Source organism: Myxocyprinus asiaticus, chromosome 42, assembly GCF_019703515.2.
Source record: "Myxocyprinus asiaticus isolate MX2 ecotype Aquarium Trade chromosome 42, UBuf_Myxa_2, whole genome shotgun sequence".
In the NCBI taxonomy this organism is placed as follows: domain Eukaryota; kingdom Metazoa; phylum Chordata; class Actinopteri; order Cypriniformes; family Catostomidae; genus Myxocyprinus; species Myxocyprinus asiaticus.
Genome location: NC_059385.1, coordinates 13,354,893 through 13,496,863, shown reverse-complemented (window position 1 = coordinate 13,496,863; position 141,971 = coordinate 13,354,893). Strand labels below are relative to the sequence as shown.

Sequence of the window (141,971 nt, the reverse complement as noted above, 5' to 3'; positions counted from 1 at the left end):
CCTCTGAGTGAACCACACCAACCTTCTCTTGAAATATGCATTAGCATGACCCCCGTGAGTCTGTATGGGATGAATATGAAACCACTCGATGACATGATTAATTTATGGACATTTTGAGCCTGTGTGGCTTTGCTCATGTTTTATTGTTTATTTTGTTCCTCTGCATCAGCATAAGCGCTCCCTGTAGGGAATAAAAATGTGTGTTGCTTTACAGATACATTATGTACTTTAATAGTAGAAAGAACTAACTTCCTTAATAAGGGCACTTAAAGAGATTGCAGGGCTCAACAATAACGATGGTCAAGTGGTTCGCCAGTGTGAGAGAGTTCGGAGCCAGTTGGCGGAACTGTTACTTGCCCTTTTGAGCCAGTGTTGTGCTATCACTACATTTTATGTTAGGGATGCAATAAACATTGTTGTAAATTCTGCTTATTTGAATATGTGACCAAAATAAAGTGATAAAGTTGGCTGACATAGATTAGGTGATATCAAAATTGCAAGAATGACACCTTGGGCCCTTTTTTAAGAGCGCTAGTGTAAAATGCAGCATTATGCCATAAGTCATAAGCACAAAGTCAGTAGGCATGGCCATGAAATTTTGGTATTTCCATGCATACATGTTTTGGCTAAATTGCCTGTGCAACGTGCAAATGGACTGGATCTAGTGCAATTTAATTCGGAGGTTTTCTCTGGTTATTCCACCGTCTGCGTCCTATTATTTAATCCATTCCCTGTCAAGCACCAGCATTTTAAAGAAAGACCGCACATTCATAAGAAGTTGGTAGTGTAAATGGACTTTATGCAATGAATTACAATTAAAAATTATGTTCTTTTGTGCATTAACTGCGTACTTGATGATTGTCGGGCATATTTCTATGACAGTGACGCTCCTTTAATACGCATGGAAAGTGTGAATTTGGATGTAGACTCTGTTTAATTATAGAGAATGTAAGTATTATTAATCAATTTGCATATACTGACACACACATCATGGCTAGTGTGGTCACAGTGGTCAAAAAAATCATACCAATTCCAAACATTTCCTCTCTCCAGCTTCTTCCACCGGTCTGTTTTGCAATGACTTAAAAATCACTCTATGACAACAGATGGAAAAATACCATTACAAATTAGATCGTAAATACAATTGTAAATTTAAACATAATAATACTCATTGAAAAATAAACCATGACCTATAGATAGTTTAACACAAATCCCATACATTTTTGTTTCATATAAGACGGCTACAACTCTGTTCGTCATGTACATAATTTGATGTTCCACTATATTTTCAGAGTTTGGTCATGGACTTTATTACCATCTGCTTGTGGAATCTTCAAACTGAAAATGCAGGAACTGAGTTTAATCTTTGCGCTGAGTTAAGACGTGGTTTTCAAACAATGCAATGACCTATTTCTCAGGAAAATAGCAAATTGCGCTTTGCGCCACTTCATTAACATACAATACACCCACAGTTTGCGCACATACACCCACAGTAGCGCAAACACTCCCACCCATGCCCACTTGTGCTGGCACGAAAATTGCGATTAGAATTAGGCTCTCATGAAGTTGGATAAGACGTTGCACACGGTTGTTGTGCATAGCGCAGTGCTTTGCGCACTCATGAATATAGAGCCCCAAATCTACACTGGACACGAGTGGCACATCATGTTGCTCCAATTGCAAATCACTCCCATTATAATGATGCTGTCTACACTGGATGCGACTGTCCTGCTGACAGTTTATGGACACCCTCTTCTGTTTCTGATGTATTGCACGCGTTTTGCGCTATAGTTGACAGATGATTGTCCGTGAACGTCGTCTTTTTAGAACGTTCGTTAATAGCAAATTACTCCCATTAAAATCAATGATGCCGTCTACACTGTAGTCTACACCACATTTTCTATAAACCCTTAACTTAATGCGTTGCATTAGAAAACAAATTACCTTGTATCTCTAGACTAGTTGCCCACTGAAGCTAAGCAGGGTTGAGCCTGGTCAGTACCTGGATGGGTGACCTCCATGGGAAAACTAAGGTTGCTGCTGGAAGAGATGTTAGGGAGGCCAGCAGGGGGTTCTCACCTTCCTGTCTGTGTGGGTATAGTAAAGTCCCCAGTATAGTGATGGGGACACTGTACTGTAAAAAGGTACCGTCTTACGGGTGAGATTTTAAACTGAGGTCCTGACTCTCTGTGGTCATTAAAAATCCCAGGGCTCTTCTCTTAAAGAGTAGGGGTGCAACCCCTTATCAATCATGGCCTCCTAATAATCCCCATCCATGAATTGACTCTACAGTACTTTCTTTTCTCCACCAACAGCTGGTGTGTGGTGAGTGTACTGGCGCACTATGGCTGCCGTCGCATCATCCAGGTGGATGCTGTACACTGGTGGTGGTTGAGGAGAGTCCTCTATTCACTACGAAAAGCGCTTTCAGTGTAGTGTCAGAAAAGTGCTATATAAATGTCATCTCACAGCTAACTGTCGGTGATTGACATCTTTTTAGAACATCTGCTTCTATATGTGCTATGTAGACCACCATAAACCATTACAGCGTGACACAACGCAACATTGATCGTGTGCATTGTAGACAGGATATGACTTCTATATATAAAAAAAAACAAAAAACTATATTTATAGTATACTATATAAAAATAGAACAAAATTTTATATAAATTATATACAACTTTCGATGATAAAAAAAATATATATATATATATACATATAAATGCAAAATATAAAGACAGTATATTTCTGACAAAATATTTTTCTAAAAATTATTTTTAGCATTGTTATTGGTGAGACCAGGGAAAATGTTGTCATGTCAAAAAATGAATAAATAAATAAATTCTAAACTACTGACCTGACTGAGCCAGCAGAAGAAAAAAAAAATTGTTGCCTAACTACAGTATAGTTTCTTTACAGAACTCATGCTTTGTTAGATACCAGGATTCTGCCTGTTAGTGGTTAAATCTGTTGCTGGCTAAGAAGTCTATTCTTGCAGTTTATTCAGAGGAATTCATGAAAGATAAAGCCACATGTCTCCCGTTTTATTAACATGGTGGCTAATGACCCATTAAGCTCGAAAAACTATCATTATGAAACTGTCATTTTTTTTTTTTTTTTTTTTTTTTTTTTACCTCTTATGGAGCATAAATGATTAAAAAGTTGCTGTAAAATGTGCATACAAATTTATTAACATCAGCTCTTTCTCCTCCTCTCAGCGCTGGTTCAAGGGGACACGCTAGAGGACATTTATAACCAGTGTAAGATGGTGATAGAGGAACAGTCTGGACCTTACATCTGGATTCCCTCGAAAGAAAGACTATAAAAAATCACCTTACCCTGGCAGGGACCTTGGACTGCAAAAAAACATAGGAATAATTTGTAACAATCTAAATTATTATTATGGCAATGTTTGTTTTTTTTTCTGTTTGTATAATTTGTGTTGCATTTTTTCACTCTCTATATGAATGTTCCTGAATGTACACCACAAAGTGTTAAACATTTTTTGGTCTCAACAAAAAAAGAGGACTCTTTGTTTATTTGTATATTTATGGGTTAGCATTTTAATTTAACGAGAAAATAAAACACAAATTAGCGCTGTGTTTTTCTTGACACAAACTATAGGTTGGGATTTCGAAACAGAAAGACACAGAAGTAGGTCAGATCATCATGGAGGATTTCCATGCCACCATCATCTCCACCAAGAAGAAAATAAAACTTTCCTTCCAATCGGTTGGTCACACCCATTTCACTAACTCAGCATCTATGCACTACCGTGGTCAACAAAACACATTGATTGTGTTATGATTTTGTATTTGTATTATTTTGTAATTTTTTTGTACAGACATCTACTTTATTTGCATATGTTACTTTAAAGATCTAGATCCAATTGTACATGTTTCTAAGGGATCATTTGAGAAAAAGATTCTTGTGGTTATATGATGTTTTACTTAGAGTAAACGGCTAAGGGAATTCAGCTAGCTATAGGAAATATGACACTATATTTTGCTATTTATATTGATAGAGGACACAGCAGCACATAAACTATTTATAAAGATGATATATAACTTTGTCTAAAAATCATTTTGGAAAAGAGATTTTACTGGTGTATCATATTGTGTTGTCGTCGCTGTGTTGTAGGGAATGATCGTGTGGCCCCTGGACATCAAGTGGAATGAGTGAGTGCATGTTTTCCCTGAACAAAAATTGCCCACTTCCCCCTTCTTCCCTCCAATTTCGGAATCAGCTAATTCTAAACAGACCGAGAGTTTGACAATTCTTGGAACTTAGAACTTAGAACTTCATAATTGGCTGAGAATTGAGAGTTTTAAGTCCTGATGACAGGAAAGAACTTGGTCTTTGTGAATTCTGTTGTTCTGTTTCCAAGACGGAAACACTCGTGCACCCCCATCCTCCCTCAAGCACACTCTTGAGTGTTTACAGTATAGTTCCTTTTACCTCAACTACAGTTATGAGATAAATAAGGTACTTGGGGACAAGGTCTGCAAAACGGTCATCCGGTCTTAAAGGGATAGTTCACAAAAACTGAAAATTCTGTCATTATTTACTCCAAACCTATATGAATTTCTTTCTAGAAATGTTAAGCAGAATGTTAGCCTCAGTCAACATTCACTTTCATTGCATCTTTTTCAACAATGACACAATGCTGACACTAAAAGTTCTGCCAAACATTATATGTGTTCCATGGAAGAAAGAAAGTCATACAGGTTTGGAGTAAATAATGACAGAGTTATCACTTCAAAGGCTAGTAGCTTTCATTTAAATGTACAGTAGAATACAAATCTAAGATTCATTTGATTTAATTCTGTTTTTAATTTTCAGCATGTATTTCAGCTCTTGTCAAAATGATCTTGGCTTCCCATCCACACATTCACAGTGCATACTTCTGTATTCCATGTTCCTTCCATGTATAGTTGAGAGATACATGTCCTCCTACATAAATAGTACAAATCTTGCCATTTGTGGAAACTTTAAACGACAAATGACAAAAGCCATTTTCTCTGCGTACTCATTGAAATTATTTGTTGCGATATGTATTGGGAGATGTTACAGCGCGGTTCTGTGGCAAGAGTCTTTTGACCTACTGGTCACCACTTGCCTTAAAAAAAAGAAGGTGAGAGGCTTTTATGGCCAGGTAGACATTTTTTACGCTTATTGAAGATTAGCACTTTTGTATATTTGAGAAATTATTCACAGATTATGTTCAACCAGATGGTTGGCACTGAGGGGGATTTTCAGATGAGAGAGACTGAATATCACAGTGAGCTCTTCATGTTGTAATATGGAACTTCTTTGAATAACAATAGATAATGTATATGTTATTATGACAATGTAAACCATGGATGACATCAGTGACTTTCAGAATATATTCATACATTTTAAATGCTGTGAACAATTTTTTGTCTAAACATGTAGAGGTTTGGTTTTCCTTATTCAGTGTGATTGTTCCATCATCTGTAGCATATCATTTTGTTTTATAATTTCACTATACACAATTTTTGGGATCATGAAAGGATCTCACAAGATTTTGGTACCCTTTCTGTCCAAATATTTGCAGTTAAATCTATTAGTATTATTATTAGGCAATCTGTAAATTTCACTGATTGCACAGAGCATCCCGAGTGATGCAGTAGCTTCAACAAAAGAAATGAAAACCCTGCTGATTTTATGCACTTAAAGAAGCTTCTCTGCATAAGAGTGCTCATAGTCTGATTTGGTCCATTAATTCCAAGTGAATGTTCAGCTTAGTCAAACCTAGCTGAAATAGGGTTGTTTTTCTCTCAGGGTTGCCAGATAGGGCTTAATCACAGATGTTAAACCTTCGGATCAGAGCACACCTGTTATCACACAGATCTCAGTTGTTTTGTTCCAGTAACTGCTTTGCATTTAGTCTCTTCCTTTGTTCTGGAGTGTCTGTGTCCGACAAGTTCCATTTGTGATTTATTTATCCCCAAAAGGGCGATGCAAATTATTTGGCACTCATTATTTCTTTATTTTTCCATTAACCCCCAAAGATAATTTGCAATTTTGTATATAAATGTCTGTTTGCACTTATTGTAGAGGTTTAAAGGAGGAGATCGTTGATTTTAACACTGTCCCCAAACTTCTCTGTTTTTTCTATTTACATTACAGAAGATTAAAATTAAATTATTAAACACTTACAGTACATTCCCATCTGTTTGTACATATTATTTCCTAGCATTTCATGGGTGAGCACACTTAGAAGAAGCGAGACTGTACAGTCCACACGTCTGTTAAACTGAAATGGTTTTATTCGTTTATTTGACCATTTTTGTTTTTTGTTTTTCTAAAAACAAAAAAATTAACCTATCATTTGCATCATGTTGCAAAATGTATTCCTGGTTGCTTTGAAGAATCCCAGTAAAACATTGCTTTAGGTATACATGAAGGTACTCTAGCTGTCTATAAAAATGTAAATTAAATATTCTCTGAGACTTTTACACATTATGTCTCTATGTCTTTGCCAGATGTTGATACTCAGCTGTCTCTCAATGTTTTTGTCTTTGCTTTTACGGCCCATTTAGAGAGTTTGCATGGAAAAAACGAAATAACTCCAAGATCAAAAGACAAAGTCACTTGACTCTCTCTTCATTGACATCTAGACTCGCCTTTTAGTATGAATTAAACTGCCACTTAATGATATGCCATTTGATAGATATGTCGAGGTTGCCATGCAAGACAAAACACTTTTGCTCTCCCAATTGTCCTGAATGGCATAAGTCATTTATCTAAAAACTGTGTATGACATTCACTAATGGGCAGGGTGGATACTTCTGACCTTTCACGGTGTGCATGCTTATTAAATGTGATTTGAAATTTTAAGCACTATGTGCTTTTTTTGCTTAACGTTTGGGCAGGGTGGACACTTGCGACCTTTCACAGTGTGCATGCTTATTAAATGTGATTTGAAATTTTAAGCACTATGTGCTTTTTTTGCTTGACGTTTTTGCAAGGCTACAGTGCAGTGGACAAGACCTATTATAATATGGTAAATGCATAGGTTATGTCGAAAACAGTTAATACTGTAAATGTAAAAAAGAGTGATGTTAAAGAGAATATGTTTCAAAAATGCTTATTGAATGACATTTTAATGATGCAATAATTATTATTACTATGAAGATGCCTCCAACTGCACCTGGAAGTTTTCTTCTGCTGTGTCTCTGTGCATTTGTAATTATCAGAAAACACTAAGAATGCAAAAAGCAGAGCTATGGGGGGTTTTTTTAGGTCTTTTTGCTGCCATCTTGTGGTTGATTTGGATGTAACATTTTTGTTATTGGCCTGCTCCTTTCACTTTAGATGACTGTTGTTGCTGTAGGCTGCTCCAGATTCATGAATATGAAACTTTCTTATCAACTGTCTCTCCTCTAAAGCATCAGGAGACGGGTCTGGCCTGTTCTTCATAGATGGCACAATCCAAAATGACTGTTTCCTCCCTGCCTGCTGGTCCAATCTCAGAGTAACCAAACTCCTCAAAGTGTTCAGCAGCGGCTGAGTCCTGATTGGCCTCTTTTGGCTTAATGAAGTCTGTGTAGACATACGGCAAAGCGGTCACCTCTTCAGTGGCAGATATTTCCTGAAAGACACATATGGTAATAGGAAAAGTATTATTAACTTTATTATTGTAGTATTATTGTAATATAAAAATAATTGATAACAATAAATTAACCATTCATAGGCTGTTGATCCTGAACTACTAGAACTACCTTAAACACAACAAGTTGAAGGAATATTCCAGCTTCAATACAAGTTAGTCTTAATCAACAGCATTTGTGGCATAATGTTAATTACCACCAAAAAAATACAAAAAATAATATACATATATATATAATGTGTGTGTGTGTGTGTGTGTGTGTGTGTATATATATATATATATATATATATATATATATATATATATATATATATATATATATATATATACACAGTATATTTTTAAAGAAAAGGAGGGATGGGTCAAAATTAATTTTTGTGGTAATCAACATTATGCAACAAATGCTGTGGATTGAGCTTAACTTGTATTGAACTTGTAACATTCCTTTAATAATATTTTAAAGGTGCACTAGTTATTTGTCGTCATTAAAAAAGAAATGAATTAATAAAGAAATAAATAGTACTTTTGAAAAAGCTAAATAAAATCATTTACACTTACACAAGATAAAGACTCCAGTCATACCGCTAATCTAGTAAATGCTGTTTTTTCATTTGTCATTACCAGTGCTGGGTAGATTTCTTATGAAATGTTATGGAGTGATTACAAATTACACTAACTAGATTGTATTAAGTACCTATTAACAAACATAAGTCACAATAAAATCAAACCGAAACTTGCTATTTTTCAGTTGCCAAGTAAAAAAAAATTATAATTTTTTTATTTTAAAGTGCTTAAAAGGTCTTTAAAAAATGATGTTACTCAAGATAAAAGACAAAGAGAACATACTTCTTCATAAATATTCAAGAGAAGGTGTGGCCTTAACCTAAGACAGGCTCTTTTTCTGCCATGCTGAAGCATGGTCCAAATTGTATATGCATGGTGCAAAACCACAAAGTTGCATGTGACCTGACCGACACCTCTGAAATGTTCGTTTGCGACATGTCTTATTACAGAAGAGTATTATTTTCGATGCAGAGTGCAAATACAAACAGTTTGGCAAAATTGTGCATCAATTTAGAAACAGAATTTTAAACAGAAACCAAATGCCCTGTGTGTATTTGTGGATTGTATTAAGCACTCTCAATGCAGTGGATCAATTTCAGTAGCTACAGGCACACATGGCTAGATGTTACATAAAATATGTAAAATTCAGTCAATTCAGACCGCTCTTTAAAAAATTACAGGCATTAGTAGTAAATTCTGCACTAGTTATTGCTTTTAACTGACTGGTGATGTAATGTAATCAATAATGTAATCATGTACTTCATAAAAATGTAACTATGATCTGATTACACATGTTATAAAATGTTACATGATCCAATTACAACTCGATTTTTTTTTTGTAATCTGATTACATTATCCAGATTAAATGTAATCCATTACTACCCAGCACAGGTCATTACAATTTTACATGGAGAAGGTCGCCTCTGGGAGGCTGACATGTTGAGATCATAAATAATGCTCATTTTATCTCGGTAAACCCCCTATTTTCTGACACGTTCATTTATGGGATAATTTAATAATGACTAACTGCAAATAGTGCATTTCTAATGCCATCTCTAACTGACAACATTTGCTTTTGCGTGATGCTGCACCCAGGCCGCTAGGTGTCAGTATACAGTAAGTCCAAGACAACTTTCATGTTGGCCAGCGCAACATAAACAAAAAATACTTAATGTGTGTACTAAATTCATTATTTAACTATATATTTCATGCTATTGTTCTGTCCATTACCTGATAAACTCCAAGGTCAGTGTCTTCGTCCTCTGTGAAGTATATTGTAGAGTAAGATTTTTAACATATGGTAACATTACCCATAATGCACACTTGACTATTTGCCTTATTGTTAATACCTTCTGTAGTTTTGCCATTTTCCAAGAAATTATACTGTACACATTAACATTTCACACAGTACATTTTAAAATATTGTACATGATAGATTTAGTTTGCAATAACTGTATTGCAGATTTTAGCTGGGGATTTTTCTGTGGAAAATTTGTATGTTATGTCTGCATGTTAGTTTACTTTACCTCTTGTCTTCCTGTCTGGTGTTTTTCTGTGACAGTGACCTAAGAACATTTGGGTGAGAGATGTAGCTGTACTGAGATTCTCGATTTGACTAATAGAATCAATCACATATCAATACTGTCTTGAAGGTTTCACATATAAACGATTATTATTGCTTAAACAGCATTTATGAAAACTCAGCTTGTACTTGGAAGAAAATCTTACCCTGATGGTATCTGAAAATGACGACGAACACGATGCACAGTCCTAAAACACCTATGAGTGTAAATCCACTTGAAATCAGAATCAGATTATTCTGACGCAGAGGTGCAGCAGTAGTACCATTTATTTGGGAAAGAGTTGAGTTTTCTCCTTAAAAGAAAACCATAAAGAACAACATTGCTTAATGCTTCTTTTTTCACAATATTACTGTAAGATGTTAAGAAACCAACTGTAAGTCTGATACCAACTTTTCGGGAAGGAGGTGTCTTTAACTCCTGGTTTCGGTATTGAATATGATTCTCAGAAATCATTTTGATGATTGAACTAGAATTCAAAATGGATAGAATATTTCTCACCAGTGATATATTTGTGTTTTTCTGATTCTCCATATAGATTTGTAACCAAACAGCTGTATTTCCCATAATCTGAGCTGGTTATATTGGTGATGTGTAGAGTGTGGTTCCTGATTGAGTATCTGTGGTCCTCTTGAATGGAGACACCTTCTCTCATCCACTTAAGATTCAGAAATGTGCCAGTAACTTCACACCTGAGAGTCACAGATGATTTGGAGGTCCAGGAGACCATAATGTCTGTTGTATTTAGAGGGTCTTAAAATAACAAGAGTTAATGAGCAAACACAACAAAGTGAGAATACTGTTAATTGTACAAGTGAATTATGATGTCATAATCATGACAGTTCTATTTATGACTTACATAGTATACGTAATGTAAAGTTTAAACTTTTTGTAGGTCTGTTTTCAATAACTATAGTTTCCGTGTAGAGTCCTTCATTCTGTGCGGTCACATTCTCCAAAATGAGGCTGTTGTTGTTTAAATAGAAATGAGCCTTCCCACAGCATTGACTGTAGTTTTTGGTACCACTGTATTTTTTAAACTGAAGACATAGACACGTAGATGATCTGTTTAGTTTGGTCCATTCAACTGACTGAAGGTAATCCATAGTAGTTTGATTGACTTTCTCTCCAGTGAGCTCAACTCGACTGTATAAGCCCGACTCCACTCTCACTCCAAGTATTTCCATTGCTGTTAAATACAAATGTATGATTATTAATATAAAATTAATATTCTTCTGTGAAAACAAACTGTACATGTGTCTTATTAATCTACAAAAACAATGTAGCAATTTACACATGCTACCCAGATGAAATTGGTCTCTAACTAAAGTAAACATCTACAACACATGCAGCTTCTTCAAAATATTAATGTTCTTATCTTTATTATAAACCACAATTGCATAAATATCACAAAGAATATGGAACAGAAAAAAAGAGAAATAATCAGCCATACTTACCAAAAATAGCAAACAGAGACAGACAAACATTAATGTAATATCCAGGCATCATAATTTGAGAGAACCTAGGCTTTTTGACCAGCTAAACTAGTATTTTACTATCATTTGTAACCATGAATTAAAGAATCTTTACATGTTCTTTGAATGAGGAATTACTGATGCACTCGGAGTTGAAACTGATGCCTTCGAATGAAAAAAAAAAAAAAAATTGCAACCGAAAACCACAACAGAAAAAAATTGAGGGTAGAATAAGGAAGAAGGCAAGGCTGCTCTTTTTAAAAAAAACTTTTTTTTTTTTTTTTTTTTTTTTTTAAAATAAAGACGTCTTTTTGTATTTGTACTCAGATTAAAAAATGTAAATAATCTAAAGGGCAACTTTTTTGACTCTGCATATCATTCAAATGTCAAATGTCTGTAAATGTCTTGCAGATATGAGAACATGATTCTAACCCTCAGACTTTACAAAATAATAAATATTATGTTACCATATTGAATCTGTCCTCTGCGTCAATAAATAGGAAAGAGGCCAATTGCCTTGCTACAGTAAATTGAACTCTATGGAAATAACTGTCTACATACGTGTGTTAAAGAATTTCTGTTGTTTTCTATGTTAGTCTCATAAATGTTAACCCACAAGAGCAACAGAATGTACAGCCAGACACTAAAGCAAATGCTTAGAAAAAGGATTTCTAAATTGTATTGAAGAAGTTGAACTAAACATAAAATGATGTCTTCCTGCTGTCAAATCTCTGCCAGATTGATTTTCAATGTTGATTTAATTCAATTCAGTTCAGTACTATTTTGTATAGGATATTTACAACAGTGATGTCTGACGTAGTCATACAGTGTAAGTGTGTGACATTATGGACCCAGGTTTTCGTGTGTTGATAACCCTTGAATGCAGTTATGGGTCAGTTTGACCCGTTTTAACTTTTTAACACTGATTAACAAATGAACTTAAACTCTGGAGTTGATTTGGATCTGACAATGTTGAAATTATTTATTTAATGTATTTATAAAGAGGCTATTAAAAAAGTAACAAAGTTGTTATGGGTCAATTTGACCCGGTTCATATAAAGACTTATGATAATTTTATTTTAAAATTGTAATGCAGTTAAAACATTTTTTATTTTTATTTTTTTAATGACACCAGAACCTTGAACTGTTTGAAAACAATAAAAAACAATATCAGTATTGCAATATTTTTGTTCCACCATGATATGAACAAACTTGTTTGTGTTTTCGTGGGGGGACCCACACACACCCATACACAAATACATTGTGACTATATTATGAGCTCAATATAAAAACAATGGAAGTCAATGGAAACCAAAAGGAACAAATGTGTTTTATTGTGTATCCGTGTGTGTGCGTGTGTGTGCGTGCGCGTGTATATCCACAAACACAAATGCACACAAAAATGCGCACACACACACATAAATACATGCTGTACATACATATTCTAATGTAAATTTGGAGCATTTATTTTATATAATTTGCACATTTTACATTTGTAAATTAGTTATAGTCTAGTTATTAATGATAAATATCATTGTTGGGGGGAAATTTGCAAATTGTGATTGCTGAACTGTGATTTAATGATCCGGGTCAATTTGGCCCGCTAAGTACTGCAGTGTTACTTGATTGTCAACTGCATGGAAGGGTTAAATGGCACAATTGTTTTATAAGAAGTCTATAGCTTTTTAGTTTATATTCTTGTAAGGCCATGTGATAGACATCCAGTTATTCCAAGTTTTGACTCGTATCCTTAATTCTTACCGTCTTGGTTAAGCATTCACACTCGGGAGTCCATGAAATCTTTATCCTTGTTTATTACTTAACAGATTCACATTTCTTCCATCTTCACAGCATCCACTTAGTTTTTCAACAACTTATTCATTGACTTACTTTGACAACTTTCTACTTTACTTTGTTGAGGATTACGGTCAAAAGCTTGTATTATTCCACACTTCGTCTCTTCACTATGTAAAACAGCACCTACACTCTGCACATCCTTCTGGCTGACCTTAATGAACATGCACAGAATAACCAAAAAACATTATCCAATAAGCAAACGAAATATATACAGTTGTATAGAATAAAGAAATAAACAACATTAAATGTCTAAAGAACACAAAAAATTATAATAATAAATTGAAATAATACTAATCAGAAATATGGCTCCTAAAATTCTGGTAGTCAACATTACAACTGTAGATTTTAAGCTTGTAACCTTTGGGTTACCATCATCAACCCAAAAGCTGCCCACCTGTGACTGAGCTCCTTTACTATTGTTGAAGTTGGATGATTCTGATCAACCTTTATACATTATATTTGACAACACATTTCAAGTCTACAGTTTGAGGAAATAACTTTTTATAAAAATCCAATTTTAGTGATTAAAACATCACAATGTGGATCATGCTAGTCTTCATCAGTTTTGCAATGTAAGATGTCTTAATATGACAGAGCACAACTGGTGGCGCAACAGCTTAGAACAAAACAGGATGTTAGAAAATAGGCCGTGCCCAACAAGCAATGAGGAAGAAAAAGCAACCTCAGTCCAAAGTGGGTCTTTCTAATTCAGCCATGGGGGTAGAATACGCGGGGATGCTGGGGAAATGTCCCACACACTTTCAATAAAACCAAAGTTCGTCCCCCACACTTTTTCACAGGGTAAATGTGTTTACGCTGTGTCTTTCATACAGCAAATGTCTAAATGTGTAAATGCAAAAGTTAAAATTCACTGGTCAATCATGTAATTAATTCAATAAAAGATTTTAATCGATTGAGAGCCTTAAAAATATACCTTATATATTTATGTTCGTCTTGCGGTAATCGTTCTGTTCCCCTCACTTCTGAAATGATTGCTACGCCCCTGAAATCAGCAGTTGCTATTCGTGAAGCAGATGGTGCTTCAGATTTCTGGCCCTCTGCTACAGATTTAAAGTGCTAATCTCACGAGAGAGAAAAACAAAAGGATAAATGATACAACCAAAAAATGACAACAAACTTAAGCATACCCAATCCTTTATTTTACAAAGAGTGAACAAGTGCCACATCATTATTTACAGAATGTGAGTAGTGTTGTTCAAGTTAAATGCTTTAAAGTGTCTGAAACTAACCTGTGAGTTTTTGAATTCGGAGTAGAGTATGAACAGGATGTGAAGTGTGTGAATTTGGTTCTTGTACACAGGAATGTCCAGGATTCCTAAGAGAGGTTACACTAGCAGTCATTTCAAAAAAACAAGAAAGGCATCAAATATGTAAATGTCACAAATATGCAATGGACCAACTTACCACAAATAATGTCAACATAATCACAGTCAATGTCTGCTGTGGGTAGATTCACCTGGTAAATGGACAGGAAAGTGAAGATAAACATGACATTGATGATTTAGATAACAAAAAAAACAATAACATGTTTTTAGTCATTGTTTAAGAGCTAACCTTCCTCAAAAGTTCCTCAATTTCAGGCAGCCACTCTTGCATCAAATTGTCAATGTCTGGCATGGGTCTGAGAAAACAAATTAGAATCTTGTTACAAAATGACCGATACTACTTCAAGTTGACTCATTGTACATTGTTCAGTTAAGTTTTTACCTTGTGTAGTGTACAGTAGTTGGAGTTCCCTATCTGTCACTCACTCGACGTTGGTGTTGATGTAGTGACACTAGGGGTCACTCTTGGGAGCCCCAGACACCTCTGGTCTTTGATAAAAGGCCAATGAAAATTGGCGAGTGGTATTTGCATGCCACTCCCCCGGACGTACGGGTATAAAAGGAGCTGGTATGCAACCACTTATTCAAGATTTTCTCTTCGGAGCCGAACGGTCATGCTCATTGAGCTAAATATCACTGTTCATTCACCTCTGCTGGATCTGACGGCGCATTTCAGCGGCTTCTCCCCCCTCTGCACTGGTGCACTGCAGAGAATGCCCCTGGGCACTTCGGCAGAAAAACTAAGAGTATATTTTCTGAAAGAGCATTTTTCCCCTCTAAAAGAGTATATATTTCTCTAAAAGAGCGCACACACGGAACGTCTTTTTAAAGACGCATCTTTTTAAAGATGCTTTTCCGATTGTGTGTTATTCCTGGTTGCGCTCGTTATCTCTCGCCTTCTAATGGTCACGATCACTGTCTTTCATGTCTGGGCACTGCTCACGTGGAGACAGCATCGTGGATGGTCGTGTTCTCATTGCGAGAACATGTCCATGGCAACGTTGCGGTCGCGGCTCACCTTCGTAAGAAAGCGAGCTACCCCAGAGGCTCCCACCTCGGTCCTTTTACCCATGGGTATGAGGCCAGCGTGGCTAGCACTGTGGGCGATTTGGGGAGCCCAATGGGACCGCCTCTGCCGGGTATCCCCCCGCAGACCTCCCATTCCTTAGCACGCTTGTCTGCCCCGATCGGGCTTCCAGGTGAGTCCGCCGGCTCATCTCACGGCGAGTTCGACCTCTTATTCGGAGCCCGCGAAAGTGAAGAGCTCTCGAGCGCAGCATCGGAGAGCGGGCTCATCCAGTCGTAAGCCTCAGCTGGGCTCCTCCCTTCGGGGTCGATTGCCCAGTCACAGGCTGACGCGGAGATGACGACATGCTTTCCCGGGCAGCCGCGAGCGTCGGTTAGAGTGGATCTCACTGCTCTTCCCTGAAACCTGGTGGCTCGGTGATTGGTTCCTGGGCTTGCGGTGCCGCTCAAAGCCACGCCCCTCCACCGTTCCTTTCTTCCCGGAAGTGCATGAAGAGCTGACAAGGTCGCGGGAGGCACTTTTTACTGCCCGGTCCCGATCTTTTCAGCTTCCCCGCCCTCACTACCCTCGATGGTGGGGCAGCCAAGGGCTATTCGGCAATCCCCTGGTGGATAAAGGCACTCGCGGTGCACCTATGCCCGCAGAGCGCCGCCACCTGGCGCGGGTTCCCAAAGCCCCCGTCCAAGGCCTGTAGGTTTACGTCGTCTCTGACGGCCAAGGCCTACGGTGCTGCTGGACAAGCCACCTCCGCCCTGCACACCATGGCTCTCCTGCAAGTCTGCCAAGGCGCTAAAGGAACTGCACAAGAGTAGTTCCGCCCCGGGATTGATGCAGGAACTGCGCTCGGCGACCGACCTCGCTCTCCGAGCGACGGAGGTCACGGCGCAGTCTCTCGGGTGGACGATGGCCACACTAGTGGTCCAGAGAGCCCCCTTTGAGCCTTTGCAGTCAGCCGAGCTTAAGGCACTCTCCTTGAAGACTGCCCTCCTGACTGCGCTCACTTCCATCAAGAGGCTAGGTGAACTGCAAGCGTTCCCTGTCAGCGAAACGTGCCTGGAGTTCGGTCCAGGTTACTCTCACGTGATCCTGAGACACTGACCGGGCTATGTGCCCAAGGTTCCCACCACCCCTTTAGGGACTAGGTGGTGAACCTGCAAGCGCTGCCCCAGGAGGAGGCAGACCCAGTCCTGTCGTCACTGTGTCCGGTGCACGCTTTACGCATCTATTTGGATCGCACGCAGAGCTTTAGAATCTCTGAGCAGCTCTTTGTCTGCTTTGGTGCACAGCGGAAAGGAAGTGCTGTCTCCAAGCAGAGGATCGCCCACTGGCTCATTGACGCCATAACTATGGCATATGTTGCCTAGGACATGCCGTCCCCGGTAGGGATACCAACCCATTCTACCAGGGGTGTAACGGCTCCATGGGTCCTGGCCAGGGGTGCCTCTCTAACAGACATTTGCAGAGCAGCGGGCTGGGCAACACCCAACACCTGTGCAAGGTTCTACAACCTCCTGGGACAAAATCGGTTCCACCCGGTAGTGGCACACAACACAAGCGGATAAGCCCGGGATAGCTGGCCGGGTGTATCGCTTGCACATAGCGCCTTCCACCTCCCTTGGAGCTGAAGATGTGTGCCATTAATTCCCAGTAGTGTTCACAGACTTTGTTCCCTGGTTGACTTCCTCCGAGCCCTGTGGCAGTCGAGTTTTCGGAGAGACTCGCTGCTGGCCCAGTACACGTGCTAACTAAGAGTCCCATTCTGGGGTAGGTGCTCCGCATGTGGCAGTTCCCTGTAAGGCTAACCCCATGCGATCTATATCTTCCGCTAGTTCATTTCCCTGCTGGCAAACTGCGTCTTCCTTGGGCAGAGCCCCTCTGCCCCAGTCTCCATATTTGTAGTAACTCCTTCCCCATTGGGCAGGATCTACCTTGAAGGCTCTCCACATGGTTGGAAAGACCATGTGACGTATTCTTCCACTTAAACATCCCCCCTTCTCTTTGGGCGAGGTGTGGTCTCCGGTGTCTTCCCCTTTGGAGGGACACCCCCTGACTAGACCTGGCGGCCCAGTCGGATAATCCCCCTTCTTTTTTAGGGAGTGGAAAAAGCCTGGGTTAAGCCTGTCTCTATCTTTGGGTAGTCGACTTGTCCCCAAAAAGGGCCATTTGACTCGTCCCCAAAAAGGGCCGTTCGACTCGTCCCCAAAAAGGGCCGTTCGACTCATAACTGTGTTGGGGGAGGTTACGTGTCGACCTGGTGTGCTGGCTATGAGGCACACAGCAAGTCTGCCCACCACACACCGCTAGTTCACGTAACATAGTTCAGCCTTGTGGCGTTTTGTATAGGGACCCCTAGTGTCACTACATCGACACCAACGTCGAGTGAGTGACAGATAAGGAACTTCATGGTTACTGGTGTAACCTCCGTTCCCTGATGGAGGGAACGAGACATTGTGTCCCTCCTGCCACAACGCTGAACTACCCGCTGAAATGGCCGGACCTTATATCGGCTCCTCAGCATAAAACCTGAATGAGTGGTTGCATACCAACTCCTTTTATACCCGTATGTCCGGGGGAGTGGCATGCAAATACCACTCACCATTTTTCATTGGCCTTTTATCAAAGACCAGAGGTGTCTCGGGCTCCCAAGAGTGACCCCTAGTGTCACTACATTGACACCAATGTCTTGTTCCCTCCATCAGGGAACGGAGGTTACACCAGTAACCATGACGGTTTGGACTTATGCAGTTCACTAATGCTCTCAATCCAGTTGTCTATGGCTTTGGGGTTCTTTTCTGGGTTTCCGATGCTCTTAACATTAACTTCCTATGCAAGAGATGTGCATCGCATTCTCAATTCTCTTGCAAAACAATTGATGAATCTTAAAGACTCCATGCTCTTTAAAATGAGAATGCCCCGCTTTTTCACGTTTTCTGGTCTGATTTTGGTAGATAATATATTGAATGGATTTAATCAATTAAAATGTGTTAAATGGAGTTGAGAGTACTTGTATCCATAGCTCAAAACATTATCAATTAGCCAACATCTTTAATAATCGAACACATGTGGGATGTGTAGAACTTAGTGAACAATGGGCGTTCCAATTCTGAGAAAATCTGCAGAGCTTTCTGCAGAGTTGTGTGGGCCTGCTTATGGGTCAATTTATTTTTGCAAATTTCCTTTCTTGTGTTTCAGTGTACATTTTGAATGCAGATCAAATGTTGCAAAGGTGTGAAGTTGAGGTCTGACTTCTGCTCACCCTGTGATGTACTGAAATAGCTCTTTGATCTCTGCAGTCACAGAAAGGTGTACATAATCGGCCAGATCATATACACTGTGAGAAATCAATGATGCACACATCCACATTATTATATAAAATAATAAAATAGCTTTTTTGTTCTATTCATAAGTTTTGTTTTACAAAGAGTTGATGTTGTAACTATAATGCTCTACGTAATTTATCAATGGACCGCAACTAACTCTTATATAAAATGCATTACTGAAACTTTCATATAAAGAAAAATCACAAAGTTACACATCAAACTTACTTATCTCACAAATAAGCTTCTTCCTTAAGGCTAGGCCAACTATAATCAAAGCATTAGCTTCAGCAGATACATTAGTGTCATCATTCAATCAATCTCTTTTTAGCTGATGCTGATTAGATTTCAGATGATCTGTCCTACACTTCTGGAGCAGATCTGGGCTCCACGTCCTCTTCATCAGACCCTGTGTCATCAGAATCGTCATCATCATCATCTTCTTCTTCCTCCTCCTCCTCTTCATCATTTTCATGAGTACCACGAGGACCAGAAGGTGGCTCTTTCTTTCTCAGCTGTCAGATGTGAACAGGTCATTCAAACTTCAATCCTTCTATTCATTAAACATGAGCTGATGAACTTCTAAAATCTTACTTTAGTGTCTTCTTCTATTTTATCACCAGTATAACTGGCCATGGTGCTCACAATGTGTTTCAAATACTCGTAAACACAGTCACAGAATGTCTTCTATTCTGCAGAAGTGTAGCTGGCATAAAATACTTGAGTGAGGTTGGTATATCGTGCAATTTGCTACATCCCATCTAAAACCATTTTAAATTGCATTTTGCTCTTCTTATAGAATTATGCATGCAGCTTTAGCACACCACACATTATTTGGCCTCTACCAATGTAAATATTTAATGTTAAATCAAAGTTAATGTTTGTTTAATTTGGTTGAATTTTTGTAAATACATTTAAACTATATACATCCCAGGTGAAATAATGAGCAAACAGGATCATTTGCTGTTGAAACAGTTTATTAATAACATCAAGGATGCATATAGAAGAGCATACACTTCTTGCAAATTCCTGCTGTTTTAAAGTAAATTTATCTGAGTTATAGGTGGCTCTGGATCATAGAGTGAGCGGCCACAATCCATGTGTCAGCAAACAAAGGGAGAAGTGGAAAAAAAAAATAACTAAAAATGGTAATCAGTCTACACTTTCCCTTAGATATTGATACGTATCTTGATGTTGATTGAAAAAATAAAAACATGGATATGGACATAATATGGGTCAACTAGGCCTAACATATACCAGATGCCCTAATTTACATTCTCTGGCAAATAACATCTTAACATATAAGCACAAAGTCAGTAGATCATTTCAATAAGTCATATACTGTACATTATGGAAAGATTAGAAGTGTATGCCAAGAATCATGCAATTATATCATCACTATTTGCAGTGAGCACAGACTGCACCTGCATCCAACCCATTCACTCAACATCAAGCGCAACACATTTTAACACAATGGCATCTATCAGTGCTCAATAGTCTCATTAATCCTGTTGACTATGTAGTAGATCAGTTTGCATACTCTCCCATTGTCTTCATCCCCCTCACTGCACCAATCACAGGGAAGACTCTTTTAGCGGCTTCAATCAACCTGCAAAGGTGTGGAAAAGGAATAGTATAGACATACAGAATAGCAGTAGCACAGCAGCATATGTAAACATAAATTATGTAGCTAGGTGGTCGTAACCTGATTACTGTGATTGCTTGTATTACCTGTCCTTTCCATGCCTGTTGTTTATCTGTGACAGTGACATGAGAACACTTGGGTGAGATGTTCAGATTATGACACTCTAATAATGATTTGATAGTCAGAATTAATCAAAACTTAAAAAAGGCAGTCAAACACAAAGATCATAATTTGCCAAAGTAGTATTTTTGAATACTACTATTGTACTTGACTGAAAAAAAGAACGTCGAAATCTTATTGCAACGGTATTTGTATATTCCATAGAATACTATGTTGCACAGTCCTAAAATGCCTATAAATGTAAGTCCACGGAGAAGTAGAGCATTATTCGTCCAAACTACAATACCATTTTCTTGGTGCAGAGTTGAGTTTTCACCTTAAAGGTAAACAAAGTGGAAGTATAACACTATAAGGATTTTTCCTGTTTCATTATCCTGTTCCTGTACGATTCCTGTAAGCAATGTCTCACAAAATGTCTTTAGATTAAACACAGATGTTTAATTATAGTTTAATATACTGTCTCCCCAAAATCAGCTCTGATATCAATTTTGAAGATAAAGCTAATATTTGCAATTAATACTCATCTAAGTGATGTATACTTACGGGTAATATGTGTGCTTTTCTGATTCTCCATATAGATTTGTAACCAAACAGCTCTATGTCCCATAATCTGAGCTGGTTATATTGGTGATGTGTAGAGTCTGGTTCCTGATTGAGTATCTGTAGTAACTATAGTTTCCGTGTAGACTCCTTCGTTCTGTGCGGTCACATTCTCCAAAATAAGGCTGTTGTTGTTTAAATAGAAATGAGTCTTCCCGAGGAGTCACGTGACGCCATGCGAGGAGCGGACGTGTGAGTGACGAGCTCTGCGCACTTTGCGAAGAATTTTGGTTGGGGGTTCAGAACTTTATGTGTGAGGTGTTGAACACTGATCTTTCATTTGGCCCCAGACTCTGTATCTTGGGTGATGGGATGACACTGGATATTGGGGACAGTTATTTAAAAAGTTGGGTCCTAGCCAGAGTCATGATTGGTAATGTGAATAATTGATTCCATTTTTTATGTTGTGTTTGTATATTTTATCTTTGGAATCAATAAAATTGATTGAACAAAAAAAAGAGAAAAAAAAAAAGAAATGAGTCTTCCCACAGCATCGACTGTAGATTTTGGTACCATTGTATTTTTGAAACCGAAGACATAGACACATAGATGATCTGTTTAGTTCAGTCCATTCCACTGACTGCAGGTAATCAGTAGTATTTTGATTGAGTTTCTCACCAGTGAGCTCAACTCGACTGTATAAGCCCGTCTCCACTCTCACTCCAAGTATTTCTCTGGCTGTTAAATAAAAATGTATGATTATTACTATAAATAAATAAAATAGAAATTCTTGAGTGAAGGAAATGATCAACTGTAAACAGATAATAATCACCAAAAAGAGAATGTTGTCATATATAGAACATTTCAGTACGGTCCTCACATGCAGTGTTCAAAGAGTGCTGATATTTAGTATCAGTACTGGAACATTTCAGTGTTTCAACTGGAAAGTTGATCCTGCTTTGGCTTAGTTTGGAACAATTTTCATGAGTAGATGAAAAACAGACAAATTAACTGTCCATATTGTGTTTAAGAGTTACTCAGTTTTAACTTCTTGTTTATAGAACTGTTGTATAAAGAAATATCACATACTTGATACCTGATGGCGCCGCAGATGTCAGCCTCTGTGTTTAGCTCATGTAGAGCTCAGCATGGCTTTCGAACAGCTCTGCCGAATATTCATCTAGCGAATCTCCGCTCTCTTCATAACAAAACGGGCGAACTACATCTCCTCACCCATACAAACAAGGACTTTTCAAACTCTGCTGCCTTGTGCTTCACAGAAACCTGGCTGAGTGAAGCCATTCTGGACAGCATGTTACATCTGCCAGGCTTTCAGCTGTTCAGAGCGGATCGCATCATGGAGTTAACGGGGAAAACGAGAGATCAGATCACAGACATGGAACAGCAATACCCAGACTCACTTATTATTATTCTCGGTGATTTTAACAGAGCCAAGCTCACCCGTGAACTGCCAAAATACAGACAGCTCATTACATGCCCCACCAGAGACAGAAATACATTGGATCATTGCTGCACAACAATAAAGGATGCATATCATTCTGTCCCTAGAGCAGCTTTGGGACTCTCTGATCACAGTCTTGTTCTTCTTCTTCCAACCTACAGTCAGAAACTAAAATCAGCTAAACCTGTAGTAAAGACTGTAAAGAGATGGACCAATAAAGCAGAGTTTGAACTTCAAGCCTGCTTTGACTGCACTGATTGGAGTGTATTTGAGGCTGCAGACACTAATCTGGACGAACTCACAGATACTGTGACATCACATATCAGTTTCCTTGAGGACATGTGTATTCCTACTAGGACTTATTTAACATACAATAATGACAAACCATGGTATACAGCAAAACTCAGGCAGCTTCTTCAGGCCAAAGATGATGCTTACAAAAGTGGGGATAAAATCAGGCCAGGAACACACTAAATAAGGAAATCAGAGTGGCTAAAAGAAGCTACTCTGATATGCTAAAAAACAAGTTTTCAGCTAACGGCCTTGCATCAGTTTGGAGAGGCCTGAAAGACTTTACTAACTTCAAGACACCATCCCCCAACACTATAGGGATCCAACAACTGGCTGACGACTTGAATGTGTTTTACTGTAGATTTGTAAGGCCCAGTCTCACACCCCACGCCCGCTCTGACCTTCACTTCACACAAATATCAACACCTCTTCCAACACCCCCCCCACCCCACCCCCCCCCGTCCTTGCTACTCAATCTGCACTTAAGATCTGTGAAGAGGAGGTGTGACATGTCTTCTGGAAACAGAAGACAAGGAAAGCACAGGGCCCAGACGGTGTTTCACCCAGTTGTCTAAAATCCTGTGCTGACCAGCTGGCCCCCATCTTCACACAGATCTTCAACACATCACTGGAGCAGTGTGAAGTTCCCTGCTGCTTCTAACGCTCCACCATCATTTATGTCCCAAAGAAACCCAAAATCACAGGACTTAATGACTACAGACCCATCACTCTGACGTCTGTGGTCATGAAGCCATTTGAGAGACTGGTGTTGGCCCACCTGAAGGACATCACTGGACCCTTTCTAGAACAAGAAAGGGTCAAGCAAACAGGTCTGTGGATGATGCAGTCAACAAGGGATTGCATCATATCCTGCAACATCTGGACAGACCAGGGACACATGCAAGGATCCTTTTTGTGGACTTTAGTTCGGCTTTCAACACCATCATCCCAGCTATCCTCCGGACTAAATTACACCAACTCTCTGTTCTCATGTTTATCTGTCAGTGAATCACCGGCTTTCTGCCACAGGTGCTGCTGATACAGTTCTACTCAGTAGTCATTGAGTCCGTCCTCTGCACTTTAATAACTGTCTGGTTTGGTTCAGCTATGAAATTGGACATCAAAAGACTACAAAGGACAGTTCGGACTGCTGAGCGGATTATTAGTTGCCCCCTGCCCTCCCTTCAAGAATTGTACACTTGCAGAGTGAGGAAAAGGGCTGGAAAAAATCACTCTGGACCCCACTCACCCAGCCCATTACCTTTTTGAACTGTTGCCTTCTGGCAGGCGCTACAGAGCACTGAGCACCAGAACCATCAGGCACAGGAAAGTTTTTTTCCCTCAGGCATTTTCCCATCCATCTCATGAATAGTTAAAACTGCCCCATTGAGCAATAATTATGCGCAATACACAGCTTAGTCTATTTATATTTATCCAACATACCCTGTCTCTTCTGCCATACATTCCCTTGCATTTGTATATAACAGATTTGTATTTGTATTTGTACTTGTATTTGTACATTATATATATATATATATATATATATATATATATATATATATATATATATATTGTCTTATTGTGTATTTCTATATATATTTATATTTTCAATTCACTTTTTATTTTTATTCTATTTTTATTATCTCTGTCTTGTTGTTGTATTGTTTGTGCACTGTAAGCTTCTGTCACTGAGACAAATTCCTTGTATGTGTAAGCATACTTGGCAATAAATCTCATTCTGATTCTGATACGCAGTTGTGCAGTTGAACATCAGTACAGCTGCGAATACCTGCAGTCTTGTGCCTATATACGGCCAAATAACAACTGTACAATACAACAGCACTCTTGCTTGTGTAATATTGCTTAAATATCTATTGTTATTCTTCACACTCTCACTTTTCTAAATTTGGCTAATTTGTATGATATCGTACGACTGCACTCGTATGAGTTTGTACGTCTTTCACTACAGCCAATGACGTCGCTGGACATCGTTTCCATCTAATATGCGACAATTACTTGCTTCTGTCACACACAACAGCTTCCTATCATGTTTACACACTCTACTGATCAGTTACATTTAGATAAGGGGTTTGGGTAAGGGCATAATATTAAGCATGTCCTTAACGCCTCGTGCACGAAACTTGCGCTTACTTCCGCATTAGACATTCGGGCATTTGCATGTGATGAAATCGTACAAATTTATATGAAGAAATCATACGAAACAGCCAACTTGTAAAATATATATGAATTTTCATGAGACTGGGTTGTGTTATTTGTTGCCCAGACCAGTGAAACAGTAAACATACATTTCTGTTCTTAAAAAAAACACACACACACACACACACAATTTATATAATCTAAATTTTACATACAAGTAAATTTTACATTAACAATACAGTTAAAAAAAAGAAGAAAAAAAAAGAAAAGAAAAAACAGAACAGAAACGAAGCACTGGGAAAGTGAAACCACTGACCAGACTTACCAAAAACAGCAACCAGAAACAGCCAAACATAAATGTAACATCCAGGTATCGAAAGTTAACAGTTAGACTTCTTGTGCAGCTAAACTAGAATTATTATCATGTATAATCAGTCAAAACTTTGTACCAAATGTTGCCTTGGTATCAACAGTGGTCACTGAGAACCCCAAAATCAAGCAAAATGAAAGCGGAAGTAAATGTTGCAGGTACTGTTAGATATATGCCCAGCAAAGTTTCTCTGGTCAAGACATTTCCATAGAGTATGGTTGTATTGTTGTTGTCATGACCTGATGCTAAGTAAGAGAGAGACATTTGTTAATTTAATAGCAAACATACCTAAAATCACAAATGTGTGAAAATCAGATGATTGCTTATCACAACTAACAGTTTTTGGTTCCCAGAACGTTCTGGGAATGTTAGTTTTTGGTTATTAAAATGTTCTGTATAAGTTCTTTTTAGGTTGTCACACAAAAACCTCCCTTTAACATTCTGGGAATATTAGTTTATGTTAATAAAAAACCTAAATCTACAGAGACCAGTCTTAAAACGGGAACCACATGCTAACCTAAGAGGGTAGATCTGTGTTTGCTGGGATGCTGCTAGCCTTCTATGATCTGCATGGTTATGGGGCTTTAGTGAGTCTTTACAAGAGTAAATGTCATGAATCAGTTATACAGAATCTGAGGCATGGATTGCCATCCACTGTAAAAATTCAAAGATTCTCAAGGCATTGTTTGGGGTTCTCTGAGAAGCTTCCTTTTTAAAGTTCCTGCACGACTGTCAGCAGTTCCTTCAGTAACCCCATCATAAGAGTTAGGTCTTGAAATACATGTTGAAGTTCCTTGAGAACATAGGATATTTTAGGCTCCTTTAAAATGGTCCTAGATGGTGGCCTCTAAAAAACCCCAAACTGTGCCTTGAGTATTTTAGAAAAACTCTATCACTGGAAATAAGAAAACTTGACTGGAAGTGTAGATCAAAAGTGAAAACCAATCCTCCTCTGGTCAGCTCATAAACATGCCCTTCCATCAAGAGGAAGGGATGATGCAATGACTGCAGCTATAAACTGTAATTAGACTACAGTGCAAACAAACATAATTAGACCATGAATTGATGAAACAGATTTGAGCACACATAAGCTGAGGTCAATGTGTCTTCTTTGGTTTGTAGCATGTGGTTAATAGAGACCAGGGTTTACATTCCTTGCTTCAGTCAGTTATGAAAGTAGAGGAACTTTGCTGTTACTTTCGGATCAGCAGCTTTAAAGGGATAGTTCATCCAAAAATAAAAATTCTCTCATTATTTACTCACCCTCATGATATCCCAGTTGTGTATGACTGTCTTTCTTCACCAGAACACATTTGAAGAAAGAAAAATATCTTAGCTCAGTAGGTCCTTAAAATGCAAGTGAATTATGATCTGATTTTTGAAGCTCCAAAAATCACAGTCAGCATAAACGTCATCCTTACGAATCCAGCTGTTAAACTGATATCTTCTAAAGCATCACGATCACTTTTAGTGCAAAAAAGATAAATATTTAAGTACTTGTTTTAACTAAATAATGCTTCCCGTCAGAAGCGGTACACACGTGTGACGTAATCGCATTGGCATTTGAAACATGTGAGAACTGAGGCAGGTGAGGCACAGCTGGAAGAGCAGCGCTGTTTACAAGTGAGAAGGAGGAACGTTGTACAGTAGCTTGATTGGTTTTGATTTAGATTTGTATCTGTATCTGGTTTTTTACTCACAATGGTGCGTTTGTGTGCTTATCCTGGATGTCTTAACCGAGTGGAGAACGTGAGATTACGTCGGCATCATGGCAACGCGAATAATAGAGACCGCTTGAACTCCACCCTCACGTTAACCTTACCCTCACGTTGGATTATAGTTAAAACGAACTTAAATATTGACCTTTTTTTGCATCAAAAGTGATTGTATCACTTTAGAAGACATTAATTTAACAGCTGGAGAGTCATATCGATGACGTTTATGCTGACTGTCTGTGATTTTTGGAGGTTCAAAAATCGGATCAACATCCACTTGCATTTTAAGGTCCTACTGAGTTAAGATATTTTTCTAATATTCTTTAAATGTGTTCTGGTGAAGAAAGAAAGTCATACACACCTGGAATATCATGAGGGTGAGTAAATAATGAGAGAATTTTCATTTTTGGGTGAACCATCTCTTTCATCCTTTACAACACCTACAGCTCAATAGTGGATAAACTCTTGAAGACTTTGTTCAGTGTTTTCCACATGCAATGCATGCTGAAGTCTGGCTCACATTTTCCCCTTCTTTTTCCCATCATTTGCTGTCCTCTTTCTATGATCTGTTGCAGAAAGGCAATAAAAATAATAATAATAATAATAATAAAAAATGAAAAGCAATAACCAAAGCCAACTTTGACAGAGCTCTTTGGCAATTGTCAGAGCTGAACAAATTCACACAGCAGTTGATGGATCAGCTCTTGAGAACAGGATGTGGTTATCAGCTACTTTTCTTGTCACCTCAGCCGTTTAGCTTTGCTTACGACTAGTCTAACCTACACTATATTTTTAGCAAACTAGAAACTGTTTCTTGAAGGTGTATATGAATGAAGGCAAATTTGCTCAATCAGCAAGGCTCTTGTCTTTGATATCTGACTACAAATATTTTCATTCTGAATGCACATCAAGGGTTTTCATACAGTGTGGCCTTTGTACCCAATGTATAGCATGACATTGTCATATACACACAAAGTTTTCTCCATGCCCACGTTTAGCACTTTGCCATTTACTGTAAAATACTGAGTAAATATTTGTAAGTCTTTTATAAATACATGACAAATTAAGAACAATCTCATCATACATCTGAGGTGTAATTACAATATAGTGAACAATAATCTCATTTTACATTTATTTATATTAATTACACTTATATTTTAACAGGCATTTGACATATTGATTATTGTTTATTAGTTGACTTGAGAGCAAAATGTTTCCATGTAACAGCTCTACAGTAATGAAGGGCTGCATTACTTAAAATCTCACAAATAACTCCTTAAGGGCTGCAAAACAGTTGTGCAAGTGTATTTATAGGCTTGAAAGGTCAAGAAATCAGTGAAGTGCAAGTCCTTGCACATTATCTTCATCTACAAACCCTCCTGTTTTTGATACTTGATGTTATCTCTATTTCCTGTTTATGCTGATCTGATCTTGCAGACATTAAATCATTAGATGTGTTAAATCATTCAACAAGAGCTTCCATCTTGCTCTCTACTATTCAGCCTGATTAGAGATCAGCATTAATAGAAGGAGAGAGAGTTTATGTGAATTTATTCAAAGGGTGTTAAATTAGTGTAGAGCTGTTTCTCGATCAGCTTTATGTATTCCACATATTCATACCAAGACCACTGTAAAGACAGAAATCTGACCCCAGATCAGCTTTGCTCAAGGGTGCTTAATAATAAACTGTTTAGTTTGTAATGAAGTTTAATGAATAAACTGCTCAATTTGAATTACAGTCCAGCTCTCAAGCATTCCTCTTGGTGTTTATGAGCAGATCTCTGTGGAATTCAGCCTCCAGATTCCCAGCTCCACTCTTGCCTCCGGGAGGATCCGTTATCAGAGTGAGTTTGTTAAACACTCCCCGGCCAAAATAGTCAGCGATGACTGAGAACCCATCATGAGAACTTTTTAACTACAAAAGAGAGAGAGAGAGAGAAATGAAGAGAAAGAAATTACAATTGTATTACATTACATTAAATTATATTATATTATATATATGAGATTATACATACAGTTGAAATCATAAGTTTACATACACCTTAGCCAAATACATTGAAACTAAGTTTTTCACAATTCCTGACATTTAATTGTAGAAAACATTCCCTGTCTTGGGTCAGTTAGGATCACTACTTTATTTTAACAATGTGAAATGTCAGAATACTATTAATAAATGTCTTTACTATTAGAATTATTTATTTCAACTTTAATTCTTTCATCACATTCCCAGTGGGTCAGAAGTTTACATACACTTTGTTAGTATTTGGTATCATTGCCTTTAAATTGTTTAACTTGGGTCAAACATTTTGGGTAGCCTTCCATAAGCTTCTCACAATAAGTTGCTGGAACTTTGGCCCATTCCTCCAGACAGAACTGGTGTAACTGAGTCAGGTTTGTAGGCCTCCTTGCTCGCACATGCTTTTTCAATACTGCCCACACATTTTCTATCAGACTGAGGTCAGGGCTTTGTGATGGCCACTCCAACACCTTGACTTTGTTGTCCTTAAGCCATTTTGCCACAACTTTGGAGGTATACTTGGGGTCATTGTCCATCTGGAAAACCCATGTTGCTTCAATATATCCACATAATTTTCCTTCCTTATGATGCCATCTATTTTGCGAAGTGCAGCAGTCCCTCCTGCAGCAAAGCACCCCCACAACATGATGCCACCCCCATGCTTCACGGTTGGGATGGTGTTCTTCGGCTTGCAAGCCTCACCCTTTTTCCTCCGAACATAACGATGGTCATTATGGCCAAAATGTTCCATTTTTGTTTCATCAGACCAGAAAACTGGCAGTTTTGGAACAGTGGCTTCTTCCTTGCTGAGCAGCCTTTCAGGTAATGCCGATATAGGACTTGCTTTACTGTGGATATAGATACTTGTCTACCTGTTTCCTCCAGCATCTTCACAAGGTCCTTTGCTGTTGTTCTGGGATTGATTTGCACTTTTCGCACCAAACTACATTCATCTCTAGGAGACAGAATGCGTCTACTTCCTGAGCAGTATGATGGCTGCGTGGTCCCATGGTGTTTATATTTGCGTACTATTGTTTGTACAGATGAACGTGGTACCTTCGGGCATTTGGAAATTGCTCCGAAGGATGAACCAGACTTGTGAAGGTCCACAATTGGTTTTTTTCTGAGGTCTTGGCTGATTTCTTTAGATTTTCCCATGATGTCAAGCAAAGAGGCACTGAGTTTGAAGGTAGGCCTTAAAATACATCCACAGGTACACCTCCTATCATAAGCTAATTGGCTAATTGTCTAAAGGATGACATCATTTTCTGGAATTTTCCAAGCTGCTCAAAGGCACAGTTAACTTAGTGTATATAAACTTCTGACCCACTGGAATAGTGATTTACTCAATTAAAAGTGAAACAATCTGTCCGTAAACAATTGTTGGAAAAATTACTTGTGTCATGCACAAAGTAGATCTCCTAAAGACTTGCCAAAACTATAGTTTGCTAATATTCAATCTGTAGAGTGGTTGAAAAATGAGTTTTAATGACTTCAACCTAAACGCATGTAAACTTCTGACTTCAACTGTATCTATATTCAACCTGATTTATTGTTACATAACTCCCTAGCAGAGCACCCAGTTATCGATAAATAAACACATTGACATGCACACCAATACAATAACAACAGAAAATCGGTTTATTCAGGAAATCCGACAACGCATGAAAACAGTGTATACATGAGACTTGTAAACAAATCTAATAATTGGATTATTCTCTGCTTTTGATGTCAAGAAGTAAACAGACTTGTGCACATGTGATAAGCCAATTAGAACGCTGGTAAAAGTGCAACGTGAAATCAGACTAATGGGCAAAAAAATCGACAAGTGCTGATCGCTATTTGCTTAACCCTAAAAAGGGCAAGCATATAAAGGTACCTCTTAAAATGAATTGCAATTTTCACACATTAGGACCCACATAATAATCTTCCATGTTTTTTATCCCCCCATAAAATATTGCTTTTATTTTTTTATAGTGTAAAAGGTTTTAAATATTTATCTGTTTCTCACCCACACCTTTCATATTGCTTCTAAAGATATGGATTTAATCACTGGAGTCTTATGGATTGCTTTTATGCTGCTTTTAAGCTTCAAAGTTTTGGCCACCATTCAGTTGCATTGTATGGACCTACAGAGCAGAGATATTCTTCTAAAAATCTTTGTTTGTGTTCAACAGAAGAAACGAGGGTGAGTAAATTATAAGAGAATTGTCATTTTTGGGTGAACTATTCATTTAAAAAGGAATGGAATGCATTAATGAAAAAATAATAATAATCAAGATGAAATGTGTTAAATGACTGACAGCCCTTGTATTTAATTTAATATTAATATTGGCAGATTTGATTATTAAAATATGTGCTAAAAATGCATTTCACACCTGTCTGTTGAAATGGTCATGCAGATCTCGTTTCTGATCTTGAGCACGCAGCATATCCATGACCTTCCTGTTCTCAGGAGTGCAGGTGGGGCACTCCGCCTCACTTTCAGCATAGCTCTCTAAGCAGTGCTGGTGAAAGGAGTGGCCGCACAGGAAGTGCACAGATGGCAACTCTAGCGGGCTGTTACACATACTACACTTGATCTTCTGAAAAATCTTTGCACTGAAATAGGAACAAAAACTTTAATAATTGCAGTTGGTAAGTGATTTACAGTGATAAATGTGCACTAATATGGCACATTACAATAAATGAGATCGTCCATAGTAATCAGTTAAAAGGGAATGTAAGAATGCTTGATTTGCTCACCAGGATTTGAGTTCTTGTATCTCAGCACGGAGGTGGGCCGTCTCGTCTCTGTACTGTCGAATCTTCCTTTCATCTTCCTCAATCTGTTGTGTCTCTCTCTCCAGTTTACTTATCAAATAGTCTTTAATGATTGACAGTGAGGCTGTGGAGTTATGGGCTAAGGTCTGCACCACTACAAAACAGATGGTAGACATACAGTATATGCTGAATAGTATGGAAAACACTAGATTGCAGTGATCTGGTTCATCAACAGGACAGAGATGGACAAGAACTTTCTATAGCATGACCGAAATAATGAAATGTGGTGTTAAAAGTTTAGGTCATTATGTTTCCATATGTGAAAACCACAAATAAGTCATTATTAAATGTCTTCACCCTTTGTGCTGTGCTAAGGCTCAAACAGCTGCAAACCAGATGCACTTTGTATCTTTCTACTCACCCAGAAGTGGAGGCATCAGGTTATTTTTATCAATGTGCTGCAGGACTTCACTAATATAGGCCTTGCAGTTTTCTTCTTTGCGGGCAAAATAGCCCAGCGCTTGTTCCCACAAACACACTTCCTTGTCCCCATAGCACTTACAAGCCTCTACAACTTTTCCGTATTCCTCGTTCTGCATGTGGTAATGCATGATCTGCTGGTACCTGCAGAGAGGGACAATTCTGTTACTAATTAGCCTAGCATTCATGAGATGATTTACTAAACATAACATACATACTTTTGCAGTCAATCAAGGAATTTAGTGAGTAACAACTTAAATTTTGGTATGTCACTCACACAAAGTTATCATATGGATTTAGAAGATGGGGAATATAGTGCACAAGTCATATGGAGTATTTTTATGGTGCCTTTTGTGTCCCAATCCCCATTTTTTCACTGGACAACAGCAGCATGGACATTCTGCAAAATGATTTTATTTTGTGTGTGTGTGTTTATATGTTCTACAAAAGAAGAAAAAAAGTCCTAAGGTTTTGGAACAACACGTAGGTGTACTAAACTGTAAGGATGTGCTTTTCTGTGGGTGATGATTCTCTCATGATTTACTCATCCTCATGCCATCCAAGATGTGTAACACTTTCTTTCTCCTGCTGAACACAAATAAAGATTTTTAGAAAAATATTTAGCTCTGTTGGTCCTCAAAATGCAAGTTAATGGTAATCAAATTTTGAAGCTCCAAAAGGCATATAAAGGTAGCATTAAAGTAATCCATTAGACTCCAGTGGTTTTATCCATAACTTTAGAAGCGATATGATAGGTGTGGTTGAGAAACAGATCAATATTTAAGTCCTTTGTACCTATAAATGTTCACTTTTAATTTCACATTCTTCTTCTTTTGTTTTTTGGCAATTCATATTCTTCAGAAATACCTCCTGGGCAGGGAGGAGAATCTAAAATAAAGGAGGACTTATCACCCACACCTATCACATAACTTCTGAAGATATGAATTTAACCACTGGAGTTGTATGAATTACTTTTATGCTGCCTTTATATGCTTTTTGGAGCTTCAAAGTTCTGGCCACCATTCACGTGCATTGTATTGACCTACAGGGCTGAAATAATTTAAAAATCTTTATTTGTGTTCTGCAGAAGAAAGAAAGTCATACACATCTGGGATGAGTAAATGATGAGAGAATTTCCATTTTTGGGAGAACTATTTCTTACTTTATGTAAGGAGTCTTTTAAATAATGACAGTCTTTTCACTTGTCCTCCTCTAGAATACAAATAGTTTGTATGCAGCTGGACAACTGAATGACAGTTGCTTTCTGAATAGGCGAGAATGACAGTTGACACTCGGAGAATGCTAAAGGCAATGGAGATGAAAAGTGAGAAAAATCACTCACAGCATGCCCTTTTCATAAAGATACAGCACTCCTTCTTTGAAGTTGTGCATCTGGCAGAGGACCAGGGCCTTGTCAAACACAGTGTTGTCACTCCTCAGCAGGGACAATGCTGCCTCCTGCAGGACCTTCTTCTTCTGCCAGTAAAAGAAAGAGAAATTAATTTTATAAATGCTTTCCCAACAGCAAGCGAACAAGAGAATTAACTACATTTTTAAATATTTGGATTTTACCTATTTAAACCTATAAATCAAATTTACTATAGATATACAAATATATACAGTATATACAGAGAGAGAGGGAAAATTTGTGGGTTTAAAGTTTTTTATATAAACTATAAATGTACAAAAGTGAAAACATTCATACCTTTGACTATTACTTTAAAATAAAACTATAAGGGCTGCCAAAAGATTGAAATACTTAAAACAATTAAATTATTTTTTTTACATTTTTTTATTTATTTAAGTGGTTTAACCTAACCTCTGGGTCCTGTTCATGCGCCCAGTCCTGCAGTCTGAGCTCTAGCAGAGTGTCATATACTCCCTCAGGAGAGAACGGATCCACCACTATCATATGTTCCAGGAACGCTCGCAGTTCTCGTGGGTTATTGGCAAAGACAGGAATGAACTCCTCTGGACTGGCCTGAGTTTTCGTCATTTGAAAAAGTCCAAAAAAAAGAGTTTTAAATTAGAAATGTCCCGATACCATTTTTTTTTTTTTTTTTTGAGAACAAGTACGAGTTCCTTTTTGGTACTTGCCGATACCAAGTGTGGTACCTGTTTTATTACGTTTTATTTTTTTCTGAATTACACATCAGCAGTTTATTTCAATTTTATCAACAAAATGGTGTTTAGATAAATGAATTCATTACAACTTTAATCAAATTAAAATATAACAATACTTTTTCAACATAGTATGGCATTATTTTTATCAGATGAAGTACTTGTATACAGAACCTCACAGCACAATTCAAAAATACAACATTGGAGTTATGTTTTGTCAAATAAAGTGCTGTATAACAGAGCATCGCAAATTTGAGATATTGCTTAGATATAACACAATTACTATGTATTTATTATTAGTAGTAGTAGTATTACAGTTACTATTCCATACCTATATAGTAATGATCTATTTCTGTTGTACTTTTTTCAATTTAAATTGAGCTTTTATTTTGTAGTGTTTCTTTGTTATGACGGAAGCTTCTCAATTACGGAAAAGCAAGACGCTACGTGACTCAAAGTGATTATTAAACTGCAAAAGGCTGCTAAATAAATATGTAGTCTGTATGTGCCTTGTGCTACATAGTGAAATAATGCTCTGCTCACTGTCATCTACTAAAAACAGAGTGTGCGATGCTCACAGTGGTGTTTTCTGTGTATGAGCCAAGGAGCTCTAAAAGGTTTGAGCACTTTGTGTCTTTATGTCAACATAACACTGGCTCAACACATTCACAAGCGCTCACATTTGAAGTGCGCAGCACATGCAAACTATATATTTATTTCATTAAATTGCAGCCTGTGCTGTTAAATAATCTCAATAGTACATAATGTGATTTTAATTTGTACGCTGAATGTTTACGTAATGAAATACGTCATCAGTATTTGGTATCAGAGCATTTTTACAAGCACGAGTACAAGTACATGAGTGCGATATCAGACCTGATACCGACATCAGTATCAGGACATCCCTAGTTTAAATTCATCCACTGCCTCAGGAGCAACGCCAAAACTCACTATGTTCTTCAGAATGTCACGTTATACGATGTTACAAAAGTGATTCTATTTAAGTTACCTTGTTCCCTGCAGTCCTGTCCAGACTGTCCCTGTCGGTTGAGTCTTTGCTGGGGTGGTAGTCTGTGCAAAGGCGCTTTAGGAGGATGGTGGTGCTCTCAGGCACGTGGTGCATCAGAGTTTTACCATAACGCTTCATATTACTCTCTGCCTGCTCAAATGGCAACCTTCCTATGTAGCGCAAAGCCTCCTGATAATTCTGAAAGTATAAAGTATAGGCCTATTTAAAATAGATTTATAATGAACATAGCAGAAGACAAAATTAAACACTATATGGACAATATATTGTCACACTTCCTCACTGCTCATCCAAGTTCACCTTCAAATCCTCAAGCTGGATCTTCAGATACCATTCATGATGCATGTGTCTCTCTGCCAGAAACACGGCATGACTGTGATAACCAGCCTGGCGCAACACCTTGATGGCAATCTCGACATCAAAATGCACCTCACCTTCTTTGCACTACAATCATAGGAGAGATGCAGATCATGAGTTAAAAGTATGAGCCTTGGTGTTATGGTAAAAGTAACACTGAATTTTAAAAAAACAATTTTTGCTTTAAAGTGTTAGTTCACCCAAAAATGAAAACTCACTCATCATTTACTCACCCTCATTCCATCACAGATCTGTATGAATTTCTTTCTTCAGCAGAACACAAATGAAGTCTTTAAAAGAAAATCTCAGCTCTATAGGTCCATACAATGCAAGTGAATGGTGAACACAATTTTGAAGCTCCAAATAGCACATAAAGGCAGTGTAAAAGTAATCCATACAACTCCAGTGGTTTAACCCATGTCTTCTGAAGTGATCCAATTGATTTTGAGTGAGAACAGACCAAAATATAACTCCTTTTTCACTGTACATCTTGACATCAGCAGTCTCCTTGGCGATCATGATCTCAAGCTCGATTAAAATAGTTAGCGCCATCTAGCGCTTAGCGCACTGTCAAGCACTAGGAAGTGTAATTGAGCTTGAAAGCTTGAAAGCTTGAAATCATGAAATCATGAAATCATTTATAGTAAAAAGTAGATACATTGTTCTCTGTTCTTACCCAACACCAAATGGAATGTTTCAAAAGACATTGATTAATCCACCAGAGTCTCATTGATAACTTTTATGCTGCCTTTCTGTACGTTTTTTATCTTCAAAGTTTTGGTGGTCACCATTCACTTGCATTGTATGGACCTACAGAGCTGAGATATTCTTCTAAAAATTATTTGTGTTGTTCTGCAGAAAAAACTCATTTTTGGGTGACGTTTTCCTTTAATTGTTGATTAAGACACTTTATAGATTAAGACAGTATATGGATTCTAATTATAGTTGAAATGATTCTATATATGGATTTAGATAAATTAAATCCCCTGTTATATACCTTTATGAACTCCTCCAGTTTGGAGCTGTCCTTCAGTTTGGTGTAGCAGTTAAGCAGCAGAGTAGTGTGGTCAGCATTCGCCAGGGACTGCCTATGGAGAGCCTGTAAGTACGCTGTCAAGTTATGTATCCTCTGTGCATCCAAAAACTTTCGGATTACATACGATGGCTCAAGCTTCCCAATGGTGCTGAGAAAGAAAGCAGACCATGAATAATCATAAATTCGTAAAGTTTAACAGTTCTCTAAAATCTGAACTGAACACCAACCGGATATACTGTTGTATAGCTCCATCGTGATCTCCTTTGTGGTAGAGATGGTCTCCATACTGTCTGAATATCTCCGACAGACCATCATTATCCAAGTGTTGACTCTTAGCCAAGTTAATGGCCATCACAAATAGGTTCTTCTTAAAAAGCATCTATGCAACACAAAAATAAATCTACACTTTAACAATAAATATTAATTATAAAGCACAATACTATTTAATAACAGTTTAAACAAAATTTCAGTTTTAGAATTACTGTGCTAACCTCTAACTTGGTCTGTGTGTCCTTTTCTTGCAGCATATACACAGTTCTGTCTCTCGTTAGGACATAGAAAGACCCCCACTCTGCCAGAACGTCAACAACATCATCGAATGTGGCACTATATGCTATAAACTTGTTGTCCAGGTCGTAAATTGTAAGGATGTGCTTTTCTGTAGGGGATGTCTCTCTGCTACCATAATCAGATCTGTACAAATTTCAGGATGTTAAAAAATAGGATACATAACAACTACATTTCAAAGGAATGGTTCACCCAAAACTGAAAATTCTCTCATCATTTACTCATCCTCATGCCATCCCAGATGTTCTGCAGAACACAAACGAAGATTTTTAGAAGAATATTTCAGCTCTGTTGGTCCACTCAATGCAAGTGAATGGTGACCAGAACTTTGAAGCTCCAAAAAGCATATGAAGGCAGCATAAAAGTAATCCATACGGCTCCAGTGGTTAAATCCATGTCTTCCGAAGCAATCCAATCTGTTTTGGGTGAGAACAGACCAAAATGTAACTCCTTTTCACTATTAATCTTGACAGCAGCAGTCTCCTTGGCGATCATGATTTCAAGCTCCATTAAACTTGCAAGCACCAACTAGTGCTCTGTACATGCATCAAGCACTAGTATGTGTAATCGAGCTTAATATCATGATCATGTCTAGAGACTGCAACGGCAAGATGTACAGTGAAAAAGGAGTTACATTTTGCTGTTCTCGCCAAAAACTGATTGGATCGCTTCAGAAGGCATGAATTAAACCATTGGAGTCATATGGATTACATTTATGCTGCCTTTATGTGCTTTTTGGAGCTTCAAAGTTTTGGTCACCATTCACTAGCACTGTATGGACCAACAGAGCTGAAATATTCTTCCAAAAATCTTGATTCCGGAATTGTCATTTTTTGGTGAACTATTCCTATAAAGCAAATAAGAGATAGATATTCCCTGCAATATAAATGAGTCCTACTTGCTAGGTGACTTGTTATTGTGTGTTAGCAGCAGTAGGTATCCTCTGTGCCACTGAGCCAGAAGCTTGTGCCCATCGAAAGCAAAGCAGGGTCCTCTCTCATCCGGCTGATACAAATACACACAGTCATCTCCAGCCACTATGAACTGTGAGTCTTGTGAGGGGTCTGTGAGTGCCGAGCAGCGGAGAGGGCAGCCATGTGTGTCCAATTCTATACGAGGGTACTCTTTCACGGACAACGTGTAACACTGTCAACACACACAGAGTTATGAATGAGCCCTGCTGTCAATTCTGTACCATTTTAATTTGGATTTCAAATATCTGCATTCACAAATGTAGGGAAAATAGATTCAGGGGGTACTAGTGAGTACCTGTACTTTTTCCAACATAGCAACAAATAGGTGTATGACTTTGCCAGCCTGCCGGAAAGCCAGCCCTGTGATTGGACAGTTGCCCTCATGGAGGCTGATAGTTTTGCTGTGTCTGTCTCTGGTGATGTCACCCTTTGTCAGCACAACACTGCCATCTGTAAAACCTGAGCATTTGTTGCAGACATTGTATATACTGAAATGACTCACATAATGACCAAGCTATTATTACCAAGTTACACTTTCTTGTAAATGACACAGAAGAAACCAGTCTAACACTATCCAATCAAATGTAACTGGATATTTGTATACAAACAAACAAACTCCTACCAATAGCCATGAAATTGAGGTTTTCATGTACACTAAGACAAGACACTTCAGTGGGTTTGTTTCCAGGTATGGCAGGGAATATCCTGGTACACAGAGGACTGCCGCTGTCCCTCTTATCAAGGTTCCATACTTTAACCTGTGAACACATAAACACACACCCAAACTCTTTAAACAACACTTTTTTTTTTTCTTTAGTAACTGCATTCACATTCTGCTTCAGTAGACTTCTGATCTCATTCTTACCAGAGGATTGATGCCCGGCTCATCTTGCCCCACTGACACCAGGATGTTGTGCTGTTTCAACTGATACAGGTGTGCCACACGCATCTTATAAGCTTGAAAGCTAGAAATCTGCAGGGAGCGGCTCAAAAACCAGATCTGTCCATCCAAATGTGGATTCGTTGAGTTAAGCGTAAACATATGACAAAAGATATCAGGTAAATGGGGCTGGGTGTGAGATTTTGGGATAAATGCAAGATTGCACATACGTGTGACAGCTGCAATTACCAATGATACTGAACCGACTTGCTACAGTCCATAAAAAAATATTTAAAATTTTAAAAAAATATTTTAAAATTGCATACGACTATAATTATGAAATACACTGTAGTCTGTTGGTATTACTGTTGTATGACAGTGTCGTCATTGCTGGCTCGCGACAAGCATGACTTCAGCATTATAAGGATATCTCCAAGCACAATATGTCCTCGGCCTGAATCACAGGCCGATATACCTATAGGCAGTTGGAAATTCTTCCCATTTTCACTCGGATCTTTGACCGTTTCTTTATCGAAAAACACAAATCGCCTCCACTGCAAGAATGCTGCCATTTTCCAAGCAATTCCTGTTTTCAAAATCACGTGACTCACATTACGGTCATGTGATCAATGGCTGACGATTAAAAAAAAAAAAGAAAAAAAAAAAGTACACAACAGATGTAAAAACTGATAATATATTTACTCATTTGATTTAGACGGTGCTTATAATTATTATGAGCATAAACGTCCGGCTCGCAAACGAATCATTCTTGAGAACCGATTCTTTTCAGTGAACAGGCTAAATCAGTTCACCAATCAGACTGAATCGAGAACAGATTGCGTCTCGACACTGTACTTAAAGGGACAGTTCACCCAAAAATGAAAATTCTCTCATCATTTATTCAACCTCATACCATCCCAGATGTAAATGCTGAACACAAAAGATGATTTTTAGAAGAGTATTTCAGCTCTGTAGGTCCTCACAATGCAAATCAATGAGTACCAACATTTTGAAGCTCCAAAATGCACATAAAGGTAGCATAAAAGTAATCCATTAGACTCCAGTGGTTAAATAAATAGGTGTGGGTAAGAAACAGATCAATATTTAAGTCCTTTTTTACTACAGATTCTCCTCCCTAACAAATAGGTGGCAATATGCACGATTAATGTGAATCGGCAAAACAAAAGAAGAAGAATATGAAAGCAGATGTGGAGACTGATAGTAAAAAAGGACTTATTGATCTGTTTCTCACCCACACTAATCAGATTGATTTTGAAGACATGGATTAAATCACTGGAGTCGTATGGATTACTTTTGTGCTGCCATTATATGCTTTCGGAGCTTAAAAATTTTGGTTCCAATTCACTTGCATTATAAGGACCCACAGAACTGAAATATTCTTCTAAAACTCTTCATTTGTGTTTAGCAGAAGAAAGAAAGTCAAACACGGTAAATGATTAGAAAATGTAAATTTTGGGTGAACTATTCCTTTTAAGACCAAAACACTAAAAGCTCTAATGGAGCATTTGACAGATAGATATGCATAGGCTTCGTTTGGAGGCTGTGGAAAGAGCCGTGTCTGTTTAAAATCAAGCATAAATACAGTGAATGTACCTTTTTCACACTCCGGGTTTTGGGATGCGGGAATAAATGATTGCACGGTAAACTTTGACAGCGGGGAATGGAAGTGAATGGGAGACCACAGCAAATATTATTTTCACTTACCCATTTGCTCCAAGGGCAAAATAAAAAAATCACTATTACATTTGAATGAAAAATAAATAAATAGAGTGGATTAAGACAGTCAGATGGGAGAAGATGGTAAATATACTGTCACTCTCTCAGCAGCTGTAATAGAAACCCCCTTGCAGCTGTGGTAATTAATTTTTTTGAACTAATTCCAGGGTAATATAACACAAAGCATAATGTTATAAACTTGCACTCAATATTTAAAAAAATCATAACATGAAAAATGTTTGCTAGATTTACGCTGCTAAATAAGGCAGAAATGCATCATAAGGTCTATTGGATTCCAAAAAAGCACACTGGACCCACCTCTCTAAAACTCTCATTGGTCAATAAATGCCTATGTCATTCAGATTACATTGCGGCAAAAGTTGAAATGTTCTGAACTTTTGGTTATATGAGGGAGCGTTAAATTTGGAAACCCTTAACCCTCTCTTCCTTCCGTAACATCACTGTTAAAATCAACGCATTTGCAGCGTTCTCTCTGATGTAGCGTAAACTCTAGTGTGTAGGCGGCCAAATCCACTCGCCTCGAATGTGTCCAACTCTCCGACTCGAAATGAGCTGAGAACCGGGAGTAATGTGACCCTACAACTAGTGGTGTCTGTGCTAACGCTTCTTTGCAATCACGACTCGCTCCGACCAGTTTTTCTATCGGACTTAACGATCCCGTTGCATATGCATTAACAATTTTACTATTATTATTTTTATTTCTAATATAATACAGACTCTCAGATTCAGTATACTGTTAATTTATAAATGAATAAATAATGTAAATTATTATTTTTATGCTATTTTTCATTTTTTGTGGATTACGATTCCACAAAATCTATGTAACATCTATGTAGTCCACACAAAAAGTCCCTGTCAACAATTATTATAAATTCATTATTATCATTTCACAACCTTTAGCTCTTGTTCTTTTCTTTGTGTTTGTTTGTTTGTTTGTTTTTTTCATCTGTAACTGCTTCCATTTCTAAAGCAAAAATGTTGGCATTAATAAAAAAGAAACGTTTTCGAGTCAACATTATACTGATCACCTGTCCAGTGAAATTAACCGTTCGAAAGAACCGGTCTGAGGAAATGAATCGGATTTCCCATCACTACTTGGACTACATCAACAGGAGCATTAAAAACTACAAATAGTCGCGCAGTCGTTAAGTTCCTCTAATTAACGTGGACCAATCAGATCCGTACTAACTTCCACGACTGACCAGTCGCGCACACTGGTTTTTACGTGGACCAATCAGCGCTCTCCATTCAGAGTAAAGGGGCGGGACTTACGAGCTGGGCGATCAGCACTTCACTTGCATTGCTGGGAGCTGTGCGGATCCAATGAGATCACGCCGCGTTCCCGGCCCAATGTGTTAGAACGAGCCGGTGATTGCAAGAGCAAAATCAAGCAAGTGAGGCGGTGTGTTCACAGAGCATTGCTGCTGTTTAATGCCGTCTTGTTGTCAACTGTTTAGACACCTGATAAATACGATCAGCAAAGAAATTAGGGCAGCAAAGGCGCTTCTAAAATATTACTGCTCAGGTGTCAGGAGGGATTTGTCAGTCAACTGGAACCAACATAAAACTTGATCTGGCAGAGGGTAAGTGCAGTTCCGCTTCACTCTCCTTGGGGGATGTGAGAGTATATTTCATGTGTGAGTTCATACAGTATATATATAAAGGGTGGTTGCATATGTTCAGACATGCAGGATGTGATCTGAGTTGTTTGCTTGTGTCTGTGTTGATTTAATCTGTAGTAAATAAACCAATCAGCTAAACTGACCTTGTTTTAACCATTTAAGAAATATAAGTTGTTATGGTTACTCTGCAATATTAACTAGTTAAATTAACAGTTTGGCATAGCCATGATGCTCAAAGCACCATCACAGTCCAGCATACGTCATAAAGACAGTGCAGCTAGAAGTTTCCACACTTGCATATTGACTACATGTGAATCAGCTGTGAAAATAAACTCAATCAATGGGAATCTTTGAATGTAAACATGAGTTTAAAGAAAAGAAAATATATCTACTTAAGTAACACATCCCTTGTCAATGGACTCTGGAAGAACCTAGACCAGATAGTCTGTCTATCCTTCAGCAAAGCTCTTCACCACTGTATTTACATCCATGTGCTCTCAGGCTTTGTCTCAGACTTGTGGGAGGGATCAAGTCAATAGGATATACAGTATGTTCTAATAATGCATGCCATGCCTGTCTTTCATGGTGCACACCTGTGATACCTAACAGTCTGTCTCCACCTACAGATCCTTATGTTGTACTTGAAGTCTTTCATATCAGGATGGTGATGAAATAATGGTCAATCTTAGTAGTAGTCTGAAAAGAGATATGATAGATATGATTTGAAGTAACTTGTACACTTTGGTTGATTCACTTCCTTTTTTTATGGAGTACAGACCTGTTATAGTTGCATGGTGACTTTTTGCCTGCCTGCTGTTTAACCGGTCTTCATGGATCTTCTCTGCAGGTCACAATGAGGGAAAAGATGTCATTATGGGTTCTTTTATGCCTAACATTAGCACTCCTGCCTTCTCAAACAGGTAAATGTGACATACAAGTAGGATTACAATCTTTTTTCTTTTTCTTATTTTTATTTTTTATCCCCTTTTCTCCCAATTTGGAATGCCCAATTCCCACTACTTAGTAGGTCCTCGTGATGGTGCGGTTACTCGCCTCAATCCTGGTGGCGGAGGACAAGACTCAGTTGCCTCCGCTTCTGAGACTGTCAGTCCGCGCATCTTATCACGTTGCTCGCTGTGCATGACACCGCGGATACTCGCAGCATGTGGAGGCTCATGCTACTCTCCACGATCCACGCGCAACTTTCCACGTGCCCCATTGAGAGCGAGAACCACTCATCGCGACCATGAGGAGGTTACCCCATGTGACTCTACACTCCCTAGCAACCGGGCCAATTTGGTTGCTTAGGAGACCTGGCTGGAGTCACTCAGCACACCCTGGATTTGAACTCGTGACTGCAGTGGTGGTAGTCAGCATCAATACCCACTGAGCTACCCAGTCCCCCTCAAATAGGATTACAATCTTATATTGGATGTAAATTACCTTTATGCACCAGGATAATTTTTTTTACCTAGACTACATCCACACTTATCCGTTGAAGTATGAAACATCAGTTTCTAGTTTCCTAACATCATCGATTTCCAAAAAATGTGTTTACGGAGAGCGTTTTTAGTGTGGGAAAATGCTGACACAGTGTGGATTAAAGGCATCAGCATAGCAAAATCAATGTCTTATAAAAACTGGATGAGGACTTGGTCCTAGAGTTTTAATTTAAAGGGATAGTTAAAAAAATGAAAATTCTCATCATTTACACAACCTCATGACATTCCAGATGTGCATGACTTTGCTGAACACAAAAAAAATATTTTTAGAAGAATATCTCAGCTCTGTAGGTCCATAAAATGCAAGTGAACGGTGATCAAAACTTTGAATCTCAAAAAGCACACAAAGGCAGCATTAAAGTAATCCACATGACTCCAGTGGTTAAATCCATATCTTCAAAAGTGATATGATAGGTGTGGGTGAGAAACAGATCGTTATTTTTTACTATGAATCTCCACCTTTGACCAGCCCCAACCAGTAGGTGGTGCTATGCATGCTATGCAAACAAAACAAAAAAACACCTATAATATCGCTTCAGAAGACATGGATTAAACCACTGGAGTATGGATTACTTTCATGCTCCTTTGTACTTTTTGAGCTTCAGAGTTCTGGCCACCATTCACTTGCATTGTGCATGATATTGTGCCTTTATGGTTTTAGACTATCTCTTATTATCTTAGTAGGATTTCTCTATCTAAATTCAACTCTTCAATTATTTCATTTTTGTTTTGTAGAATCAGTTGCCGTGATGTCTGTGGACTTGGGCAGTGAATGGATGAAAATTGCTATAGTTAAACCCGGTGTGCCAATGGAGATCGTACTCAACAAGTAAGTCATGGAACAGAATGAAACATCATAAGGTTAAAAACTGTCCTATTGGTTTAAAACAGAACAATATGGAATGGTGGTATCATATCATGTTAGAATTATGTTCCTACTCCATGTTATGATACCACATTGCAGTTGTACAATAAAGAAATTGTAGTTTCAGAGTGAATTTTCTCATTTTAGTCCAGTGTGACATTTAGCTTCTTTTTACCACAGGGAGTCCCGGCGGAAAACTCCAGTTGCTGTGTGTTTAAAGGAAAATGAGAGGCTTTTTGGAGACAGTGCTTTAGGAGTGGTAAGACATTTTACCCCATAATGTCTTTTATTTAAAACAATTATGAATCATCTGCCTTCTATTGCTTATCAAGTAGTCTTAGACTGATAGATCGGCCAGGACGATTAAGCAGCCAATATTTGGCCATTTTGCGATTATCCGCATCAGCCTATAACCGTGTTTGCTTGGCCGATTAACAGAAGTGTCAACTTTCCCCTTATCAGTTCCAAAATCTACAAATAGATTTGTCTGTGGATTTTTTCAATAGGTAATCAACACTTCCTGTTTTCCATGTTTTGTTTTTTTTCTCCAGTTTAAGCAAATTTGAGTAAATATTGCATAATATAAGTGGGGTTTTTTCACTTAAGAAAATATGTACAGTACATCTGATTTTCTATTGTTAAATTGTGTTATGCTATTAACATTTTTATTGATTCTTATGAGAAATATGGAATAAACAAAATGTATACACACAGAATCAACTTAACTCCCATTATTTCCCCCATCCCTCCCTGTCCCTCATCAAATATCCCTGTGGTCAAAGCCTAAATTACACCATGCACACACATAAGCAAACAAGCAAAAGAAAATATAAAAATCGACAAATAAAGAGAAAAGAAAGAATTCCACAAAGAATAGAATTTACAGTTACCACCACAATTCTGTTTCTCTCCACATGGTCCTCACTGAGAGCCCTCCAGAAAGGCCAACTACCTGTCCCATTTCTAAACACATACGTCTATTTTGCCAAGCTGTTTATACTGTATGACATCTTTTCAAATGCCACCACCCTGCCCAATTCAGTGAACCATTCTTGAAATTAGGGTGTGCCAAATTACTACCATACTCTAAGAATTATCTGTCTGCCAAACATTACACTAGTTTGAACCCAGCTTTTTGTATGTTTGTCACCTATGTTAATAACCGCCCCATCACCCAATATACATAGTCTGGGGCAGAATGAAATCTGAGGATCTAAAATCTCACAGATAAAATTCTGGACTCTTACCCAGAATTCTTGAATCTTGGCACAAAACCACAGAGCATGGGCTATATCTCCATCCTCCAACTGACATCGCCAGCAGGTAGGTATCTTTTAAATCAAGCCTAAACAATCTAGAGGGAGTCCAGTAGAAACGATGCAAAATCTTAAACTGAATAAGGTGTACCCTTGCATCCCTAGACGTAGTTTTAGCATTTTTTAAAATTGTTTCCCATACCCCATCCTCATATACCAAGTTCAAATCTCTTTCCCGTAACCTCTTAAGAGCTATTAAGGCTCCATCAATGAGGAATAATGCACTGACTCTTCATGCCCCTTTCCAAAGGCTGAGAGCACCATACAGAGGGTGTCTGCAGCTTTAGGGTGCTGTGTACTACCACAAAAATAGTACAAAGTAGATGGCACTACTGTAAATACTTGAAAAATTGAGAGCTAGAAATCCCAAATTGCTGGATTATATTTTCAAATGATCTCAAAGCTCCGTTTTCATATAGGTCACCAAGTGTAGCAATACCCCTCTCTATCCATTCTTTCCAGCAAAAAGGGGACTTGTTAATACATAATTTGGGGCTAGTCCATATGCTTGAAACATTTAGGTAAGTATCAGAATTGATCATACAGGAAACCTTTGTCCATACTGCATCTAAATGTGAAATAATGGGATGCATTTTTACTTTCTAGGCAATTTGATAAAAGGACTGCTTGTTCAGTGTTGTACAAGGGAGGGGCTCTTTCAGGTAGAAGAGACTAATGGGCCAGGTGTTTGAGATTAAAAGCATAGTAATAAAACAAAAAGTGGGGGGAGGCCTAAACCTACTTTGTCAATTGGTCTATGTAACTTACTGAAATGCAACCAAGTTAGTTTACCATTCCAAATAAAAGACTTCGATATTCTATCAAATTGTTTAAAATAAGAAAAGAATTTCTAAAGGGAGAGACTGTAGTAGATAACACTGTGTAACAAATTTTTATTTTTAGTTCCTGGGTAGTAAGTGTTATTTCCTAATTGCTTATGCCTCAAAAGTATAGAAAATGGCTATTATTCCCCACAAACTTTGCTTTTGTGACCAGGACAGTGATATTTTGAAATGTACCTATTGCCAATGAGAAAACGGGCGGATTTGTGTCTTTTCGTTCACAAAGTCAGAAAAAAACAACATATGAATCCAAATGAACATGTATTTATACTAAAGTAATACAAAAATGACTACAAATCATTTAGAAGCGAGTAGTTTTTTGAGATTTACGATTATACTGTAAATCACTTTTTGTGAATCAGCCCCCAAATGTAGTCTCCCATCATGTTCTCGTTATACTGTCCTTGGTAGCGGCGTTCAAAGTCCAGTATATCCTGATGGAAGTGCTCACCTTGCTCCTCAGAGTACACTCCCATGTTCTCCTTGAATTTATCAAGATGAGCATCAAGGATATGGACTTGGAGGGATTTCAGAGGTGGAGCTGAGGAGAGAAACCCATACTACCACAACCAAAAAGACTTCAGCAACTTGATTACAGATTTTGGTCTCACCAAGTCCAATGCTGAGCTTTTGACGTCTAGGCTCAAGCAGTGGAACTTGTTGGATGAAAGTGTGCAAGTCGCAGATCAGAGGAAGTGTCACCAACCTTTTTCTAGCTTCACCCGTCAATATGGGCTCTGCTTCTGCCACAATGTGACCAGTCTGTTCGAGGCAATCGGAATCGCCTGTAACCAGAATGAGTGCCGCCTCTTCATTGACGGCTCATCCAGGAGCCTCAAAGCCGTGCTACTACATAATGGTAACAAGTACCCATCTCTTCCCCTGGCTCACTCGGTGCACCTCCTAAGAAGATTACAACAGCATCAAGACCTTGCTGGACGCCTTGAAGTATGATGAGTACGGCGTGGGAGGTCATAGGAGACTTCAAAATGGTGGCATTCCTGATGGGTCTCCAAGGAGGTTTTACCAAGTTTCCCTGCTATCTTTGCCTTTGGGACAGCAGGGACACCAAGGCGCACCACCACAGGCAGGACTGGCCACAGTGGACCGAGTTCTCTGTGGGGAGGAACAACGTCAAGTGGGAGCCACTGGTGGACCCCCAGAAGATGCTGATGCCACCACAGCACATCAAATTGGGCCTTATGAAACAATTTGTCAGAGCTCTAGATAAGGAGTCGGCAGTCTTCAAGTACCTTCAAGACTTCTTCCCTAAGTTGTCTGAGGCAAAGGTCAAAGCCGGTGTCTTCACCGGACCACAGATAAAGAAGATCCTGGAGTGCAATGAATTCCCTAAGAAAGCGAGCTTGGAACAGCTTTGTTGCAGTTGTTCGGGGCTTCCTGGGCAATCACAAGACCGAAAACTATGTGGAGCCGGTTGAGACTCTGATGAAGAACTACGGTACAATGGGCTGTAGGATGTCTCTCAAAGTCCATATCCTTGGTGCTCATCTTGATAAATTTAAGGAGAACATGGGAGCATACTCGGAGGAGCAAGGCAAGCGCTTGCATCAGGATATACTTTGAACGCAGCTACCAAGGACAGTATAACGAGAACATGATGGGAGACTACATTTGGGGGCTGATTCGTGAAAGTGATTTACAGTATAATCGTAAATCTCAAAAAACTACTCGCTTCTAAATGATTTGTAGTCATTTTTGTATTTAGTATAAATACATGTTCATTTGGATTCATATGTTGTTGTTTTTTCTGACTTTATGTGAACGAAAAGACACAAATCCGCCTGTTTTCTCATTGGAAATAGGTACATTTCAAAATATCACTGTCCTGATCACAAAAGCAAAGTTTGTGGGGAATAATTTTCTATACTTTTGAGGCATAAGCAATTCGGAAATAACACCTACTACCCAGGAACAAAAATTGTGTTACATAGTGTAGTTGAATTTGGGGATGCAATTAATTTTTATAACATTGACCTGCCATAGACAAATGTAGTGAAGCCCATCTATCCATATCAAATGAGAACCTTTTCATTAATGGATCAAAATTAACTAACTAAATCTCTCACATTTGCAGGAAATAAAATGCCTAAATACCTAATGACTTATTTGGGCCATTGAAAGGCACCAGGTTGGAAAGCCGTGGCAGGGCAATATGCTGTCAAAGCAAGAGCTTCCGATTTAGACCAATTCACCTTATATCTACTAGGGTCTGAGATAAATAATAATATATCATCTGCGTAGAGTAGAAGTTTATGCACCATACCTCCTGCAACAATACTAGGAAAAACATCCTCTTTTCTTATTGCAGCTGCTAATGGATCCAGGGCAAGACAGAACAATAAAAAAGAAAGGACAGCCTTGCCGGGTTCCCCTACCTAGAGAAAGAAATCTGAAATGAACCCATTAGTTTGCACTGCCGCTACTGGTTGTTTATAAAGTAACTTAATCCACCTAATAAAAGTGTTCCCAAATTTCCAAAATCTTAAAAAGATAGTCCCATTCCACCCTTTCAAATGCCTTCTCTGCGTCAAGTGAGATGGCAGTGATCGGTGATCATTCGCTACTGACCACATAATATTTATAAAACATCTAATATTATCAGAAGAACTACGACCACAAATATACCCCACTTGATCTATATGTATTATAGATGTAATAGCTCAGCTTAATCGATTTAGCTAGAATTTTAGACAATATTCTTTTTCAGCACTTTTAATACTCTTTTCCAATTCTATGAATTCCTGTGCTTTTTTTAAATGTTTTTTTATTTTTTATGAATGAGGCATTTTGTATTACCCGCCACCTAGTTAAATTGCATTATGTTTATCAGCATTTATATCGGCCATCGCCCACCCTGCTCTTTAGATATTGGCATCGGCAATTGGAAAACCCATATCCATCGACTGCTAATATCAAGCGGTCATTTACAGTTTCTTTGTCTCCAACTCCAATCTATTCTGTTAGATTGTAACAGTGGTTTATGGATTCCATTGACTCCAGCATGTTTTCATTATTTCAGGCTGTGAAAAACCCCAAAGTGGTTTACAGATTCCTCCAGAGCATTTTGGGAAAGACTGTGGACAACCCACAAGTGGCACAGTATCAGAAGCACTTCCCTGAGCACCAGCTGCAGAGAGATGACAAAAGAGGAACAGTGTATTTCAAATTTTCAGAGTAAGTAACAGAGCAGCTGCTTTCGCTATACATGCATGCGCTTTCTAGTTGCAAGAAAGTTTAATACTGTGTTTGTTTTGGACATCCAGGGAGATGCAGTATACTCCTGAGGAACTTTTGGGCATGGTTTTGAACTACTCCCGTGGTCTAGCTCAAGACTTCGCAGGTTTGATTATTTGATGAGTACCTCAAACAGAACAACTACCTTTTAGTTTTTGCAGATTATGTTTGTAATTCTGTTTTCCTCATCACAGAGCAGCCCATAAAAGATGCAGTAATCACAGTGCCTGCCTATTTTAATCAGGCAGAACGCAGGGCAGTCCTGCAGGCTGCCCAAATAGCCGGTCTAAAGGTCCTTCAGCTTATCAATGATAATACAGCTGTGGCTTTGAACTATGGAGTCTTTAGGAGGAAGGACATCAACTCTACTGCTCAGGTACTACTGAGAAAATTTAACTGGTGTTTTTTTTTTTTTTTTTTTTTTTTTTTACTTTCCAATTTTGTAATTACATAGTATAAGAAATGACAGAAATCAGGAAAAGCAAACTTTTATTCACCTTCATCCATCACATAATATCTGTCTTAAAGTGATAGTTCACCCAAGAATGCAAACCCTCATCATTTACTCCTCCTCATGCCATCCCAGGTGTATATGACTTTATATTCTGCAGAACACAAACTTTTTGTTGGTCCATGCAATGCAAGTGAATGGTGAACAGAACTTTGAAGCTCCAAAAAGCTCAAAGGCAGCATAAAAGTAATCCATAAACTCCAGTGGTTTAATCCATGTCTTTAAACAATCTAACCAGTTTTGGGTGAGAAAAGACCAAAATATAACTCCTTTTTCACTATAAATCTTGACCTCGGCAGTCTCCCTGGAAATTGTTATTTCAAGTTCGATTGCACATCATAGCACCATGCTCTGCACATGAGTCGAGCACTAGGAAGTGTAATCGAGCTTGAAATCATGATCATGCCTAGAGACCGTAATGGCAAGGTATATGGTGAAAAACTTATGTTTTGGTCTGGTCTCACTCAAAACTGATTGGATTGCATCAGAAGACAGGGATTAAACCACTGGAGTATTTTATGCCGCCTTAATGTGCTTTTTGGAGCTTCTACATTTTGGTCACCATTCACTAGCATTGTATGGACCAACAGAGCTGAAATATTCTTCTAAAAATCTTTTTGTATTCAGCAGAAGAAGGATTGTCATAAACACCTGGGATGGCATGAGGGTGAGTAAATTATGACAGAATTTTTGGGTGAACTGTTTCTTTAAGTGATTATTGGAAGTTGGCATGTTTTTGTCATGTAGGTTTCCTTGTTTTTAACTATTATTATTATTATTGTATTTTAACCTTAATACCCATAGAAGCTGGCATGATTTTAAAACAAACAAGAATACAAATATTTAATTTTGTCTCTTAGTTAATGAACTCCTAAAAGCTGCATGCATAATAGTCATAAAAAATAAATAAATAGCATAGTGTTTCATTGTAATATTTAGCACAGAACATGTCAAATTTCCAAAAGTATTTTATAGCAACTACCAAAATATTGATAAATGTAAGTGGAATTTAAGTCTTCTGTCTCCCCTTTTTTTTTTTTTTTTTTTTTTGTAGAATGTGATGTTTTATGATATGGGATCAGCCAGCACAACAGCTACTATTGTCACATATCAGACAGTGAAGACCAAAGAATCCGCCAGTCAACCTCAGCTCCAAATCCGTGGAGTTGGGTTAGTCATGAGTGTTTTTATCATGCATGTCAAGTTGTGGCTATGCTGGCTAATGGAATACATGCACATTTAACACCTTAATACACCTGACTGTTTGTTCTACCCTATTCAGGTTTGATAGAACGCTAGGCGGCTTTGAGATGGAGCTAAGGCTCAGAGATCATCTTGCTAATCTCTTTAACGAACAGAAGAAATCCAAGAAGGATGTGAGGGAGAACTTTCGCGCCATGGCAAAATTGCTTAAAGAGGCTCAGAGACTCAAGACTGTGCTGAGTGCCAATGCTGAACACACAGCACAGGTATTACAAATCTTGAAAATCAATTTCTAGATCAATATTTAAAACCAAAACTGTTACATGAACATGTATGGTTACTCATCTCTTACAATAGCCATCTATAACACAATAGCTCTTTTTTAATTTTAGCACATGCAGTGGGGTCCTAATGTCTGAAACCACATTTAAAATCTAGTCTTTTTCTCAAACTTTGAAATAAAAAAATCTCTATTTAGATTTAGATAAGACCACAAAGAAAAGCAATGTTGCTGAATGAAGAATATTTTGCATTATATCTAGGTCACAATTCAAATGTAAGCAAATGTGACCATGCCAACTCCTTTATATACAAGGTCAGATTTCCTTGCTTTCATTGAAGCACACAAGATTAAAAGGGAGACACTACTAAAATTCTGAAATTCCTGAAAGTTTCAATTCAACTTTTCACAAAGGTGTTTAGCAGATTCTTTCATTTATAAAAACAATTATTTAATCAGAAAACAATGCAAAATGGAAGCATTTTTACTACTTGTTTTCAGACTTTTGGACCCCAGTGTCTGTACTAGAAATAATATTGGATTTTTTTAGTGCATAACACATTTGCTGATCTGTCTTTTAGTGGCCTTGTTTAAATGGCTGTTATCAGATAGATGTATTTTCCTTGACATTATGTGAGATAAGGGGTTTGTTAGACTGTTACTTTTGTACTGTAAGCAGAAAACAAAGCTAGTATGTTAGACTTACTCTGACTACTTCTACAGTGTTTTTTTTTTGTGCTAGAATACATTTACGTAACATGATTTTTATCTGCTCTGTCCACATATGGGTGAAGGCATGGTTTTGTCACATCTTATTCAAAATGTTCTCCTCTCTCTTCAGATTGAAGGTCTTATGGATGACATAGACTTCAAGGCAAAAGTGACTCGCTCTGAGTTTGAGGCCCTGTGTGAGGATCTGTTTGACAGAGTATCGGGACCTGTAAAGGAAGCTTTAGCTGCTGCTGAGATGACTATGGTGATGGGCAATATACCATGATATTGGTCTTAAATAGTAGCACTGACTGTTTTTATAATATATATATCTCTGAATTTAAAATAATCGAAAATATCTCCATATTCCAACAGGATGAGATTGAACAGGTTATTTTGGTTGGCGGATCCACCAGAGTGCCCAGAGTGCAGGATGTCCTTCTAAATGCTGTGGGAAAGTAGGTTTCTATGTTGCAGTTCTACCTCCTGTTTAACTTGAAATGGATAACTAGTAGTTAACAAGCAAGATACCATGGACCAAATCTAAAATAAACTTGGCTTTGATTTAAACTATGATGACTATTATAATAGAGTAGATCTTTTGGGGTTTAAACGGTTTCATTTAAAGGGGTCATGACAAGAGGTCATTGTACTATAAAAACACACTAAGTTTCAGAACTCAAAACTTCCTCCTCACTGCAAAAGAGCATTTGTTGAAACCAAGCTGGCAAAATGACTCGTTCTCTACTTCCTCCATATTGTGATGTCACATTGTGCTAGACAATTGCATCTGACCACCTCCACAGCAACACATCATCCCCTACTTTACCTTATCACCTCTGTAGCCCCATCCAGTAGTGGTGAGCAGTGAGATGGGAAGGAGAGAGCAGGTCAGTCAAGACCAGAGAGCCAATCATAGCTGTGGCCGTTTACTGTTAAGTCTTCAAGGGGAAGCAGCACCAAAACCGGCGTTTCTGACAGAGGTTCAGAATGAGGGTGGAAAATGATCATGTTTTACAAATTTATGTCTGTGTACAAAAGAACTTTACTAATACTATAAGTGAACCACAAGGATCATATTAAAATAATGAAAAAGGCATGTCATGTCCCCTTTAATGCAGCTTGCCTAATGATCTCATTTGATGATTTTGTTTCCAGAGAGGAACTGAGCAAGAACATTAACGCAGATGAGGCTGCAGCGATGGGTGCCGTCTATCAGGCTGCTGCACTCAGCAAAGCCTTCAAAGTCAAACCTTTCCTAGTCAGAGATGCTGCTGTGTTTCCCATTCAGGTAAGAGAGTGAAGACATTAACTGGGTTTCCATCCATGAATTGTTTTGCGCATTTTGGGATATCGCATAAAAGCTGCTTGATGGAAACACCAAGATGCAAATCAAATTTCCAAAGTGCACATCAAAAACCTATATGCTCGCTTGAGGTGGATACAGTTTTTATTCTATAAGAAGAAATGCACAAACTGTGTCAACACATTTACCAAGTGAACTCCTATTGAATTTATTTGGAATACAAGATGTGCATCAAAAAAATCATGTGACTGAATAATTGTTCTTAACTGGGCTAACCAGTGGAGTGGACCAGTCATTGCATCTAAAATGTTGCTCTGATCATTCTGAAATAAGTGTCGTGAAAATCCACAGCCTGTTTAGAGTTGCAATAGAATACAAACTTGAACTGGGTTGAAAAGCAGGTTTATTGACACTTTTGAAAAATATCGTATAGATCTGCACGGCAAAGACATAAGGAGGAACGCACACGCATAGTGCTCCCAGACATGAGACAAGTTCTTCAGACTTTTTTTCTGTGTGCTATAAACCATGCACATTTTATAAATAAAAGTGTCACAGTGGCTGCAATTTCTCCAGAAGTGACTTTTTTTGTTCTTTTGAACACACAATATCGTTTTTGCATATTTAATTCGCAACTTGGATGGAAACATAGCTAATGAGCCTGCCTTGTGCTCTTAGCTAACTCCATATCCAATCAGATCATTTGTAATTTCTCAGAAATGCATTCTGTGTCTCTTCTCAGGTTGAATTTAGTCGTGAGGCAGAGGAAGAGGATGGTGTGAAGACGATAAAGCACAACAAGCGTGTTTTGTTCCAGAGAATGGCCCCATATCCGCAGAGGAAAGTCATCACGTTTAATCGCTACACAGATGACTTTGTCTTCCACATCAACTATGGAGACCTCAGTTTCCTCAGTGAACAGGACCTGAAGTAAGTGAACTGTCTAATTTAGTTCACTCTACTCAAATGTTTGGTATTGTATTTATATATGGATTCCCAGAAGTACCCAGAAAGTTTAGTGAGCTCTCTCTATTTCTGTTTCTCAGAGTGTTTGGCTCTCAGAATTTTAAAACAGTGAGACTGTCTGGAGTGGGCAGCAGCTTTAAGAAGCATTCCGATGCTGAATCGAAAGGAATTAAAGCCCATTTCAACATGGATGAGAGTGGAGTGCTAATTCTAGATCGGGTTAGTGCTCTAGTTTGGGTTTACATGAGGTTATCGAGGATGCTTTCCCATTGTGTTAGCAGTACAGTAAATGAAGAGCTGAAATCTTCACTTTTCAGGTGGAGTCAGTGTTTGAGACTGTTGTGGAGGAGGAAGAGTCTACACTCACAAGTAAGATTTGTTAACATGCCATTTTTATGTTGTTGTTGGTCTGAAGATTGATCTAAAATCAGGTTGTTCTAATAAAGACATTTGTAATGGAAATGGATACATTTGTGCACTGTCGCTCATTCAAATATTTTGTTGAATCACAGAGCTTGGAAACACCATTTCCAGCCTGTTTAGAGGTGGCAGCTCAGAACCCAGTCAAAATGTCACAGAACCAGCTGCGGTAAACTGCTTACTGATGCTCTTGCCATGAAACGGACAGATTTAAGTGCGTTTTGTTTGGATTGGAACTTGTCATTTGGTTAAACATGGTTTTTGTAATGCTTCAGGATGAAGAGGAAGTGACTGGGAAAGATCAGGAACAGCGTGAGAAACAGGAAGAGCCAGTGCAGGAGAAACCTGAGACAGAGGAGGGAAATGAGGGAGAGCCTCAGGCAGAGGAGCAGAAAGCCGACAATGAAGAGAAAGCGGAAACTCAGGTGAGAGGATTGAGTTAATCATGTTGCTGGAGAGACACAGGATGATTATTGCACCTCTGGGATTATGATGACGGCTCAAATTCTCTCCTTCCACCGTGTTATTCTCAAGAGAATTTTGACATCTCCTCATAGCCTTGTGTTTACTATGCACCACGTTACATTCAACCAAACACCCGTAGAAACACCTAACCACTGTTGCTTGAGCTGTTATAGTTCATCTTTTGCTGAAACATTTTCCAAATGCTAAATACAGATGCACAGATATATACTGCGTGCCCAATTATTAGGCAAACTATGTTCCTCCGGATTAATTTTATTGTTGAACAAACACAATGCTCTCAGTCGATCCAAAATGTTATTGAACATCAAACCTGAATGTTTAACAAAGGAAATGTGAGTTTTGTCTTTCTCAGGGGAATATATACAACTATTAGTGTGCACAATTATTAGGCAACTAAATTACAAAAATAATTTCTCCCAACTTAATTGTTTATTCTAAATTTTTAGAGTAGGTGCAACAAATAAGTAAAACAAAATGACAATTAAATAACATTTTTGGCCTTTAAAAAATATTCAGTGACCAATATAGCCACCCTTCTTTTCAGTAACTGCCATGAGCCTTCCATCCACGGAGTCTGTTAGTTTCTTGATCTGTTCACGGTCAACTTTCGCTGAAGCAGCAACCACAGCCTCCCAAATGCTGTTCAAAGAGGTGTATTGTCTTCCCTCACTGTAAATCTCACGTTTGAGAAGGGCCCACAAGTTCTCAGTAGGATTTAAGTCAGGTGAGGAAGAGGGCCAAGTTATTATTTGGGCATCTTTTAGGCCCTTGCTGGTTAGCCAAGCAGTGGAGTACTTGGATGCATGTGATGGAGCATTGTCCTGCATAAAAATCATGGCCATCATGAATGATGAGGACATCTTCCTGTACCACTGCTTGAAGAAAGTACTTTCCAGAAACTGGCAGTAGGTTTGGGAGTGAGTTTCAGGCCATCTTCAACTCAAAATGGTCCAACTACCTCATCCTTAATGATAGCAGCCCATACCAGTGCCAGCAAGGTGGAGGAGGTGTACATGACTCGAAGTGGTGCCCTGTGTCCATTAGTGATCCAGCCATGGGCCCATCCATCTGGTCCATCAAGAGTCACTCTCATTTCATCTGTCCATAAAACCTTTGAAAAATCTGTCTCCAGGTATTTCATTGCCCAATCTTGATGTTGCAACTTGTGAATCTAATTCATTGGTGGTCGTGTTTCAGCCTTCTTGACCTTGGCCATGTCTCTGAGCACTTGACACCTTGTACTTCTGGACACTCCAGGTAGGTTGCAGTTCTGGAATATGGTGGCATTGGAGGATAATTGGTTCCTGGTAGCTTCACGTTTAATTCTTAAGTCTTTTGCTGTTAATTTGCGCCTTTTCTTCTCCATGCGCTTTTTGCGCCCCAGTTGACTATTCGCAAAAAAACATTTGACTGTCCGGTGGTCACGCCTCAATAGTTTAGCTATTTCAAGAGTGTTGCATCCGTCTGAAAGGCATTTTACAATATTTGACTTTTCAGTGTCAGTTAAATCTCTTTTTTTGGCCTATTTTACCTGAGGTAATGAAGCTGCCTAATAATTATGCACATCTTGATATAAGGTGTTAGTCACTTTCGCCACACCCTCCCTCATTACACAAATACAAATCACCTGAAAATGATTGAATCCAATAAGCATTCAAGTTTATATGGTTTGTTGTTGGAAAATGTGTATGGAAATAATGATAAGATCAGAACACTCACTTGCCTAATAATTGGGCACGCAGTGTAGACATGTTTTAATACTGAAAGCCATGGGAAACCTGGAAATAACAAGGAATTTTAAAACGTTGTTTTCAAGGCCTGGAAAAGTCTTGGAAGTTAATAAAGTCTCAAAAGTCATGAAGTCAAACTAAATTTTGCTGTTGTGCGAGTAAAATTTGCTCGCAAGCTAAATTGATGTCCGATTTGTCAGTTATTTATCCTTTTTAGTCAGTTCTATTAAATGAATAACTTCATATGGTTCACATATGTTTCTAAATGATTAATTTACAAATCATCCTGATTTAAAATTATTTTTAAAAACCTCTATCCAGTTATCATGGAGAAGTGATGGAAATGTTTTGGTAAAAAAAAGAGTGGGAACCCTGTATGTAATGCTCAATAAAATACTGTTATGCCTTCTAAACAATCCCAAATATCATCATCCAATATCAAACAAATCAGTCTGATTTATATATACATATATACAAACATACATACATCAGCCACAACATTAAAACCACCTGCTTAATATTGTGTAGGTCCCCCTCATGCGCCAAAATTGCGCCAACCTGTATCTCAGAATAGCATTCTGAGATTCTATTCTTCTCACCACAATTGTACAGAGCGGTTATCTGAGTTACAGTAGACTTTGTTTGTTTGAAACAGTCTGCCATCTCATCAGCATGGCATTTCCGTCCACAGAACTGCCACTCATTTTTTTTGTTTTTTTTTTTTGGCACCATTCTGAGTAAATTCTAGAGACTGTGTGTGTGTGAAAATCCCAGGAGATCAGCAGTTACAGAAATACTCAAACCAGCCCGTCTGGCACATGCGAATATCTAATTGTGTGGCTGCAGTGCATAAAATCATGCAGATATGGGTCAGGAGCTTCAGTTAATGTTCACATCAACCATCAGAATGGGGAAAAAAATGTGATCTCCATGATTTGGACTATGGCATGATTGTTGGTGCCAGGTGGGCTGGTTTGAGTATTTCTGTAACTGCTGATCTCCTGGGATTTTCACACACAATAGTCTCTAGAAGTTACTAAGAATGGTGCCAAAAACAAAAAACATCCAATGAGCGGCAGTTCTGTGGATGGAAATGCCTTGTTGATGAGAGGGTTAACAGAGAAAGGCCAGACTGGTTCAAACTGACAAAGTCTACGGTAACTCAGATAACCGTTCTGTACAATTGTGGTGAGAAGAATAGCGTCTCAGAATGCTATTCTGAGATGCGGGTTGGCGCTGTTTTGGTGACACAAGGGGCACTTCCACAATATTAGGCAGGTGGTTTTAATGTTGTGGCTGATCGGTGTATATGCACGCTGTATATTTTTGTTTTTTATTACTGGGTCAGTTAACCCTTATTTCTGTGAATAGTTGACTGTTTAATGCATTAAATTAATGCAGTAAGTTCTTTGAGATAAAGTAAATATATTTATGATTATATATTTTTTTATGTCCTTTGTAATGTAAAGTACCATGATTAACCGCGATTAATTACAGAAAACTGTGCAATTTTAATAAGTTAAAATGTAATTGATTAACAGCCCTATTATACACTGATAGCCACAACATTAAAACCACCTGCCTAATATCGTGTAGGTCCCCCTCATGCCCCCAAACAGCTCTGACCCGTCGAGGCATGGACTCCACAAGACCTCTGAAGGTGTCCTATGGTATCTGGCACCAGGACATTACCTGCAGATCCTTTAAGTCCTGTAAGTTGCGAGGTTGGGCCTCCATGGATCGGACTTGTTGGTCGAGCACTTCCCATAGATGCTCAATTGGATTTAGATCTGGGGAATTTGGAGGCCAGCTTGAACTCTGTCATGTTCCTTCATTCCAGAACAATTTTTGCAGTGTGGCAGGGCGCATTATCCTGCTGAAAGAGGCCAATGCCATCAGGGAATACCGTTGCCATGAAGGGGTCTATGTGGTCTGCAACAATCTTTAGGTAGGTGGTACATGTCAAAGTAACATCCACATGGACCCAGGACCCAAGATTTCCCAGCAGAACATTTCCCAGAGCATCACACTACCTCTGCCGGCCTGCCTTCTTCCCGTAGTGCATCCTGCTGCCATCTCTTCCCCAGAAAAATGACGCACACGTACCAGGCCGTCCACATGATCTAAAATAAAATGTGATTCATCAGACCAGGCCACCTTCCGTTGCTCCATGGTCCAGTTCTGACACTCACGTGCCCATTGTAGGCGCTTTTAGCGGTAGACAGGGGTCAGCATGGGCACTCTGAATGGTCTGTGGCTACGCAGCATTCTGCAATGCACTGTGTGTTCTGACACCTTTCTATCATGGCCAGCATTAAGTTTTTCAGCAATTTGTGCTACAGTAGCTGTTCTGTTGGATCGGACCAGACGGGCAAGCCTTCGCTCCCCAGGCGCATCAGTAAGCCATGGGCAACCATGACCCTGTCACCAGTTCACTGGTTGTCCTTCCTTGGACCACTTTTGGTAGGTACTAACCACCACATACCAGGAACACCCCACAAGACCTGCCGTTTTGGAGATGCTCTGACCCAGTCGTCTAGCCATCACAATTTGGCCCTTGTCAGTCGCTCTTATGCTTGCCCATTTTTCCTGCTCCCAACACGCAAAATTCAAGAACTGACTGCTCACTTGCTGACAAATATATCCCACCCCTTGACAGGTGCCATTGTAATGAGATGATAAATATTATTCACTTCACCTGTCAGTGGTTTTAATGGTGTGTGTGTACATACACAGTATATACTGTGTGTGTGTGTGTGTGTGTGTGTGTGTGTATATATATATATATATATATATATATATATATTACACACACACAGTATATATACATACACACATATACTGTGTGTATATTTTTATATATAATATACACACAGTATATACTGTGTGTGAGAGAGAGAGAGAGAGAGAGAGAGAGAGAGAATATATAAATAATATGATATTAGAAGAAATTAAATTATATAACTATATTGTACTCCTTTAATCCTTGAACATTTTAGTTTATTTCAGTTCATTTATGAATCTGGCTGACATTTTTATCCAAAGCAACTTGCAGTGCCTTCAAGGTATACATTTTATCTGTGTTATCTATCCTGGAAATCGAACTCATAACCTTTCCATTGCTAACATGATCCAGTTGAACTAGAGGAAGACCAGAAAATCTGTAATTAAACTAAAATATTGCTCTCATTTCCAACACAGGAAGAGAAGGAAACAGACAAGGCAGAAAAACCTGAAGAGAAATCCAACGGAGAGAAAACGGAAGAGAAAGAGGCAGACAAGAAAGCCAAACCACTTAAAAAGAGCAAAATATCAGAGGATATCGCAGTAGAGCTTGAGGTGAACGATGTTCTCGATCCAAGCACAGACGATATGGAAGTGTCCAAAAAGAAGTAAGTGTTTCTCGGCCCTAGGCATTGAATTAATTCACTGAGAGCAAGAGAGAAGAAAATCGGATAGTGTGTAGTAACTGAAGATTTTCTTGACGTATGTCTAAAGAGTACTAAGTGTTCCTCCCTCATATCAGACTGCAAGACCTCACCGACCGGGATCTGGAGAAACAGGAGAGAGAAAAGACCCTGAACAGCCTGGAGGCTTTTATCTTTGAGACGCAGGTACAATGAAGCTCTCCACTTCCATTTCCAATTTTTTGGCAGTGACTCACAGATCCTATGGCATCATAATGACGAAAATGTCTTTGTCCAGAGAATAACATGAGCATCTATGCCTAAGATATTTTTTTGCAGAGAAATCTGTAGAGGGCTTAAGGCTCTATAAAGAGAGCATTTTAAAAGGAAGATACAGCTATTATCAGCTTGGTTTATTTTAATGCAACATAGATTTCCATTGAATAATTGGGAAAATGAGTTAATTGTTTGCAAGTTGAGCTTACTTGCACTGACAGCGTTGACTTGAACTTAAGAGGATGTCCTTTATGCAAAATGTAACAGTTGTGCTGTAATTGTAATATTTGCCTACTGAATTATCATTGGCCATTTCTTTTTGTGATTGCATGTTACTATCTATGTGTGGGTTTACAACTTTACTGTCGTTTTAACTAAGACTTACAGCTGGAGTCAATGTGTAATTTCTTTGCCACTTGCAGCACCAAGTAGAATAAAAAGGCAATGTAAATCTAGTTTTTTTTTCTCTGATCGTCTAGGATAAGATGTATCAGGATGAGTACCAGGCTGTAGTGACCGAAGAGGAGAAAGAACAGATCTCGGGGAAGCTCAGCGAGGCGTCTAACTGGATGGATGAGGAGGGTTACACCGCTAGCACTAAGGAGCTGAAAGAAAAACTGTCTGAACTGAAGAAGCTTTGCAAAGCCATGTTCTTCAGAGTGGAGGAGAGGAAGAAATGGCCCGACAGATTGGCAGCTCTAGATAGCATGCTTAACCACTCCACCATTTTCCTCAAGTGAGTTAGAGCTCATAAGGAATTTTCATGAAGTGAGGATTCCTTTAATTGAAACATGACAAAACTGGTTAATGCTATTAATCTGTAAGAAAAAAAATTTTTTTTTTTTGAGTAACAAAATAGTGTAACTCATTACATTCTCAAACTGATCGGTTCCATGGTGTAGAGATTAGCCCACATGTTTCATACAATTTGAGCCCTGGTGCTCATGTGGATGATGCAGGTTTGAATCCAGCCTGCAACATGTCTCGATTGCCTTTCCCTTAACTGACCTGGGCTGTTATTCACAGGAGTGCTAGACTTATTCCAGAAGATGACCAGATTTTCACAGAGGTGGAACTGAAGACGCTTGAGAAAGTCATTAATGAGACAATGGTGTGTAATGACTTTATTTTTATGACTTGATTTAAGTACTAATGTCTCAGCCCCCTCCCCCCATTTATTTAGGTCATTTTTCCATGACCTTTTGTGTATTCTTCAGTGGTTTAAATAGAAAAATCCCAATTTTTGTCATTTACGCTTGAATCTTTTTTACACAACAGACTTGGAAGAATGATACAGTAGCTGAACAGGTGAAATTGTCCCCGACAGAGAAGCCTGTCCTGCTCTCGAAAGACATTGAAGCTAAACTTTCCCTCCTAGATAGGGAGGTCAATTACCTGCTAAACAAAGCAAAGTTTGCCAAACCGAAGCCTAAACCTAAGCCTAAAGACAAGAACTCCACCTCCGCAGAGAACAGCAAAACAAACAGCACAGAAGATGCAGAGAAAGTTATCCCTCCCAAAAGTGAAGAAGGTGAGACGATGACTTTTTTTTTTTTTTTTAAAGTCAGAAAAATATGATGGAAGTACACATAGTTTGACATATTGACTGCTTGACTTTATTTTATTAGGTACACCTAATTATTCATGCGATTTTTCTAATAAGCCAGTCATGTGGCAGCAGTACAATGCCTAAAATCATGCGGATACGGGTCAGGAGCTTCAGTTAATGTTCACATCAACCATCAGAATGGGGGGAAAAATATTATTTCAACCGTGGCATGATTTTTTGGTGCCACATGGGCTGGTTTGAGTATTTCTGTAACTGCTGATCTCCTGGGATTTTCACGCACAACAGTCTCTAGAATTTACTCAGAATGGTGCTAAAAATAAAAAACATCCAGCGAGTGGCAGTTCTGCGGACAAACATTGTACATTTAATTTAAGCAATTCTGTTTACAACTTATTTGCTGTCATTACTTCGCGTTATATCATATATAACAGCATTGTGTCAGCCATCTGCCACTCTGCTCTGTGGATGCCTGCATCAACCATTGGAAAAACCAAATAGTTAAATCTATAACTCCTTAGATTAGGTTTGTCTTTCTATAAATGTGTAGTAAATCTGGCACTCTATTTTCATGTAGTAAATCTGGAGCTCTATTTTTGTGAGTGTGCCAAGTGCAAGTGGGCGTGGGTGGGAGTGTTTGCACTAACGTATGCGTGCAAACTGTGGGGGTGTTTTATGTTAATGAAGTGGTGCAAAATACAATTTGCTATTTTCCTGTGAAATTGGTCATTGCACTAAGATGTTCCAAAAGCAGGTCTGTTTTCAGCACAAAGTTTGGAGATTCCACCAGCAGGTGATTATAAAGTTAATGTCCCAACTATAGTGGAACATCAAATTATGTCCCTGACAATCGCAGTTTTATGAAACACAAATTTATGAGATTTGTGTTAAACTTACAATTGTATTAATGATCTAATTTGTTTTGGTATTTTTCCACCTTTTGTCTTAGTGATTTTTATGTCACTGCAAAAGGTGCCCTAGAAAGAAGTTGGAGAGGATAAAATGTTTCGATTTGGTATATTATTATTTATTTATTTTTATTTTTTTTTTACCATTTTGTTATTTTGATTGATTATAGTTTTGTTTGTTTGAAATGTAATTTAAATTTAGAAATCTTTTGGGTTTAATTTTTTTCAATAAATGAATATAATTGTTCAAAATCAAAATTGAACGATAGAAGTGTGTGCCGATACAATCACTATTAGATACTCATTAGATACATTTGAAATAATACTTACATTCCCTATAATTTAACATGGCGTACATCCAAATCCTGATGAGAATAACATTTTCTAAGCATACTGTATTAAAGGAGCATGTCCATATTTCTATCCTTCTAAATCATTGCATACAGTCCATTTACACCAACTTCTTATTAATGTGTTCTCTTTGTTTATATCGCTGGTGCTTGAGGTAATGGACTATATAATAGGACACAGACGCTGCAATAACTGGAGAAGAACCTCCGAATTAAATTGCACTTGACCCAGCCCATTAGCATGTTTTGTACCTGATTTGCCAAACCCACTTGCGCCTAGACTTAGCACATGCTTGCTTATAAATACCAAAAACTCATGGCCATGCCCACTGACTTTGCAATTATGACTTATAGCATAGCGCTGCACTTAGCACTAGCGCTCTTAAAATGGCTCCCCTGATGTATGAAATGAATTGTGCTTTTAGCTGAAGAGGTGAAGCCAGTGGAGGAGCCTCTGACTGCTGAAGAAAAAGAGGAAGAAACTATTCTTGAACTAAATCCAGCAGAAAATATGGATGATACAGGTATAAATAAATCTATGTAAAAATGTTCTTTCAACATGCTACACAAAACTAGCACTATGACCTAAAATGTGTATCTCTTGTTTGTAGTTGGCACTTTAGTGTGTGTGTGTGTGTGTGTGTGTGTGTGTGTGTGTGTGTACTGTGCAAAAGTTTTAGGCACTTGTGAAAAATGTTGCAGAGTGAGGATTCATAAATAGTTTTCATATATCAATTAACATCATACAAAGTATAAAGGTAAAGAAGCTGAATCAATATTTGGTGACAACCTTCGCCTTCAAAACAGCACCAATTCACCTAGGTACACCTAGACAATTTTTCTTAGTTGTTGGCAGATAGGATGTTCTAAGCTTCTTGGAGAACTTGCCACAGTTTTCTATCTATTTAGGTGGCCTCAATTGCTTCTGTCTTTTCATATAATCCCAGACTGACTTGATGTTGAGATCTGGGCTCTGTGGGGGCCATACCATCCATTGAATGGCTCCTTGTTACACTTCTATTCAATTCTATTTGCAAAAGGAATTGATATTAGGCACTGATATTTGCTACTGATACACTTAAAGCAGAATATAATATAAAAATAACTAAGTCAAATGTAATGTGCCTTCAAAGGCTTTTGCACAATAATATACTGTGTGTGTGTGTGTCTGTGTGTCTCTCTCTCTCTCTCATATATATATATATATATATATATATATATATATATATATATATATATATTTTTTTTTGTTTTTTTTTCTTCTCATTTTCAGAATCAACAGAGAGCAGTAAATCTGAAAACCATGTAGGGGATGAATTATAACAACTGGAACACTTAAAGGATTTTTTTTGTTGTATTTATTGACTCCATTAATTGGTTCAAAATTCCATTTTGTTTTTACCCCCTCAACAAAACATGGTGAAATTGGAACGGCTTGAAAAAGACTGAAGGCGTATATTTCTGTGGTACCTCTCTCTTCCGTGACACTGACCCAAAACAAAATTACCAAACCCAACTTCAGCCTGTGTGTTCTTTCCATTTCACATTTAGTTTTGTTTCTTAATGATGGATTAATGATCTTCTCCCTTTCATAAATTGTCACTGAGTCACAATTTAACAAAAATGGCATGCTTGACCATAGTCAACTTGTGTCCTTTCATTTGTGAATGATATTTGCAAAGTTATGTGGATCATCTGGAAATGTGTTTTTAGTAGGGTTGGGTGTCCTCTATGACTCGATATCTTTTGCTTTGCTTTTGTGTCCAGAAATGTATACTGGAGAGATGTGAATCAGAGGAAAGGTGTTTCTGAATTCCTGCTCAATTGTGACTCGTTAGCTTAACTGTGTAAAAAGTTTATTTTTCCTCTTAGTTGGTACTCAAAAACGCTGCGCTTTCATACCTGTGAATATCTTCAGACTCCAACTTCTACTTGAAACATCATCTGTATTTAAGGACTTCAGTATGAGTGGTCTACTGCACTGACATCTATGGAATTTCACACATCACACACACATGAATTACGGGTGTGTTTACCATCACCTTCATTGGTTCTCTGCAATGTACATGTTTTCATTGTATTCCGTTTGCCAGTCTGTGTGGAGAGAACAGTGTGTGATATGTGGAAAAGGGAGAAGATTGTTTCTAAACTGTTAATAAAGTCCCTGTTTTTTTACCAAAAAAAAAAAAAAAAAAAACTTCTCTGCACATTGTGTAATCTGTTCATTGCTCTTTTGCTTGAATGAATGTGCCTTTACATCAATGAAACAGCTTTCGCACTAGTTAGCACTAGGTGTCCTCCCATTTATTTATAAGGATTATGTAAACCATCAAATTTAGTGGAATTCCACAAATAGGTACTTTAATTGTTAATGAGGTACATAATTCTGTAATAAGTACAAATCTGAGTTAACTGAGCCAGTGCCTTAAACTACAACAAAAATGCAAAACATTGTTTAACAAGAACATTGTATAGAAAACCCAAAATGCAGAAGAAATCCACCATTATTTGCATTAATATGTATTCATAATATTCAAAAATGTAGTAAAATAATGAACCTTTGCATGCCAAAAATAGACAAATTTTTTTTATTTTTTTTATTGAAAGGTACAGATTTATTTCTAAAAGGTCTGCTTTGTGCATGATTATATGAGATGAACGAAAAGAAATATTTTAAAATCTCTTTTGGTTTCATCTTATTGTCATTGTCTACAGGTCTCATTCATGCTCTCTAAACCCTCAACTCTTCAAACAGACATCAAGCCTTCGTGTTGCTTCAATTAGCCATTTTTGTTGTTTTTGTTAACTCTAGGTAAAGCTGTCTAGATTTTTTTTAGGGGCCACCGGGTTTCAATATCCTCTCTATTATGAGAAAAGCTCTCACAACATGCTAGCAAACTGTCTGGAATTGTATATCTGTTTCTGAGAGACATTAGTGGAATAGGAATGCTTTGTTTTTACTGGACTTCTCCCAGTGGATCCTGTAGACAAGCACAGCTAGCATGACCATGCACAACAGACCAAATACCCCTGCTGCCACGGAAACACCCACCACTGCCTCTTCCTGTTTCAGATCCTGATACACTGCACAGATATACAGAGAAGTACATGAAATTCAAAGTGAGCCATGAACAATGCACAGATTCAATACTGACAAATGGTTTTGCTTTCTAACTTGGTAGGTTTGAAATATAACTAGTATAAAAGAACATGAGCTTCCGATGAGCATGTGAGATGAGATAAAGTGGCCCCAAAAGTATTTGGACGCCTAAGCCATAATTAATGTATAAATGTCTTTGCATTACACAACAAAATTTCAAACCAATTGGTCTTTATTAAAGATAGTTTACCCAAAAATGAAAATTCTCTCATTATTTACTCACCCTGATGATATTCCAAGTGTGTATGACTTTCGTTCTTCACCAGAACACATTTGAAGAAAAATTTTAAAATATCTTAGCTCAGTAGGTCCTTAAAATGCAAATGAATGGAGATTTCTCTTTGAAGCTCCAAAAATCCCAGACAGTCAGCATAAATGTCATCGATACGACTCCAGTGGTTAAAATAATGTCTTCTAAAGCGATACGATCATTTTTGGTGCGGAAAAGATCAATATTTAAGTACTTTTTAACTATAATCCAACGTGAGGGTAAGCTTCACGAGAGGGTGGAGTCCAAGCAGTCTCTTGTGTGACGTATTCGCGTTGCCATGATACAGGGGTAATCTCACGTTCTCCACTTGGTTGAGACATCCAGGATAAGCACACAAATGCACCATTGTGAGTAAAGAAACACATAAATACAGAGTAAATAATGAGAGAAATTTCTTAATAGGTCCTCGTGGTTGCACGGTTACTCACCTTAATCCAGGTGGCGGAGGACAAGTCTCAGTTGCCTCCGCTTCTGAGACAGTCAATCCATGCATTTTATCACGTGGCTCGCTTTGCATTACTCAGCAGAGACTCGCAGCATGTGGAGGCTAATGCTACTCTCCGCGATCCAAGCACAACTTACCACGCACCCCATTGAGAGCAAGAACCCCTAAGCGCGACCACGAGGAGGTTACCCCATGTGACTCTACCCTCCCTAGCAACCAGGCCAATTTGGTTGCTTAGGAGACCTGACTGGAGTCACTTAGCACGCCCTGGATTCAAACTCGCAACTCCAGGGGTGGTAGTCAGCGTCGATACTCTCACTGAGCTACCCAGGCCCCAATTATATAATGGATGCAGTTCTTTTTTATTTAATTTACTTTAACTTCTGTTAATAAATAACTTACCTGTAAATAATTAAAAAATTATGAATTTGGAATTTTGGGTAAGTGTATAATTTTTTGTTTTTGCTAGGTTTGAAAAGGTATCCATTCCTCTATCAGTGAACAGTTGGTGATATCTTTTCAGACCTCTATCTGCCCAAAACTCAAATGTATTATCTAATCCAGGGGTCGGCAACCTATGGCACTATATGAATTCACTTACACCTTGATATACCAGCTGTTTTATATTTATTTATCACATTAATAATTTGTTTGCAGCAGTCCTCTTGAGCTCTCATAGCAGCCGCTGTTTCTTCTTGTTTAATTGCTTCATCATTTTACAGTTATCCTTGTACTGTGTAAATCATGTTTTAAGACTTCATGATTTCATGCATTTTACATTTTTTATATTTTTAAAACAATGTCTTGTGCACAGTTTAAATGAATTTAAATTCTTATTTTCATAATCATCAGCTTTCAGCAGAGAGGTAAATCCCGCTGAGTCTCTCGCGAGAAGTGAATTGCGTTCTCTCACATGATTGGTTGTGTGCTGCAAACGTCACTTATTCATGTGCACGAGCATATAATCTAATCTTAAAGTCAGGATTGAAGCCTGAGTTGACAGAGAAAGTTGATGAGCTGCATCATGGTACCAATTAAGCCTGATTGGATTGGTTTGAATTTGTCAACCTGAAACCCTAAGTTCATTCAGTGACCTTCATGGTACAGGCCTCTGCATTGCTGAGCAAATTGCTCAAAAAGTAATCCACTATAAATTACCAATTATGTGTAATTAATCATTACTTTACTTCAGATTACTTTACTGATTACTTAATGGAAAAGTAATTACATTACTAATTACTTTCAAGTTACTTCATAGAAAAGTTTTTGTTTTTCTCAACGAATTCAAATGTCAAAACTTCTTGTTCACTGTCTCACTCAGCACAGCCGTGACTCTTTATGGGGCCCTTCAGCTGTCACAGAAACAAGGACGTATTCTATTCTAAATAAATTATTTTATTTTAAAAATATGTGTAACCCAAGTAATGTCTTTGAGAGTTGACTTAAAAAGTAATTAGATTACAGTAACTAATTACTATGCAATCATATTACACCCAACACTGAACACCTATGTGAACTTGAACTAACTTCAAACATTCATTAAAAATCTCCAGACACCATTTAGTTAAAAGTAATTGCAAAAGTGAATGTTCTGAGAAAATGTCTAGCAACATTTGTTTGCAGATGTCACTTGGTTTGATATTGTTGTCATCTAATGCAATGACAAATTACACACACACAACTGTATATTGTTTTATTGTAAAGTTTGTAATAGTATCTGATCCCTAATCCAGATTTCCTTGCTAGTTTAATACATTATAGAATATATATGCATACCTGCAGAAACAGGTGCAGTTGGTTTTCCTACAACGATTAGAAAAAGATGGAAAGAAGGAAAGTTCAAACTCACAGTCACAGTATTATTTTAAAAGTCAGATACAACATAAATATGCACATTATAGTAGAACATCTAGAACATTATGGTCATGTTTACTTGTTCATGCAACATATGGCAGAGCTGGTTGCTGTCTTACCACTGTCCACTTTTGTGAAAATTGGTCCAGAGGTGACCGTGGCAACATCACTCACTGAGGTTCCTTGAGCCGATTGGACATCTCTCCTCCTCCTCACAGAACTTGTGCAATTCTGATGAAAGTGCCATAAAATGCACCTGAATACTGTTAGTTGCTGGACTGAGTCAGTGGAACATCTTGTCATAGTGGGGTTTTCATTTGAGGCCCTATTGGACATTATATATTGAGTTTTTTTTTTCTATAAACCTACAATATACCAACACACACTCACGGTGAAATCGTCAGGATTCATACGACTTTTCTAAATTTGGCTAATTCGTATGATATCGTGCGACTGCACTCGTTTGAATTCCTTCGATTTTCACTACAGCCAATGACGGCGCTGGACATCGTTTCCACCTAATACATGACAATTACTTGCTTCTGTCACACACAACAGCTTCCTATCATGTTTACACACTCTGCTGATTGATTAATTTTAGATAAGAGGTTTGGGTAAGGGCATAATATTAATAAGTATGTCCTTAAGCCTTGTGCACGAAACTTGCGCTTACTTCCGCATTTGACATCTGGGAATTTGCACGTGATGAAGTCGTACCAGTTTATGTGAACAACATCGTGCGAGACCATACAAAATAGCCAACTCGTAAATGATGTACGAATTTTCATGAGATTGGGTTGAATATACTGTATGTTTACAATTGAAACTTATGATCTTCATTTACAGCTTAATATAGCCTAATCTATTTATTTCAGGAGGAATTCTACATCTTGCATTATAGTCTTCAGGTAGCTTGTCTAAGGGGTAAGGTGTATTCATACCTGGTGTAAGGATCTACAGAAAGAGGTCTCGCAGAGTCTGGTAGCACAGTGAATGTAAAATGTCGACACTGTCCTGTTCTTATGCTCTATGAAGCGAAAAGCCTCAAACGAGAAGCGTGCCACCTGTTGTTCTCCATTCACACCCATTACGGTTTGTGGATCTTGAGTGCATCTGAGAAAGACAGAGAATGAGAGCTTGAATCACTCGATTCAAATTTCGATAGGAATAATTTGGTGGAATCCATTTTAGTTTACAGTTAGACTGTAGATCAGTTAAAAATTAGTCAAAATGTTTTGATGCTGACTACCACCCTTGGAGTCGCGAGTTCGAATCCAGGGCGTGCTGAGTGACTCCAGCCAGGTCTCCTAAGCAACCAAATTGGCCCGGTTGCTAGGGAGGGTAGAGTCACATGGGGTAACCTCCTTGTGGTCACTATAATGTGTGGTTCTCGCTCTCGGTGGGGCACATGGTGAGTTGTGCATGGATGTCGCGGAGAATAGCGTGAAGCCTCCACACGCGCTACGTCTCCGCGGTAACACACTCAACAAGCCACATGATAAGATGCGCGGATTAACGGTCTCAGACGCAGAGGCAACTGAGATTCATCCTCCGCCACCCAGATTGAGTCGAGTCACTACGCCACCACGAGGAGCGCATTGGGAATTGGGCATTCCAAATTGGGGAGAAAAAATGAATAAATAAATAAAAAATTAGTCAAAATGTTTAAAGGAAAAAGAGTTTAGCCCTCTTTACACTTACCCAACAAACAGGTCAAAGGATGTGCTGCTGACTGGGTAAGGGCTAGTGGTTGCATAGCATCGATCCAACAGAACATTGAACCTTTATAAAACAAAATTTGTGCAACAAGTGCAAACTTGTGAAAACAATACGAGAGCACAAAAGCTCAATTTCTTCATTATATCATAACGGCTTCCAGTTAGCAAGTTACTCTACTTTAACCTGCGATCATTTCAGAAATGTTCTAGGTTTTCTTTCCAGATAACATGAGGGCCTTCGTTAAAATTCATACATTTTTATGGGTGGGGCCCTTCTTCCCTGGACCCAATGAGTAGGCTATACCATAGAGGATCTTAGTGGGACCCTCTCCGAACAGGGTCCAAGACTACTGTACAAACCCAGTCACTCCCCTACAACAATTGTCCCGGAAAACATAATGCTTTAAAGTTCAGAAAAGTACCTTTGTGTGAGATTAGTGGCTCGGACTTCCACAAAAATCCTGGTCTTCAGCATGAGACCGGTCGGAGGTACAAAGAGACGAGTTGTATATGTGATGTCCTTTGAGTCATGGCAGAAATCCATATAATGAACACTTCATTTAACAGCGATCAGTAACATTATACTGTATTTTAACACATGTCAGGGCAAAACTATGAGCCAAAGAAAGTGAACCCACCTCGAATAGCTGCATGCTGAGAGTGCTGATAAAACTACCATTATTGTCTTTAATTGCCAGATTCACTCCAGATCTGCTCCAATATACACAGAGTGACAACAGTTTGTGTTTGCGTGTTAATAATAGTTAGATCATCAGCTCATTTAGATTACACACATTTCAGGAGACTGGGGCTAGTTGTCACAAGGTCTGAAACTCACAAGTTATCACATGTTTTAAATGTAGTAAATTTATTCATTACAATTTATGTTGGCCAAAACAATAGTTTGTTGTAATTTTGCTTACTGCAGCTATTTATATCTTTTAAATGTTTTGCTGTTTCAATATTGCTAAAAGACCCAATAGACTGTTTCATGGTAGGTTCCCTTGTGACAACTTACAAAAGGTCACAGAAGTTCAATAAATAAATATTTGGGCTATAATGGTGGAAATGTTAACTTTTTGTAGCAAAGACTTTCACTGGGGTAAAAAGTATGACAACTAGCCCCAATCTCCCCTCTATGGTGATGGCACTCACACACTCATCTCTGTGTTGTTCACCAAGTATTGCAGTGGGTATCTACAGGAAAAGAGGTACATCATCTCCTGCCGGTAGGTGATGGTTCCAGCATTTGGGTCCAGAGAGCTGACCACCCCAGAGATGTTCACAGACTGCACGCTAGAGAAATCTGAGAACAGCCCTGATCCCACCTCCTGAGTGATCTGTTGAGTTGAATAAGTTCAATAGCTTATTATAAAGAAAGAAAGACTCATGAGCATTAGAGACACCTTTCAAATGTCTTTTTGAAATGATAGAATTGTAAGCAAGTTTTAACCCTAAAATAGCTTTTATATCCTGGGGCATACAAACATTTAAGAGGCTGGGGAGAGGAGCAATGAATGAGTCTATTTAGCATACCAAAAATCAAATGCAAAAAAATGAATCAATGTTAGCCTGGCAAATTCCACTCCATACACAAATAATTTATGTAAATAAAAGATATCACTACACCTGTTTTAGCTCATTTGCTTTGGTTGCCCACCAAGATTGATTTATTGTTTGTTTGCACTGAATGACTTATAGCAACTTTATACTTTTCTGACTGTCTTACAAAATATGTTCCAAATTGTTGTTTGAGGTATTCCAATGTTGTTGATTTTTTTATATTGTTATGTACTGTAAATCATAACAGATTAGGTAATGCTGTTTTGCTGTTATGCCCAAAAAGACTGGAAACTTTCACCAGTTGACATTAGACAAGCTCTAAACATTCGCATAAAAAAATCTTCTGAAGACATCTTTTTAAGGTAGCTTTTGATAAATATATATTTTAATAATTTAAGTAGTAGGTAACACTTTACAATAAGCTTCCATTTGTTAACATTATTAAAAACATTATCTAACAATGAACAATACTTTTACAGTATTTATAAATCTTTGTTAATTTTATTTCAATATATATTAATACACTTTTACAATATTTTTGTTAAATTAATTAATGCACTATGAAGTAACATGAACTAACAGTGAACAACTGAAAAGAACATTATCAAAGATTAAGAAATGCTGTAAAAACATATACTGTTAATTGCTTTTATACCTAATGCATTAACTAACGTTAACAAATGGGACCTTATTGTAAAGTGTTACCATTTAATATTATTTTATATTTTATATATGTAATTGTTTTTTTTGTTTTTATCAAAATTTTACACTTTTCTTATCCTCATTTTTTCTGTGGTATTATTAGGCTTTCTTCTTTCAAATATTTTGATCTCTTGCTTTAAAAATGATTTTTTATATCATTATTATATCTGCTGAAATGTTTTTTATCTAATACCTTCAACTTGTTGGAGCAGGCGGATATGGACGTTTCAGTGATGTAGAATTGGAATTTCAGGACAGGTGGACTGGTGATCCAGTCAGCCGTTCCTTTGCACTCGGGCTTGGAGAACAAACCATTAAGGGCCATTGTGAATTCATTATATCCACTGAAGTAGATGGGACACAGCAAAATTTGCAGATCCATCCTGTTTGTGCCACACACGACTGTGATATCAGAGTTGTCTGTAAAATAAATGAACAGTACAGCAACGGTCACGCTATCTTTCATGATGTTAATTGTTTGCATGTCTTATTATTAATCCATAAATCAATCAATTTGTAAGCTGGTATGACATTTAAAACCACATGAACCACAACTAAAAGAAGGACACATCTTTAAATTGAGCACCATCAACACCCCACATAAAAGAAAACAAACTCCTCAAATTGCTGGGTGGTCTTGGGATCCTTTGCTGTTTCCAAAGAAATGAAAGGTGAGATATAAGAGTGAAGAGAAAGAGAAAAGTAAGGATGCTTAAAGAGGAAGAGAAGATGGATACATGTATGTTGTGACTGACCTGGCTCTCTGAATGTTGGGTGGGTGAGGCAGGCATTCTGAGCTTCAGACTGGAGAATCAGGACAAGCTGATACACAAGGAGGGTCAGCCACATTATGCTCTGGCTGCAGGGGAAATCCCACACATCACACTATCACCTTGACATCGATTCACTCGAAAACACTTTTTAAAAGCAAAAACAGCTGTTTACTGTGTAAGAGCATGCAAATGCTTTCCTTTCTGCGTGTAGTTCTCACATGCAAGCGCTGAATGATTCTATTCAAGTTTTGGCAAAAAAAAAAAAAAAAAAAAAAAAAAAGAAAAAGCCATGCAGATGGACGGATGGACGGTCAGAAGGACGGACAGATGGGCAGATGGACAGACAGACAGACAGCCAGCCAGACAGACAGATAGAGAGATAGATAGATAGATAGATAGATAGATAGAATCTTTACTTGCAGGTGATAAATCAGTAACATTTTCTAATCCATTATTATAACCATTTAACATTAACATAAAAAAAATACGTTTAATTACAAATTTTACTGTTAAAGATCTAATTTGTGTAAAAGCCTATTGCATACAAAATGGACAAAATCGTAAGTTCATGCATACCTTTTATGAATTCACCTTCTCGTTCCTATAGCTTCAGTCACTTTCTCCGTGTTTATGGCTTAACTATATATACTGGCCCCTTTATAACAGTAGGTGTGAGGGAGGGCACCAGAAACAAAACAGGGGTTATGAGAAATAAGGGATGCCAAAAAAGGAACACGAGGAGCTCAGATCAGTGTAAATTCAGTATCAGGTAACATGGAATACTGGCATCATCTCACTAAAAAGGCTATTTCATGCAAACCTATTATATTAAAGTATTAATCACTGTGTATTAGGCTTCAATTAACTATTTTTGTAATGATGCATTATGCAACAAGAGAACAGATGGTCAAATTAACAATAAAGAACCAAATGGAACACATGGTCCATTAGACACATGATGCACTGACTGTTATGGTACACTGTATATAACTTATTTACTGGAGAGAAAAAAAAATCAGACTTAATAATAAAAGAACTTATAATTGAAAGATAAGTATAAGCACATTCTTTTTGTTAGTTCCAAAAGGAACATAAAGTCAAACTGAATTAATAATAATAATGAAGTAATTTGAGCACTGAAGTATATATTTTTTAAACTGAAGATAATGAGGAGCATCACAATATAGGATCTTAATCCAACAATACTACTGGTGTTAGTTATCCAATCTATTCATATCATTTTTCATAAGATACGCACGCACGCACGCACACGCACACACACGCATACTTTTTTGTGCAGCTGGTTTCAGATATGTCGTCTTCGTGAGAAAAGATGGTTTCCTCATCATTTTCTAGAAATAGATATCCCACCCTTTCAAACAAAGCCTGCCATCGTCAGTGTGTTATTTTAACAAAGACAACCCCTCTTAAAACTACATGAGACAGGAACAATACAGTACATGATCTTCTAAAACAGACAGTCCGTCTGGCTATCTGGTTCCTCTGCCACATTGTTTCATTTTTAATCTTCTGGATACTAGAACATTTTTATGGCTTTTGAAGTAACTTGGTTTGACTACACCTGTCTAGCTAGCCAACGATCTGCAATGGGAGATCTCTTGAGATTTCAACAGTTAAAATGTTCCTACTTATTTCATATAATGTAAGACATTCTGTAATGGCTCCCCTTAAGACAGTTCTTAAAATCTTCTAACATCTGCTCTGTGCACTGTAGTTACTATGTTACTAATGAAATTAAGTACTGGCACTCTAATATTGTCAGCTCCTATATGATAAAATTTCTTATGTTTTTCCTCATTTGTGAGTTGCTTTAAATGAAAGCATCTGCTAAATGAATAATTATGTATGTAATAAATGGCAGCTTAAACTGTGGGTCAATTAAACACAAATGCATAAAAAAAAAATAATTTAATTGTCCCAATGCACATGCATAATTATATCCTCACAAGTACTTTTCAGCCAAGCTTAATGCAATTGTTTACGGACTTGGTGTGAACCATAAGTGTTTATTCAAAGCCAATATGTCAAAACATGATCATGTGGATTATTCTCATCTTATTCTAACTTTTCTCTCTCTGCCTGCAGGGTAGCCATGGTCGAATCATCTTCCTCTATTATGTCTCTCAGTAAAACAATCTGGATGAAATCAGAGTGAACAAATTGTGCGTTGTGATGTACAAACACCCTGATTTCACTGTAACCCGAGATCCCATAATCACCCTATTAGGGTCCTTATTTCCCCTTAAACAGTTTAAGTAATAAGTCGAAATGCAAGTCCAGATGGAAGCACGCAGAACTCCGCAAAACTGGAATGCCATTCGTTCATAAAACTCAACACATCCCTACACCTTACATGTTTCTTTATTAACTGTTTTGGCTAATTTGATCATGCTTTCAGCTACCAATATGCATGTATTCTCAGCTCTGTTTAACACATTTGTATACTGTTAAATCTATAGATTTTGCCCAAAAATCAGAACAGAAATAATTTGCAAAAAGTCAGCAAAGTCCATCTGGGTCTGGTAATAAGGTGCTTATTACATGATAATAAAAATAACAACTTGTAGTTACTGTTAATTAATGTGTTTAATTATGGTAAATGATGATAGTGTACTTATGAAGAAATATTAAGGCATAAGAAATTGTTTCAATAGCCTTTGAATACATACAGCACGTTAATCACATACAGTATGCATCTTGTCTACTAGAAATCCATTTAAAAACAAAGTGTTTTCCTCCAGCAACTTGTTTACAGCAATATTAGTTACTTTTTAGGGATCTTATTTCACCGTATACGTTTTTGTTTATCTCCATAGTAATAAGATGGTTATTACATGATAATAAAAAGGTTCAATAAAAGTTAATCACCATCGCAATCGACAGCATTTGTGGCATAAAGTTAATTGCCACAAAAATGTATTTGGACTTGTCCTTTTCTCATAAAAAAAAAAATAATAATTAAATATTTTTTAAAAAAATATGGGTTACAGTGAGGCATTTACAATGGAAGTGAATGGGGCCAATCTGTAAACATTAAATAACTGTTTTAAAAGTACAGCCACAATACGTAAACAAAATGCATTTTAACATGATTCTACGGTGATAAAATCGCTTAAAAAGCCTTTCAGTGCAATTTTACAACTTTGTTGCCATGGCGATGTAACATCGTGAACCCTAAAACAGCTGTAAAAATTATTTAAGCAACTTTACAGCTCAAACAATACACAAGTATTTACAGAATTAATGTAAGTGCTTATATAAAATTAAAAGCTTCACATGTCTGCCTTTTAACCCTCCAAATATTTGCCCCATTCAACCTCGATTGTAACCTTGACTTTTTTTTTTCTTTTACAGATAAAGAGGGATGAGTCAAACTTTTTTTGTGGTAATCAACATTATGCCACAAATGCTGTCGATTGAGCTCAACTTGTTTTGAACCCGGAACATTCCTTTAAACTATGTGTTTAATTGTGGTTAATGATGATAGGTTACATATGATGAAACATTTAGGCCTAAGGAATAGTTTCAATAACCTATGAATGAACTATACAGCAAGTTTGTCACAAATGTGTCAACAAGAAATCTGTAAAAAAAAAAAAAACAAACACAAAAAACAAAGCTTCAAGTTTTCAGGGACATTTACTATTAGGGGTTTTGTTTCACCTTACACACTTTTGCTCATTTAAACAGTAATAAGCTTCTTATTACATGATAATAAAACTCAGGAATCGGGTTGTATGTACCATTAAGCAAACTGTTTATTTTTGGTAAACGATAGGGTAATTATGAAGAAACATTCAGGCATGAGTCACTGTTTCAATATGAATACAATACAGCAAGTTCATCTAGAAGAGTTCCATAAGAGCCACAGTGTTTCCCCTCTGGCAACTGGAGTTTACAGCAACATTGGTTCACAGACAAGCCATATGCCATAGTAAAACAGTACAAGTGATCACACGTGCAAATGTCTCACAAATAGGACCAATCTCAGGTGAATGTCTGTTTCACAGACGGAAAGAACTCTGTATGCTCTGCCAGAGCTCAGTCAATCAAATCAGTCAACAGTGGATGGTTTTCATCTTCCATACTCAAGGATGAACAGAGCCCGACAGACCACAGTCGTCTTTATCTAACAGTCAGTCTTGTTTATTTTCACTTGGAGCTGGTGTATTTGGTCACAGCCTTTGTGCCCTCGGACACGGCGTGTTTGGCAAGCTCTCCGGGTAGTAGCAGTCGCACGGCCGTCTGGATCTCCCGGGATGTAATCGTGGAGCGCTTGTTGTAGTGCGCCAGGCGCGACGCTTCCCCGGCGATGCGTTCGAAGATGTCGTTAACAAACGAGTTCATGATGCCCATCGCCTTTGAGGAGATGCCAGTGTCCGGGTGAACCTGTTTCAGTACTTTGTACACGTAAATAGCATAACTCTCTTTCCTGGTCTTACGCCTTTTCTTGTCCCCCTTCTTCTGGGTCTTGGTGACTGCTTTTTTCGACCCCTTTTTGGGAGCTGGGGCTGACTTCGCAGGCTCTGGCATTTTGACAGTTTTCACAGGGAACACAGTTACGAGTTCGTTAAGATATGCGAACGCGCTGCGCAGTTTTCTGTCCTTTATTTATAGAGTCGGCATGCAGATATGAGCAGGGAAAGTGTGTCTTCCGATTGGACGTCTCCCTAATGAGATGGGCTCAGTGCCGTGCTACGATTGGCTGCTGCTTTTAGAGTCAATCCATCCAGTCAGAGCAGACTTCCCGGTATAAATAGCAATCCCTGCTTACATCATATGAGAAAGCGCATTCGACTAGCTTCGGTAAACGGAACGCCACCAGCAAAACAGACGGTTCCTTTGTTGTTCAGACATGTCTGGAAGAGGTAAAACCGGTGGGAAGGCCCGTGCAAAGGCCAAGTCTCGTTCTTCCAGAGCTGGACTTCAGTTTCCAGTCGGACGTGTACACAGGCTATTACGCAAGGGAAATTACGCCGAGCGCGTAGGCGCCGGAGCCCCCGTCTATTTGGCCGCGGTCCTGGAATACCTGACGGCTGAGATCCTCGAGTTGGCCGGGAACGCAGCCCGAGACAACAAGAAAACAAGAATCATCCCCCGCCACCTGCAACTGGCTGTCCGCAACGACGAAGAGCTCAATAAGCTTCTAGGCGGCGTTACGATCGCCCAGGGCGGAGTGCTTCCAAACATCCAAGCGGTGCTGCTGCCCAAGAAAACCGAGAAGCCAGCGAAGAGCAAGTAAACGGGGCTTGGACATTCTGGACATTGACACGAACCAGTTTGTGTCCGAGTAATACGTTATGTTCCATACTTTGCGTTCTATCGTGTTTGTTTAATAGAGACACAATCTGCATCCTGTAAACTGAGTTTTATTTTTAGGTGTTGATAATTGTTCATTTTGGACAGTTCCCTGTGAATAAGCCAAACGCATAGAGACGCGCTCCGTGATACGAGAACTACATGGGACACTTAACCTGCCATCACGTCGGATTATCCTCAGTAAAAATACGAAAACAAACCCCATTTGTGCGGGTGAATGAAGATCACTAATTATTTTATAGTTGATGGATCAATGCTTGTCACATTTTATTTGTGCTTTGAATTACATGCGAGTCATGTCTCATCCGCTGTTTAGTGGTTACGTTGTTTCAATAAATGTAAAGTGCCAGTGTAAGGCATAAAGACCCTGTGATTCTGTTTTGTCTAAGCAGCAGTGTGTAGCATGAATACAATAGTCGAGTACACTAGAGTAGTAGCCTATAATAAAAGCTCTAATTAGAAGTATTTACAGTATGGTACAGTATTAAAGAAATGTTCTGGTATGATACAAATTAATCTAAGTCGCTAACATTTGTGGCATAATGTTGATTACCACAACAAATAATTTGGACTTGGCCCTCATTTATTAAAAAAATAGCACACCTCGAGGTTACAGCAAGGCACTTAAAATGGAAGTGGATTGGGCCAGCCAATAAACACTGAATTCAGAGGTATAGCCATAAGATGTAAACATAACATGCATTTAGTGTGATAAATTGGCTAATTATACTTATTTGTGTAAAGTTAAATCCAATATTAAAATGTTCTTGTCATGTCAATGTTACACAGTTAACCCTAATCTGGTAACCACCGTAATGCTGGTAAATCCCAGATTTTCTCTCACTAAAAACTGGGTGAAGGAATAGTTCAACCTGAAATTAAAATTATCTTATTTACTCACAGTCATGCAATCCCAGATGTGAATAACTTTCTATCTTCTGCTGAACACAAAGATTTTTAGACGAATATCTCCGCTCTGTAGGTTTGTACAATGCAAGTGAATGGTAACTAGAACTTTTAAACTCCAAAGAGCACATAAAGGCAGTTTAAAAGTAATCCATACGACTCCAGTGGTTCAATCCATGTCTTCTGAAGCGATATGATAGGTGTGGGTGAGAAGTCCTTTTTTACTATAAATCTCCACCTTTGACCAGCTACAACCAGTAGGTGGCGATATGCACGAAGGTGCAAATCGCCAAAAAACAAAAGAAGAATGTGAAAGTGGAGATTTAAAAAAGGTTTCTCACCCACAACTATCATATTGCTTCAGAAAACATGGATTAAACCACTGGAGATTACTTTTACATTGTGTTCAAAGTTTTGGTCACTATTCATTTGCATTGTAAGGTCCTACAGAGCCGAGATATTCTAAAAATCTTCGTTTGTGTTCAGCAGAAGAAAGTAAGTCACACACATCTGGGATGGCATTAGGGTGAGTAAATGATGGGAGAATTTTCACTTTTGGGTGGTTAACACAATGTTTACGTTTTGTAGCTATGATTTTGTAAACAATGTGTAAACATTGTGTTAACATGGATTTAGTGTAATAAATTCACTTAAGCATCTGTCTAAAGTTATAGGCTAACCAATGTTACAACTTCGTTGTCATGACGATGTTGCATGTTAAACCTTGTAATCTGGTAACCATTTTAACACTACTAAATCCCTGGTTTTATCACACTAATATTGTGTTAATTGTTTACATTTTGCAGCTATACTTTCGAACCAATGTGTAAACATTATAAGTGTTAATATGGATTTAGTGTGATAAATACACTTATTAACATTATCTAAAGTTATATCCAATATGCCAACATTTCACAAAGTGTTAACACAATGTTTACGTTTTGTGGCTAAACTTCTGAAACAGCGAGTATTTTATATATATATATATATATATATATATATATATATATATATATATATATATATATACACACACATACATACATATATATATACATATATAATGTACTAATATATATATATGGACTGACCTCATTCACTTCCATTGTAAGTCCCTTATTTTAACACTTTTTTTCAATGAATGAATGAATGAATGAATGAATATTACACTCTTTTCTGACACTACACTCAAAGCGTTTCACACAGTGAATAGGGTACTGTCCTCAACCACCACCAGTATGCAGCATCCACCTGGACGATGCGACAGAAGCCATAGTGCACCAGTACGCTTACCACACACCAACTATTGGTGGAGAGAGTAAAACGAGGAAAAAGTCAATTATTTTTTTGTGCTAATAAACATTACGCCACATAATGCTGTCGATTGAGCGTAACGTGTTAAACCTGTAAAATTCCTTTAACAGTTAAACTGCATGTTCCAGCACTATCGTAAATGTATTCTCAGCTGTAACATTGTCTTCGGGCATTATGGCATGGAGACGCAACTATAAATAACATATCTACCTGGAAAATAAGGTGAAGTAACTAGATCAGCACCACTACTTATTACACTGTTGAAACAATTTTATTGTACAAATGATCCATAAATGATATATGAATATACATACAGCCTTGTGTATGAAAAAAATGCATCCACATCATTCACATCCATAGTGGGATTAACTTAAGACTACTTTATTACGTATCTGTAGTTAAGCATCTTATAACCTTGTAACAATTTAGTTAGACTGTAATTAACATAAGGGCCTCCTAGACAAGCTGGCCGAAACAATTTCAAATGCAGCAAGGAAAACTCAGCCCCTTGCATGTACTCAGTCTCAAGCCAAAATAGTTATTTTTTGTCCCCTTCAAATGATAATTCAACCATAGTTTTCACAAGTGCTTGTGACAATGATTATTACAATAAAAGTTAAAAGTGATTTAAATAAAGTTATATAAAGGCTTTGACAGAATTTCCATATAATTGCTCTCCTCCATTGTACACTTGACTCTAAACCTACGCCTCTGCGTACCCCTCTGTTTTCATGTCATTCAGACCCAAGTCTTCATTCTGCTCAAAAGTTCGAGTGTACCTTTCGATCTTCATTTCTGGGTCTGGATCTGGGGCGTAAACATTCTACAAAGCGAGGTTTGGTGGTTAGACTTCACATAAAATATGTCAAATATTTAAAATGGCACAGCTTAAAGAAACAAAAAACTAAATATGTATAATATCTCTTGACTCACCTGAAGATAACTATTCCCTGTTGGATCATCCAGGATAATATGAACGTCCATTTCTCCTGCCATTATCTGAGAAATATTTGCATATACAGTCCAAAACTTTAGTGCATTAAAAAGACACCTGAAAAGTAGCTGATTGCTGGTATATGGTAAACAGACAATATTTACTCTGCTTTTACAATGATACCAGACCACATTATGAATATTAACTGATATGTCAGTATTTCAAACCTTGTCAATCTTTTGCCCAAAAAGCTCCAGTTTCTCTGCTCTATCTGCTGTAGAACTGTCTCCACACATGAAGGGGTTTTTCGAAACGATCTACAATAAGCATAGAAGCATAAGATTAGCATAAAAGGGGCCGTTTGTTCATTAACATACAAACATTAGGTACAAAGCTATTAGCTGAGCTTTAATTCCTACCAGTTCTTTGATATCCTTGAGAAGTCCCTCTAGGGTTGTGAACTTTCCTCCAAGAGCCGCCATTCCCAACTCAAACTCCAGTTCAGGAATCAACACGCTACACGTCTCGGACTGTTCCACACAAATAAAATAATTCACGAGATATATAAAAATGATAAAACGTGTTCTCAGTGTCACTCAAATATTTTTCAAGATTAACCCACCTTAAGCAGGTCTCTGGACATATCTGAGGGGTCCGTTAAGTGGAGTGTTATTCTGGTTCCCTGATCTTCTGTGGCTCCTCCTGATTTCACCTATTTAATGATATCAGTGATAATACATGAGGCAATAAAATAAACAAATGCAAAAATAACTTAATTTAGCATGGCTCAATATTCCTACCTCATTGGTGCGATGTCCACAACTGTCACAATTAGTAGCCATTATAATAACCTCTTTGAAGTGTGGAATTTCTGTCTTGTGTTAAGGAACCAATAAACCGTTATGGTCAAATCATTAGGACCTACAATTGTAACACTCTTATGTACTCTTTTAGGGCTGGGTATTGATAAAAATGTTCCCAATTCGATTTAATTCAGATTTCGATACCATATCGATTCACATGGGTTTTTGTTGTTTTTAACCAACAACTGACTGCAAAGACCAGAAAGGGTATTAAAAGAATCATTATTCAATGACAAATGGGTTGTGTGGATCTCGTCTTGGGACACACGCAACACAACTTTCACTCAACACGCAGTGAAAGGATCTCGCTGCTGAATGCTCCATCACTATACTACACAATCACTGGTGAGTGAAATCAGAACATTTACCAGCCAGTTGCCAAATATATACACTTTAGTCGCATGGCGCGAAATTTGGTTCCAAATGCGAGTGATTTCCTCTCATTATAGAAGAGGTTTGCGCATACAGTAAAAGATCGACATTGGGATTTAAGAATCGATATCGTTCAAATGAAGATCACGATGCATGTACTCTATGGGTGTGTATATAAGTGCATTGCCATTTTCACTAAAGAATAAAATACTAAAATGCTTGTTACACTTAGCCCAGCAAATTTTAGCCACGTTTCGCAATGCCTCAAAATTATATGATCCCAAAGGGGTCCCTTGGTACCACCATTTGTAGTTTGCTCTGCAGGGATTTATGCTGCATACAGGTCAATTAGTAAACCAACAATTAAAAAAAGCTAGCATGATTAAGCAACGTACTTATATCCAAATTAGTCAGTTCTTTGTCATTTAACATGTGCTTTCTTATCTAAAACGACTTACAACACACTTGCCTGCAGCAACCTGAGGTTAGGTGTTTTGCGCAATACTAATATTTAATGGTAAACCCAACCCACACCTTTGCATTACCTACTTAGATATCATTTAAATAAAGTTACACCACCATACCATCTATGTTGTCGCACACTATTCTTAAAGGAAATGTTCTCTCATCATTTACTCGCCCTCAGGCCATCCCAGATGTGTAAGACTTTCTTTCTTCTACAGAATTCAGTCAAGATTTTTAGAAGAATATTTCAGCACTGTAGGTCCTCACAATGCAAGTCAACAGGGGCCAAAACTTTGAAGCTCCAAAAAGCACATAAAGGAGACATAAAAGTAATCCATAAGACTCCAGTAGTGAAATCTATATCTTCAGAAGCAATATGATAGGTGTGTGTGAGAAACAGATCAATATTAAGTAATCTTTTACTATAGATTCTCCTTCCTGCCAAGTAGGTGGCGATATGCATGAAGAATCCAAATCACCAAGAAAAAGAAGAATGTGAAAGTGAAAGTGGAGATTTATAGGGAAAAAAAGAAAAAATTAATCTGTTTCTCACCCATTTCTATAGTAGCGCTTCTGAAGACATGTTTTTAACCACTGAAGTCTTATGGATATCTTATGCTGCTTTTATGTGCTTTTTGTAGCTTCAAAGTTCTGGTCACCATGATGTGCATTGTATGGACCTACAGAGCTAAAATATTTATCGTTTGTGTTCTGCAGAAAAAAGAAAGTCATACATATCTGGGATGGCATGAGGGTGAGTAAATGATGAGAGAATTTTCTTTTTTGGGTGAACTATCCTTTTAACGTGCCAGGATTTATGTAGCATTAAACAACTGTAATATAAGTTACTACCTGTAGTTAACATTTTATTTGTTACCATACAATGAATGACACAGTCATAACAATAAAAGTTATCATACTAAATGAGTTACAGTATTTGATAAAATATTTTACTTTGTTAGCACACTTTTAAGGATACGGACAAGCTTCATGTTTGTATTGGCTGGGGCGTTGCATTCTGGGCAGTTAGTGTTAAACACTAATACCTCATTTCTCATGGTGTCTAGATCACTGCCAGGCTTTTCATCTTCCTGTTCCTCTTCTACCTGAGAAATAGTAAGAGTATAGAAGATAAGGAAACTGATTTGCTGATCTGATCTTATATCTGAAGTCAATCACAGCACAGGTGTAGCACAGCTGTACAAGTCACCCCTGAGCTTCTCACCTCTATTCCTAGAGCAGCGTTGTGTTGACGTGTTCTTTTGTAATGCGTTATAGAAAGAGCTTTGTCTTTCTGAGGTGCAAATGGGTTCTCAATAAAACTATTCCCAGATGGATCATCAATGATCTGAAGATCAAAAAATGCAATCATTAGGCTTAACTTCACAAAAATAAACAGGCAACACTGTAAATACTTGTAACCTGTAAACACTCAACATATTCTGCTGTAGTTTACCATCTGGTTAGACTTACTAATGTGAATTCCTCTTCAACATCTTTTAGTTTTTTCAACCTCTGGATGAATTCCTCTATTTTTTCAGCTACGGCTGGATCTGTTGCCTGAGATATGTAGAGGAATGGAGCCATAAATCAGGTTATATGCATCTATCTCATATATACCAAGTACATCAATTATCTATTTGCTTAGATATAAAGAATGAATGGAAAAAAAAAAAAAAGGCAAATAAGGTTGTCCAATGTAATAAAAATGCATTTTTTAATATAGTTCAAAACACATAAATCAACATCTACAGAATTGTAATGATTTAATGACTTTAAAAATGTAATGTGGTGTAACCACCAAGTAAAAGGCAATCATTAATTTCAAAATGTTTTTTTTTTTTTTTTTTTACACATATATCGTGATTATTATTATAATTTTTGTTAAAAAAATCAAGAAGTTTTTTCAGGGTTACACCACATGACCTAAACAAAATGTGCCTTTTCATAAAAATTTGAAATTATCTGCTATTTTTTTTTTAAAACTTCACACACAGTCAAGAGGGTCTAAAGAGGTCCTCTCTGTTTTATGTTAACACACACCTTTCTGACTGTCTGGTCTTGTTCTAAACCCGCCACTGCTCTGTTCAGCAGACCCTCAATTGTTGATAATGCTAAACAATAAGGGACAAAAGAAAAAAACAATTTAAATACCTCCATACAAAACCAAGCTGAGGTACAGGCTATGATGAGCACTCTTTACAAACTGTAATGAATCAATGGGAGTGACATCATTGAGAAATATGTTATTTAGTATTATATATAATGCAATATACTTACAGCCCTTCTGTGTAAAGGCAGGAATTTCAAAATCAAGTTCTGGAATTCTGGTCAATGCACTGTCAGACTTCACAACCTCTCGGTTCATGTCCTGCGCAAAAGAAAAACTACTGGCTTAATAACGCTGATAGAATCTTCAAATGCCTCCAAAATGACTGGTAATTAATTACACTGTTTGGCTTTAATGCATGTATGCTATGTAGTGATGTCATTGGTCCATCCTTACCTCTTTGGTCTTCACCTGTAAGGTGTACAGGACACCCTGCTCTTGTATCCGCCCGGCAGACTGGATTTCTGTGTTGGTCCAGTTGCAGTGTGAACATGTGAAGGAGCTGATGATGATTTCTTTAAAGAATGGGATCTTAGTAAGCAGAAGGCGTGTGCTGCCCTGGACAAGGACAAGAAATGATAAGGTTGAAATTTGTTTTCACAAGTCAACAAACAGACAAACCAGACACCTTGAGACAAGAAAATAAAAGTAAACAGCTTCCTAAATATGTTTGACGTGTCTGAACCTCGATGTATAAATATATCCATGCAATATATTAAATTTTTCCTTGTATTAATGCAACACACACACACACACACACACACACACACACACACACACACACACACACACACACTTGTAATACAAATATTTTATATTATTATAATGTAGCAATAGCATACATAATACGTATTAATATATATAATCATTATTATTATTATTATCATCGTCATCATTAAAGCTGGATATTTACATTTTCATAACAGTTCATGCACAAACTCTCGATCACTGTAGGTTGAACGTCTTCATCTTCAGCATTAATGTCCTTAAAAACACTGCCGCGTACGCGCTCTTCCTCAATGACAGACATCCTGTCAGCTACTGTTGTTAAAAATTATTAACTGTCTCTGGTTTGAGAGATAAAGGTTGCTAAAAGTGGTTAATTATCAATGACTGGCGTTCGACTAGAAGTTTCCAGCGGCGTTCGCACGTTTCTGTGCAATATCCTCCTCACGTGCATTATGTACTTGAGTCATTGCCGGGGCAGATTTACACAACCCTTCAAAATAAAAGTCACCAACAACATCGTTTATATTTATGAGGAAAGCGCTAACCGATTGGCTATGGTTAGGTTTAGGGGTTGGGTTATAGTTTCTCCAACCAATCAGGTAGCGCTTTACTAATGAATATAGCTGTATCATCCAATCAGGTATCGCTTTACTCATAAATATATATTAGGTATATAATATATTATAATCGTTATTCAGATTGGGACCCCTTATTAGTCGATAAATATATCGGGGTTGTTTATTTCATGAATGGTGAGTCATGTTTTTATTATAGGTGTAGCGTGACTATTCGCACAAACCAATGAACAGCAACGAGGAAATGTATGAAGGATGGAAACATGTAATGAAGCGGAACATTGTTTTATGGTTGACATGGCGGTATCAGGGAGATGGCAAACACAGTACATACAGTATATAACATTATATGGTCATTTATATTCCATTATTTAAAGTGGCGCTTTTGGCTCTCAAACAGACAATATTTCGCCTCATTTGTTGTAAAGCGCATGATTTTCATACTTAAAATCATCCTCGAAAGTTATCAGACATCACATATAAATTAGGACCATGAGATGTAATACTTTCGATATGATGATTAATGATACAAGTAATTCCTTTCATTAATGGTTGCTTCAGATTAACAACCACTAGATGGCGCTCGTGTAAATCCTCTTGGCATACTGTAATCCCTCCAACTCTGCTATGCCTTTGCAAGATTTCTGCTGCTAACACTCAAATCCTTCTCAGTGGTCTGAGAGACAAAACATATATTTATTTATATAAACCACACAACCACATAATATGTATATTATTAACACAAGTCTTTCAGATTTCACATAGTTATTTTCAAGCAGCTAGATTTGTCCTGGCGATGATCAATTCACTGTACTTTATCATCTTTTGTTGGTCCCCATAATTGATCTTGACATCCTATATTTTAAACATTATTGACCAGCAACTTGTATAATATGTGGCTATTACCAAATAAATTGATGTAAACACTGTGCAAGATAATTTGCAGAATATACTTGCAAATTATACTATTGCATATACTTGCAGAATCAACTTATGGCAGGTTTAACATTACACAAATAAATCACCAATAATAAAGTCAGTCTGATTTTTTCTCTTTTAAGTTTGTGCATCGGGGGAGTTTTGCGTGCGTGGTTTGAGTGGTCAATGGGTAGTGTGATCACGTGGTTTTCTTTCCTCAAACTGAAAATAGACTTTCCAGTTCCTTTTGTGTCATCATACCAAAGAGTGATGACACATGTAATGACGCTGCCATTGGTGCTTTCGTATAGGGATGTAATTTAAAAATAATTTTTGTATCTGCCCATCCATCATTGACCGTTTGAGTTACAGTATAGGCAATGACACTTATGGGCCAAATATCCTTACAAGGTTGTTCAAGGTGATTATAAATGAGAAATCTTCTGGTTTAAAACACGTGTCAAGTTCGTAGAAATGTAATCTTTGTGTCCAATTTAGTTTGAAATTTTTGAAAATACATTACTAGCATTTTCTAAAAAAAATAAAATAATTATTGACTAAAAATGTCATATGGTGTAACCATCAAGTAGAAGTCATCACATTACTTTGCTTGCACTTTCATGAGAGTATCCAGAACATTTTTTTTAAGGTAATGATATATAAAATTTCAATATCAAAATGTTTTCTCAGGGTTACTCCATTTGGCCTGAAAAAAAATTGCCTTTTCATAAAAATGCCAACATATCTGATATTTTTATAAAATTCACAGTCTTGAGGGTCTAAATGGATCCTCTCTGTTTACATATTCCCCCCAATATATACACTATATTGCCAAAAGTATTCGCTCACCCATCCAAATAACTGAATTCAGGTGTTCCAATCACTTCCATGGCCACAGGTGTATAAAATGAAGCACCTAGGCATGCAGACTGCTTCTACAAACATTTGTGAAAGAATGGGCCGCTCTCAGGAGCTCAGTGAATTCCAGCGTGGTACTGTGATAGGATGCCACCTGTGCAACAAGTCCAGTCGTGAAATTTCCTCGCTACTAAATATTCCACAGTCAACTGTCAGTGGTATTATAACAAAGTGGAAGCAATTGGGAATGACAGCAACTCAGCCACGAAGTGGTAGGCCACGTAAAATGACAGAGTATGCTGAGGCGCATAGTGCGCAGAGGTCGCCAACTTTCTGCAGAGTCAATCGCTACAGACCTCCAAAGTTCATGTGGCCTTCAGATTAGCTCAAGAACAGTGCGTAGAGAGCTTCATGGAATGGGTTTCCATGGCCGAGCAGCTGCATCCAAGCCATACATCACCAAGTGCAATACAAAGCGTCGGATGCAGTGGTGTAAAGCACGCTGCCACTGGACTCTAGAGCAGTGGAGACGCGTTCTCTGGAGTGACGAATCACGCTTCTCCATCTGGCAATCTGATGGACGAGTCTGGGTTTGGCGGTAGCCAGGAGAACGGTACTTGTCTGACTGCATTGTGCCAGCTGTGAAGTTTGGTGGCGGGGGGATTATGGTGTGGGGTTGTTTTTCAGGAGCTGGGCTTGGCCCCTTAGTTCCAGTGAAAGGAACTCTGAATGCTTCAGCATACCAAGAGATTTTGGACAATTCCATGCTCCCAACTTTGTGGGAACAGTTTGGGGATGACCCCTTCCTGTTCCAACATGACTGCGGACCAGTGCACAAAGCAAGGTCCATAAAGACATGGATGAGCGAGTTTGGTGTGGAAGAACTTGACTGGCCTGCACAGAGTCCTGACCTCAACCCGATAGAGCACGTTTGGGACGAATTAGAGCGAATACTGCGAGCCAGGCCTTCTCGTCCAACATCAGTGTCTGACCTCACAAATGTGCTTCTGGAAGAATGGTCAAAAAGTCCCATAAACACACTCCTAAACCTTGTGGAAAGCCTTCCCAGAAGAGTTGAAGCTGTTATAGCTGCAAAGGGTGGGCCGACGTCATATTAAACCCTATGGATTAAGAATGGGATGTCACTTAAGTTAATATGCGTCTAAAGGCAGATGAGCGAATACTTTTGGCAATATAGTGTGTATATATATATATATATATATATATATATATATATATATATATATATATATATATATATATATATATATATATATATATATAAATGGCAACTTAGTCAGGTGGTGTGCCTGACTTTGATTTGGTGGACAAAAGTTTTTCAAATATGAATCATATTTTAAAACAATTATTTCACTGCGTGAAATATTAATAAAAGATTATTCTGCACTACTCATGCCAACATTACTTTTTTCAAGAATTTCAACTTTTAATGAGACTTCGACCTTTTTTACTGTCTCCAGACTGTTACACCACATGACTTTTTTACTTTTAAGGCCGAAATATACTTCCCGTTGTACATACATTACAAGCCCTCTTGCGTTGCTCTGGCGGTTACAAACCTCAGACCACAAGGGGGCAATAGATTTTTAGGCGTGACCACGAAACCGTTGCTGCGTCTGAAACAAGAAAAAAAAAGTTGCCTTTGGAAGCTGTATATGGCGGCAGGATGAAAATAAGGTGCTTTTCACACTGTTCGGAGACCAGTTTCCATAAGAGTTCCATTCATTCAAAACAGCTGTCAGTTAAGCCATAACTGGTTAGGCAGCAAGTCAGCTGCCTATGTTTTCGGATGCAGCCCAGATGTGGTAGAAGAGTCGATAGTTGAGGAGTAGGCAGAGACATGGAGAAAAAAACAAGTTCATTTGAATGGACTGGAGACAAAAAGTCGTATATATTTTTCGAAAAGATTCAACTCAAATTTCTGCCAGAGTCCGTCATGACAGTTGTTGACTGAAAGAAGAAAATCTGCTCTAGCACCCCTTGCGGCAATGCTGAGAATGCAGCGCGTACTTGCGTTGGGTTATGACTTGAGCACTGACACGCAACGACGTGTGAAAACGAGTTTGCGTAGCAAGGTGCGTCTGCGTTCACGTACTTGCTTAGAATATGTTTGTCCCCCCCAAAAAAGGTATTTGAACTCAGAACTTTAAAAACATGTTAGTCATAAAGAGGTGTATTCAAGTAATTGTTTTGTGTGAACTGAATTTTTTTATGTACCCTCAACGAGCACTTTATTAGGAACACCTCTACACCTACTTATTCATGCGATTATCTAATCATCCAATCCTGAGGCAGCAGTGCAATGCATAAAATCATGCAGATACGGGTCAGGAGCTTCAGTTAATGTTCATATCAACCATTAGAATGGGGAAAAATTTTGATCTCAGTGATTTCGACCATGGCATGATTGTTGGTGCCAGATGGGCTGGTTTGAGTATTTCTGTAACTGCTGATCTCCTGGGATTTTCACACACGACAGTCTCTAGAATTTACTCCGAATGGTGCCAAAAACAAAAAACATCCAGTGAGCGGCAGTTCTGCGGACGGAAACTCCTTGTTGATGTGAGAGGTCAACGGAGAATGGCCAGACTTGTTCGAGCTGACAGAAAGGCTACGGTAACTCAGATAACCCCTCTGTACAATATATCCCGAGGTTACCAGAGCCTGCCTGATCCATCTCCGGTCCTGTCTGATGTCCGACTCCCACTGTGTCACTGAGTGATGATAACCAACTGCAGCATGTGCCAGCCAGACTTCACTTCAATCTACAAAGAGGGACTTCACAGAGGATGAATTGTCGCAAATTCAAAGACATGAGATTCTTCATGAGCCACTGTCTGAAGCATGGGCTCAGGATGGAGTTCACCAAAATTACCTGCCATAAGCTCCCAGCCTTACTGCGATGTTCCTCACTGAATGATACCTATATCATTCAGCTACGTGCATTCCCTCAGTTAATTCTGAGGATGACTAAACACTAAAACTTATATTTCATACAAAATAATTTTGTTTAACCACTGACCCACGACACTTAGTTTACTAATTTTAACCACTAATAGTTCTAAACATAAATAACTAATATTGGCATTATATTCATTCATTTTCTGTTATAGCGTAATTTCCTGTACAGCTGCTTTGAAGCAATGTCTGTTGTAAAAACCGCTATACAAATAAATTTGACTTGACTTGATGTGATCATAGTGTTCCTAGTGCTTGATGAGTATATATTTAATACTTTAATGTATCTGCTAAAAAAATTAGTGTTATGCTATTGTTATGATTATGAGTTGTTTATATTATGCATGAAAGATAAAGTATAAACACAGATATCCAGGTATAAGGTATATACAATAATCTCAGTTTCTGATTGGATTAGTTTATGTTTGTGCAAGAATTCTACAAGAAAAGATGGTCAAATGCAAGTAAATTATTCATCATAACTGTCGGAGGCTAAAATACAGCTAAACTAGTAGTAATAGTAGACGGGCATGAGAATGAGAACAAACGACTAGACGAAATGCCCACGAAACTTCACACATAAAGAGGGAAAGACCATGACAGTTCATGATGTCATGGAAGCCACTCTCTTTAAAAGAGTCAAAGCAAAGGAAGTGAGCTTCAGAGTTCAATGCAAACAGCATGGAGATCAAACAAAGCATTTTTATTCACATTCTCGTGTTGATCATAGGAGGTAAGACATAAATATGTTGTTTACTACATGTGGTTTAGACTACATCTCTGACTTTATAGAGTAGTTTTGTGGTACATCATTTGTGAATGTCTTTACCTGTTGCCTGCAGGTTATGCTTGTCTATGCTGTGTTGACAGAGAAGGCACTGTGTTGTTTTCAATGTACTGTATGTCAGTGTATTTAATGCCATATTAAATGGCAGTGTGGGACTTGAAATAATTTTTCACATGATTCATCTGTTTGGCTGAAAGTCTTGTGAGAATGCCGTATGTAACTCATTGAATCGGGTTGAATGATACACTTTGAGTTTACACATTTGATTGCAGTAAGGTTGTAGGGGCGAGAAAATATTCTTACAAAGTTGCATATCAACACAGCAGTCAGTGTAAAAGTAATGCTTTTCAGCAGTATGCTAAATGAATAAAAGTCGGCATAGGTGAAAAATTGCAATAATGCATATGAAATTATAAACTTCAAAATGATAAATGATCGACAATTTGCCATATAGTTCTTTGCAATGAAATTCAACGTTGAAATAAAGCTCAACAAATCGACTGATAAACAATATTAAGCTATTGTTGCACTTTTTCCATAAAACAAGTGCAATCACAAGTTATACTGTAATATAATTCCTCCCACATAGGAATGCACAGACGTTAGGGTAAATTTTACATACCACTAAAAAAAACACACCTCCATATAGCTATATCTGTTTTACTCTTATATATTTACACCTCTGTGAGTAATGTTTTAACACCTCTGTTTCCTGTTCCAGTGTGTGTGTGTGTGTGTGTGTGTGTGTAGCTTTTATGTGTCACAGTGGCAAGTTTTCTCTCGCTGCAAGATCAAACTACATAGCAAATACAACGACCACTTACAGAAGGCTGTTTCTCTCACTCTATACTCTAATGCAAAAATGTAGCCCCCTCTAACTTTCACCCACAAGCCCTGAAAGTGGTGAGAATGACTCAAATGAGTCAGAGCAGAGCCTAGGGTGTCTGTGGTGTTATCTACCTCCAGATCAACCTTCTATTCTTCCATTATTCAACTTAATATTTAAAGCTTTAGTCCTCTCAGTAGCAAAATTTCTTTCAGGGTACGAGTGCTGAAGAGTGTGTGAGACGACATATGAGCCAAAAGTGTTATAGAAACACTACAAAGTTACTTGGTTGCTTTAGCAATTGTGTTTATCATGTCACATCTGCTTTTTTTGTTCACATAATCGGTTGGGTTTAGCTATAAGGTTTAGGGTAGGGATTGTTGATTTAAAACTTAATAGAGCATTACCCTTAAAAACCTCATCTGTTTTCATTGTGAACAGGTATAAGAGAATGTTTGGCAGTAAAGCACCTTATAGTGGCAGAAGGAGACACGTTGGTTTTGAAATGTCTTCGGAAAAAGTCCAGCGAGAATGTGCACTTGGAGTGGAGAAATCCTCAAGGCCACGTCATGTTCTTCAACAAGCATAGAGGTGAAGGCAAACTCGATACTGTATGAAAACCTCTGAATAAAACAAAATATTTCACATCAATTTCCTCTTTGTCTGTTGAAACTTGCAACTAAGCGATGCCTCTGTTTCTTTCATGTTCACATACAGCTCTGAAAGACACAAGGAGCTATGTTTTCTCTTTAAACAGCTCAGAATTAACAGTACATGTGTCTAAAGTTACCCTCAAAGACGAAGGGGTTTACAGATGTTTACAGTATGAAGACAAAGTCATAATAAAAAGATACAAAGTAAAAGTTTTGGGTGAGTATAAATATTTTTACTGCCATTCTTAAATTATTTATGACATGTTTAAAATACGACCAAGAGAAATCTGTTGACGAATGCATGGAATATGAGATTATATATATTTTTTATTCTAATTACAGGTACCCCCAAAATAGAAATGGTCGAGGATGGCGATCAAACTATCATCAAATGTTCAGCAGCAGCGAATGGCCACCCACCTGAACTGTCCTGGGTACTGAATGGGATTGAGATTAAGGGTAAGATTACGAGAAATGTCTTGAGTGGGTAGACAGGTAGAGAGACATAAGAGAAACTAATGGAAAGACAGACATAAAGACACAAATACAAAAAATGTACAGATAGGCAGATAAACAAACAGATATTGAGACATATAAACAGACAAAATGGCATTCTAATGCCTTCTGACATTTGGTTGCAGTAAATGCTAATACCTTGTGACAATAGAGGAACCAGGATATTCTCATGTAAAGCTTCACATTTATATATATATATATATACACACACACACACGGATGGACAGACAGATAGAGCATGAATACGGACGGACAGACGGACGGACGGACAGATAGATAGATAGATTTAAATTGGGGTTTTCCAGATTATTTGAATGACCAATTTGTATTGTAAATACATTATGCTCTGTTTTTCCCTGACAGCACAACCCAATACAATGTGGAATTATGGATCAAACAGGTCACTGGCAGTTAGTGCCTTAAAAATCAAAATTCATATCATGAAAGCTACAGTGAAATGCTTGGCAAAACACCAAGCTCTTCCAAAGCCACTGGAGATTATCATCATTGTTGAAAATCATGGTAAGTAGACACAAACACAACTGTAACCAGCAAAGTAGATAGAAATAGCAAATAATACTGGAAACCTTAATATCTGCAACCTTTTACCTCATATTTGCCTCCACATCACCCCCACCACTATGTGTGTGACCGAAAATAGGGGCATTTAGCCCTGGATGACATTAGCCATTATTAGAAAAAGGAACTGAAAATTGTGGGGAATTTGTTTGGCTGTGCTACATAGGGAAATTTGATCTATGCTGTGGAGTATTTGGTAATTTCCTATTAAGAACGAGTGCTTGATATTTGATTGGTCAATCACATGATATCAGGGAAGTCAACAATTTCTTAAAAAAAGAAAAGAAAAAGAAAACCATTCCCATGCAGATGAACCTAGTAAATATTTATAGTAGTATAACACTGAGTCTGATTCTTATATTTGACCGCTCTAACTGACTTCTTGTGTCTAATGGAATGTTTTTATTGTCTTTCATGTAGCTGTTACAGCCTCCACGTCAAGCTATTCCAGTACTAGAGATAAACTAAAAACCGAGACAATGTTCACAGTCACTTCTGCCCCTGTTTTTAGTAGCACAGGTGAGTTCCCATTTTAATTTCAACTGTGTAAGGACAAACATGACAAATTACATTGAAAGAAAAAAGTATTAAGGATAAGTAGTTTAATGCAGAGGTGCCCAAACTTTTTCCTACGAAGGGCCAAAAATCAAACTTGATTGAGGGCAGTGGGCCAAAAGTAAATATTGCATTATCAAACTGTATTATTAGAACATTTAAAAGTTGCCCTGGTTCCCCTCCTTTATGATTTCAGTAATATATATATATATATATATATAAATATATATAAACATTACTTTGCAATCTGCTTAACTAATGCTATGAAGAGCTGCGTCAATGGCATATTTTTAAAATGTTTTTCCTCTTGTCATATATGGCAAGGTGGGCCAAATCAAAGGTCATCATAGGCCAACTCTGGCCCACAGGCCTGGTTTGGGCATCTCTGGTTTTATGTCTTTAAATAAACTGAACTTGAAACATAAAATAGGTCTCTCTTCAGTTAAAGATTTCCATCTATTGGTAACCTAGCTTTTGTATACAGCACACAGTCATTTCCTGAGAAATTTTGTTTGGCCTCTCTTTCCTTTTGGCTTTTGTAAATTTGATACCTCAATAAATGTTTTAATAAGTACACCGTCTGATTACAGCACACATTGAATTGTCGTCGATTTCAGAAAGTACTGAAATGTTCTCAACTTCACAGAGCCGTATTCCAGGCAGCACACAAGGTATGAAATTAATGATGAACCACTTTTTCATAAACAACCCTTTTCATTTCATCTAAAAGTTAAGATGTGTTGACAATTTCTGTCAATAATGTTTGCTCCTTTATGATTAATTTATCTGCGTTGTGTCTCCTTTAGAAGAAGACATTTCTACAACCACAGAGATTAGCTTGATACGTAAGTGTTATTTCATTTAATGAACACATGTTTTCATGTAAATCAACTACAAAGAGTTCAAGTTAGTTACTAAACACCTGAGAAAACCTATACTACAGTATGAACATGAGGCCACATATGGCACATTTGGTATGATTTCTCAGTAAACTGTGTAGACTACTGGTACATTTTTCTCTTCACATAACTGATTTAAAAAATATTTTGTTTTATTCATTTTAAATCTTCTGAAGCTAATTCTGAAGTGTTAGTGATCTCAAATCTATATTTGCATTTCAGCACACGTCACAATCTTGTCAGAATCCAATTCAACTGAAGGACTACAGACCAGAAATGGCAGCTCAGACAGCACACAAGGTGAAGAAAATGAAAAGATAATGCCAAAAAAACTGATGCCAACAAGCTAGCTTTTCCTCTCATGAAAGTTCGTCACATGCAATTTTATATGACATTTGTGATATGAAACTTTTACTTATGCTTGTGTGATGCTTTCCAATAGGTTAGAAGTAATTTGATGATCACAGAATATTACATATTACATTTTTGCAGGTTTTGGCACAGACGTCCAAGGCAAAATAGACCATCAAAATGCTCAGAAGGACAGCTCACCATTGCTGGTCCTGCTAGTGACATGCCTTATTTTATGCTTGCTTATTGTTGTCATCTTCTTCATGATCAGACTGCGAAATGCACATATAGCCTGGAAAAAAGGTAATATATGATCATTGAACTTGTTTGATGCTTTGATTCAAGCTTAATTTATATTTACAATGATCTAGAGTTCATTGTTTTGGGTGTGCTTTATTTGTGAATTAATTGCATCATTTTTAATGACAGAGAATGAAGAATCAAACCAATCTGAGGAAAGCAGCAAATCGAAATCCAGCCAAGAAGAAAAGCTGTCCCAGGAAAGGAGAAGACAAGGTAGAACCGCTTAAACAATCTGGTGGACCAAACACAAAGGTTTCTTTGTGTTTAAACACATGATTGACATATCTTGTTTCTCTTGATGTTCAATCTAGGTTTTTGGAACTCAAATTTCACAGAATACAGAGTGGAAGAAACTCCCCAGAAGGAAGCAAAATCAAATGCTACAGTAGATGTGATCACTGAAACACAAGACAGTTCAAGAACAGCTGGTAGCAAACTGGAAGCAGCTTGCATCAAAGAGACCGAACTTTAGAGAAATATTCAGCAGGATCTGAATCCTCTTAAGAGACTAAACTGATTTTACAGTTTTGAATTAACAATGGTGCTCCATATTATGTGAGGAAAGAAGAATAAGTATTGAATATGCTGCCTTTTGTATATATTGTTTTGTACTTATTTTTTAGTAATTTAATGATAATGTTTGGATGAAGTTCTGTAAATAAAATGTGCTTTATTTTTTGCCAGTTTACAATAAACATTTTATACTGAATATATACTGAATGAAATCAGTGTTTTATTATAATGTGTGCACTTTAAATTATATAATTATTTACAGTTTAATAACAATAGGCTATGGAGCGTAAATAATTTGAGGAAAAGGAACATATTTCATGAAAATGTCAATCACAAATAAACAGATGAATAGACTGCCAGGACATATACCTTACAGGACCTTTCAGATCCAAACCAAGGTCAATGAGCTCTTTTGGGCCACATTTGACATTAATTTCCATACTTGTGTGCTTATCACATTGCCATTGGAGTTTACTTTAATATACCATATATTTCTTGAGCATAAATGATTTGAATTTTGCTGTATCATCGTCGCATTTCCATTTCGAGGTATGTTCTGAAATCCACCAAAGGCTAGTGTAGCTAATGCGCATGCGCGTTCTAGATTTGATTGATAGGCGATGTCTGTATCTAAAAGGTGATTGGCTCTTTTAACTGTAAGGCGGGACTTCCTTTCTACATCCGGTGACCGTTGGTCGGTCAGAGCTCCAATTTCTCCCATTCGTTTAAATAGAAGTGGCCCATCTCTGCTAAATAATCTCTGGGCTGCGTTTCCCAAATGCATCGTAAGCTTAAGCAGATTGTAGAAACCATTGGCGTCAGTGGTCTCCACGATCAACTTAAGCTTGCGATTCTTTTGAGAAACCCAGCCATGGATCCATTCATATGTTCCGCACTGAAAGCGGTTGCGGCAAACTTGAGGGGGATGAGCTGGGATGTGTCTACCAATCATATACTTGGGTTTTCCCCATGGGGCGTTGCATAATGCATTATAACGATTTTTCATTGGTGCTTACTGTACGAGAGCGCGTCATCTAAAAGCTGATTGGCCCAGCTGCCGGCAATATATACTGTTCTAGAACGTTCGATCGTTCTCTCATAGCAGCAAGGCGAGGCAGTTGTCGGCACTTCAGCTTTCCAACCGGCATCTTCAACCATCTCGGTAATCTACAGCTTGGTATGTTCGAAAGCTCTTTGTTCTATCGTTATCGATTATATTACTAGTAATGACTAGTAGAAATAATCTATTTAGTTTGATGGCACAGTGTTTACCATTGCATTGGTTGTACATGCAATTCAGAGAGATATATTTTATGTATTTTCTCAAATATCGAATGATTTCCAGATAGGGCGAACCACGTTTGATCTGAAAATTATTTACATTTTTAGAAGGTAGTATATTCCGCTTTTTCTTATCTTATTTAGGGTAGATGTCTGTGTGGGTGTGTGGTGGTTTTTATTTATTTTTTTTTTATTTAATTTTATAAATCGCAAAATCTGCTAGAGATTAATCTTTAGTTCCACACAAAACCTCCGTGAGAATTTGTGGAATTGGAAGTGCATTTGGTAGTTCGTGCAGGCTAATCTGATCACGCACCCGGCCCAAGCTTAACCTTTTTTGTTCTTTTTTTTTTTCAGGATCACTTCATACGTCAATTTTTTTTTTCTCTTTTCTCCCCCACACCTTTTTATTATATTGTAACCGTAATTCTAAACATTTGATATTTCTAAACTCATTGTCATTTAAATCCGTCTGCATGGTCTTGTCCTCATTATTTGACTAGAACGTTCCAGAAGCTCAAACCACGTGGTCTGACTCATATCCGCATGTGCTGTAGCACATGGTGGCCTATGGTTTCATAACAGCACATTGAATACTTCCTGGAAGAGATTGTTTAGTTTGTCTGTTTCTGTGGTGCTGCGTTTTAAAGTGGTTTTCTTTTTTTCTTTTTCTTTCTTTCAGACAATGTCCAAGGGACCAGCTGTTGGTATTGATCTTGGAACCACCTACTCCTGTGTGGGTGTCTTCCAACATGGAAAAGTAGAAATTATTGCTAATGACCAAGGGAACCGGACCACTCCAAGCTATGTAGCTTTCACAGATACTGAGAGATTGATTGGAGATGCCGCGAAAAATCAGGTCGCCATGAACCCCACCAACACCGTCTTTGGTATGTGGTTTAGTACCACGCCTATTCAATATAAAAACAATAATATTCGCTAGGATGAAGTTGATTCCTTGCCATTCGTAGTTTCCACCAGAGGTTGAAAAACCAAAGATGGCCCAAGCACCTTCCTTGGATGTCTGAGCGAACATACAGAAAAGATGTTTGTAGTAGAATATAATTTTTTCTTCATGCCCATTAAGTTATTTTAATTTCCTTTCAATAGATGCCAAGCGTCTGATTGGTCGTCGATTTGATGATGGTGTTGTCCAATCTGACATGAAGCACTGGCCTTTTAATGTCATCAATGACAATACCCGTCCCAAAGTTCAGGTTGAATACAAGGGTGAGACCAAGTCATTCTACCCTGAGGAAATTTCCTCCATGGTCCTCATCAAAATGAAGGAAATTGCTGAGGCCTATCTGGGAAAGGTGTGTAATCATTCAGCTGTTTGTGGAATAATTCCCCTCTCAGTCTAAACTACTTTGTACTTCGCTGTGATGACGTTTATTCCTGCCATTCGTAGTTTCCACCAGAGGTTTAAATACCAAAGATGGCTTCATGACCTTCCTTGGATGTCTGAGCGACATACACTCTGAATTTGTTAAACTGTGCTAGTGTTACTTTGAGTGATCATTTGTTTTTAATCATTTTCCTTGCAGACTGTTTCCAACGCCGTGATCACAGTCCCTGCCTACTTCAATGACTCTCAGCGACAGGCCACCAAAGATGCTGGAACCATCTCTGGCTTGAATGTTCTGCGTATCATCAATGAGCCAACTGCTGCTGCTATCGCCTATGGCTTGGACAAAAAGGTTGGTTAAACTTGCACATGGAAAATCACTTCCTACATTGGTAGACTTTCAGAAGTTTCTTTAATTTCGCAATGATGAAGTTGATTCCTTGCCATTCGTAGTTTCCACCAGAGGTTTAAAAACCAAAGATGGCCCAAGCACCTTCCTTGGATGTCTGAGCGAAGTTTTAACGCATGTCATTCCATTTCAAGTGTCATACAGAATCATATGTTTTGTAATTGCTCTGTTTCAACAGGTTGGAGCTGAGAGGAATGTCCTCATCTTTGATCTTGGTGGTGGCACTTTCGATGTGTCCATCCTCACCATTGAGGATGGCATCTTTGAGGTCAAATCTACAGCTGGAGACACTCACTTGGGTGGAGAAGACTTTGACAACCGCATGGTAAACCACTTCATCACAGAATTCAAGCGTAAACACAAGAAGGACATCAGCGACAACAAGAGAGCCGTTCGTCGTCTCCGCACTGCCTGCGAGAGGGCAAAGCGCACCCTGTCCTCCAGCACTCAGGCCAGTATCGAGATCGACTCCCTTTATGAGGGTATCGATTTCTATACCTCCATCACCAGGGCCCGTTTTGAAGAGCTGAACGCAGACCTCTTCCGTGGCACTTTGGACCCAGTTGAGAAGTCTCTTCGTGATGCTAAGATGGACAAGGCTCAAATCCATGACATTGTCTTGGTTGGTGGCTCAACCCGCATTCCTAAGATCCAGAAACTGCTCCAAGACTACTTCAATGGCAAGGAGCTCAACAAGAGCATCAACCCTGACGAGGCAGTCGCCTATGGAGCAGGTAGGTTTTTTCTTTTGTGTGTTCCTGCAGTGTACATTTGCAATGATGAAGTTGATTTCCTGCCATTCGTAGTTTCCACCAGAGGTTGAAAAACCAAAGATGGCCCAAGCACCTTCCTTGGATGTCTGAGCGACTGCAGTTATATAATGGAGTTCTCAAAGTTGCCTGTGGTTCTAATCTTTTTTTTTTTTTTTTTTCTCTCTCTCAGCTGTCCAGGCTGCTATTCTCTCTGGAGACAAATCTGAAAATGTTCAGGACCTGCTGCTGCTTGACGTCACTCCACTGTCCCTTGGAATTGAGACCGCTGGTGGTGTCATGACCGTACTCATCAAGCGTAACACCACTATCCCAACCAAACAGACTCAGACTTTCACCACATACTCTGACAACCAGCCTGGTGTGCTGATTCAGGTGGGTGCCAAGTAGTACTGCTTTAGTTTTCCATCCCTCAGAAGAAGAGCAAGCTCTTGCCTTGATATTCTTAACATGCCATTCTTTTTCCAGGTCTATGAGGGCGAGCGTGCAATGACCAAGGATAACAACTTACTGGGCAAGTTTGAGCTCACTGGAATCCCACCTGCACCCCGTGGTGTTCCCCAGATTGAGGTCACTTTTGACATTGATGCCAATGGCATCATGAATGTGTCTGCTGTTGACAAGAGCACCGGCAAGGAGAACAAGATCACCATCACCAATGACAAGGGTAAAAATATTCCCCTCTTTTACCACCATCCTTCTCTCTGGTCTTGTACACATTAATTTTGTGGTGGCCACTTCAGATAGGCTAACTGGAGGTTTCTCTTTCAGGTCGTCTCAGCAAGGAGGACATTGAGCGCATGGTGCAGGAGGCGGAGAAGTACAAGGCTGAAGATGATGTGCAGCGTGACAAGGTGTCTTCAAAGAATGGTCTGGAGTCCTACGCCTTCAACATGAAGTCCACCGTTGAGGATGAGAAACTAAAGGGCAAGATCAGTGATGAGGACAAACAGAAGATCCTTGACAAGTGCAATGAAGTCATCAGCTGGCTTGACAAGAACCAGGTAAGTTTAAGTTTTGAGAGTTGGGGAAACCCTGTTATTTTGACTTGTGTTGGCAAGACCTGAAGTGATTTCATCTCCCATTTGAAACTTTTAGACTGCTGAGAAGGAAGAATTTGAGCACCAGCAGAAAGAGCTGGAGAAGGTGTGCAACCCCATCATCACCAAGCTGTATCAGAGCGCTGGAGGCATGCCAGGTGGAATGCCTGATGGTATGCCTGGTGGCTTCCCAGGAGCTGGTGCTGCTCCCGGAGGTGGATCCTCTGGCCCAACCATCGAGGAGGTTGACTAAGCCATTCCAAAGCCACTATGCTACCTCCATAGTAATGTGTACTGTTGCCCTCTGTAGTTGGACTCCTCTAAAATTTGTTACAGTTCTGTGACGGTTTAGATGACTTCAACTTGCAGAGAGATTGTTGCAATTAATAAAAGGGGGGGGGATAAGGGATCACTTATTTCAGATCACAGGGAAGAGACTTTCTATGTTGTACAACCTATTTATGGGCTTGTGAAATATGTATTTCATAAGCCTTTTCCAACTGTCTCTATGCTTTGAAATAAATGCATAAAGTTGACTTATTCCCAATGCTGTCTGTTTATTTACCTTGCCAAATTGCTCAAATACTGCAGTTAAATTTGGTCTGCCCTTTAATTGTTAAACCTTTCTTAATTAGGAAATGTCTGTTACACAAAGGCATTAGGAACTTGACCATTTCCTCTCTGAAAGGTAGAACAGAGCCCTCAAGTTAAAACTGAGCTTTGAGCTCCCTACATGAATTTGCTTTACATGAATTAAAATCACAAAAGGGGTGGAGTCTTCAAATAACCTAATTATATCAGTGTATTGGCCACTGTAGTGGAACATCTCCCCTATTTTCATCGTCTACTATAAACGATGACTGAGGATGGCCATAGTAAGGGTCACTCTTAGTGGTTTGGAAGTAACCCAATCTATAGTAGTCTTTAGTGATGGCTCACTCAACTGAAAATGTAATTTACTGACCCTTGTTCCTATACATGACAGTGGATGGTGACTGACTTGTGCGTAAAATTTGTGTTCCACGGAATGGAGTCCTATGGGATTGGTAAAGTGAGTAACGCATAATTGTATACAATATATATATTTTAATTGTATGCAATACAAATTACAATAACGGACTTGACGTCATCCCCATCGTTTTTATTTTTGGATGTTCGTCAGGGAGGAGGGCTTGGGTCATTGCTGCGCATGCGTTAACATGCCATGGCGTCTAAGTTTCCATGGCAACAGTCGCAAACAGCAGGACTCCTCGATCATGAATGACGAGTTTTGATGTAGTTGGCCGGTTAACCAGTTACTCGGGAGCATAATGATCTATTTGTGTATGAGGTAATTTGATATATATTGATGAAGAGGTGATTTAAATAATTTTGACAGCGTTAAGACACTATTTCCACATACAAACCATGGGTAACAATCGAGTGAACTGTCAACATAAAGCTTAATAACTAAGGGATTGTTCCGACCGAACGCGTTCTTGAGCTACAAAAAGCTAGATGATAGTTCAACCAAAACATTTTCTCATTTACTCACCCTCATCCCATCCCAGATGACGTTCTTTCTTCAGCCTAACACAATTTAAGTTTTTTAGAAAAATATCTCAGCTCTGTTGGTGTGACCAGGACTTTGAAGGTGCAAAAAGCATATAAAGGCAGCATAAAAATAATCTAAATGACTCCAGTGGTTTAATCCATGTCTTCTGAAGTGATATGATAGGTGTGGGTGAGAAACAGATCAACAGTTAAGTCATTTTTTACTTTAAATCTTCACATTCTTCTGTTAAGAAAATCATCCCAGATGTGTATGACTTTCTTAAGCAGAACACATATGAAAATTTTTGGAAGAATATCTCAGCTCTGTAGGTCCATACAATGAATAGTGTATGGACCTTTGTTGCTCCAAAAATCACAAAGCAAACATAAAAGTAATCCATATGACTCCAGTGGTTAAATCTATATCTTCAGAAGCGAAAAAATAGGTTTCGGATTCAAAGTTTTGGTCACCATTCACTTGCTTTGTAAGGATCAACAGAGCTGAGATATTCTTCTACAAATCTTTATTTGTGTTCTGCAGAAGAAAGAAAGTGACACATCTGAGATGGCATGGGGATGAGTAAATGATGAGAGAGTTTTCGTTTTTGGGTGAACTATCCCTTTAATGAAAGTTAAACTAAAAATTTCTTCAGTACACTGAATTTTAACTTGTGATACATTAGCCATGAAGACAATCATCACATACAGAAGCACTCTAGTCCGAGGGAAGATGCGCCAGCTTTACCGATGCTGTGGGACTCCCTTGAGTCAGACAGTGAGAGTTTGGTTCAAGAGGAGTATCAAAGAGAGCTTCAGATGCACATTGCCCATTATGGTGACCGTCAGCAACAGACTGACAGTGAGGAATCAGAATGCAGTGAAGAACATCTTGATGTCTATGATAGTCTACAAGATTTGAAACCAAGACCAGTGAAAGGGCCGCAGATCACTGAAAGACATGAGGCACAGAGGTAAGACAGCAGCAGGCCATTTCCCTACCATATGTGATCTAACTATGCTTGCATGCAACCGTCAATAATTGGGTAGTTGACATTTGAACTGGCAGCAGTGTCATGACCTGCAGTGTGACATGTAATACTTCATCTGACTTATTTAAACTTTTTTTTTTTAACGTTTTGTGTAATAATTATACATTATCTAATATATAAGTCTTGTATAATTATTAAACATGCAGTTTTACTTCATATGTTGCCTAATGTGAACTTCTAAAAAGCTAAAGAATACATTCATATACCTTTCCCTTATACAATCATACAGTATATAGTACATTTTAACCTAAAACTTTCATATTGAATAAAAAAAAAAGGTCTTGTCCATGCAATTTGTCATTCAACCACCCAATTGTAGATTCACTCACTGCTGCTGTATGTTAATACATTATGTGCCACTACTCAAGTTTATTTACAATGAACAGGCCTATCTGTCAACCACACCCAGTTTTCAGAGCTAAGGGTGTGCCAACAAGTGGATGACATTTTGAGTTATTGCATTTTCAGTTGAGTAATGAGCAGGAGCAACTCAATAAAAAGCCAGCTTGTATGGTGGGCTTTAGTCTATGATCAACCTGCATTTCAAACAGCATAAATGATGCCTTTACAGGGCACTTCAAAGGCAGAACTATCATGGTAGCCATGCTGTACAGTTGTCCCACTCAAAATTTCCAATAAAATTTACTTAAAAAGGGAGTTCCGAATGATCGTTATTTCTGAGCCCCACACCTTTTGACCATCCGAGTCTCTCACAGTGAAGCGTAAAATCTTTGAAGGAAAATCACCTCTGAACTGAACACACCAATCTTGAAGTTTCTTTTAGTTTCATTTCGACTATTATACTGTAGTTTGCCCTAAAGTTTCCTGTAAGTGTGACACAGAGATCTATTAACAGCTACCACTTTGGACAGGAAGTAATTTATATTTTTCAAATGTAAAAATGTATTAAACTGAATAGAAATGGCAAATACATACAATCATTCATGTACTAGGGCATAGGCCCGGAACAGTGCATCACCTAGAATTATTAAGGACATATTAATGCTTCCTTTACTGTTTTAGAGTGGGAGTGAATGGCATTTTGAATTTGTTTTGTATGTCAGGTTTTTTAATTAGCTTTTGTTGCTGGAATAGTCTGAGTAAACAGTGGCAATACCTGAATACACTAAATTAAATACATCACCAAAAAGTGATTATGAGCTTTTTTGATTAGCTGCTCAGCAAATAGCTGAATTGACTGACAGCTTTTATTCACATGTCTATTGATAATGACGGACTTTGAAAATGATGATTGTGCTTGCATTTCGATTGAGCTGAAACACCCGCTAATAGTTTGGTACTTTCCAAACAAGTACCCTCATTTAGGGGAAATTAGATTTTTAGTTTGCAGAGCATTACCACAAAAATGTCTCATTAAGCAGTCTGTTAAAAAGCAGTTGCTTTGTTGGAACTGAATGGGAAAGCTCTCCGCGCTGTAGCAACACAGATGCTGGAATCTGAAGTGTGGATCACTGCATCTGTCTCTACTCCTATCTCCAGCCCAACTGTTGTGTCCTCCAGGGCCTTTCAAAATGTGCCTCAAGAAAAAAAGGGAGGCATTTGTTTTATTTTTTTGTAGACTGATAGCTCATGAAGAGGTACTTAACCCCATGCATAGTTTTATCATAATGATCGTGGAAAACTTTAACAAATACTTTTATGTTAGAACTGATATATGAACATATTTGCATGTCTAAGACTAAAATCCTCAGAAAAGTGGAGTGCAGCAATATTTGGCATAATCACACTGAAGCTAATAACTACCCATTTAGTTTCCATCCTCTTTACTGTGTTGTCTTTAAAGAGACTTAAGTCTCACATTCAGACTAAAATGAGCTGGAAACAATAGGCTTTGTTTTCCTGTTGGATTTATTTTGAACACATTTATATTAGCACGAGAGGGACTTTGCATGTTAAAGACCCTTTCACAGCTGTGAGCCCATGGTGCATTCTCAAGATCATTTCAGCGGAATTATTACGGAGCCATTCCTTGCCCCTTTGCCCTCATTGGCTGAAGTGCCATGCATCCAGGCTGCCTCATATTTGGCATCATGAGATGTGAAGAGCATCTTGTACTATTCAGAGGCGCACAACAAAGAGGCACTCTTCTAATTATTTTAATGAGATCTTTTCATCCAATGATGCTAGGAGCACATTAGGTTGTAGTTTGAACCTATTTCATATGTTTGAATTAGCCATTTGCAAAACTATCCGCAAATTGTGGTCTTCAGACCCATAGTCATTAGGGGTAAGGGAAGGCGGCGGTGGGGGAGAGAGACTACAACACGCTATTACCATTTGCTGCGAACGAGAAGTGTAGCCAATTTTTTTTCTTGTGTTTTGATGGCTGTTTCAGGCATTCAGACAGTCTTACTGACAATGCCGAACTACTAAATGAGACATACCCAGCCTGCTCCTGCATTTAAAGATCTCTCTAACTGCTAATGACTTATTTCCTCTTTAAATTAATTTTTAAATATTGCAGGCAAACATCCCCTAAAGATTAATTTTCTGACTTGCGCTACGATCCACACTGGAGACAGAATCTGGAAGGCGCCCAGCTTTTCAACCAGCTGGACACAAGTCTATCACTGGACTCAGTTGAGGAGTCTGAAGATAGTTTCGGACTTTTGCAAGATGTGGCTGTAGGTGGAAGGCAAGAGTATATTGTTGTTAGTAATCTTATCGCCAGCACTTATGGACACTGCTGTATCCCCAATGCCTTCATCCCCTTGGCATCTGCACCCACAACAAGAAGTGTTTGGTCAAAAAGACATTCTTGACCCCTCGGATACGAAAAGTTCTTGCATGTCCCCTGCGTGCACACCACGAGATGACCGAGAACACCTGCATGTTGGAGTGAAACAAAAATCAGTTCCTACCCAGAAGAGAACCCCTCGACATCCTTCTGATCTGAGGCCAGTTAAAACTAGAGAAGACATTGTGGAGTGTAATAAGGCAACTCTAGGTATCAACACACAAGCAGGGGTCTTACCTGAGAGCCCATCAGCAATAAGGAGATAATCCAGATGAAACAAAGCAAGTAAGTGTTTTAAGATCTTTTTGACCCAGTTGTAATCTTTGGGGAAAATAATAACCTTTCTGTCTGTAAATGCCAGAAAACTAAACTTGATCATCCTTTTACCATCATATAGGCCTCTTTATGAAATGTGAGCTTAACCTGAAGAACAAATTTGTTGCAGGCACTGGGGATTGGACTGAAGTCCTATAGTTAGCCACTAGGAGGTGAACTAACACAGCACACTGTCACCGACACCGCTTCCTTAAAATAACATACTGACTGTTAGGCCCTGTCTAGTTCCCTCTTTTTTTGACATGCAAAAGGTTACCCTATGTAATGAATTATTGGTAACACTTTACAATTATTAGTTTGTATACATTAACATTAGTTAACTGCATTAGTTATCATAAACTTACAAAAAACAATACTTTTACAGCATGTATTAATCGTATTAATTTCAGCATATTGGATATACTAATACATTTTTAAAAGTAAAAGTTGTGTGTTAACATTAGTTAATGCATTATGAACAAACACAAACTAACAAAGCAAACAAGTGAATTTTAAAGGTTTAAGTTTTTTGAAGTATGTTGAAGTATATCTTACACTGACACCTAGTGGTCTGGGTGATGCATCAGTCAAATACAGTAATTTTCAGTTACCAATGCCATTGTAGAAATTCAATATGCACAGGAAGCCAGGATTAATTTAATCCATGAATGAAAGTGTCCAATAACAGGGCAGTTACTGCATTGTATACAGTTGGTCATGTGATGCTAACATGGCTGCCCCTATAAGGGCACCCCTGCTCCATGTAAAACAAAAGAGCTTTTGTAAGGTTACTGATATGACTGAACTCTTCATCTCATATGAGTGGTCATGATTTTATACATATGTTTCAAAACTACTATTCATTTCTTTAGAAGTAAAACTTTTTAAATGAGGAAAAAAAATGACTGAGTGCACCTATAATAAATTTAACCGAGATTAATAAATGCTGTAAAAAATATATTGTTTATTATAAGATTATAATAACTGATGCATTTACATCAGTCATTAAACAAATGAATCTTATTGTAAAGTGTAACCAAATTATTTTTAAATAGCCAAATACCATGAATTAAGTATGACTGTAATTGGTCATTCGCTTTAAATGTACATAATGTCAAAAAGAGTGAAAAAACTGTGTATATCCAATGCTGTATTTTTTATAATATAATATAATGATTTATTTTATATATTATAATGTATATCTAATTTTGTTTTTATACCAGAATGTGTTTTAAACAAATAAGGGAATGAAGGCAACTGTATTTATCATTAGTACCTCTTAATGTATCCCATTGTGTATAGAGGTTCATAATGTTGTTTTTAGATACAACAAAGGCTAGTACTATCATGTCTAGCGTGATTGACCTTTATCTTTGCTCTTTTTTAATCTGAATAAGTGACCTTGGTGTTATTATTGCCCTGATTTGAAGGATACTATACTGCCTGTGTCACGGAAATTAATTTGGCAGGAACACACACACACACACACACACACATGCGGGCGCACGCACACACACATACACACTCACAGCAGAGAGCAAAGAGAAGAGAATGAATCATGCCTGCCTAGTGTCTATTATGAGTTGATCTGCACAACAGTGGCTGTTAAGAACATCAGAGGGGCATGGTTACCAATAGGCTCTTAGTTATCAGTGCACCTGGCCTATGGTATAATTGGCAGGGCTGGCTTGTCTGCACACTGCGGCCCATGTGTATTTGCTACATTTAAGACCTTACTCAGCCCATCTGAGCCCAGTCCCACCTTAATGTCTCACATCAGCTGCATTAGCATAGTGAAGAGCCGTTAGCATTGTGACATGGTAAACAGAGGAAAGCTCTCCCTCTTTAGACGGTGCCCTGATTGCGCCAGCAGTGCCCTGGTATGAATTCAGAGCATTGTCTTTCCGCTGAGAAAGATGTTCCAAGTTCCATTTTTCATTTAAAGAGGCGGCTCATTGAAAAATGCTTTATTTTGAGTTATTTTCTCATCTCTTCAAAAGGAAAATGACGGAGTAGACATCAGAATTTCCCTGAGAACATATGCTAGGCTTATAAGATAGTCCATGTAGCTCTGTTCACTTCATTCTGTCTGAATCAGTGTTGGGTAAGTTACTCTAAAAAAGTTATTAATTACTAACTACTAATTACATCTTCTACTGTGTAATTAGATTACTGTACTAATTACTCTGTCTGAAAAGTAATTGAATTACTTATTACTAATTATTTTCTAAAACCCTTATTAACCTCGACCAGATGAAAAATACAAAGATAGAAATGAAACTGTTCTTTTAATTCTTTCAAATAAATCATGTAAAATTAAAAAATTAGTAAATTATTCATGAACTGGCCAAATAATTTAAGGGGGCAGAGTTAAATTAGAAAACGTATCTTTTAACATTAAATGTTAAATTTCTATTTTAAATTCACTATTGTTTTATATGGAATTGCTCAATAGTCTATACAGTATTTAACGCAATTACATCAGAAGTAACTAATTAATTACTGGAAAATCAAGAGTAATCCCTTACTTTACTTTTTTTCAATGAAAAGTAATTTAATTACACTAATTAATTACTTAGTAATGCATTACACCCAACACTGGACTGAATGCAAGTGAAGATCATTCAGGGTAGTTTTAAAAGATTACACAACCTATATACAGATCTAAACAACCTGTGTAGATTTTTTGTTTGAAAAAGCAATTTAAATGGATCGACAGATGTCCTAAAATTGCCTGTTGTAATGCATGGATTTGTGAACTGGTTATAATACTTGAGATGCATGTTTTATTCTAAGAAAGTGAACAACTGTATACAGTATGTGTTATTTGCAAGATTAGGACATTGAGAGATGTCCAAATGCTACTACAAGTGATAGCTGTGATATCTCAATATAATTTTACACCAAATAGGTGTGAATGAAAAGTGTTTAAGTATGGTGAAGATCAACGAGTCCGACTGCCAGAATGATCAAAATATCACTAAATATGTTTGTATGCACTGCACATTCAGGTTGATATCTCAGTCTAATCCTTTCAAAGATGGCATCCATTCCAGTGGACATGTTTTTTTTTGTTTTGTTTTTTACGTTTTTGTTATTTGGAACCACACAAAAAAAACAAAAAAAAAAACTAGAATAATAATAAATAACTTAGAACCAATGTCTATTGGATGCCCAGAAATAACTATTAAAACATTACCATAAATAATAATGTTTTTATTATTATTGATTATTATTAGTGGCTGCATTTAGAGTAAAAATAAAGCATGTTCATATTTTTGGTGTCCCTAGACCACAATTGGGGTCTGAAAAGGCGAAAAAGGACATTGGTAGAATATATATTGAAATTCTCAAATACTTTGATGTTCTAAAATGGTCTATGTTCTTTGATAGTGTAGAACCAAAGTGTAATATATGATTGAAATACACACTGCGAATGACAGTCAAGGCTTACTATCTTACGAAGTGGCTTTTGTTACATAAAATAACACTATGAAGAATGTTCAAAATACTTTTCCCACTTGGTTAAAGTTTTCCTTTTTTTGTCATTTGCTTACAATGAGAAAAAAAAGCAGATGCCTCATACCTTACATTCGTTATGTAGCTAAGCGTCTGCTCATAGATTTGATGCATGCCCCTCACTTTTGCCATTTTATGTGTTTTTGTGGTCCCATTTCCTTCAAAGCGAGCAAAAACATCCCCATCAGTTTTCTGCATCATTATTGGGGCATGTCTGAACATGCTGTTGGGCTTTTAAAAAGCCACTATTTACTCAATGACAAACCCCTAACTCCCGATAATTAGCCGTGTTATTAAATGTACACAATCTCATAATGCACCAACTTCTTACCAGCGTGTGTGGGAGCGATGATGAGCTCCCGTAGAGCCCCCTTTGATAAAGACAGAAGTAGCAGTGCAATCTTCTGCCATTGCACTCAGCCCCAATCCCTCGTCATCCTGCAGACCCTCACTTCAAAGCCAGGAACATAATGTACAATCTCTTAATAGCTCTAGACCAAGGCTCCGCGGTTCTCTGCCACTGTATACCCTACCTCAGTGTAAACACCTAATCAAGATTGCCTGGGCGGTCACAATAGCAACCAAATGCAATTCAAGAATTGCAGCCCTTTGAAGTCTTCATTGCAAAAGCTGTGTTTCTCAGTCTTGAGGAAAATGGCAAGCTCCAATTGCCTGACTTTGTTGTGCCACGTCTTGCCCCAAGAGGCAATTACGGGCCCCAATTTAACAGAATAGATATTACACAGCTTATGAAGCTCAAAATGCAATTTTGTTTGATCATTTCCTCAATTTGATTGAGATTATTAAAATGGCAGACAAAAGGCAGTGGTCGTGGATGGGGCAGAGGTTGTGGCCTGCTGCAACTGAGAGGACATGAAGGGCAGGTCTCTGATGTCTGCCACTCACACACCTGTTACAGCACAGCTCAATGGGAACTCAAGTCGACACTTGCCTTTACACAAGAAAATGAGCTGTATGCGCAGCTTCCTATTAACAGTGCAGCATTCCAAAATGTCTTTTTTTGTTCTAATAGATATTTTAAAGGGATAGTTCACCTAAAAATGAAAATTCTGTCATTATCCATTCACCTTCATTTTGTTCCAAACCCATTTGACTTTTTTCTTCTTTCGTGGAACACAGAGATATTGTAAATTACATCTTACAAGCCCTTCATTTTTAAAGGTGCACTCAGTAATTTTTTCCTCATTAAAAAAGTTTAACTCCTAAAGACATTAATTGTAATTTTGCAATATATGTAGGAAATCATGGTCGCTCAAATTAAAATGAAGACTCCAGTCATATCAGTAACCTTATAAGAGCTTTTTATTCTACATGGAGAGTGTCCACACATGGGGGCTACCTTGTTACCACTGGGGCAGTGGTAGCTCAGCGGTTAAGGCTCTGGGTTACTGATCAGAAGGTCAGGGGTTCAAGCCCCAGCACTGCCAAGATGCCACTGTTGGGCCCTTGAGCAAGGCCCTTGACCCTATCTGCTCCAGGGGCACCATATCATGGCTGACCCTGCACTCTGACCCCAGCCTAGCTGGGATATGTGAAAAAAGAAGAATTTCACTGTACATGTGCAAATGTATAATGTGATAAATAAAGAAAATTATTAATTATTATTATTATTGTTAGAGTCACATGACCAGCCAAATACTACTCGCTTAATCTCAGTAACCGTCCTGTTATTTGACACTTTAACTCATTGATTAGTCATGGCTGACTGTGAATACTAAATTTCTACAATGGCATCTGAAACTGAAAACTATTGATTTTAAATGATGCTGCATCCAAGCCACTAGGTGTCAGTGTAAGTCCAAGATGACACAAAGACAAAAGTTACTGAGTTTACCATAAACTCTTCTTTCTTCAATTTCACACAGTCCAAGTGCTGAATAAAAAATAAGACATTTCACTAGTTTACAACCTTCTTGTTTAAACGACATCATGTTTATCATTTGGTGATTTTTCTAGATAAATAACTGCCCACTTAGTGTCTCTGACCCTGTAGCAGTGGAGACTGTCCACAGATCAGGTCCCTGGGCACCTGGACTTTTGCTAAATAGATAGACCAGCATGGCTGCCTGTTTATTGATGGATATGTTACAACTCAATCCACTCACTGCTTCATGTGTCTCTTTGACCTTCCTCTATTCACGCTTTCAGAATTAGCCGCATGCTTTCAGGGACACTGCAAGCTGTCAATACCATAGATCGAGAATTGTCCTCAGCAGCCAAAGTGACTGGAAGTTTACTAAATGATTTTCATTACAGCATTAGCTGAAGATATTCCGCCTCCGAATGGGTACATTTAGAAAAATTGAGAGAGTGCTCTGATGTAACGCCGATGCAGCTAGACACTTATGTTCAAACTGGTTCGAGAGAATCATTTTAAAGAGAATCAATAAACTCTCCAGTAACATATGTAGGTCAAGTCGTGGTTACAGCTGTCGGTAATTAGGAATAAAATGTTGATCAAGAAAAGCAAATTGTATTATGTTTTCCAGACGCTCAGGGTCACTTTATTTTACAGACAAACCGACTTTGACATTGATAATTTCTCAAGACTTTATTTACAAGCAGCAAACTGCGTTTTCGATTCTCGGTTTTTGTGGATGTTTTATTGCAGTCATGACCCATTTACACAATGTGTAATTTATCGCCCAGACACTTCGTCTTTGTTGTGCTCTCACAGAGCTCTGTTCGCCCCTGTTGTTTGCGGTCAATAATGAATATAAATGTGAGACAAAATAAATGTTTCATTGACACGGCAACAGGTGAATTGTTAAAGGAGGTTTATCAAGCAGTCAGCCCTTTCATTCCCCCATGAACAGCCCAGGCAAACCTCCTATGAGACTGTCAGCACTTGTAGACCGGAGAGTCAAGACAATGTGTGGGATCCCGAGCTGATTTGGCTCCAACAAACACAAAAACTAAAGGTAGGCCCCTCACTCCTGCTCACTTTATTGATTCCATCCATTTCTCTATCTGTGCGGACGTAGGTGGGGCTGCTTGGCACAATCCATTGCCCTAATGCATAACAGTCTGCAAGGGCTTCCTCTCAAGATGAAAATGTCTGCACAGTGGGCACACCGTCACCCGGATTTCATTTTTCCTGTGATGGACGCAATTTCTGATAGAGTTGTTCAGGCACAATGGAGCCTCTGAAATGTCTTGAAAAGGAGCCTGTGCCGAGGAAAGAGGGGGAATGGAGAAACATCATTATTTTGAGCACTTGAACGGTCACCTTAATTCTGGCAAGCAGAGGAGTGTAAATATTTTCCCATTAAGAATGGTGCAAGCTGGTGTTGGCTAAATCAGCTGCATTACATGCTGAGGCACAGCTCTAGACCTCACAAGAATAATGTCCGTTGGTCCCCGGTGCATGCCAGGCTCACCACAAAGAAGCATTATATAAATGCTCCTCTCTCTCTTTCCTCTTGCTTGTGACAATAAACATGAAGCCATGGTTTTATAAGGACATATCTCTGCTCAATCAGATGGATTATTTTTAACCCATGCCCTAAAATATTTCAAATTAGAGTATGTGGGTCGCTATTGTCAAAGTTTTCGTCATGAAATGAATTTGTAATTGTAATTACACCGATCAGCCACAACATTAAAACCACCTGCTTAATATTGTGTAGGTCCCCCTCGTGCCACCAAATCAGCACCAACCCGCATCTCAAAATAGCATTCTGACTTGCTATTCGTCTCACCACAGTTGTACAGAGAAGTTATCTGAGTTACCGTAGACTTTGTCAGTTCGAAACATTCTGGCCATTCTCTGTTGACCTCTCTCATCAACAAGGCGTTTCTTTCCACAGAACTGCCGCTCACTGGATGTTTTTTGTTTTTGGCACTATTCAGAGTAAATTCTAGAGACTGTTGTGCATGAAAATCCCAGGAGATCAGCAGTTACAGAAATACTCAAACCAGCCCATCTGGGACAAACAATCATGCCATGGTCCAAATCACTGAGATCAAATTTTTTCCCCATTTTGATGGTTGATGTGAACAAAAACTGAAGCTCCTGACCCGTATCTGAATGATTTTATGCACTGCACTGCTGCCACATGATTGGCTGATTAGATAATTGCATGGATGATTGTTGGTGCCAGACGTGCTGGTTTGAATATTTCTGTAACTACTAATCTCCTGGGATTTTCACAAACAACAGTCTCTAGAATTTACTAGTGACATCCAGTGAGGGGCAGTTCTGCAGATGGAAACGGCTTGTTGATGAGAGAGGTCAACAGAGAATAGCCAGACTGGTTCGAACTGACAAAGTCTACGGTAACTCTGTACAATTGTGGTGAGAAGAATAGCGTCTAAGAATGCTATTTTGAGTACGTGTTTGACCATTGCACTGCATCTTGCTCAGTTTTTTTTTCAGAGTTTTGTGCTGGAATGCCATGTTTTTAGATGCCATGTCAAGCTTAAAAGAACACAACCTTTTAAAAACGTGTCTCGACACATTGTTATATTTGTTGTGCAGAGTCTAGCTTTTTTAGTGCAAGAACGCATTCGGCCTGAACAGCCCCTAAGTCTTGAGTTCTCTTGTCAAATGTTAAATGCATATGTGCATTTCTTAATCATTTACCAATTGCAGCAGGGCAATAAAGAGAGGAATGAACCAAAGAAGAGAGAGAGAACCAACAACCAATCAGATCAGTTCAAGTGTGAGGTTCTTGAAGCCGAAGCCAAAACCAAACCTGGAGGGCACCTTAAACCAATTATAGAGAGACGTGTTATCAGCGCTGATAACCAACCACAGCTGCACTCTGAGGATCATATGTCTCCAGATACTCCAGTGGCTTACAGCTACACCCATGGTCCACCTCAACATCTTCAGTCTGGACTCCCATCTCTTTCTAATGGTCCCCAAACTGTCAACCTTAACATAAACCTCCACTCACCTGCCAATCATGCACAGCCACTAAATCATGCTCAGCAAGAGACAATTGTTACCCTTGTTTCACAAGCATTGCAGTGGGAGAGTCCTGAAATCTCTAATCCACCCATCTTCCGACCATGTTATCCATTTCACCCCTCTTTGCCTCCTAATGCAGTAGGGCAGGTGGGCTTGGCTCCACAAGCAGTTGCATCTTCCCCAGTCCCCCACTCTGGAGTGGTACACAGGTAATACACTGTGGACAAAAGTGTTACTAAGGGCTTAGGACAGAGGCATGTTGGGAGACCTCTTCCTGATGCATTTGAGAATGAGTCATCCAAGAATCACAACAGATTGAGGCAAGTGTAACGACCTTGAGGCCAGAAATGTACTCTATGCAAGTACACAAATGCAGATGCAAATGTGTTGTAAGTTTGCGGGCTTGTTGAACATGCATAATGTTGCATTACTGTGCTGGTAGCAAACCTCTGTACTCAAGGGGGAGACAGAGTTATGTTCAAATATCCTGCTTTATACCGAACATCCCAAAAAAAAAAAAAAAAAATAGTAATAATAATAATAAAAAAATAGGCATTCTTGGTACATTAAAAAGTCTCTATAGTCACATGGCTGTATACAAAAAATTTCAAAGGCTTGGGTGTCATGGGTATTTTGCTTATTTGGACTATTTTTGAACACTTGACCATAGAAATGTAAGCACAGCATAGTTCTAGTGGGAAGACTAGCAGCTGTACATCGTTAGCTAGGTAACTCCTAGCCAATCACATGTAAGCCATAGCTTTATAAGTCTCCTCACAATCTGTCACATTGCTGTTTCAGTGTGCTAACACGGCAACCTCCACCACCCCACCATCATGAGTTGAGTCCCGTCCTGCACGGGGGTAGGCTTCTCACCCCTGCCTTCTATCTCCGGCAGGATATGACGGTTCCGAGTATAACTTCTTCAGACCGCCAGACAGGGCTTACGCCAAAGAGAGACATTACATTTTCTGTTTTATATTCATCAAATAATTATCATCTTGAATTTCGCTCAAGTCTGCAAGTCTTCCTGATAGAACACCTTAACTCTATACACCAGTTTTGTAGCACTCTCTACTTGAGGATTTTTTTTTTAAGGATTAAACCGAACATATTATTACTCAGGTAGCTAGCTATAAACATATTGGCAGTTTTGTTGTGAACCTTCATGAACTTGTATCGAGTATGTTTCAGTGCCAACTCTGTAGTATATTCAAACATTTCAGTTACCTTCAAATATCTGGCAATAAACCAAATATGTTATTATTTATATTTAGTTAGCTAGCTATAAACATGTCGGCAGTTTAACTAACTTTTCTTAACGTTTTAACAAGATTCTCTCCAAACTGTTGCCACACACTTGCATTGTGTTATGTACTGTATTGCGTTCTGACACATTTCGGAATGCAACAACTTGAATATCGAGCTTGCCTAGATAGAAACTTTTGCTTTCAACTACTTGAATAGAGTATTTTGCCTGTGACATTGTTTTTGCAATTTCGTTTGATGCCGTTAATGGCACAAAAATTACACACTGCATCTTTAAGTGAACTTGTTTTATTGCTGTTTTATTTATGCATTTAGAGTATAATTGTACAATATGTGAGACTTGTGCAAAATATGTTTTCCAGGCCTTGGCATTCATGATGTACTCCTTATTTCTTTAGGATACCTGTGCTAAAATTGCCCACATCTCCTCATGTGGAGACCAGTCTCTATCCACCCCAGCTTATGCCCACGGATGAGGAGACTGTTGGACCCTGTACACATCCAACACAGATCTCTAGTGTTTACACAGCGCTTCCCCCCATAATTAGAGCTAATGCCAGCGGCACGGGGATATGCTCTGACAGATTTGAGCAGCAGCTGAATCCACTCCACAGAAGCAGCTCAGAAGGCTGCCTGTCACAAATGGAAAGACATAGACAGCTGGAAGCTAAATCAACTTATAAGGTGTATATGTGTCTATTTTGTTTTCATGCTTTATTTAACTTGTATGCAACTCTATTAGCATCTAACAGCTTATAGAGTTTAAGCTGATACTATTGAGCTACAGTTTTTCAGTGTACCATTGAAACACATTTTGTGCACACAATTCTCCTAATAATTAATGATAGAGCGAAGTTAACTAATATTGACTGAAACTCCTTCCATTTTATACTTTTTAACCATCTTTATGTTGCCATGACAGTATCTCAATGGAGCCCTTTACAGATGTAACAGTTGTTGTGGGGGCCGATTCAGACAGCAGGTTAATTGTATAAGTAATTGAAGACATTCTTAATTGCAATGAGATGATGATATAAGGCACGGTCACAATGACGACATTGAAAAGTGTTAGAGGATAAGGTGATTAAGCAACACCCCTATCTGTGCGGAGCAGGGCTGGTAAGATGGTGATTTGCATGTAGTGATGGTCTCTTTGTCCTCTAGCACCTTGTGCTCCGCAGGGGAGTCTCTCTCAGAGACAGACATACTCTACAGAAACGTGATGGCCTCAGCAGCCACTTATACAGGGAGAATATATATGTTTACTCTCGGGATGCTTGGGCGAACATTTGTGTCCATTTAGCTCAAGCAGTGTTAAATTAGGATCACTGCGATTTTGCTAAGTAAGACGACAAATATATTTTGTTGGTCCTGGATTAACATTCCTGACAGAGAACGTTCTAGCCTTATAAGCCTAAAATTCACTTTTAGCAGATGAATGCATTTAAAATATAGTCTTTCTCTTCTTGGAATACAAATCAAAAATATTGATGACACACTAAACTTGTTCATTTTATCCAATCAAATGTTCTCTAGACGAATAATGTTCCTCCACCTGCTAGGTGGAGGAACTAGTAATAGCAAGTGGGTCATTGACAAATAAGGTTGTCTGTGGTGAAAAAAAAAGGGAAATAGTAGAAATGTAATCTTTGTGTCCATGTTGGTTTTATACATTTTTGAAAACATTTATAGCATTTTCTACAAAAAATAAATAAATTAAAAAAAATATTTAAAGACTTTTAAAATGTCATGTGGTGTAACCATCAAGTGAAAGGTACTGTATAACAATACTTTCCTTGCACCTTGAAATAATAAGTGTACACAACTTAATCATTAATTTAAAAAAAAAAAAAAGTTGTCAAACATATTTTCAAAGGACATTTATTTTTTTTCTAAATATAAAATTTTTAGTCAAAATATCCATAACGTTTTTTAGGGTTCCCCCAAATGACCTAAACAACATTTGTTTAAAACTTCACACACTGTCTAGAGGGTCTAGATGGGTGCTCTCGGTTATTCGTTATTAATAGTATTTTAAAACCAAATATTCACTGCTATTTTTTTTTTTAAAGAAATTATAATAAAAGATTGCTTTTTCATGCCAACATTTTCTTTTTTTTTTCTAGAATTTCAGCTTTTAATATTTTTATTTTTTTGCTGTCTCCGGACAGCTACACCACATGATAATTTTAAAATTTAAGCCCCAGAAAAAAATATCAAAATGACTTTGAACTCAATAATTGAAAACATGATAATCATAGAAGGTGTTTTCAAGTAATTGATTTGTGTAAACTGCATTTTTAAAGTAATTGGTGTTTAATATATTAGTATTTAAATAACTTAATAGATTCACACAAAAGAAATTAGTGTCACGTCATTGACCCAAGTAAAAAAAATCATACTTCATATCTGTGATGTAAATTAAAGGATATTGGCAATAATAATAATAATAATAATAATAACAAATGAACAGGCCCTTTGATATGTCCTGCCCCAGCTTCCTGTTTCTTTTCTTTTTTTTTCTACAGCAAAAGTCAAGTCATTATTTTGTATAGCGCTTTTCACAACACACATCGTTTCAAAGCAGCATTAAAAAAAAAAAAAAAAATGAAACTAATATCTATAAAGTCTTAGAGTGATCATTGTGTAGTCTGATTAAATATGATTGTAAATTGTGCATAAAAATGTAATAATTAAATAATAAATGTATTTATAACCCTTGTGAGCAAGCTGAAGGTGACTGTGGCAAGGAACACAAAACTCCATAAGATGTTGTTTAATGGAGAAAAATAACCTTGGGAGAAACCAGGCTCACTGTGGGGGCCAGTTTCTCTCTGGCTAAACAACATGAATATAATGCCAATATTAGTTATTTGTGTGCAGTGCAGGTCATGGTTTAAGATTAGTAAACTAAGTAAGTATTATGGTCCAGTGTTTAAAAAAAAGATTTTTTTATGAACTGTAAGATTAATGACTAATGAAGTCAGACCTGGATTAACTGCAGAAGTTCAAATAGATGCATTTGTCCTTTGTTAGTTGGCTGATGAAGGTTTTTGTTGGCAATTAAATGATAATCTGTGTATTCCATTTCAAGAGTGTAGTCCATCAATAGACAAAGGTGATGCAGGCAGAGATCAATGAGGTGCATCACAGTTCAACCAGCAGGTCATTTTGGTGAGGTTCGGTGGGGTCCATCCTAAGTCCAAGGTTCAGACAGTGGCATATGAATTATCCGATGTCTTACAGTTGGAGTTCATCCTCTGAAGTCCATTGTAAAAGACTGAAGTAATGTCTGGCTAGCACCGGCTTCATTTAGTCGTCATCACTCAGAGACACATAGCAGTGGAGTCTGACACCGAGCAGGAACGGAGCTGGATCTGGCCGGCTCTGGTAACATGGAAACAAATAGAATAATATTAGCGTAGATGTCGTTCAATTTTATGCAGAGTTATAGATCATGATAGATGTTTCTGGTTCCGGCAGACCTAACTAAAGCAGCCTAATTGTTAGTTGATGGATAAATTAGGTGTATGCCTGGCTAAATAGATGAGTCTTTAGTCTAGACTTAAACTGAGTGAGTGTGTCTGCATTCCGAACAGTGTTAGGGAGAATATTCCATAGTTTAGGAGCCAAATAGGAAAAGTATCTACCTCTTTTGTGGATTTGGTATTCTACGAACTATTAACAAGCCAGAATTTTGTGATCATAATGAACATGATGGAATATAGCATGTCAGAAGGTCACTTAAATACTGTGGAGCTAGACCATTCAAAGCTTTGTATGTAGTTTTTAAATTAATATGATATTTAACAGGTAGCCAATCTAACGATGATAAAATGGGGCTAATATGATCATATTTCTTGGTTCTAATCAGCACTCTGGTAGCTGCATTTTGAACCAACTGAAGTTTATTTATTGAACTTGCTGGACATCCTCCCAGTAATGCATTACAATAATCTAGTCTTGAGGTCATGAACACATTAATTCGTTTTTCAGCATCAGCAACAGAAAGCATGTGTCGTAACTTAGCAATATTTCTGAGGTGGAAGAATGTTGTTCTACAAACATTGGAAATTTGATTTTCAAAGGACAGATTGGTATCAAATATAACACCCAAGTTCTTCGCTGTAGAAGACAGTGTAACAGTACATCCATCGAGAGTCAAATTATATTTGAGAGGTTTTTGGTCCAATAATTAGTACCTCTGTTTTGTCGGAATTGAGTTGAAGGAAATTTCTGGCCATCCAATCTTTGATTACATTGATACACTCTGCTAATTTGGAGAATTGTGAATTTTCGTTGGGTTTATAGGAAATATAGAGTTGGGTATCATCGGCATAACAGTGGAAACTTATTCCATGATTTCTGATAATATCTCCCAGGGGAAGCATGTGTAAGGAGAAAAGCAGAGGCCCTAAAACTGATCCCTGTGGCACTCTATACTTAACTTTTGTTTGACTTGACAATTCCTTGTTTACACATACAAAGTGGTAGCTGTCTGATAAATAGGACCTAAACAATGCTAATGCAAGTCCACTAATGCCAACATAATTCTCCAGCCTATTCAAAAGAATGTCATGATCTATCGTGTCAAAGGCAGCAATAAGATGTAAAAGCACTAGAAGAGAAATGCAGCCACGATCAGATGATAAAAGCAAGTCATTTGTAACTCTGATAAGTGCAGTCTCTGTACTGTGATGGGGCCTAAATCCTGACTGAAATTGTTCATATACCATTTCTCTGTAGAAATGAACATAGTTGGCAGGACACTACATTTTCTAGTATTTTCAAAATAAATGATAGATTTGAAATCGGTCTGTATTTAGCCAATTCTCCAGGATCAAACTGTAGCTTATTAACAAGCGGGTTGATAACTGCCATTATAAAGTTTCTTGAGACTGTCCTAAGGATAGCGAGGAGTTAATAATATTAAGAAGAGGTTCTGAGATTACAGGGAATACCTCTTTTAAGAGCTTAGTTGGTATTGGATCTAACATTATGTAGCGACTTTTGAATTGTTTAGAAGTTCATGTACTATGACAGCGAATGATTGAAGTTTTATTTCAGATTATTTCAATTTTATCAGTAAAGAAATTCATGAATTAATTACTATTGTGCTGCGACAGAATATCTGGATCAGTCGATGCTTTATTCCTAACCAATTTAGCCACAATACTGAATAAACAGCTAGAATTTTTGTTAGAGTTTGCTCATGCTGACCTGGCAGCTTTTAGTGCCTGTCTGTAGCTACAGACACTATCCTTCCATGCACCACGAAATACCTCAAATTTTGTATTCTTTCACTTGCTCTCCATTTTCCTAGCTGCTCTCTTGAGAGCATGAGTGTGATCATTGTACCATGGCGCAGGGCTTTTTTCTTGAATTGTCTTTAATCGAAGGGGGGGCGACACTATCAAGAGTGCTAGAGAAGACTGTATTTATTTATAGTTTCTATTACATCAAGTTCTTCTAGACTTTTTGGCTTACTAAGTATGTGAGACAGTTCTGCAAGTTTATTTGTGAAGCTTTCTTTAGTGGTCGAAAGAATAGTTCTACCTGAATGATAGCGTAGTGCAGATTGAGTGACATTAGCTAATCACAGCAAACAAGAGATGAGGTAATGATCTGAGATGTCATCGCTCTGTGGTAGAATTTCTAATGTATCAACATCAACTCCATGTGACAGAATTAAATCTAGTGTATGATTATGGCGATGGGTTGGTCCTGTCACAATTTGTCTGACTCCAAGAGAGTTGAGAATATCAATAAATGCTAATCCCAATGTGTTATTTTCATTATCTGTGTGAATGTTGACGTCGCCAACAATTAAAGCTCTATCTACATTAACTACTAGATCTGATAGAAAATTTGCAAATTCACCAAGGAAATCTGAGTATGGCCCAGGTGATCTATATATTGTAGCAAGGGCAAAAGATGACAGAGATTTTTTATTTATATCTGACGGTGTCACATTAAGCATTATTAGTTTAAAAGACTTAAACTAATATCCTGTCCTCTGTCCTCTAACACCAAAAACTTCACTGTAAATTGTAGCAACACCTCCTCCTCAACCCTTCAGATGAGGCTCATGTTAATAACAATAACCTGAGGGAATAGATTCATTTAAACTAATATATTCATCCGGTTTAAGCCAGGTTTCAGTCAAACAGAGCAGATCCAAACTATGATCTGTAATAATTTGATTTACAATTAGTGTTTTGGTAGAAAGCGATCGAATGTTTAGTAGCCCTACCTTTATATGATGTTTATCTTTAATTTGTTTTGTTTTTTTCAAGTTTGACCTTAATCAAATTTTTTCTAAATGATTAAGTGAGGGGTTTGTGTTTGGTAGTTTGGGGAAGACACAGTCTCTATATGACATCTAGGTGATACAGTCTCTATGTGTTGTAGTTTATGTGACCTCTCAAGGCAGCTAGCAGACGTTCGGATTAGCGACTTTGTCTGCTTCCTGACCTGGGCCCCAATTAGTAAAATACTATCACTATTAAGACTATGAGCCAAATTACTAGAGAGGAGAGCGGCACCTTCCCTGGAGGGATGGAGTCCATCTCTCTTTAGCAGGTCAGGTCTACCCCAAAAACTCTTCCAATTGTCTATAAATCCTATGCTAGTCTCCGGACACCACTCAGACATCCAGCCGTTCAGGGACACTGATCTACTATAAACCTCATCACCACGACGAGCAGGGAGGCAGCCAGAGCATATTACAGTGTCTGACATCATTTTTGCAATTTCACACACCTCTTTAACATTATCTTTAGTGACCTCCGACTGGCGAAGGCGGACATCGTTAGTGCCGACATGAATAACATTTTTAGAAAATCGACGTTTAGCATTAGCCAGCACTTGTAATCTTGATCTGATGTCAGATGCCCGAGCCCCTGAAATGCATTTAACAATGGTGGCTGGAGTCTCTATTTCCACGTTCCTTACAATAGAATCACCAATTATTAAGGCTCTTTCAACATGATTCTCAGTGGGTGCATCACTGAGTGAAGAGAATCAATTGGAAACCCTAACAGGAATGGAAGAGTGGTGTGACTTTGCTGTGTGAGTATGCTGCCAAGACGTCACCCAAACGCCCTGCTAGGAGGCTCTTCAGCTGGAACTAAAATGTGTGTGTTGCTCACTGTACAACCCGCATCCGAAACAGTATCTACCGGCTTCTCTTTCTCACTGACCTCCACTAGCGTTCGGATGTGTGTCTCTAACTCATTAACATTCTCCATCAGCCTAACTAATTCCTTACATTTATCACATGTGAATCCCTCATTGCTGACAGAAGAATATATAGTAAACATGTGGCATGCAATGCAGGAAGAAATAACCTGAGCGGATGCCATGACTTACCACAATTGTTTGTTGTTGTTGTTGTTATGGTTGTTCTTGAGTGGTGAGGGTTTGAGATCGATGTGGTTCCTGATCAGTAGATGTTTGAGACTGATGCAATAATCCATGTAAAACACAGTGGAGAAAATGAATGCACGTAGTCAAGACGTGAGATGTAGACAAGCGGGAAAAGAAAGGAAAAAAAGGAGAGAAAAGGGGTGCGCGTGGTAAAATACACGCAGTTGAAACAGTAGAAAAGCGTGAAAAACCCGAAGCACGTGGCAAAATGGCAAAGGATAAAATGATGAACGTGTAAGAATAAGCAATGCTAAGAAGGCTAGCAGGGTACAAACACTCTTGCAGCGTGCCGTCAGCCAAAACAAACAAAAGGAGTACATAAAATGAAAATGAGATACATAATTCGGGGTATAATAGCAGAAATACATAAATAAGCACTTACATAGACAGTATAATAGAGTGTCAAACATACACATAAAAAGGAATACATAACAGGAGATACATAAAAAAGGACATAACAGGGGAAATACATACATAAGTATTATAACATATGTAACGTATTATATATATACAATACAGAGTATGAAACATACTGTACATACACATAGATGACAAACAACAGCACACAGGGAGATTTCAGACTTTAAATATGTTACATTTAAATGTACATTTACTTATTTAGTGACTTACAAAATGAAGAAGGATACAACATAAGCGATTCATCTTAAGGAGGCAGTAACACATAAAGTACAAAGTTTCAATTGCATTAGAAAAGTACTAGTAAAGACAGAGATTAGAGTGCAACAAGAATTGCTGTTTTTTTTTTTTTTTCATGAAGTTAAAAGCGAAACACGACAAAAGATATCTGTTACAGTTTATAAAATCTAAAAGCTTTTTTTTTCTCTGGGCTATTAATGATATTAATTTGATATGTGAGTGAAATAATATATTTTGTATTCTACTCGAGAACTTCCCGATCGGCACGATGATTTGACTGTATGTTTCAGTAGTGTACAGTAAATAATCATATTTCATAAGTTAGGGACATGGAACACTTCTAATTTTTCAGCAAATTAAAACGTACCTGGTAAGAGTTGGTTATATTGCCTATATGCATTGTAAAGTCTTTAAAATGATTCAGTCTTTAAAACGATTGTGTGATTCAGGCGAGTAGTTATTAATTAATGATTAATTTAATGATTTATTTTTCAGCACGGAACATCAAAAATATGCCAAAATATTTATGTATTATTATTTAAGCGACTCAAGTGCAAGCATACAGTAATTTCCTAATTTATTTTCTGCCTGCATAATGCTGGCAACATGTATTATAAATAATATGTACCTACATTTGAACATGTTCACATACTTTGAACTATTTTTTGATGCTACAATAACTTTATTGAAACATATAGTTAGCATTTTGGCTGTGTACTCACAGAACGACGCAGACACCTCAACGCAGAACTATAAATGCAAACCAACATGTTGGCCACTATGCGGAGCCTATGCTGTAGGTTTGACACAGAAGAATAAATCAGCCTTTAGTCATTTTTGAAGATAGAGAGGGAGTCTGCTTCACGGATGGAGTTGGGAAGTTCGTTTCACCATTGCAAAACAGTGAAGCCAAAAGTCTGGGAAAGTGATTTGGTGCCTCTTTATGTTGGTACCACAAGGCGCTACTCATTTGCAGACCGTAGCCTTGTGGTGGGAACGTAGCTCTGTAGGAACGCTTGTAGGTAAACTGGGGCAAAACCAGTGACTGTATGCCAGCATCAAATCCTTGAACTTGATACGTGAGGCAACTGGCAGCCAGTGAAGAGAGACAAGGGATGTAACATGCACTCTCTTGGTTTCATTGAAGACCAGGCGTGCTGCTGCATTCTGGATCATTTGCAGAGGTCTCCTTGCGCATGCAGGATGGCCGGCTAAAAGAGCATTACAGTTATCCAGTCGAGATATGACAAGAGACTGAACAAGGAGATGTGTGGCATGTTCAGAGAGGAAGGGTCTTCCTAATGTTGTAGAGTGCAAATCTACATGACCGGGCTATTTTTGAGATGTAATCATTGAAGTAAAGTTGGTTGTTGATGGTTACCCCTATGTTTCTGACCATTTTTAGATGGTGCGATTGTAGATGAACCCAGCTGAATGGTGATGTTGTGCTCAATAGCAGGGTTATGTTTTGTTGAATTGTATATTTTAACTGGGTTTATGGTTAGGGTATATTTGACGTATGAGCAGGTATTTATAATAAAGAAAGACAGAGATTAGAGGGGAAAAAAAGAAATTGAGTTGTAATTGAGTAATCAAATTGTGTTGATTAAGGTATATTATATGTACCGAATAAATAGCAATGCAGATTAGAACAGGTGAAGGCGTTCCACCCCCCAGAGATCAACGACTGTCCTCACCCTCCATGATAGGGTAGGGACTAAGGCATGTTGTTGAACATGTGCTACATGGCAAAATCACGGTCACTGTTAAATTAGTGTGACAAGTTAAATAAAGTGTTCAGTGCTGCACAATTTAAGGGTCATTATGTCATGGAACACATCCACTTGGTGCTGTGCCCGGATTATGCGGTTCTTAAACCATAAAACAGATTGCTTTCCTGGGAAAGGCTTGCTCTCCTCACCTTGCTGTGCCCGCCATCATGTCTCATAGGATTATAGGAGACATTTGTAAAACAGCTAGCATGGCAGCCCAAGGGAAAGCAGATCAGTGTAGAAAACAGCCATCCTGCAGTGTCCATGACCAATGGCTGATCCTGGTGAGTCCTGAGAGCCTGAAGGAGCCCTTCTGAGCTGACCTGATTAGTGATTTTGTTTGGGACAGCTTGTGGACTGATGCATGAGTGCACCTTAGACCATAACATATTAAGTGTGTCCTACTAACACTAATGTCTCTCACTCTTTCTCACAAGTACCCCACTGCTGTTCAAACCTAGTTTACAACCACAGAGCATGCTGATAATAAATAGATATTTATGGATGCATTACTGTTTGTGCAATTTCTCACTGATAGGTTGTCTTTTCAGGTTTATACGCTGAAGGACTACAAATACCTGAAACAGGAGGTAAAACTTTGAGGTCCTGGACCAACAAATGCAATAACAGAAGCTGTGGTAAATAACTTAAGATTGTACGAAGACTTAAGCATCTGCAGCCGGTTGCAAGAAACTCCTTTAATTAAGAAAACTCTTATAAAACCCTTGATGGCCTTGCCATTAAAACTTGGGTTTTCTTAACTTAAGGGGTTTGTTGCAGCTCTTCCCTGATAATATTGATAAGTATTTAGTGTTGTTTAATCTTAATAATTTGTGCGGAGTTATAGAGGAAAGACTCAATGGATAATTGGTGCTCTCCTTGTTGAATATTGATTTAGCTAATCCCTAATTGCTATTTCCAATTTTCAAATAACCACCTCTTTTCATTTTCTCATGTATTTAAAAGACTTGTATTTCTGAACACAATAGAAATGGATCAGCCAATCTAATGAGCATACCCTCAAAAATTGAGAAATATTTTCCAGCTCTGTTATGTTAGTGTATGTACAATTTTCACCTAAAATAACTGTTTTTGCAAAACTCATGGCCTGAGAGGTGTTAACACTGATTCTAGAGAGATGATGAGTTTTATATGGTTTTGTTTGCAGCTATTGAGCAGCATCATGGAGAGATGTACAAAGAAACGGAGGGGCCTGAGGGGAGAAATGGCTTATGTAATTAAACCTCTCTTTTGTAATCTTTCTGCTCTTTCTTTCACTGATGTCAGGCAGAGAAAATTAGACGACAGAAGCTGTATTCAAATGTGATCCACGAACAGAACAAGAAGTAGGATTCCCTCTCTGCCGGCCAAGGACCCAGTGGGCAGTGACAACAAGGACAACATTCCCAGGAAGAAGGTAAGACAATCACATTCTAAACATGAGCTTTGTTTAATCCATAAATCATGCATTTCATATCTTTCATCCAGAGTGGTTTACATGTGGTGTGCATTTAATAACATGACTACAGGTTTGTTTAGCAATTGTCTTCTTAATTGCAATTCTATTTTATTCAGGCTTTAGAATTTGCCAAAACTAATGCAAAGCCCAAAGCTCATCCAAAGTTAAAGGGCAGATCCCAAGAGAAGAATGTGCGAATTCAAGCTCAATATTTGGAGGAAATGGACCCAATACAACTGGCCACTCTTGAGATGCTGAGACGGCATGAGGAAGAGAAACGAGCTGTGGCTCGCTACAAAACCATTCATGCAATTTAATTTAGAGCCTTTATTTACTTTAGTAATAAAAATCAAACATGTCAACTGTATCACACATGCATTGGTGAGAATAATTGCACTTGTAAAGAATCCTTATTTTTGCTTTGCTTCAAGTCTTAATAATTAACACTTGTGTTGGATATCTTTTTGTTGATTCTGTGTGTGTTATATATTTTCTGCTTATTGTAAGCCATTTGCAAAGCACTGGAAGTGGAACAGGTGTGTACCACTACCACATAATCAACTGTGTACTAATTCCAAAAACAATTTTTAGATATAAAGACATTTTAAATGCTATGGTGTTTTGTTGCTTAGCTTACATTATCCTGCTATTTCCCCCTTGTTTCAATAGGTCTGTGCACAAGAGCACCAATCTCTTCAAGCACACCTGGATGCAATTGTGTGGAATGCACTGAATCCTTCACCCTACCAGACTTTTTTCATTTTTATATGAATTGTGTTTTTGATTGTGGTTTTTGACATTTCACATGTGAAAAGATGGAGTGGTTGCTGCTGTTTTGGGGTTTCAAATAAATGTTGGAACAAAACCTTAAGCCTACAGTTATCTTTATTTAATTGCCATCAGAACATAATTTATTGAGTCATGTCAAGAAAACATTACAAGTTTTCTAAACTAAAAAAAATCCCATCAGCTGAACAAAAAAGTACAAGTTCAGTGAACACGAGACCCTACTCTGTAAATTGAGTTAAGTGAACTACTTGACCCAAAAGTTGAATAAACTCAAAAAAGATGTACAGCAAGTTGCCTTGAAATTTTAAGTTAAGTCAACATTTTATTTTTTACAGTGCACTGTTAACCCAGTGTAAAGTGTTTTCTGCCAGTTCCCGGCTATTAGTCTGATTATATCCACTTTCGCCTGCCCTTTCCTTTTAGAGAGAGAAAATTTGGTCAAATAAGGATGACACTTTGAAGCCACCCTTATTCGAGCCCACAAACTTGTTTTCTGTATTTTAAAGTGATAATTTACCCCCTAAAAACAAGCTCAAGCACCCATTTCTTTAATGGAATCTTTAGATCATTATCAAAGAGCTATTTACTCCTATGTAACATTTTAATTAGATTATTGCCTCTATTTAACCCATCATGTCTGCTTTGATACTCTGTGTTTTCAGTGTTAAGCCTCAGAGGCCAGGCTAATAAATGCTGGACCTTTTGAATAAATGAGAAATGCTGGCTTTCCAGACCGACACTCTTTGCATCTTTTTTCCCTCTCTCTCTCTCTCTCTCTCTCTCTCTCTCCTGCCATTGAAATCAGTTAATTGAAGGGGTCTCTCTCAACCGCACATGAAGGAGGTTGAATTAGCATCCCTTTTTAAGGATTGGGAGACTGAGGCGTGCTTTGATCTGTGGACAGTGCTAAAGGAGGCGGCAGGCCCCTGAAAATGAGCTGATGGCTCTGCTATTAGAGAGACATGCAGATGCGTCCATGTGTTGCAAAACGCTTAATCTTTTAATTGATCACCTTCCGCACGGTCTATTTTCTTCCCGTGTTTTATTTTCCCCGGCTTAATCAGAATCACGTTTTGAAAACGACATGAATTGCTTTTCAAAGGGTGGAAGTGTGCCACATACCCTGTTAGAGGGGTATCCTGTAAAAAAAAAAAAAAAAAAAAGTATGCGAGATACCCCTTGCTGCACGTGTTAATATCGTAAATATTTGATTTTAAAAAGATTTCAACTTTACAATTATTTTCTTATACAAAGTCAGATTTGGTCATTTTTAAAAGAGGTAACCGGTTGAGACGCACATAATGCAGGCTTTTAGACCAATCTAACATGTCCAATTAAAACTAGTTGTTTGACTAATATAATGTCAGCAATTGTGAATCTGAATTGAACATACACAGGTGAAAGGCCGGTCAATAAAAATGAAATATATGATGCAAGATGCAACAAATTATTGTCCATCCATTTTCCAAGAACAGATCCAACAATCCCATCCTCTCTCTCTCTCTCTCTCTCTCACACACACACACACACACACACACACAATGTGCACTATCCACCCAATTTAAAAAATATGCTAAAAATATGCCCAGTTGCAAGAAACCTTTTCAGTAAATAAAACCCTTACATACATAATTGTAATATATATTTAAATAATAATTTTGGCAAAGTTGTGTGGTTAATTTTGTTTGTGTAAATATTGTCTTTGGAAAATAAACAACACATGAACATAGATCATGAAGAAAAACAGACCTATCTATAACTCATGCAGTTATGCATGTGTCATGCAAGTCTCTTATATTTTCAAATCGCTTTTTTAATTAACTTTTTATTATACTACTATTATTATTACTTTAGTCCTCGTTATTGTTGTTACTATGATGTTATGCATGCTGTAATAATCAGAACCATTATTCGTTTCTCTAATCTAGAGATTAAAATTATGATTAGAATTAGAAATATTCTGGAATTCAGTTTAAGATTCTAAAGTCTAAAATTATAAAGCCGGATGTAATTTCATGATTTTAACAAATATTTTTTTTCAGAGTTAGGCAGAACTCTGATCTTATTTTTTTTTTTGGAGTTTTCAAAGCGCATTTCGAAAAAATAAATAAATAAACATAAATAATAAAAATCAGAAGAAGAAGAAGAAGAAGCAGCTCAAGTCATTTTGAGAATTGTCTTAGATAATTCATTCAATGTACATTGTTTATTTACATTATTTGTTAAACAAATGACAAGTCACAGTTTTAGATTTGATAAATATGTCAGTCCACAACATGCCAACCAATATCATCGTCCCGCGAAAGTGCTGAAAATGTAAAATGTGACACTTAAATTGGAATGGAAATTGTTCTCTTGAATAATTATTTCACAAGGAAATATTTTAAATGTATTTACAAATTGTCAGTACTTCACGTACCATTCGTTGCACATATACAAAAATGGTCAGAGTATTGTTACATAATAATAATAATAATAATAATAATAATAATAATGCTGAAAATACACGCATAATTGTATTTCAGCTGTGTCCAACGATTCCTTAAGCGCTTGAATAGGATAACAGACAAGTGTTATTTTCAAAATAATAACAATATTAATATATATATATATATATATATATATATATATATATATATATATATATATATATATATATATATATAATTTCCTATCCAAAAGATTGCAATTAATATTTCCGTTTCCGTTTTCTGATGGTAAATAACACTAGAGTAAATGTCCAGGGGAGCAAATGTCATCCTCAATATCGACATCATCTTCATTTTCATCCAGCGTGTATCTGTCCGGACTCATGCCGTTTTTACCGTCTTCTGTACTTTTCTCGTGCGTTTCGCTCTCGCTCGTGTTCTCCAGCGATCGGTCTACATCGTTTGGATTTTTCTGGTCGTCTTGTGTTTTCCTTAGCTGTTTTTTGTGCTTCATCCTCCGGTTTTGAAACCACGTCTTTACCTGCGCAATGTAAACGATTTATAAGCCTGATTCGTTTTCAGAATATTTCTGTTAGCGCATGCAAGACCTTACAAGTTACATCTGTGTTCTTAATGTTTTAAAGTTTAATCTTACCTGTGTTTCCGATAGACTGAGCGCCGTTGCCAGTTCCACGCGCTCAGGTGTGGAAAGATACCTCTGGATCTCGAATCTTTTCTCGAGTCCGGATAACTGTGAGTCTGAGAACACGGTTCTGGCCTTTCTGCGTCTGCAGTGCTTCCCTGGTAACTCTGGATGATGCTGAAATAACGCCGGCATCTGCATTCCTTTTGGAATATCAATGTAATGACAACCCTTAAAATATGATTCAAAATGTAAACATTCCGATTTGTATTTAAGAAGCATGTGATATGGATGTCAAGTCTAAAAAAAAGAGATATTTATTATAGAAAATTGCGTCGCAAAGAAATGTTGTTTTTATCAGTAGGATAATTATTATTATTTAATTTTTTCAGGATAAAAAAACATGGTTCTTTCATTTATGAAGATCATCTCAAAGGCCTATTTTCCACTATACGAATTTACCAAAAATAAAGGTTCAGTTTATGAAAAGCAAACTGGCAGGGTAACATTTAGTCTGTTTTTAGAATTTATTTATTTATTTATTTTTTTTACAGTAGTTACATCTTCTGTTCCAGATATTATAGGTCACATGTTGAATATATTCCCACCAAATTCCGCGCGTACATTCTGTGCATTTTCAATGAAACCACGGGCCTACGTTTCAACTTACCGGAGGTGAAAAAGTACGGATGATGTTCAGGTTTATGTAGTGGATGATGCGGATGAGGAGCCAATATTGGTGTAGGCATAAGAGGATATCCATATTCTAAAAGAGGCATCCGGGAAGCAAGAGAGTTTGAGAAGGGCGAAGGAAACACCTCTCGCAAAGGTTTAGGTTTATGTAGTAAAATATCTTCAATGAAGAACGATGTTGACCTTTGAGCCTGCATCTGGGGGACCGGAGAAGTGTAGTTCAGATTCATCTCAAAACTATGTAGAAATCACGGGCGAAGCGTTCCAGTTCGTGAGGCTTGTGATGCTTAAACAAAAATCACTTAGTTCGATCCAGGCTTCAGCACCTTAAAAGCTTTAACGTATGATCTGTTTGACAACCTGTGCACGCTGGGATAGGTACACTACTTTTTATTTGGGGGGAGACTGACAGCAGCAAATCAGGAAGTAGATTAGCACTCAGCCAATGGCGTGACGACTGGGCGGAGGATTGAATGAGTTGTTTTGCTGATTAATTATGCAGGCGGCGGGAGGAGCGGCCTCCCTAAGAGCCCTGTCACTACCACAGTCACTTAGACCCAAGCCTGCACTCTCACTGCACAGTGGCTTAAAAGACACGTGGACCGGTGAAGACGGTTAACAAAGGGCTAACCTTAGTTGATAACGTTTAAAGAAATCGGGAAAATGCACGGCCTGTTAAAGCCTTGTTTTGTGAAACGATGTGATTTCCCACCTGTTGCAGTCACGGTGCAGCTTCTGACTGTTACGACGTTACTATTTAAATGGCCTTGGCTAGATCTGTGTTTAACCCAACTTGTCAGGCCTAATGAAATAAACCAAAAAAAGGTTTACAAAAACTCAAACATAGCGACTAATATTATGTGGTTGAGGAAACCAACAACCCAACGTTTTTTACTTTGTGGACAAATATATCGAATTACAGATTTTCGTGTGTTTTTGTGATTTTGCTCTTTTCCCGCGATTTTTGCCTGTGGGAGTTACAACCACGTGTCTGTTTTCTACTTTGTTGGGCCTGCTGCACCAGCTATACATACAAGGGCGTAGATTTGGCTTGAAAATTGGGGGGTTACAGCGTGAAGAATTAACATTGGGGAATCTACGCCCCTTGTAAATGGGCGTAAATGGGCACTAAGTCACAGTTTACCCACTACTAAATATTTGAGCGTTGCACCATTAAACTTAGGTAGAATGTAACCATATAAACGAAATATTTATGGAAGCCTCCAACCAGGAGTGGATGGAATAAAAAAGCAGACTGATATTTTATGACATCACTGAGCTGATGTTTTGCGTGACAGGCTTCAATCCTTTCGACATACAGTATGATGTTGAAAGGATTGAGAGAGAGAGAGAGAAAAAAAGCATACTTTTAAGGGGCTCTTCAGCATGAGACCGTTCTAACAGTGCAGTTTTCAGGGTGAGTCACCCAGTGTCAAGTTTCAACACATTCAATATATATATATATATGATATTAAAATGAATAAATGTCTATTTTCCCAGCCTGTTGTATTAGTATTTATTTATCACCCCTTATTTATTTGAGATACAGTTCCTATATATTGTTATTTACACATGGCAAATATACTATATATTAAATCTACTTTTATTACGTAACGTATTTTAATGGGGATATAATTTATTACAGCTTGTACGTGAGCAAACAAGGTTTGAACATCAATCGTAACAATATAAAAATAAAATGCATGGCTTTTTAACACTTCTGTGTCAAATTTGAAGGCTGTTTATTGGATCAATACAGGTAAACATCATATTATGCAACTACGCATTAGGCCTGCTTTACGGAGAGTAGCTAGCTAGCTAAGTAGCTAAGTCTTAACTAGCTAAGTCTTGCTTTAAGAACAGGTGGTGCAACCAAATTAAGCACTGACTTAGTTACAAGCTAACTAGTAGTATGACTGCCTCTCTGTTGATGTTCAAACACGAATAATAATAATAATAATAATAATAATAAAACTAACTAGTAGTTACTAAGCCCCTAGTGTGAACTTTACGTCCCAACTTACCTAAGACCTTACGCACAGCTGGTGCAACCCTACCCTGTTGTGCAAGATTTCAACAACTTACCTGATATAAAGATTTTCTAAATTCACATTAGAGCATTGAGTGCTGAAGAAACAATGTTTTATGGGGGATTGTGTGCGGTTTCCATTTCCTGGTGTGTTTTTTTTTTTTTTTTTTTTTTTTTCATTGCTGAGGGAACACGTAGGCTTTTTTATTTTTTTTTTTTTTTTTTTTTTAGATTTTTTATTATTTTAATTTACGGTACAGGGCATAAGACCTTCCGTGAAATCGGATTTAATTGTAGATATTGAAATCTGCGAGGATACAAGTGCGCTTCAGTTCCGACTCAACTGATGGAGCGGTAATTTGTTGAGATCGTGTTGTCATCACATCTGCAATCACCGCGACTAATGGTAAAAGTGTTTCATTATTGGCAGAAGTCTTGCAGCAATGCTATTAGGTAATTAGTTTGGATGTTAGAACGGAAATAATAATCCTTTCCATTAGATCAGATGGTAGGCTACAAATTAATTACTAGATTCAATTGGTCATGAAAATATGTTATTCCTGCCAATTTGAAACATTGCTTTATTAACAGTGTTGGTGTGTTTTAAAAATGGATCCTCCATATTTACAGAGTTGCTCTTATATTATAAGTTGCATGTCTTTTAATAAGCATTACCTTGAATGCAAGCAAATATTTTACTGATGAAGTTATCAGTAGCCTTCTTTGAGATTACAAATGTATAGTCATACAGCATAAGACTGTCTGAAAAAATCCAACAAATTAGAGACAAGTACATCAGATGCAAATGCAAATGCATTTTGCGACAGGCTTCTTGATTTGTTTGTTTTTGAATTCTTTTTTTCTCTCATGTATACGATAAAATACTATATCGCTGTCTATTTTACTCAACGGTGTAATGTGATTTTGGAGCATTGTAATTGAAACCTGTTATTGACTGTGGCACCTGCGGCCCGCGCTGCTTACGAATCAGGGTAACAAGTTGCTTTTAAGGCACAACGCGAGAATAAATGTACTAATGGTGATGGGATCGCCTTTACTTGAGAAGTCGATAGAATCCGCACCCAGAGGCAGTTAAGCAGCTTTTAATAGCCATTTAATCAAGTGAAATTGGGAGACAGCACGCCACTGCGTCACAACTAAGTGGCGCGTTTCTGTAAGAGGCTTGTGGCATGAACAAACTTACTGTGTAATAATGGCAAATAAAAATGTACTTGGTTATCTTCAAAAATGTTTTAAGACTTTGCATTTACAAAGAAGACTTCCAATTTTGAAAACCACTTAAACATCTTGACTAATATATATATATATATATATATATATATATATATATATATATATATATATATATATATATATACATATTTTCATATTCTCAGGCCTTTGTCATAAAACATTATGCATTTTCAATTGCACTTGGACACATCAGTAGTGCTTGTTGTTCTCCAGGCCCAGTTTATCAGACAATAATAAAGATCATACATACATACATACACGCATTACTTTTATTGCCTATTATATCTTTTATTTAAGTTTTGCTTTGTTCTTTTTTTTCTTCTCATGACCTAATGGTGTTTAGTACTGAAGTGGCAGCCAATATTGGTAGTAATAAAGCCCAGTTTAATGAGGATTTGGGCTTCTGGGGCACTCATGCATCCGGTATGCACACATGTAGAAAATTCCTAAATAAAAAAAGAAGAAAGACAAAAACAACCTAATTAATAACTGAAGTTTGTGTTATTTAATAATTGTTATATTTTTACAGAAAGAAAAGAAATAACTTCTTAGAGACTATGTGAACAAGTATAATTACTGTACAATTAAACCTATTGCTCTTTAAAAATACAAAGGCATCCAGTGCATTATTAAATGTGCTCTTTGCAGATATAAACTACTCTTACCTGAAAAGAAAGTGAGCACAACAGACACCCAGCCAATGATGTACGACCAGGAGAACCTCCAGTTACCATAGCGTTTACCATAGTAATTTATTGTAACTCCCGTGTACACAGCCATGGCCAGAAACACAAAAAAGCCTTGTGGGGCAAAAGGATAGAAACAGTGTCATGTTAAATTATATTAACAATTCAAATTTAATTCAAATGTAATATTTCTGACAAATTACATTTTGTTTAATTGTACTTCATGTGCAACATGGACAGTGTGAAGCAGTTACAATAACAATGTGTCAAAAATAATATAACATAACATAAATGGCAGATATTTGTTTATTTTATATATGTTAGATAGTTTTCAGTCTATATTTATAAATACAAATGTATGAAATATATTGTAAAATATATTACATTCAAAAATAAAATAACTAATGATAACAAAAGCACTAATAGGCAGTATCGTGATAACACTGTAGAAAATATGCTAAAATAAAAAGGTGTTAAAGTGAAATGTAAATCAATATAAAAAGGTTACTTACATGAGATGAAGAATAGAATGCCTGCAGCAAAGGTTTTATCAAACCTGTCAAAGGAGGAGTAGTGGATGAAGGCCATAATACCAATGATGATACCAATGAAGCAGGCCAATAGAGACAAGATCATGAACGCTCGTGTAGCATCCCAGTATGCTGTAAACACACATGTACAAGTGAGAAAGTCAACGACTATCCAGTTCACCAGATAACTGACCGTCATATGAATGCTAATGCTCAGGTGAATCCTAAAGTCAAAAGTAAAACAGAAGTCAAGTATTTAGTAAAGGTGTAGGGTTCTCATCCCTGGAACAAGATTTACTTTCAAACACAAAATGAGATGTGCATTTGATACGTATTGTTCAATCTGAATGTTTGTTTGTTCAAATTTGTTCGTAAAAAAGAAAATTAAAGATGATGAAAAAAATATTATCCAAATTCAACTGATGCATTGCATTTTTCTGTTTGTCTTTGACACACAAACATGAATTCCTGTGGGTTGAAAATCTCACCAATACTGTCGGTGTGTGTAAAGCATTTTCCAGGCATGCAGTATCTCCACAGCCCCTGATGCATGTAGTTGTTTGAATGACGGTACTGCATCCAATAATCTGTTGCTGTGGAAACAATCAGGAGTATATTGCCCACTCCTGCACAAAACAGCCCCCCTCCCATGAAGCTGTACATTCTGCACCTACAGACAAACTAAAAACAAACACAGACACATTTATGGCCACATGAAGCACACACTGAACTTGCATTTAAGTCATTAATGCACACACACACACACACACACACACACACACACATGCGTAAAGATCAGGTCTGTGTTAGCATCAAGGGACTGGTGTAGACCCCTCTCTGTAACCCTGCACTTCATTCTGAGGCTTGTAAGTGTCTGTAATTGCATTGTAATGAACACATTACTTCCTCTGAGTGAGCTGAGAGGTCAGTATCAGGAGGCTACATTACTCTGTCTATGCCACATTCTCTCTCTCTTCTTTTTAGTATTAGGCTAACAGAGCTTTCATGTGAAATGTCTGAAAGAGATCACAGTTATGGTAATCTAGAAGACAATACTTATTCAGAAATAGCAACATGTTATGTTCAGTTTTGAGTAATATTTAACCTTGTCGGCTGTGACACTTCATTGCTATTTGTGTGTGCGTGTGTACATGTTTATAGTATATTGTGGGGACCAAATGTCCCCACAAGGATAGTAAAACCTGAGATCATCTACCTTGTGTAGCCCAGCCAGTGATCACCACAAGGGAAATGGCTTATTAAACATACTAAACAATGTTTTTTCTTTTTTTGAAAATGTAAAAATGCAAAAAGGTTTCTGTGAGGGTTAGGTTTAGGGTTAGGGGATAGACATTCTCGTTAGATCTGTATAAAATCCATAAAATGCATGGAAGTCTATGGAGAGTCCCCACAATGATATAAAAACAAGTTTGTGTGTGTGTGTGTGTGTGTGTGTGTATGTGTGTGCGTGTGTGTTTTGTTTGCTTGGTAACTTGATCAGTCATTGCCATTCAGCTATTGAAAAATCATTTATATTAGTCAGTTCTGTAAACACAGTTTGTCTGTAAGTATGTGGACACAATTAAATGTTTGCCAGCAAAAGCACCAGTAATCAGTAGGGGGCGCCATAGTTTCTACCTCTCTAAAAGGTTTGATAAGGCTGATCTCTCATGTGCAATGGAAAGTGAGCAACATGGGGCGGTGCTAGTGGTGGGCTAGCGTGCTAAAGCCCCATATGTTTCTATAATCTTGTAAAGATGTCAAAAGTACCAGCTTCGGTATCAAGTTGATTGTAAAATATTAAATATTTTAATATTTAATATATAGCAGCACTATGGAAAGCCGAAAGAAATAAAAGTTGTGTTTTTTATCGCATTTTATAGTAGCCTGCATAGTTTTAAAAGTATGCAACTTCTGTTCTTTGAGCATATCTGAGGCT

General features: G+C 37.9%; 13 protein-coding genes, 1 long non-coding RNA gene, 4 other non-coding genes and 1 pseudogene across 34 annotated transcripts in view; 10 read left to right on the top strand and 9 right to left on the bottom strand.

The window, feature by feature from the left end:
* dlg2 (discs, large homolog 2 (Drosophila)) overlaps positions 1 to 5,404 on the top strand; it is a 314,419-nt gene extending 309,015 nt beyond the window's left edge. For all 14 annotated transcript variants that reach the window (XM_051683676.1, XM_051683671.1, XM_051683675.1 and 11 more), the window contains one exon: positions 3,219 to 5,404. In XM_051683676.1, the coding sequence (XP_051539636.1) occupies positions 3,219 to 3,325 (107 nt within the window). In that variant the 3' untranslated portion in view covers positions 3,326 to 5,404. The remainder of the gene's footprint in view (positions 1 to 3,218) is intronic.
* An 867-nt stretch (positions 5,405 to 6,271) lies between these two features.
* LOC127432521 (uncharacterized) lies at positions 6,272 to 11,438 on the bottom strand. 2 transcript variants are annotated; one of them, XR_007895757.1, is made up of 8 exons: positions 11,238 to 11,438; positions 10,640 to 10,969; positions 10,282 to 10,533; positions 9,929 to 10,075; positions 9,727 to 9,765; positions 9,431 to 9,462; positions 6,916 to 7,618; positions 6,272 to 6,820 (listed from the first exon to the last, which is right to left on the bottom strand). XR_007895757.1 is itself a non-coding variant. In XM_051683720.1 (7 exons), exons 1-7 carry the CDS (start codon positions 11,287 to 11,289, stop codon positions 7,418 to 7,420), a joined length of 1,053 nt encoding a protein of 350 aa, XP_051539680.1. In that variant the 5' UTR covers positions 11,290 to 11,438; the 3' UTR covers positions 6,272 to 7,417. The 2 variants fall into 2 exon arrangements, 1 of the variants encoding a protein (XP_051539680.1); XM_051683720.1 differs by having other exon boundaries at positions 6,272 to 7,618.
* A 1,308-nt stretch (positions 11,439 to 12,746) lies between these two features.
* Positions 12,747 to 14,880, bottom strand: LOC127432843 (intraflagellar transport protein 46 homolog). Its single transcript, XM_051684295.1, has 5 exons — positions 14,841 to 14,880; positions 14,688 to 14,754; positions 14,538 to 14,589; positions 14,363 to 14,448; positions 12,747 to 14,189 (listed from the first exon to the last, which is right to left on the bottom strand). The coding sequence occupies exons 2-5, from the start codon at positions 14,748 to 14,750 to the stop codon at positions 13,992 to 13,994; spliced, it is 399 nt and encodes a 132-aa protein (XP_051540255.1). The 5' UTR covers positions 14,751 to 14,754; positions 14,841 to 14,880; the 3' UTR covers positions 12,747 to 13,991.
* Positions 14,881 to 20,003: 5,123 nt separating this feature from the next.
* LOC127433004 (uncharacterized) lies at positions 20,004 to 26,212 on the bottom strand. The gene is made up of 2 exons (XR_007895822.1): positions 25,343 to 26,212; positions 20,004 to 21,845 (listed from the first exon to the last, which is right to left on the bottom strand). It is a non-coding gene; the product is annotated as an uncharacterized LOC127433004 (long non-coding RNA).
* Positions 26,213 to 28,220: 2,008 nt separating this feature from the next.
* On the bottom strand, positions 28,221 to 39,918 carry LOC127432895 (vacuolar protein sorting-associated protein 11 homolog). Of its 2 annotated transcripts, none has more exons than XM_051684403.1 (16): positions 39,755 to 39,918; positions 39,310 to 39,458; positions 39,067 to 39,202; positions 38,740 to 38,903; positions 38,369 to 38,616; positions 37,395 to 37,596; positions 37,131 to 37,282; positions 36,865 to 37,051; positions 35,811 to 35,954; positions 35,493 to 35,690; positions 34,182 to 34,343; positions 33,705 to 33,838; positions 32,304 to 32,506; positions 31,865 to 32,036; positions 31,498 to 31,720; positions 28,221 to 29,017 (listed from the first exon to the last, which is right to left on the bottom strand). In XM_051684403.1, the coding sequence occupies exons 1-16, from the start codon at positions 39,894 to 39,896 to the stop codon at positions 28,850 to 28,852; spliced, it is 2,784 nt and encodes a 927-aa protein (XP_051540363.1). In that variant the 5' UTR covers positions 39,897 to 39,918; the 3' UTR covers positions 28,221 to 28,849. The 2 variants fall into 2 exon arrangements, with proteins under 2 accessions (XP_051540363.1, XP_051540364.1); XM_051684404.1 differs by having other exon boundaries at positions 33,705 to 33,835.
* A 2,472-nt stretch (positions 39,919 to 42,390) lies between these two features.
* On the top strand, positions 42,391 to 66,514 carry hyou1 (hypoxia up-regulated 1). Its single transcript, XM_051684245.1, has 24 exons — positions 42,391 to 42,665; positions 43,552 to 43,624; positions 44,942 to 45,035; positions 45,252 to 45,330; positions 50,270 to 50,424; positions 50,514 to 50,590; positions 50,679 to 50,860; positions 52,050 to 52,165; positions 52,278 to 52,464; positions 53,320 to 53,454; positions 53,565 to 53,647; positions 54,348 to 54,480; positions 55,238 to 55,425; positions 55,542 to 55,680; positions 55,779 to 55,830; positions 55,974 to 56,050; positions 56,157 to 56,306; positions 61,299 to 61,489; positions 61,624 to 61,711; positions 62,260 to 62,516; positions 62,807 to 62,891; positions 63,059 to 63,311; positions 65,031 to 65,129; positions 65,879 to 66,514. Exons 2-24 carry the CDS (start codon positions 43,558 to 43,560, stop codon positions 65,926 to 65,928), a joined length of 2,937 nt encoding a protein of 978 aa, XP_051540205.1. The 5' UTR covers positions 42,391 to 42,665; positions 43,552 to 43,557; the 3' UTR covers positions 65,929 to 66,514.
* Positions 66,515 to 66,658: 144 nt separating this feature from the next.
* On the bottom strand, positions 66,659 to 75,713 carry si:ch73-261i21.5 (zona pellucida-like domain-containing protein 1). Of its 2 annotated transcripts, XM_051684247.1 has the most exons (12): positions 75,668 to 75,713; positions 75,074 to 75,177; positions 74,935 to 74,968; positions 74,512 to 74,738; positions 73,209 to 73,393; positions 72,692 to 72,764; positions 72,476 to 72,573; positions 72,037 to 72,117; positions 71,277 to 71,448; positions 70,455 to 70,566; positions 70,258 to 70,284; positions 66,659 to 67,689 (listed from the first exon to the last, which is right to left on the bottom strand). In XM_051684247.1, exons 2-12 carry the CDS (start codon positions 75,107 to 75,109, stop codon positions 67,538 to 67,540), a joined length of 1,197 nt encoding a protein of 398 aa, XP_051540207.1. In that variant the 5' UTR covers positions 75,110 to 75,177; positions 75,668 to 75,713; the 3' UTR covers positions 66,659 to 67,537. The 2 variants fall into 2 exon arrangements, with proteins under 2 accessions (XP_051540207.1, XP_051540206.1); XM_051684246.1 differs by lacking the exon at positions 74,935 to 74,968.
* A 3,132-nt stretch (positions 75,714 to 78,845) lies between these two features.
* LOC127432547 (histone H2B 3) lies at positions 78,846 to 79,708 on the bottom strand. Its single transcript, XM_051683753.1, has one exon. The coding sequence runs from the start codon at positions 79,643 to 79,645 to the stop codon at positions 79,265 to 79,267; it is 381 nt and encodes a 126-aa protein (XP_051539713.1). The 5' UTR covers positions 79,646 to 79,708; the 3' UTR covers positions 78,846 to 79,264.
* A 177-nt stretch (positions 79,709 to 79,885) lies between these two features.
* On the top strand, positions 79,886 to 80,796 carry LOC127432546 (histone H2A). Its single transcript, XM_051683752.1, has one exon. It carries the CDS (start codon positions 79,968 to 79,970, stop codon positions 80,352 to 80,354), a length of 387 nt encoding a protein of 128 aa, XP_051539712.1. The 5' UTR covers positions 79,886 to 79,967; the 3' UTR covers positions 80,355 to 80,796.
* A 1,635-nt stretch (positions 80,797 to 82,431) lies between these two features.
* On the bottom strand, positions 82,432 to 88,577 carry zpr1 (ZPR1 zinc finger). Its single transcript, XM_051683751.1, has 13 exons — positions 88,309 to 88,577; positions 87,792 to 87,953; positions 87,566 to 87,656; positions 87,329 to 87,399; positions 86,759 to 86,845; positions 86,511 to 86,633; positions 86,265 to 86,391; positions 84,386 to 84,456; positions 84,208 to 84,297; positions 84,005 to 84,115; positions 83,813 to 83,902; positions 83,585 to 83,650; positions 82,432 to 83,474 (listed from the first exon to the last, which is right to left on the bottom strand). Exons 1-13 carry the CDS (start codon positions 88,423 to 88,425, stop codon positions 83,355 to 83,357), a joined length of 1,326 nt encoding a protein of 441 aa, XP_051539711.1. The 5' UTR covers positions 88,426 to 88,577; the 3' UTR covers positions 82,432 to 83,354.
* Positions 88,578 to 94,087: 5,510 nt separating this feature from the next.
* LOC127432435 (cytotoxic and regulatory T-cell molecule) lies at positions 94,088 to 99,613 on the top strand. The gene is made up of 12 exons (XM_051683511.1): positions 94,088 to 94,187; positions 95,509 to 95,658; positions 95,785 to 95,937; positions 96,063 to 96,179; positions 96,600 to 96,758; positions 97,236 to 97,334; positions 97,961 to 98,041; positions 98,177 to 98,215; positions 98,492 to 98,569; positions 98,762 to 98,923; positions 99,050 to 99,136; positions 99,235 to 99,613. The coding sequence occupies exons 1-12, from the start codon at positions 94,136 to 94,138 to the stop codon at positions 99,393 to 99,395; spliced, it is 1,338 nt and encodes a 445-aa protein (XP_051539471.1). The 5' UTR covers positions 94,088 to 94,135; the 3' UTR covers positions 99,396 to 99,613.
* Positions 99,614 to 100,457: 844 nt separating this feature from the next.
* On the top strand, positions 100,458 to 104,820 carry hspa8 (heat shock protein 8). Its single transcript, XM_051683510.1, has 9 exons — positions 100,458 to 100,613; positions 101,400 to 101,607; positions 101,828 to 102,033; positions 102,265 to 102,417; positions 102,653 to 103,208; positions 103,417 to 103,619; positions 103,713 to 103,911; positions 104,016 to 104,248; positions 104,343 to 104,820. Exons 2-9 carry the CDS (start codon positions 101,403 to 101,405, stop codon positions 104,535 to 104,537), a joined length of 1,950 nt encoding a protein of 649 aa, XP_051539470.1. The 5' UTR covers positions 100,458 to 100,613; positions 101,400 to 101,402; the 3' UTR covers positions 104,538 to 104,820.
* Positions 101,654 to 101,749, top strand: LOC127433136 (small nucleolar RNA SNORD14). The gene has a single exon (XR_007895854.1). It is a non-coding gene; the product is annotated as a small nucleolar RNA SNORD14 (small nucleolar RNA).
* On the top strand, positions 102,095 to 102,189 carry LOC127433135 (small nucleolar RNA SNORD14). The gene has a single exon (XR_007895853.1). It is a non-coding gene; the product is annotated as a small nucleolar RNA SNORD14 (small nucleolar RNA).
* On the top strand, positions 102,484 to 102,579 carry LOC127433133 (small nucleolar RNA SNORD14). The gene has a single exon (XR_007895852.1). It is a non-coding gene; the product is annotated as a small nucleolar RNA SNORD14 (small nucleolar RNA).
* Positions 103,246 to 103,341, top strand: LOC127433137 (small nucleolar RNA SNORD14). The gene has a single exon (XR_007895855.1). It is a non-coding gene; the product is annotated as a small nucleolar RNA SNORD14 (small nucleolar RNA).
* Positions 104,821 to 106,564: 1,744 nt separating the features above from the next.
* Positions 106,565 to 131,324, top strand: LOC127432282 (jhy protein homolog; annotated as a pseudogene).
* Positions 131,325 to 134,495: 3,171 nt separating this feature from the next.
* LOC127432846 (brain-specific homeobox protein homolog) lies at positions 134,496 to 135,763 on the bottom strand. The gene is made up of 3 exons (XM_051684298.1): positions 135,511 to 135,763; positions 134,853 to 135,043; positions 134,496 to 134,738 (listed from the first exon to the last, which is right to left on the bottom strand). The coding sequence occupies exons 1-3, from the start codon at positions 135,761 to 135,763 to the stop codon at positions 134,496 to 134,498; spliced, it is 687 nt and encodes a 228-aa protein (XP_051540258.1).
* A 3,316-nt stretch (positions 135,764 to 139,079) lies between these two features.
* The window catches only part of lim2.1 (lens intrinsic membrane protein 2.1), a 4,444-nt gene continuing 1,552 nt past the window's right edge, over positions 139,080 to 141,971 (bottom strand). Inside the window, exons 2-5 of the mRNA XM_051684237.1 lie at positions 140,521 to 140,713; positions 140,015 to 140,164; positions 139,482 to 139,616; positions 139,080 to 139,262 (exon numbers count right to left, since the gene is read on the bottom strand). Coding sequence (XP_051540197.1) covers positions 139,201 to 139,262; positions 139,482 to 139,616; positions 140,015 to 140,164; positions 140,521 to 140,695 — 522 coding nt within the window. The 5' untranslated portion in view covers positions 140,696 to 140,713 and the 3' untranslated portion in view covers positions 139,080 to 139,200. The remainder of the gene's footprint in view (positions 139,263 to 139,481; positions 139,617 to 140,014; positions 140,165 to 140,520; positions 140,714 to 141,971) is intronic.

Coding starts and splice junctions, on each gene's coding strand:
- LOC127432521 (XM_051683720.1), bottom strand. CDS start 11,289: ATGATGCCTGGATATTACATTAATGTTTGTCTGTCTCTGTTTGCTATT. Junction 9,766..9,928: donor CATTTTCAGATACCATCAGG/GTAAGATTTTCT, acceptor AAATGTTCTTAG/GTCACTGTCACAGAAAAACA. Junction 9,463..9,726: donor ACCAGACAGGAAGACAAGAG/GTAAAGTAAACT, acceptor TATACTTCACAG/AGGACGAAGACACTGACCTT.
- LOC127432843 (XM_051684295.1), bottom strand. CDS start 14,750: ATGCCAGACATTGACAATTTGATGCAAGAGTGGCTGCCTGAAATTGAG. Junction 14,590..14,687: donor TTGAGGAACTTTTGAGGAAG/GTTAGCTCTTAA, acceptor TCCATTTACCAG/GTGAATCTACCCACAGCAGA. Junction 14,449..14,537: donor TTATGTTGACATTATTTGTG/GTAAGTTGGTCC, acceptor AACCTCTCTTAG/GAATCCTGGACATTCCTGTG.
- LOC127432895 (XM_051684403.1), bottom strand. CDS start 39,896: ATGGCAGCATTCTTGCAGTGGAGGCGATTTGTGTTTTTCGATAAAGAA. Junction 37,597..38,368: donor AATAACAAGTCACCTAGCAA/GTAGGACTCATT, acceptor AAATTTGTACAG/ATCTGATTATGGTAGCAGAG. Junction 32,037..32,303: donor CCTGATGCCTCCACTTCTGG/GTGAGTAGAAAG, acceptor TCTGTTTTGTAG/TGGTGCAGACCTTAGCCCAT.
- hyou1 (XM_051684245.1), top strand. CDS start 43,558: ATGAGGGAAAAGATGTCATTATGGGTTCTTTTATGCCTAACATTAGCA. Junction 55,426..55,541: donor CTCAGTGAACAGGACCTGAA/GTAAGTGAACTG, acceptor TCTGTTTCTCAG/AGTGTTTGGCTCTCAGAATT. Junction 63,312..65,030: donor CCCTCCCAAAAGTGAAGAAG/GTGAGACGATGA, acceptor TTGTGCTTTTAG/CTGAAGAGGTGAAGCCAGTG.
- si:ch73-261i21.5 (XM_051684246.1), bottom strand. CDS start 75,167: ATGTGGCTGACCCTCCTTGTGTATCAGCTTGTCCTGATTCTCCAGTCT. Junction 73,394..74,511: donor CCTGCTCCAACAAGTTGAAG/GTATTAGATAAA, acceptor TCAACTCAACAG/ATCACTCAGGAGGTGGGATC. Junction 67,690..70,257: donor AACTGCACCTGTTTCTGCAG/GTATGCATATAT, acceptor ATATCTGTGCAG/TGTATCAGGATCTGAAACAG.
- LOC127432547 (XM_051683753.1), bottom strand. CDS start 79,645: ATGCCAGAGCCTGCGAAGTCAGCCCCAGCTCCCAAAAAGGGGTCGAAA.
- LOC127432546 (XM_051683752.1), top strand. CDS start 79,968: ATGTCTGGAAGAGGTAAAACCGGTGGGAAGGCCCGTGCAAAGGCCAAG.
- zpr1 (XM_051683751.1), bottom strand. CDS start 88,425: ATGTCTGTCATTGAGGAAGAGCGCGTACGCGGCAGTGTTTTTAAGGAC. Junction 86,392..86,510: donor ACGCTGCTCTAGGAATAGAG/GTGAGAAGCTCA, acceptor ACTATTTCTCAG/GTAGAAGAGGAACAGGAAGA. Junction 83,651..83,812: donor TTGGGCAAAAGATTGACAAG/GTTTGAAATACT, acceptor AATATTTCTCAG/ATAATGGCAGGAGAAATGGA.
- LOC127432435 (XM_051683511.1), top strand. CDS start 94,136: ATGGAGATCAAACAAAGCATTTTTATTCACATTCTCGTGTTGATCATA. Junction 96,180..96,599: donor GAATGGGATTGAGATTAAGG/GTAAGATTACGA, acceptor TTTCCCTGACAG/CACAACCCAATACAATGTGG. Junction 96,759..97,235: donor CATCATTGTTGAAAATCATG/GTAAGTAGACAC, acceptor TCTTTCATGTAG/CTGTTACAGCCTCCACGTCA.
- hspa8 (XM_051683510.1), top strand. CDS start 101,403: ATGTCCAAGGGACCAGCTGTTGGTATTGATCTTGGAACCACCTACTCC. Junction 103,209..103,416: donor GGCAGTCGCCTATGGAGCAG/GTAGGTTTTTTC, acceptor TCTCTCTCTCAG/CTGTCCAGGCTGCTATTCTC. Junction 103,620..103,712: donor AGCCTGGTGTGCTGATTCAG/GTGGGTGCCAAG, acceptor TTCTTTTTCCAG/GTCTATGAGGGCGAGCGTGC.
- LOC127432846 (XM_051684298.1), bottom strand. CDS start 135,763: ATGAATCTGAACTACACTTCTCCGGTCCCCCAGATGCAGGCTCAAAGG. Junction 135,044..135,510: donor TCCGTACTTTTTCACCTCCG/GTAAGTTGAAAC, acceptor ATATTCCAAAAG/GAATGCAGATGCCGGCGTTA. Junction 134,739..134,852: donor TCAGTCTATCGGAAACACAG/GTAAGATTAAAC, acceptor TACATTGCGCAG/GTAAAGACGTGGTTTCAAAA.